This window comes from Mytilus trossulus, chromosome 13 (assembly GCF_036588685.1).
Source record: "Mytilus trossulus isolate FHL-02 chromosome 13, PNRI_Mtr1.1.1.hap1, whole genome shotgun sequence".
NCBI lineage: Eukaryota > Metazoa > Mollusca > Bivalvia > Mytilida > Mytilidae > Mytilus > Mytilus trossulus.
Window position 1 is genome coordinate 37,930,564 of NC_086385.1, and position 122,445 is coordinate 38,053,008.

Below are 122,445 nucleotides of genomic sequence, written 5' to 3' on the forward strand. Positions count from 1 at the left end.
AAAGATTACAAATTTGAGCTTTTTGAGCTTTTTGTTTAAAGTTGGCAGTATTGACTCTTCATTCTACAATTAAAATCATTATGAAAGCAAATGTTAACAATACCTGAATAATCGCAGGTTTTTCTCGGGTTTGTTAACTTTTTCTAAACTTAAAATATCATTCCCAGGTAATATTCGACATATCTGTTTCAGTCAACTTGAAATACAGATAACTGTGTGACCAATCTATCCTTACAATGTACACGAAACTAAAAATGCTCTGATCTTCTTGTTCTTAAAATGTAATTTTAAGATCTTCTAGCTTTGTAGAATCAGTACGTGCCTTTACATGTGCAACGTTTTGATGGTAAATTTTATTGGCTGATGTATAAATACCATAATAGAAAGTAAAACGAAGCGTTGTCAGATCCTTGTATGCAAAGCTTAGAAACATGATCTGAATTTGATCAGATTGAATTTCATTACAACCAACATTTGATTTAGAACATGAGGTACTTTGTTTAATATATTTGATATGATAACATTTGAATTACCGTTTATAGATTAAATATAAAAAAGAAGATATGGTATGATTGTCAATGAGATAACTAGCCACAAAAGACCAAAATGACACAGACATTAACAACAATAGGTCACCGTACGGCGATGTTTCCTGAAAATATGTGATTTTCCTAAAATTATTGTTTAAAGACAATTAGTGCAAAATATTTTTCCTTAAACTATTTGATTTTCTTAAAGCTACCATTTATAGATAATTAGTGCAAAAGATGTTTCCTTTAATTATATGATTTACTTAAAAATCGACATTTATAAGATAATTATTGCAAAAGCAGTTTTCTTGAAATATAAATTATGATTTTCCTAAAATTTCAGTTTACAGAAAATTAGTGCAAAGATATATGATTTCCTAAGAAATATAAATTTGATTATTAAAGTGTCCCATATTGATTGCCATAAAACATATAAAACAATTAAAATATTTACACATAAAACAATCAATATCCAGCCATAAATACTGACTTATGAGACAGTATTTAAAATACGTATTTAAGAAAATAGGTGCAAAAGATGACACTTAATGTATACGCTTTTCTTAAAGTAACCGTTTATAGATAATGAGTGCAAAAGAGGTTTCTTGGAAGAGGTCTTGATATCTTTTTAAAAAAAATTACTTCTAGCAATGCAACCTGGGACAAGGAAGTTTTCAAAGTCAATAAAATTCAATACCCAGACAATGCAGTTATCTATGAATTACTTCCGAAACTTTCGGCTTTAAGCTTTCAAAATGACACAGTCATTACAAATGTTCTTTTCCATGCAATAAATTAATAAGAAGTAAAAAAAACTGCATTTGCAACCGTCCAATCATCAACTGACGGCGGGAACTTTTCTGTCGTCATTCTAGCGTTATTTTCAACATTGCAATATAAGCAGGAGGTTTGGCTAGCCATAATATCAGGTTCAACCCGCCAGCTTCCCCTTGAAATGTCCTGTATTCGCAGTCAACAATATGGCAGTTGTTATCACATACTTCAATTCTATGTCCTTTGTTACTGTTGTTCTTTTTAAAGTTGTCGTGTTTCCCTAAGTTTTTGTTTGTTATCGGATTTGTTTCAGTTCAATTAGATTATGACTATTGAACAGCGGTATGCTACAATTGCTTTATTGAACTTGCGTTATGTGATTCATTTTAAGTAAAGCAAACAAAAATACCAATCAATTAGGAAATTTTTAAAACGGAGAGTGCCTTTTCAGTTGGTAAACTCATATTCAGTAGGGCGGAAACACGAAATGTACCTATCCGACCACCATAGCAATCTACCCCTGACCTAAGTGATTTTTTTTTCGTTAGTCTTTAAGTCCAAAACTGGATAAGCCAGCATAGTATTAAATTTTGTTTTTGTTTTACTTTGTGTAAATGATTATTGGATATCGAGAATCTTGAAATATACCGATTTGCTTTCGGATTTTTTACTCTGTTTTATGATTATATACTAGTATATCGTGGGGTTGGGTCCATGGATGGGTGGCGCTGGTTTGCTTTTTAGGAATGAGATGGAGAGGGATATTATTGATAAAAAAATGTCATTGCATGCATATTGGTGAACATTATCCATCGTGGAATAAATATTGCAATCGCAAGCTCGTGTAATATAAATCTAAACAATAAAATATTACTTCAACAATATGTATTACTGAACATTATAACAATGATCCCCAATATTCATGTAATAACCCTATAATCCTATGGTTTTCACTTATAAGACTTCTGGCTAAATCGCAATGTTTAAAATGTGAAATGTCAGATCAAAGGGAAAGATGAATTTTAAATGTCAGAAGGCAATTACATTCTATTCGTTTTTCTTTGATTAAGAGAGAAGCCTAGTTTGCCCTACATACTTATATGACTTAAGATATTATAAAAGAGGTATATTTCGTTGTAAAATTAAAGATGCTTAATTTTATTTACTTTATAACTTTGTAACTTAAAATGTAACTTTACATTAAACTTTAATGTATTTAAAGCCGACTACATTGCTTTTGTATTCTCTAAAGTATAGATATGAAGACATGCAATAAATTTATTTTCTTTGCATGATTAAGACATTTAAAGCATGATTACACGTATTTATATACTAAGCAAAAAGAGTAAGTCTCTAAATATAATCATAAAAAGTCAATTACGTTTGGTAATATGAATAGAGTTGAACGCTATTGTGGTGTCCGCAGCACTTATCTAATATTTTGCGTCGCTTTTCCTATTGGCCTTCGATGTCAGTGATTTTGATATTTTCCGTTATCACGTCATCTTCTACGAGAATGTATTTGATCAACAGTATCTGCTGACAGATAGTGATAATGTCAATTTGCTGTTAGATAGTCCATGCACTAGCACATAACAGTGCAAGTGGAAGTTATCCTGCGTCGTCAACTGAGAGAGGGTTGGATTATTTGACATTCATCTATAATATCATTGAATATGGCCCTAATGATTGTTTTTCTTTCATTGTGTGTTGTGTATGTATTTTTCTTTTTTTTATTTCTTTTATTTAGGGGGAAAAGGGGGTAGGGGCTGGTGAGCATTCGAGATTTTCGATTTTTGTTTTAATAAGGATACGGTATGGACAACTGTAAAACATATTAGTATTTTCAGCAGCTTTTATAGTTATTTCACCCCCCCCCCCCCCACACACACACACTCCCACCCCCTATCCCCTGAACCCCTTTTCCCATAAAAAAAGAAAAGAAAAATACACACACAACACAAAAGGAAAGGAAAATACACACACAACACAAAAGGAAAAAAAAACAATCATAAGGGTCAATATGTGGACTCATATTTTTTATAACATTGTTTTTGTTTTTGTTCTCTTTTTTTTATTATCATTACTCCCATTAATATCTTTATTCTATCACATAAGAATTTTTTTTTTGGTCCATTATTTTCTATTCTGATTTATTTTTATGACCATTATTCTCTGATCTGTAAACTTAAGATTTTTCTGAAATAGCAATGCGATATTTTGTCAAATTACGTGGTTTTTAGTTGGTTTCTGTCAAGCACTAACATTTTAATGGATAGTCAATTATAAGCATCTTATAAGAAATGTGTAAAATATGGAGATTTTCGTTATCTAGGTGTGATATAACGCTTCGTGTCATCTTCAATTATATGATTAATCATAGCTTCTATTTTCTATGTTGCTTGATTGGAATAATTTACGACAGATTCCACGTACAGAAATATATTTTAGCCGTTCGTCTAAAAGTCAGTTAGACGTTTAACAATGAAAAACCCGCACCTAAATTTAACTAAATAAACGATCCTTTGCGCTGGTTTTGTTTAATGTTGTCATAGATTGTGTCCAATCCCTTTTGTTACTTTTGCAAAATAAATTGCTCTTCTTAAAACAAGAGAGACGATAAAATATTTATTAGTTACTTCTATGTAAATGAAATGTAATCGTTTCTATTAGACGGACGCCCCTTAGGTTTGAAAAGCTTACATCTAGTACATACAAGTATTGTCGGTTATCACCAAAATGTTTGAGTTTTGGCAAATAAACCAGAAAAAGACAAGATAGATTAAACAACGATTTATATTCCCAAATCAAAAGCAGTCACAAGGTATAGGTATTGATGGCTGTAAATTGGATGCTACGTAGATTTCATTTTATTTACAGAAATAAATTTTTAGCCGTTCATCTCAAAGTCAGTTAAAAAAAATTAAAATTGCAGAAAAAAAACAGCACCTCAATGTCAGTTTAAAAAAAATAAAATTGCAGAAAAAAAACAGCACCTCAATGTCAGTTTAGCGATCCTTTGCGCCGGTTCGGGTTTATTGTTGTAATAGCCTGACGTTTTAAATCCGTTTTGCTACTTTTGCAAATAAATATATTAAACTAAATTAAACATAACGGGTTTCAGTGTGCATACAATATTTGCTGCTGAAAATTCTAAGAGTCAATTAAAGTTAACTTAAAGCTTTGTTATATCTTTAGTTCGTGATGCATCGTGTTTAATAAAGAGGATGTCACAGGATTATAGCATTAAACCTTCATTTGAGTAAATTTTCAATTAGGCTAACTGATAATGCTTAGTTGAATTACTTTGAAAATAATTTAACTGCAGATAAGGCAGTAATTTAGAATATTTTTTTTTAATCTTTTTATACATTATTTAAATGAACAAGAGCTGCAGTGATTACATTTAACATGTAAAAGATAAACCATAAGGACTTATCAAAGTTATATCCAATGTACAATACCAGAGTCTCATAATTTTTATACATTTTCCCTCGTCTGTATAGTAGGACCGGTTGACCAATGTCCTGACAGTATCATTTTTCATCAGCATGTGGATCATTTTTGGACGGTACCATTGGTTGAATGTGTTCAACTGGTTACCTGTAAGAATCTATACATTTCCCGACAATAATAGAGAGGCTAGAAGGTTCGTTCTTACTTTCTTCATCCTTTTGTTTTGCATAGAAAGTTTCTCTACTTCTTATTTATTTGTCTACTATTTTCTATTCTTATTTGTTGACCTTTCTGTATTATTATTTCCTTTTCTTCTGCATTATTTGTCATTTGTTTTCTCCTTATATCAATAAAATTCTTCAATCCCTCATATTAGTACGTGAAAAGAACATACAAGCAATTCATAAATTAATGGAAAACTTGTTACTTTAGGGGTCATCACTAAAATCTAATTAAGTCTATGACAAGACGGGATCCTGACAATGCTTTCAGAGAACAATTACGAGTAAATTGTAACTGGAACTATATGGTTTCCTCTATAAAATTGATGTTTCCCCTTACCTTATGATAAATTAATGGATAATTTATGTCATAGTTCGGTTTGTGTGGTTAATGATAACAATTGAATATGATTAGAAACCGGCTTTACTAACTGCTTGCACACAAAAAAGCAAAACGTTCAAGTTTGAGCAAATAAACCAGAAAAAAACCAAGATAGTACAGTTATTCACATTGCCATAAAAGCAGAGCCAAGGTATCAATTTAACGACAGAAAAATAGACGCAATTAAGACTTCATTTCAAATCCATAAATGTAAAACATATTCTGAAAGTGTCACTGCATCTTGAAAATTTGGAGATAATGACACTTTCCGCCTTTTATTAAGTACAAGTAATTGCTTTTCTTCGAACAAGAGAAAAAAGATCGACTACTCATTTATTACTTCTATGTACATCATCATCAAATTAAAAATATGTTAGATGCTTGATTTAGATGCTTACATCGAAATAATAGAAAGGTAATCCTATATCAGCAAAATGTTCGAGTTTTTGGCAAATAATTCCAAAAAAGACCAGGCCTTGATATCATAAAACTTTGCTCAGTGCTCGGAGCACATAAATTATGCTCGAAACATGAAATCCAGAACTTTGATTGGTTAATTCTTGAGTCTGAGTACAAAAATCATGCTCGAAAGATTAATGACCGCCAGGCAAGATCGATTTAAAGGCGATTCATATTACCATACCAAAAGCAGTCATAAGGTATTAATATTTGATGACAGAAAAAATAGACGCATTAAAGTTCTCATTTTAAATCCGTTACTATAAAACATCTTTCGAAAGAGATGCATCTAACGCTCGCATACATGGAAAGATACTTTAACGACAAACCTTTGGGGGTCCTGATTCAAATGATTCATTGTAAGCATCTTCTGTCTAGGAAGATCTTCAGGGATTAGAATAAATTTAACATGTAAATGATAAAACATTAGGACGTATCAAAACTATATTCTATTTACAACACCAGAGTCATAAAATTGTGGTACATGTTCCCTCATCACTATTTATATATAAGACAAACTGACCCATGTTCGGATAGTATAATTTTTTATCCAAGAGCTTGCAGTTAAACTAGCATGCGGATCACTTGGACGGTACCATTGGTTGAATGTTTTCATCTGGTTTTCTATTAGAATCTATACATTTGGTCTATACAATGATAGAAATGCTGGATGGGGCGTCCTTACTTTCTTCGTCCTTTCGTTTCGTATAAAACTTTCAATCATTTCTTATTTATTTGTCTACTATTTTCTATTTATTTGTTGTCCTTTCTTTATGATTTTTGCCTTTTCTTCTGCAATATTTGCCCACTGTTTTCTCCTGATGTCAGTACACCGATTCAAGCCCTCATAATAGTGAAGTACGTGAAGAGAAAAGTAAAATCATAAAAAAAATGAACTCAGAGGAAAATTCAATCGGAAAGTCCCTTATCAAATGACAATATCAAATGACAAAACACATCAAACGAATGGACAACAACTGTCATATTCCTGACTTGGTACAGGCATGTTCAAATGTAGAAAATGGTAGATTAAACCTGATTTTATAGCGCTCAACCTCTTACTTGTATGACAGTCGCATCAAATTCCGTTATATTTAGAACGATGCGTGAACAAAATAGACACAATAAATAAAATAGTCAAATATGGGTACATCAGTCATCACTGTGTTACTATCTCAAAACAAACAATCATTTACAAAAAAACTCACAAAAGCATCTCTCAAATTAAAAAAACACATTAATTGCTTCGCATGTCTGACCTCACACAAGTACTTCATAAATATGACCGGACTATTTGGACTGTGCAGTGAGAATATAGTTTAACATTTTAGTGATTCAATGGTGGATTATATGTCATATTTTAGCTTCTATGGTAAATGTTAACAATTCAGCAAGTTTAAAAACCTACTTTACTAAATGTTGACTAAATGTATTTTGAGAGTTATCATTTACCAATAAAAACTTAAAGTTTTGGCATTTAACCAAAAAGATACAAGGTAGTATAGCATCATGTTGCTATATAAAAGCAGTGGATAATTTCAATTTAATGACAGAAAAATAATAAGAAGACACATTTAAGATTTATTTCAAATCCATTGAAAACATTTCCTGAAAGAGTTACTGCAGCTGTATCTTGATTTAATGACACTATTGGCGTTTTATTAACTGATTGCTCTTTTTCGAACAGGAGAAAAAATAAAATATTTATTTATTACCTTAAAAGTTTATGCAAATCATTATCCGATTGTATCGTTTCATACCGGGCTGACTAAGATTTGAGAAGCTTACATCTAATATGTAGAAGTGTTATCATTAATCAGCAAAACGTTCGATTTCGACACAAAAAAGATCAGATAGATTCAACAGCAATTCATATTGCCATACCGAAAGCAGTCATAATTTATTAATATTTGATGACAGAGAAATGGATGCGGTGAAGATCTTATTTTAAATAATTAGTATAGAGAGCATAATATTGAACGCTCGGTAGTCTTTACTGTGAATGTATGTATTGTCTTCGATGGTAAAGAGTTGTCTCATTGGCATTCATACCACATCTACTTTTTCATAACTATTGCAATAGAGAACACCACGTACTACATATTAATGTAAAATTAATGCAAGATCACTCAGGACAAAGAAAAACATTTAAATAGAATATAATAGTTCATTTCGTCATGTTAACCACAGAATAACAATGAATACAATTGAGAATGAAAATGGGGAATGTGTCAAAGAGTTAACATCTTGACCAAACACTGAAGAATCTGCTCTTTGGTCGGGTTGTTGTCTCTTTGACGCATGCCTTATTTCCATTCTCAATTTTATTCATTGTTATTATGTGGTTAGCATGTCGAAATAAACTATTATACTATCTATTTACGTTTTTCTTTGTCCTGAGTGATCTTGCATTTATTTGTCATGTAATTTTGTCATTTGAGCGGTATATGCAACATTGTCAAAAAGCATAAGGTTGGGCTAGCCACAAAACCAGGTTCAAAACACAATGTTTTTTTCTTTTCTTAAAATGTCCTTAACAAGTCAGGAATATGGCAGTTGCTATCTAATAACTATTTTTCTATTATGTTGCATTGTCGTTTGTTAATGTTTCACTTCAGTGTTTCTGTTCTTTCGTTGTTTCCTCTTATAGTTGATGTGTTTATCTCACCGGATTTATTTTCTCTCAACCAATTTTTCGACTTTTGAACAGCGGTATATTACCGTTGCCTTTATTTATTTCCAATGCGTGTCTAACCTGTGGCTACTCATATTGTCGTGTTATTTTTATACAATTGAAAAACATTTTTCGTGCCTTTTTTGTACTCACTATACAAAGTAGCGTGATCATTTTGGATAGTGACGGGAGGGTAAAAAAAACTGCATCCATCATGGTGGTACCATATCAAAGAGTACTTACATTTAATGAAGATGATCAGCTGAAAGACCTAGTCAATAATGGCTCATCTTAATTTAAAAATATAAATTGAATTAAAAAAGAAAACTTTCTTTTTTTCCAATATGCCGATCTAGACAATTATAGATGCCTTTCATATATAAGAAACTATAGTTTTACTTAAGTTAAAAACAAAGTGTATAACATAATAATAAATAATGGTGTGAAGTACAGTGTCGCTTTGTATGTCAAAGCTTGCCCACAAATGGAAGGGCATAACTCCTCGGTTCAATTTTCTGTATATTCCGCTGTCCTTACTGTCCGACCTGCCCTTTTTGTTTGCCTACTCTTTCAAAAGAATAGACACTTTTCAACTTCCGGAAAACATTTATACTATAAATCCAGCAAAAAAAAAAATATTTTTTTATTTTCTTATCTTTAAACACTATCAAGTTCTCCTTTTAAAAACAAAAAACAGCACTGAGGTGCCATTCATCTATACAAATGTGACCCTTTTTACCTAAACCCCAAAACAAGAATACTGCATTTTAATCATATAGACCCCCCCTTTTCTATGTCTATATTACGAATATCAATTTGTCTAATTACAGCAGATATAGCTTAATCAATTATCGATGTAAATAATAATAGTCTTACCTGAAGGAAAGCAGTTCTTCAAACGACATGTTAGGGACTAATTATTCTCTTTTATCACGTTTTATCATCTTGTACGTATAATCATTACCTTAAAAGTGCCAACATTCTGATTTGATTGGTTACCAAGGCAACAGAATACTTTAGAAAATCAACCTATTCATTTTCTTGTGGTTATTGAATACAGCAGACTACTGTTGTTTACTTAATTCGAATGTGATTTAGAAAATGTTTTAAAAGAAAAATTGGTTCTCATAATCGTAATTGCTTCCGTATATGATTTTTGAGATCAAGCATCTTAAAAGAAATTTTGAAAATTTTCAATTTCTAATTTAAATTATAAGAATTAAGACAGTTTATCAAATTTGCATCACAAATTGAATTATAGTTTGTTTTATTTTTAAATCACGTTTGGGTCATTATGAATTCAATTTTGAAGTCTACAAAAATTAATTGAATATTTGGAAATCAAAAATGAGCGTGACGCACCAATTCGAAACCTTAAATGTTGTCTTCTATTTCCAAACGCGTATGACATGTATGGCGTATCGAAACCTTGAATGTTGTCATCTATTCTAAAATGAGTTTGACGTATCAAAACCTTCAATGTTGTCATCTATTCTAAAACGAGTTTGACGTATCGAGATCTTCAATGTTGTCATCTATTCTAAAATGAGTTTGACGGATCAAAACCTTCAATGTTGTCATCAATTCTAAAATGAGTTTGACGTATCAAAACCTTCAATGTTGTCATCTATTCTAAAATTAGTTTGACGTATCAAAACCTTCAATGTTGTCATCAATTCTAAAATGAGTTTGACGTATCAAAACCTTCAATGTTGTCATCAATTCTAAAATGAGTTTGACGTATCAAAACCTTCAATGTTGTCATCTATTCTAAAATGAGTTTGACGTATCAAAAACTTGAATGTTGTCATCTATTCTAAAATGAGTCTGACGTATTGAAACCTTGAATGTTATCAAACATTTTAAATGGGTCTGACGTATTGAAACCTTGAATGTTAACATACATTTTGAAATGAGTGACATATTGAAACCTTGAATGTTATCATAAATAACGTGATAAAACCTTTAACAAAGTTTTGGCTTCGTGAAATCCTTGTTTGATTTTGCCAAAAGATAATTAACTTCTTGCTTTTCATCACTTTCATCACTCGGTAGTTGCCATGGAATTTCCAGCGCCTTTTGTGTGATTTTTTTTATAACTTCACCTCAACATATAAGATTATCTGATTACCACAAGTATTTGTGATATTTAATTAATAGAAAAAACGTCAAGTTTGGTACTTAAATATCAATGTTACTCATTTTATCGATAATATATGTATGCATTTATGTTATAAAACTTTTTGGTATTTCACAGTTCAAGAATGAAACAGGTAAAACCTTTAAAATTAGTATATCTACATCCGGTGTCCATTTATCTGTCCCAGTCAAGTGCCGCCATGCTACTAGTTTCACAAGTCGTCTAAGTAGCAGGAAGGTTATTTTCTGACAAAATGGTCATTTCCACGTTTTGGGAGACACGTATATTTTTGTTGCGTGGCCATTTTTACAGTCGCAAATACTACCGCTACGCCGTGCACAAAATTTGTGACTGTCAATCCGTAAATTAATGGCGGGTACAGCAGTGTTATTTCTGAATCATTGTTTCTTGTAACTTTAAAGACCATTTTTAAAATTATTTGTCGGTTGAAAACGAATATATAGTAACATCATTTTTTACCAATTCATAGCAACTAAATCGTCTAATTAAAAAAAATAAGAGAGATCATTTACTGTCATGATAACACTCGTCTGACGTAACAAATCATGGCAAGCTTAGTATCTTTTATGAAATACAACAAAAATTGTACAATTAAGATACTCATTTTTCATTTTTAAATATGACTCGAAACAAGATTTTAAATTCATAAAATTTGTTTAAAGACAATAATTCTAATTCGATAGGGTCTCAGAAACGTATAATTGATGTCTTGTTGGTGACCTTGCAGATGCAACTTAAAAGACAGTTGAAATTTTATGATGATTAATAGATCGGATGATGTAGTTCGTGTCTCCGTTACATATTTTTTTTCGTAATTTATAAGGATTTAGCACAAACAAAATGTTTCACTGTAATAATGAATCATATTTGTTTATTGTTTCACACATCTTGCATATCTATAAAACCACAGAAAAAAATCGTCATCCTGCGATTATAATGCTGTTGCATATCATATAAATGCGTATCGAATCATGCAGACATATAAACCGTTAACCAACTATAAAAGTATATGAAACATGGATACTTGTCGTGTAAAACAATCACAACATCCAACACGAAATAGAATATACATATAAAAATAATATAAAAACTGGAAATAATTAATTGGAAAAGAATAAAAGATGGATGTTCACGTGTTAGCCATATAATAAAAATCTTGGGTAAGCGAATTCATTTCAATTCTACAGCATCTAGTATATAATTTTATCACTTGTTCTGTGCAATGCGTTCAGATTTCGTTCAAGCTGCGCATGTACGTGATTTCGAGAGAAGAAGAACAGTTAAAATATGCATGTGTGTCCCGAATCCTTCAATAAAACGCTTGCACCCAAACACCAGCAGACAAATGAATTAGTACTTCGTTTTTTTAACTTGCGTGCTGCAAATTTTATGTTTCCTATCAAACTTACGCTAATTTTCCAGTTGCATTGCCGAATTTCGGGCTTTCATTCAGATCGATCAACTATCTCTGAAAAAAAAATCTTTTTTAATTTTTCGTCCTGACTTTAAGTAATATTTTCCACTGGACGATCAGCAAACACCAATAGACCGGCCATTCTAAATGGTTTAAAAATCTATCCACTGAATTGCACTATGATATACTAGTCTATGATTAAAACCAACGAGCGACCCAAATTAGATTAAACATTGAAGAAGAGCATAACATATAGATTTTGATAGAAAGGAGCTGCGTAAATTAATGTCGTTTTTGCTTGTTACAAAATAACAACTCAATATAATTGATACATGAATAAATTTTGGAAAAAGAAACGAATGTTTTCCCACTAAAACAGACATCAAACATGCATATCACCACACAATAAAAGAAGCCATTCAGAGGTCAACTCATATATATTCAGACCTTGAAAGATAGACAATTGTGTATACCATATATATATGTAAAGCAATGTATCTTTCCGCGGACATTTCATTTGAATTTCACGGGAGAGAAAGTAAGGTGATTATGGTATTGAATTTAAAACCGCAATCGTTGAAAAAAATGCAAGCCAGAGAAAACTTTTCAAAGAAAGTGTTTCGACAGTAATAAAAGAAAGTGTAGGATATGAATGTATACATGGGGGCATTCAAACTGTGTCCGCTATGCAGCGCTAGTAAAATATGTGACTATCAAATCTGCAATTAACGGCGGGAACGTAGTTTTATTTGTATGACCCACCTACGATAGTAGAGGGGCATTATCTTGTCTGGTCTATACGTCCGTCCGTTCGATTGTTCGTCCGTCCGTCGTCCGTCTGTCCCGTTTCAGGTTAAAGTGTTTGGTCAAGGTATTTTTTATGAAGTTGAAGTCCAATCAACTTGAAACTTAGTACATATGTTTCCTATGAAATGATACTTTTGCTTTTAATACCAGATTAGAGTTTTGATCCAAATATTATGATGGTCCACTGAACATAGAAAGTGATAGTGCGATTGATACATCCGTGTACTATGGACAGATTCTTCCCTGTTTTAGTTTTCTTAAATAGATAAATATACAAGTTGAACAATACTTGTGTTAACCATCCGATAGTTTGATTGAAAAAATACCCGTTTTACTGTCTCTGCTACGCAGCACCGGTAACATTTGAGTGCCAAAATCGCAAATAAACGGCGCCTTTATTCCCATAGGTTCTTGTGACGTTGTATATCGTTTTCCGTTTGTCGGTTACAAATGCATAGCAACATAATTTTTCTGAGCAATTCAAAGCAAGTTAACTTGTCATATTATTTGCAAAATCCAAGTAAACTATAAAATTGGAATTAATTGTAAATAGCAAATTTTATGCAAATTATGTGTAGTATAATTATGTTCATATACTACAGAAAAAAGCAAAAATAATTGAAATTAATACGATTTTTTTTCAACATAAAGGGGATGAGTAACAAAACTGTCATGTCCCCAAATACCAGTATTCTGACGTAAAACAAGTTTTCAAATGTGCAAGTTCAATTAAGACAATGCTGAATACACAATCGATATGGTATCTTGGAAAAGCGTTTTATTTCAATTCTACAGCATGTATATAATTTTATCACTTGTTCTTTGCAATGCGTTCAGATTTCGTTCAAGCTGCGCATGTACGTGGTAGCAAGAAACGAACAGTAAAATATATATATGTGTTCCTCCCTCAAATAAAACGCTTGCACCCAAACACAAGCAGAAAAATGAACTAGTACTTCGTTTTTTAACTAGTGTGCTGCAAATTTCATGTTCCTATCAAACTTACGCTATTTTTCCATTTGTTTTGTCGAATTTTTGGCTTTCATTCAGATCGATCAACTATCTTTGAAAAAAAACTTTTTCGTTTGTTCTTCCTTTTTTCCGTCCTGACTTAAAGTAATATTTTCCACTGAAGGGTCACTGCACGATCAATAGACCGGCCATTCTAAACGGTTCAAGAATCTATCCACTGAATTGCAGACTGATATACTATGATATAAATAAAACCAACGGGCGACCCAAATTAGATTAAACATTGAAGAAGAACATAACATATAGTTTCATAGAAAGGAGCTGCGTAAATTATTGCCGTGTTTGCTTGTTACAAAATAACAACACGATGTTGTTGATATATGAATAAATTTTGGAAAAGGAAATGAATGTTTTTCCACTGAAACAGAAATCAAACAGTATAACACTATAAAAAGAAGCTAGTCAGACGTCAACCCATATATGTAAAGAAACCGTAGCCTCGATTGATATACAATTACATGTATGTATACCATATATATGTAAAGCAATGTTTATATTATCTGTCCGCAGACATTTCTATTTGAATTTCACAGGAGGGAAAGTAATGTTATTAAGGTATTGATTCTAAAATCATAATACAAACAAAGAATTCTAGCCAGGAGTTATGTCTGAACGAAAATGTATCTACAGACTTGGAACAAAGTCTTGGACATGAATGCACATGATTGGTGGCATTCAAAACGGTCCGTGTTGAAAGCAGTACGTTAACCTATAACGGATTACTTTTACAAATTGTGACTTAGATGGAGAGATATCTCATTGGTGCTCAAACCCATCTTCTTACCTCTATTAGACATGTAAATGTAACAGAGTAAAACATGATTATAATCCAATAGCGATCGATTGCATAATCAGATCTCATACGAAAAATTTAAATTTAAAAAGTAATTTATAATACTTAAAAAAAATAGACTGATACAAATTTAAAGAAAAATGAAAAATATTTTAATGTTATGTCCAGTGGCAAATATTAATGCATAATTAGGATGAGAAAAAAAATGAGATATGCAGGTTCTTGTTAATTACATCAATTGAATATGCATTTGACTCGGACATTTGTTTCTTCGGAGACAATAACTCGAAAAAGAGTCTCTTAATTATTTGATTGAAAATAATAATTAAGAAATAATTCCTTCATGTCATGCTCTATGCTCATTTTAACATGGGTAGGCATTATATTTGTCAATATTTTACACTGAGCGTTAGCGAGGTGTAAAATGTGGTCAAATATAATGCCTACCCATGTTAAAATGAGCATAGAGCATGACATGAAGGAATTATTTCGATTCTAATAGGACAAATATAGTATTTTTATAGGTCGAAGCGTACGAAATTATCGTAAAAATGTTTGGCTGTTCCCGTTTCCTCCTCGAGGAATTTGTGCATTGCATTTCATATTTGACAAGTTTAAAAACTACTAGCAGGATAAATATAATGTTGTTTCATAAAAAAATATAATAAAAGTTTATGTTAGCTGCCTAAATGTATATATTTTAAAGGATAACGATGGAAATAACGTTACTATAAGCATTAAGTCCTTGCGCATGTGTCAAGCATATTTTTTGTGCTCATTAGAACACGGCTTTGTTAACAAAGCGTAATAAGGACGTCATATTAGAATAACAATTTGGTACGTCTGTAGTGCTTTTTCTGTATTTACCTCATTAGAACAGTGCAATCAAAATTTGAAAACCAAGGATCGATGTGTTAGTACCCGAATACGTGCGGGGCAATTTGACCAAAGGGATCTTAAACAAGAGCCAAATTATTCAAAGGTCAACGTAACCAAGTCAAGAGCCTGTAATGGAGAGTTGTCTCATTAGCAATCATACCACATCTTATTTTATACGTGTTGTAAAAACAATATCTGTACGAAGTTTAAAGACAGAACGAAGAGTTAGGCTTGCGTGTATTGTTTGTTTTGTTTTAGTTTAAGCTAACCGCGTTATTAAAGTCAAATTAGAATTTCCAACTGTCTATTTTTTTAGCGTTGTTTGTATGGCATTAATAACACACGGAAAAAACCCAAACTGTTCTGCGAAGGTAGTTACCAGTTGTTCAAAATAGAAGCAGGATCAATGGAGACTTCAACAAAGCAAAAATTTATTTGTAAACTAATTTTATCTTGGAACTTTTGGTAAAAATTTCCCGTGCATACCTCATATCTTCGTATGTTTCTCAGAAAGCCCTCACGTTTTTCAATTGATTGCAAAGTCTGAGGTACGGACTTCCATATATCATGGTCAGTTGGTAGAGGTCTATTGTGTACATGGACAATGGGTATAAAGTCGTCTTGTAGTTTGATTGACAATTTAACTGATGTGAATTCTTCATCTATACAACTCAAATAAGGTTATTGCATGTTTTGAATCGTTAACTTCGAAAGGGCCCAAGTCCAAGTCTTTAACGTTCTTTTTCAATTGTTGAAATGGCGTTGACACGTCATCGACATGTTGAGTCTCAAAAGCCTCAATTTTCCGAGACATGTTTTCGTTTTGAATATCGTTTGACAAGTAGTAGTTCTGCATAAGTTCTCTTTCATATTCGACTTCAGGTACTTGTACTTTATAAAACCCGTTGTCTTGACTAATGGGTAAAGAACGAATTTCGTACGACAATTTGGTGTTCTGCAATTGGTCATTGTCCCTATTGTATGTTGTTTCAACTACTTGTACGTTCATAGAATAACAGTTGTCTTGAATAATGGGTAAAGAATGACTTTCGTTTGACAAGTCAGTGGTTTGCATGTGGTCTCCATCATGTTCTGCTTCAGGTTTTGGTATGTGCATGGAATAAGTATGGTCGTGGGAAATACGGTTGTCTAGTTGTAATAGCTTAGTTTTTGTCTTGTGCTTCCTATAATGATATTTCCTGTTGGTTGACAACGAGATTTTTTTCTTCTTTGGCATTTTTCTGTTACTAAAAAACAAAACAAGTGATAACATAAAAATTAATAAAAAGGTGAAACATTGACCCTTGATTGTGTAATACAACACAACACCAAACTACTCCGTAAAGCAGACAAACAAACACGTAAAAATCTTTGAATATTGTTTTTATTGGTATTGATATTGATTTTGTTATCTGTAAATTTAAAGCAAACTAAACATAATGTTAAATAGATACCTGTATATTTGACTTGCACAATGTCATGTTTTTCTCTGACTGTTTATGATGTCTTTACACTAACTACATTGGATATTGGAAGTGTGTTGATTAATAATTTAGTTTTAGACTCCTGATTTTTTTGTAAGTTGTTACTGGCTTTGAACTAGCTGCCAGTTACTGCAAGTACTCTTAGATATGTACTTAGTGTCTGTTTGTTGTTGGTATGTACAAGTATCAGTCTACCTCCGGGTGCGGGAATTTCTCGCTTCATTGAAGACCTGTTGGTGACCTTCTGTTGTTGTGTTTTTTTCTTTGGTCGGGTTGTTGTCTCTTTGACACATTCCCCATTTCCATTCTCTATTTTACGTCTAATCTGTGTTTTTGTTCAATGTATCTATATTTGTATTCATCTGATGAGTTAAACCTTTTCAATTGACAGTCTGTTTTAATTTGCGTAGTGTAATATGAAATGCTCATCAAATGTTAATTGCGTTGTCTTTGTAAGATAACTTTGGAACAGGTATTTTGTTGTTGACAAATTGTACTACAATTTTACAAATGTATTTTAAAAGTATATAGAAAAAGGTTAAAATACGTGATCAAGTTGCTTGTAGGGGAAAGGAAGATTTAATTTGAACTATCTTCATATATATAGCGATTACAGTCCACAATAATTCCAAAATGGGATACAAGGACGCTGGGCATGTTTTCAAAAATGTTATTTTCGTTGTGTTTCATCTTGATATTTCATGAATGTATTCAAAGATGAAATGAAATCAGACATTATTATAGTTTATTAATTATATTATATTATATAATTCTAGATAAGAGACTGCCTTCGATTACATGTGTTACAATAAACACCGGTAGGGGTCAATCCAATTTGCAGGTACATGTATAATCTAACATTAATACGCTTATGCTAATTTCGTTTTTTTTTTAATAATTAAAAAACGTGCACATCTGTCAACGCCTTAATTTTTTTATTGGTGCAATAAATATTTCACTAGAAATAGTTTAAAATTAATAGCACAAATATTTACTTGATATATGATATTATTATAAGCACCAACGCATGATTATAACGAAACTGGGATAAAAATGATTTTGAATTTCAAAAATTCGTGTTTAAAAATAAAAAAAAACATAACAAAAATGAAATCGTATTTAAGATAACAGCATCAATCTCAATATAGATATGTAAATCCAGTCAAAGTCGTTAAACACATCCACCATCATCAATACGGAAATTATTACATTCTTCATTTCCTCGAACAAGGACAAAAGTCATTACTGTTACACCATTGTCCCAGGTTAGGAGAGGGTTGGGATTCCGCTAACTTGTTTAACCCCGCCAAATTCTGTATGTATGTGCCTGTCCCAAGTCAGGAGCCTGTAATTCAGTGGTTGTCGTTTGTTTATGTGTAACATATTTGTTTTTCGTTCAGTTTTTGTACATAAATTAGTCAGTAGTTTTGTCGTTTGAAATGTTTAACATTGTCATTTCGGGGCCTTTTATAGCTGACTATGCGTATTGGGCTTTGCCCGTACGATGACCTATATTTTTTTCATTTCTGTGTCATTTTGGTCTCTTATAGAGAGTTCTCCATTAACGTTATTGAAGTTCCAAATAAATTTTGATTTTTTTTTTAAAAAGAAAGCAGATGTGGTATGATTTTCAATTAGACAACTATTCATCAAAGTTCAGATGAAGTGGATATAAGAAATTAAAAATGACCGTATAGCATTCAACGATGAGAACCTCCATACTATTTTGTCAGCAGCTGCACAAGAAAATTAAAATGTATGTCCCCTTTTTTTCCGGTACAAGCAACGCCATGCATCATTAGAGCAATAATTACACTGCAAAACGTGTTTTTATCGATTCAGCGAGGTTAAGTAGGTTTTAGTCTTTAAAATAATTCACAGCATAGTAGGGTATACCTATATATATTTATGCTCCACTAAAAATGTTCAGCATATAAATTGGGTAATTTACAATAAGTATACCAAAATTTGCATTCATTATTTAGACGTAACCGTAGTAAAATATTCTCCTTAAAAGTTATTTCTTTTCTAAAATTTTGTTCTTTGCATTTTCAAATTCGTAGTACATTGTCAGGCGAGAGATGAGAGATGATGAAATTTCAAAATGAATTTTGCAAAGTTATAGAAAACCCATTTTCTTTTTTCAGAAGCATTCAACAGAGTTCATGATTTGTATAGATTGTTTCAGCATCATGCAAATATCAAATAATTTTGTCTGCCTTAATTGGTTGTCAAGCTTTCTGAAAATTACAAAGCAGAATTTTTGTTTTTGTTTAAAATTTAACCGGTGGATAGAAACTCGTGCACGTGTGATCTATTTTTAAAGACTGAGGTCTATTTAAATAAATTGTTACCAAAAATTTATTTTAACTGAAACTTATTTTACACAGAAGTCTCAGATTTCAGACATATATCGAAACTACACTAAATTTGAATCTATAAGGTTTACCTTCTCTAATAATAGTAGTTTATACTTGTCTTGTCTTTTATCCTTCTTTCTGTCTCTTCAAAATGCAACATAGATATTCGCTAAGCGATACCAAAGACATGACAGGAAATGGACCTCCGTGATGCCCTTGTCTTTATATTGTTTATTGTAACACCGACCCGAGGCGGACCTGGATTATCGCTCAGTGGGGAGTCCCGTAAGATCTCGAGTCGAGTTTTATCCCTCATAGGTATTCTATATTGTGTACAGAAAAACTACGCCAAAACCAAAAAGCTATTAAATGATTTTTTTCTTTTCTTTTCCTTTTACAAGGGTTTTGATACAGCCCGTAACAGAGAAGTGATCGAATTGATGTTTCTTTAGTTTCTTTACCGTCAAAATTAGTTACGTTATCGACAAACTTAATTGAGTAGTGACCGAACTATAGTAGAGTCTGGTATATAATGTTGAGTCTATAAATGTTTCACTTACAACGGGGACTATTAAGAGTTAGTATAAAAGTCCAAGCTTAGAATAAGTTGACACTTACATGTAGCTTTTGAAAATAAAAAATACTACAAGACTAACAAAGGCCAGAAGCTCCTGACTTGGGACAGGGCGGCGTAAAAATGAAGCGGGGGAATGTTTTGAGATCTCAATCCTCCACCTATACATCTGATCACTGTAGAAAAACAAATGCAAAACACTACGCATAGTAAAACTCAGTTTAATAGAAGTCCGAGTCCGATGTAAGAATAGGTAACAAAAGAAAAAAATAAACAAAACGACAATAATACATAATAATAAAAGACTACTATATAGCAGTAACTGGCATGTCAGCTGCAGACCTCAATTTAACTGATTGAAAGATTATGTCGTCATCATATGAATATCAAGCACAATCCCTCCCGTTAGAGGTTTAGTATTATATACTATCATAAAATATACGAGAAGAACATTTATAACCTTTGTCATGCCAACAACAGGTTTTAGAACAAATGTGTTTAATTCCGATGCAAAGACCCTTTAAGTGAATCAATATTGAAGCCAGAATATGCAACCTTTAATGACCTGTCAACAGTATCGTAACTGTATCCCTTCTTTATAAGTATGTTTAAAGGTTTAGTTAGCAAGAGCTGATATAATATCAAAGCATGTCCAATTCACAAAGTACTTTTGTTTGTTGCTACTAAAAAATGACCTAAAAGAGTTTGAACTTATGTATTTGCATTTTGACTTATTTAATGCCTATTCAAAAAGGTGCATGATTTTTTTCTTAATAAGAATGAGGCAACGTTGTATATAGGGTAGACAAATCAAAACTTTCAAAATCATCAATACATGCATGCAATTTATCAAGTAAAATGTACTTCCAACGAGTTTTTGACACCCCAAAAGTAATTAATTCCAATATTTTCAAAGGCCTTATTTGAACAATTTATTATCAGTTTTTTTATTTTATCAAGTGCAGTAGTAGATAGAATAGACAATTTAGTAGTGGAACAATGACTTGAAGACGAAATAAGATGAAATCAATCTGTATTTGTGAGGTGTTTTGTGTAGCTTCGGAAGCCAGTACACAGTTGGGACTTGCTTTTTATTTGGTTCTGCTTGTAAAGAAGTAGCTAAAAGTTTATATTTTGTGTGACAACTAATGCTATTGTATTGGTACCCTTCCCCTTTTTTATATGACTTGAATATATTGCAACCCCCTTTAAGAAATGGCTAGATCTCTGTAAGTGAGCATTGTGTTGCTAAATCTGTTTTGTGTGTAATGTTTTGTAAATGATCTTCTTTTTGTAAATATCCTCCATCTGATGAGTTAAGCCTTTTTCAACTGATTTTCATAGTTTGTTCTTCTGTTGTACTGTTACAACACTGTTCAAGGTTAACAGAGGATGGGGATCAATCTATCATGGTTACCCCACCCCCTCCCCCATTCTGTAAGTATGAGCCTGTTCCATATCATGAGCCTGTAAAATTAGGCCGTTCGTTTTCTCGTATTTTGTCATTTCATGGCCTTTAATAGCTGACTATGCAGGCTTTGCTCATTGTTTTTGGAACTTAAACATTAAAAACAGCTTGAACAAGATTAATTTCTTCATATATATAACAGTTTATTCTTAACAAATCTCAAGTGAAAACAAACAACAAATCTAATAATGATATAAAATACATCTACATAATATGTGTTATACAGTACAGACAAGGTGATTTTTTTAAGGTGGTACCCAACACTTTCACTAAAATTAATTTGGCTAGATAAATTTTCATAAAATTTTGTCAAAGTATTTACTTTGACACTTTAACAAAAATATAAGAATTTAAAACTAATTGAATTAACCATTTTTTCAAAAAAAATACACTGGTTATATAGCAATTTGACAAACACCAATTTTGATCATTGAGAAGCTTAATAATATTCCTTTTACAACACAACGTAATTAAAACATTTAGCTGACTTTACAGAGTTATCTCCCTGCAGTGTTAGGTACCACCTTAATAAACTGTGGACACAGAGATATGTCTTGACTTGAGTGTTATTTTAATAGTAAAATGCAAATGTTAGAATTAAAATGGCAATTCATGCACTTCAAAATGTAACATACTCAAAAAATTTACAAAATGATGTAGGGTCACAATATCTCCTTGGAAATTATATATGCCAATGCTAATACTGCATAATAATTCATTTTTTTTTATTATAATAAAGTGGTTTCACTTACAGTGACATTATCACAAACTCTGACATGTAAATTTTTCAAAAGTTAATTACAAAAGTAATAATTAGTAAATGAACCATGACAAAGGGACAGGACCATATATTATAATTTCCCTAGAAATGCTGTAGGCTATTGCTAATACAAATGCATACATGTGACCAAATTTCATTCAATTACCATAAGTGGTTCTAATTCTCAGATGCAGATGTAGAAATTTTCATAATAGGAGGGGCACTGACTGCTTAAGAAGGGGTCTACTCCTCTCATGCTTCAGTGATTCCCAATATAAGCAACCAAATTTTTCCAACATAAATACGGGGCACTGGACACCTGCCCCCCTCTGCTAACTAACATAATCCCCAAATCACAAACTTGAAACATTAAAACTATTCAAAATTTTTAAAGTCAACAAATAGACCATGATTGAGGTGGAAAGGTCTAATGATCTTCATGAATATAAGATGTGTAAATGCTGATACAACTTCATACTAATGTAACTGACTTACCATTATATGTACATGTATAGTGCTTCCACTTAAACTACAACCTATAATCACAAACTTTAACATCTAATCTAAGTACAGTATCAAAGTCAATAGCCAAAATTGAAGGGACAGGACCAAATGATATTTATACATGATATATGTACATGGAAATAACATGTACTAAACTAATATGCATGCACATCAATTATCATTGACGAAGTTATTACATGTAAGTGAATCCCGTTAAACTGAGGTAATAATTTATAAACTTAATAAATTGGTGATATGCCACATCCACTGCCAGGAAACAGCATGCTTAAATCTTGCTTCCACTAAACTATATAGAGGGCAGACATAAATAAACTCATCATAGATACCAGGACTACATTTTGTATATATGCCAGATGCACGTTTCGTCTACAAAAGACTCATCGGTGACGCTTGAATCCAAAACACTCTTGCTCAGGCATGGATCCAGGGGGAGGGGGATGTTCCTGTGGTTGGAACCCCCCCCTTTTTTTGGATGATCATTAAAATGCATTTGAACATGTTGAATGGGGACATGTACATTAGTTGGAATCCCCCTTTTTAAAATGGCTGGATCTGCCCCTGCTTGCTAGTGTTCTGTGAACTGAACTTCTGTGAAATAGGGTGATTTTGTGAATGCATTTTTCCTGTTGTTAAGTTTGTTAGATAATCACTGACATGAGTGAAACGCATACCATCTATGACAATTTATGTGACTTTTTTGGTTAAAAAAAACCCATCCCAACCATTTTTTTTTACCCAGTTTGATACAAAGAATAGGTTAAAATGTGGATGTGATCAAGTACAACTTTTTTGACTTGACTCATTTGTTCCTAATCATGCTAATTATATATAATGGTATAATAAAGGGCATCTTTGATGATAAAAGATAATTACCATTTGTAAATACTTTCAAATATTACCTATTGAAATACACAGCCCTGATATTAAAGAGTGAACTAGCCCTTTTCAGCAGTATATACATGTATATATCATGAAAGATTACCAATAAGAAGAATTTTCTAGACTTCATGTGGATTCATTTTTATTTTTGTGAGAAACCAATTTTTGTTAAATGTTTTGGTACAGATGAACTGTAAATTTCTTTGAAAAATTTGATAAAGTTTATATTTTCTATGCCTATGGGCTTGTGACTACAAATTTTATCAAAACAATAAAATTGATTATTAATGAAAATACATGTACAAGTGTTTCTTAGTTCACAAAATTGGTACCTACGAAATAAATGAATCCATACAATGTAGTACATGTTACTAGTGTGTACTGTTCCATAATGCAAATATATATATACTATTTAAAATTCATTTTTTTAACAAGACTAACTCTTGAATAGATCTAGGAAGAGGTAACTTTGGTACAACGTTTGGCAAGTATCTTTGGCCTAAAAATTTCCTAATAGTAAAACGACATAGATTTTCCAATGGTCGAACATTCTGTGAGAGTGGTAACAGTGTTTCGCATAACTTATTGTCTCTAGCTAAATCAGCCGGAAGTTCTGAATTCTCATTTCGAAAGTCAAACTGACCAACAGCTCTCAGCAATAACTCCATGCAGTCACTGTCCGCATCTGTGTTGAGTCCACTAGCTAATACTGATGCTATCCTATGTAATGCTGTAAGTCCACGAAGATTTTTACAATTGACACAAGCATTGTAATCTAAAAGGAGTTTTATTATAGATACACTGCCTTTTCTAGCTGCCCAACTGAGAGGTGTGTCATCATTGAAATCATGGGCGTCAACATTGGCCCCATTCTTTAATAACAATATAACACATGGTTCGTTGCTCTTAAATGCTGCCCAATGTAAAGCAGTGTTTGAATTAGCATCTCCTGCATTTACGTTGGCTCCATGTTCTATCAACATTTCTGTACAAACGGAATCTCGCTCAGCAGCATAGTGTAAAGCTGTTCTCCCATAACCGTCAGCATCATTTACCTGTAAAAAAGACTGGCCATATAAATAATGCAGCATAACAATTGTAAGAAGCTTTTGTATAATTGCCAATGAGACAACTCTCTACCAGAGACAAAAAGAGGTACAAGTTTAATTTTAACATAAATATTTTATAATGTACATATTTATTTGTAAAATTTGTTGAGTGTTTAAGTCAAATGGATAATTTTATGTCATGAATGTTGGATTTCCCCTTTTTTTGCAGTCTCAAGCTTTTGATAAAAAGATACAAAATTCTAGTTTTAACAATTTTAATCAGTACAAGTGACCTGTTTTTATTATTTTTGGTGAAGATAAAGGGAGATAATTCAAATCTGAAAATTAAATAATACAAATTTACTTCTACAAGTAAATATTACTTAAATCTTCAACATCTTTAAGCAAATGAACATGAATTGTATAAGTTTTACCCCTTAATGCTAATCTTAAATCTTCAATCATATTTCATACATGTATGTTGTTGTATTTTGGCAAAAGGATCTAAAAAAATAACAACCAATACCACTGAATAATTATCAAATCTTTTTCATTTATCATTGTTTATTGAGTTAAAAAGTAGCTGTCTCATCTTCATACACTCATTACTAGATTTTGAGTCATTATTATCTTTTTCCAGACAGTAAATATTAAAATTTGTTGAAAATGAGTGTTGATACATGTAAATCTGTCTTTTTACATGTTTGAGGGTTTTGATGGGGATATTTATATGTATGTAGTACTGTATATGTATGTAGCTGGCCTCAATTTATATACTGAGAGCTTGGCAACAATAAGGACTATATATATAGTGACCTGTAGACATCTAAATGTATTTCTAAAAATAAATTGTTCTTTTTGATTGCTGTATGTATTATTGATGATCATGCTACTTCTTTTTTTCCTTGGCATATTTAAAATATACTAACCCTAGCACCTTTGTCCAACAATAACTTGAGAGTTTCATTGTCGCTGACCATACAGGCACAATGGAGGGGTAACAAAGTACCATGCAGTCTGTTAACATCTGCCCCTGCATCAATAAGATCTTCTATGTCGTCTACAGAGGGAACACATAAATGCCAATTACTGATTGCTCGAATCAGACGCTCTGATAAAGCATACATATTCTGTTCATTCTCCATAGCATACCACATTGGTAAAGCAGCTAAAAAATAAGTGAAAAACTCATATAATTTCTTAAATATAAACTACTGAGTGATTGAAAAAGCATAAACATTTTTTTGATTCCACCAGGGTGAACTTATCCTAATAGGTTTCTTGTTTTTCATGTTGAAAAAGCAAAGAATTTTCTTTTGAGTGCACAGTCATTGACAGTAAACTACACTTGACATAAACATTTAAGTGTACAAAATTTATCTCACAATAAGTACATGTATATAGTACTATATACATTGTACATCATTGTACATGCATGCATGACATAAATGTCCATAACAAGGTGAAGTTATATATTATGCAACAATGCAAAAGAGATTTTCATATTTAACATTAATACTTCAAAAGAGGGGCCAAAAATACCAGAGGGACATTCAAAGTAATAGATCAAAAATAAAACTGACAAAGCCATGGTTAAAAAGAAAAACAATAGTACATGTACACAAGACACAAACTAAAGACTTTGCAACATGAACCCCCAAAAAAACTAGATCTCAGGTGCTTCAGAAGGGTAAGCAGATCCTGCTCCACATTATGACCACATGTGGCACCAGGACACATTCGTCGAAAGGGCAATGGATTAATTGTATATTGTACATTTTGTAAGTATGACATTAAAAACAAAACATGTATATTTATATTCTGTGAAACAGATATTCTGCAACAGTCAACTAACTCATGGAAACATCTGTAAAGGAGTAGGTCCAGTAAGATCCCTTTTTGGCCCCAAAATATAGCAGTTTTACAAAATTGTTAAAATGTAAACTTGTGGTTATTTATTGGATAGTAGAATGGTTCTGCTACATAAATATGGGCTGTTTTTGACAATACAATGCACATATATTGGGTACTAGCACCAATAAGTCATGCTAAATTACTGAAATCTTAACAATTCCAGCATTTTACTTAAATTTTAGACAGTTTCCGTGTAAAACGAAAGTGGACGCATTCGTGTTCATCCAAAATATTGAAATGGAAGTTGTATTTGATGATAATACATAACATATATAAAGATTGAGGATGAACACGGATGTGGCCACTTTCGTTTTTCACCGAAACCATCTGAAAAGTGACATTTTTTCGCATATTTGGTAGATTTTCATATTTGAGCTTAAATCGGATCGATTTTTATGACTAAATAAGTTAAAATCTTTCACATAAATTAATTGAATCATATGAAATAGACACTTAAGTGTTTAGAAAGTGGTCTAAATCTTTCGTCAGATGAAACTGAAATTTGAGGCCAAAATCGGTCCTTACCGGACCTACTCCTTTACAAAGGAATGATTTCAACTTCACAGTTATCACAAAATCATGGGGGAAGATTTGCATGTTCCAATAAAGAGACAATTAATGCCATAGAGATTTATTTTAAGGGAATTATTATTTTACATTTTGGCAACATTGGAATTTGATATAACTGGGTTTTTTTTTTTGCAGTAAAATAGCCAAAATGGTTTTATTTAACATTTGTATATGTTGGCACATGAATATACATGTATATGATATGGCCTAGGGAAAAATAAAACTACATGTCAGCATTTTGTTTAAATGCATTCCAAATTTTTAATGCAAAGTATTTGTTGTGCTATTTTTCTATGAGTTTACGATCTAATTAAAATATACCATTAGCATGTACTACTTAAACGTGTTGTCACTGTCCAGAAAGCCTTTTTCTTCAAATTAACAGCTGTCAACTATCTGTCAAAGTTTGTTGACATTTTTTTGTAAGGTAAAGTTACTATGTACAGAATATAAAGACAACTTAATGTTAAGGTCATCCAACAGACACTTGCTAAATATAAAATAGTAAATAACCAACGAGTGTAAACATAATCAAAGACGTTTAATGCATTTTATGTATCTGACTCAACTTATTTTTCTAGTATTGAATCAATGTTTATATTAAATATTTGATTGAAGATATAACATTGGAATATTCACTTTACCGTATAAATAAGATATATGCAGAAAATGGAAAATAATGTATGTTACAATTATCTTCAAGGACATATTTTGACAATATGCTTGTAATTTTAGTTTAAAATTGATATATTCAACATTATTTTACTGTCATGTTTTTTTTAAATAGGTTAAATTTTGTTTATATAAATTATTCTCTTCTGAATGTCAACATGGATGCGCCCATTGAAATTTGACCGACCTGACTTATAATTTTTCAACATCTACACTTCGAGCTGATCAGTTGATTATTTTGATACAACATGCATAGGATAATCAAACCAGGAAAATTTTCTAGGATTTTTGCGAAAAGGTATGTGACTGTTTTATGAGGCTCACTTTTTCAAGTCTTGCATCAGAATTTTTTTTAATTTAAGTTCTCATTAGTCATTAACCTCTCTTTACCTTAAAGGGAAAATTCACGATTTTTTACTTATGGTTTAAATATGTTCATTATGACATAATATATATATTCACAAAGTTTTATCGCTATATGTGCAGTAATAAAGGAGAAATTCAATATTAAATGAAAAAATATTAACTACTTCCTGTAGGTCGTGACGTTTTCTCCTGGTTTTTGCATGCCGGGTTTTAAAATACAATCATTAAAAGTCTTGGTTTTTAATCATATTTTAACGTAATCGTAAGCGCGCCGATGACTTATGCTTTATCTAAATAACCATCCGATAATAAGAAGATAAAACGCACAGGCGTTCAATTGTTCATATTCATGAGATAAATTTTCTATGTTAAACGTATATATTCGAATTATTTTTGTAGACAACACAAAAAGTTATAAATTTATTTTTTAATTAATATATTTTCGGACTGATAAGGTGAACAAAGTAAAGTACAATAATCTGTAAAGACAATATGTTGGTGTACTAGTACTCTTATTGACCTTTTACTATCTCTGCTATGACTTGGTTGATACGATGTGTGTATTCACGGTTCTGTGGCAATACTCGTAGATTGGTTGTTGAAATTGTTATTTGCACTTCGGTATTTAACCACGCCTCTCGGGCACACCTTGCCAGGTGTGACTGTCTATTCGGATCAGTGAATTATAAGACAAGAGAGCATTCAATACACATATTTAAAATATATATTCAAGTTGGTGACAAATAAAAATTGATCACCGTGGAATTATTTAATTATGTTTGGTGCTATTATTTATTTGAATTCAAATAAGTTAATTTACTAAGAAAGACACAATTTTCGGTTAAAGACGGGAAACTTAAATCATATGTCCGATTAAAATGATTTACACCTTTTACCTTGATTGATGTCTAATAAAAAGGAGAACTTAGAAATTATAAATAGCTTTACCAAAGTATTTTCATTTGTCTTTATTAGGCAAATAAATGAATGAGAACACTTAGATTTAGACTTTTTAAAAGCCACGTATAAATTAATAACTGGAACTCACTGAAGATAACTGTACCGAAGCGGAATATAATATGAACGAATAAAGAAAAAATATTTTTCTACTTGAGAAGTTTTAAAAAATTGACAGCAAATTTAAGGTCTTCTTGGAATGGAATCGAAAAATTACGAATAGATATTCTTTATCAAGTGTGAAAAACTTCAACCAAATTTAATCATAATCGGGGACGTCCTTATTAAATATAGTCTTCGTCTCACAACGTAAAATACTTAATAACTATTTGACCAAAGATGTTTAAAAACAAAAGACAACGAATTTAATGTCATCTTTCCCTATTTTTGAATGTAACTATAAGTCTGTTCAACTGGCAAGAATACCCCTAAAGCGGACAAATATCTGACAAGCAGTTTATTCTTTAAATTTGCTGTCACTGAATATCAAGAAAGAAAAAATCCCGAAAATGATTTGAAACTTTAATACTCAATAGCTTTTCTATAAAATATTCACATCCATCGGGGATTATTAGTGTACGTCCAGTTGCATATGTCGGAACAATTGTGGTGATGACGAATTTCTTTCTTTATTCGAGAACAATCTAATTGATATATAAATCTGTGATTTTACTATGTTCATAACTTCGATGAACCAAAGCAAGTTATAGATAGACCTGTATTTCAATCAAATTGGTCCTCTTCTTCTTCTTCTTTTGGTATACAATAGTCTATCGAATTGGATGATTACATACTGTTGGTATACATGGACTAGTCTACTTACAAAACTTTTACCCCAATTTGCACAAAATGTATGTTTCCTTCTTATGTTCAATGTATACATGTATATATTTTAAATTGCGCTGTAGTTCCGTAACTTTCTATCCGGGCGTATAAACGAATCGTCGACAAGTGCGCACATTTTTTTAATCAACATTTCTGGAATGATCCAACTATGTCCTTTACTATTGACAACGAGTAAATATTACATTTTCCCAGAGACATATAATACAATTATATGTCTCTGATTTTCCCAAATTAACCCTTGGAAAAAATACGTATATTTGTATATCTTCAATTTTTTTTGTTTTTGTTTCATTTTTTTTTTTATATAAATAATATTCTTTACATCAGAAATTTTATTTATAAACAAGTGTATGAGTTAAGTAATGACTAGTATATAATATCACTTTCGGACACGCAAGACAGAGATGTATATTATACATGCACCTGATAGTTCAAAATGGAAAGTTATAAGTTATTAAGTTATCGGCCGTGTACACTGATCAATACCTACAGAAGTGAAACGATGCATGAACTTGCAAGCCCGACAGGAAATCGCTTAAATACCTGGACGTGTCACCTTACACCCCTCACAATACCTTTGGGAGTAATACCTTAAGCCATGCGGGTGATCAGTGGAGCGAAGATCCTAATTTATTTGAATAAAGTATATTACGTTAAAGAATTATGAACGAATTAGATTTTCGAAAACAATTTTCACGGAACACTTATTTATGATTTGAACTTTGACTTTTTAACTAATTCCAATATTAACAGTTTAAAAATAACAGACTATATGGTTATTAAAAAAATAAGAACATTTTCCGTATCAAGTTAGTTAGTCAGATAAAACAACCGTACGATTGACAAGATATCGACACGTAATTAAGACTACATCGGTTACTGTAGTTTTGTTTCTTTGTGGTTTATAGACATATCGTGATTTTTATTTGGACATTTTAACAAAATGGCGGAAGGCAGAGAACTGATACTCAAAATTTAAAATCGATGGTGATCTCTTATCTAGCGGAATAAAACTTTAATATTTATAAATTTGAGCATTTTTATACAGAATGTACATAATATCAATTTTTGATTTTTTTGCGAAGTTTCCCTTTAAATCCTTTAATCATGGAATTTAAGGGGGTTCGGGGGTCTAAATCATTTATATAGGATTTCTCTATATTTTTCTGATATGAGGCAGGCACTACCTGTAGATGGGGATGAAGTCTGTTTGAATTATTTTTTTGTAACTTAAATATTTGTTATAAAAAAGAAACGGAAATACCGTAACGTTACCGATTTTGGTTCTGTTGTAAGGAATTTTAGTTGTGACGTTATTTAAGTTATGACGTCATATGCAATGTAAACAAAGAATGTTTTTTCATATCAAGGAATTATTAAAAATGAAATTGGTATTGCGTTCCTTCCTATTTATACTAGACTGATACATATATATTTTACTCAAAGATTCATACAAACAAAACCGGAAAAAGGAAGTACATAGTAGATTTCTGCGCAGGTCCGGGATTTCAAAACGGCAACAAAAAAAAATTGAACGAATTTGAGTTCATTAGTACAATGAAAAATTCGGGAAATTTTCCCGATTTTTTTTTTTTTTATTGAATTTTCTACTGTTATTGGGGACTTCGTCCCCATATAAACAAACTTTATCTTATAGTTATTAGAAAAATAAAATAAAAAAGTCATTCAAAACAATCAATTCGTGTTGGCCCCAGATGACTTTTAAAATGTATACATCATTGAAAAAGTTCCAAATTATCTCCCTTTGGTGGAAAAATGTCATTTTTTTGCTTTAAAATTGAAATATCTTTTTCAACTCATCGGTGACCTATATTTTTTAATATGATTTCCATAATATGAGGCAGGCATAACCTGTGAATGGGGACGAAGTCTGTATGTATTATTTTCTTAATTCAATCATGTTGATAAAAGAAACCGAAATACCGTACGTAACGTTCCCGATTTTGGTTCTGTTGTTAGGGAATTAGCTGTGACGTTCTTTAAGTTATGACGTCATATTCGATGTAAACAAAAGAAACGCTTTCATCAGGTAACGTAACGTTTTTTTTCATATCAAACAATTATTAAAAATTGAATTTGTATTGAGATCCAATCTTATGTTTTACTAGACTGATAAATATAAAAAAAATTAAAGTCTCATGCAAACAAGACAGATTTCTGCGCAAATGCGGGAAAACCGGAACAGGAACTAGATCTGAAAAAAAAAGTTAACGATTTTGAGTTCATTAGTACAATGAAAAATTCGGGAAATTTTCCCAGATTTTTTTTTTTTTTTTTTTCATTGATTTTTCTACCGTAATTGGGGACTTCGTCCCCATATAAGCTGTACTTAAACTAAATTATTGTAAAATGTGAGCGATTTCTGTAATAAATTTCTTTTTTTTATTTCGATATTAACTTTATTTCTCCTATTACATGTACTTCAACAGAAAAACACCACTTTTACAAAAATGTATGCTTCTTTCGAAGGCAGATTGTGAGCGCAAATGAACGGTGACCCCACTTTTTTATTTTATTTTTCTATTAACTATAAGATAAAGTTTGTTTATAGAAAAATATAGAGAAATCCTATATAAATGATTTAGACCTGCCGCCGCGAACCCCCTTAAGCATATTTAATTGCAATTGTCAGTTGAAAAAAGTGGTCTCTGACATTTATTAGTTACTTTAGAGCTAAAATTTTTTCATTGAAGACTGAACAGCTAAAATGAAGGGGAAAAAGGGGGGTATTATTTAGGGGTGCAGGATTTTCCACAGGAACTTGTTTTTATGTTTTTCATGTTTCCTGTCTATTTGTATTACATAACTGACGTTTTTAATGTTGGCATTAATATTTGTATTACATTATTGACGTTTTTAATGTTGGCATCAATATTTCTTTGTTTTCTAGCAATGTGCATGCAGTTTATTATCCATATCTGTATACCGGAAATTCTTATATTTACTAAATTAAAGTATACAGATATGGGTATAAACTGCACACTGCTAGAAAATGCAGTAGGGGGATAGGGTGTTATTAAGCTTTGGATTTATCAAGGAATTCTTTTTTTCAAGATGTCAGGTCAGGATTTTAATTTATTTCAATTGAACCTCTGGATATCATGTTTTTAAGCCTGGAATTTCAGGATCAGAACCTCTCTGACCCCCCTCTCTATACTGCGCATTGCAAGAAAACAAAGAAATCTTTAATGCAAACATTAAAAACGTTAACAATGTACATGTAATGCATTTAGACAGGAAATATGAAAAAAAAATGTTTGCTAACCGAGTCCCTGTGGGATTTTTTTGCTGTGTTGAACACCCATTGGTGGCCTTCGACTGGTATCTGCTCTTTGTTCATGACAGTTATTGTCTATTTCACATATTCCCCATTTCCATTCTCAATTTTATTGGGACACAGTACATATTAATAGATAACCAAATTTAAAACTAACTGTTCAAAGAAAATACAAATTCATTTTCAGCCAAAGAATTCACCACTGCCGTCTATGTTCCTCGGTACAAAATGCTGTGAAGAAATACAAAGATGGAGATAAAGTGCATGGTTATACAGTTAGAAAGGTAAGCTGAGGTGATATGACATGTATGATTGTCAGAGTTATTGGTAGCAAAGTTTAAAAGAAGGTGTAATTAAATGTATGGACATAGTTAAATGGTGAAAAGGTGACCATGATACATAATATAAAAAATACATGTACATTATCTTTTATTCTCTTTGATGTTGATTTAGAAATTACAGTGTGCATTTATATTTTTGCATTTATTTGACAATAACAATTGACACAAATGATACAACTAATGCTATCAATATTTAGAGTGCAAGATTATATTTTTTGACACTTAATTATCTCTGTATCGTGTTTATTTGATTACACAATAATTTTTTTTCAACTTTTACAATATACAGAGATTCATGTCGTCAAATGTCAAAGAAGGAGGAACCTATAGTTTTCAATCAAAAGGGTGAGATTCAACCAGCTATGTCTTTATAAAAATGCTTTCCAAATTTGAAAAAAAAATCCTGAGAACTGACAACTCTAAGAACAGAAATGTCAGTACAGTGTATACATGGTATAGTTCATTTTCATGAAGAAGAAAAAATGTTTACTAGAATGTTGTTCTGTGGCCTTGAGGTTTTCACTGGGAACTCTTGCCTCTCAACCAGAAAAAAACTTAAATTGGCTGTTATGATGCAGCCAAGAGTGCTGAAAGTAGCACTTAACATCTGGATCATTGAACAATCAATTAATCATAAAACTTATGCATATCTTTGTAGGTTGTTGAGGTACCCGAGTTGATGCTGACCAGTGTTGTACTCCACCATGACAAAACAGGAGCAGAACATTTACATGTGGCCAGGGATGATAGTAATAATGCTTTCAGGTATGTTAAGAAAATATGTCATAACTAGACTAGAAAGTGTATACCATGTTTCAAGAAGAAGTGAGGGGAAAACACTTGACCATTCATATATACATATATTTTTACGCTAGAAACTGGATTAACCTTTAGTTAGTAGATCTATATGTTTATGTTTCACATTGTTTTTTTAATTACATTATATATAAATACAACATTTGATATAGTGAAAAACAAAATTGAAATACATGAAATTATCACTGCAAACATATCTGCCAGCTGTCACTATTTGTAGTTGATTTCCACCACAAAAGTTCAAAACTGGAAATTTTGAAAGATTAATTTTGTCCACAATTCAAAACAAAACAAAACAATTTAATTATTACATGGCTATAGATTTGTACAAGTATGAAGAGGCAAAAATAAACAACATCAAGATAAAATTGAAGGCCCTGTTTATACATGTAGGTTTTATTGGATGAGAGCCATCTTGCACATATAAACCCATGGGCATTTTGAAATGTTGGCATATGAAAAAAAATATCAAATAAATTCATATGCTGTAAACCAATAAGTTTTCCCCAGCATTTATTTTTACAAGTGGAAAAATAACTTGAATATATTTGAACTGTTAACTAAACTACATTTGTAACAGGTCAAGTAAATTTTGAAAATTGCAGCATTAGCTAGAAAAGGCTAGATAAAATCATATATTATCTCATATATTTTATAATTTCAGTGTTATGTTCAGAACCACACCTATGGATAGTACAGGTGTGCCACACATACTTGAACACACCACACTGTGTGGATCAAGGAGGTTTCCTGTCAGAGATCCATTCTTTAAAATGCTGAATAGATCATTATCTACGTTCATGAATGCTATGACTGGTATGTTACAGTTTAAGTTTTGCTTATTATTGAAGGTTGTATGATGTCCTTTCATTACTTGTATCCACATTATTTAAGGTTGTACCTAACACTACAGGGAGATAACTCTGTAAAATCATCAGAACGTTTTAATGACACAGTGTTCATAAGGGAATATTAAGCTTCTGAATGATCAAAATTGGTGTTTGCCAAACTGCTATATAGCCAGTGTAATTTTTCTGATAAAAACAATTGGTTCAAATTTTTTGAAATTTTTATATTTTTGTCAAAGGGTCAAAGTAAATACTTTGTCAAAATTTTAAGAAAATTAAACGAGCCAAATTAATTTTAGTTAAATTGTTAGGTACCACCTTAAACACTGTTGGATAGTTGTCTCTGAATATATATGGACCACAATTTGGTATTCAGCCTTTGGTTTCTTTTTGTATCCTTTTTTATAAGTTCTAAAATTTTAACTTTTATTTTGTGGGTTGTGTTGGTGTTAGAATAGTATGAATGGAACAATTGAGTTTTTCGAGAAAAAATTTATACATTTTGATTCACCGTTTACGTGACATGAAACCAAACAGGAAACCAATCTTTATTTTCTTTATTTTGCACAATATAATTCAAAAGGCATAAATAAACACCATTACTAGTGTTACTTGCTTCATGTTAATATTTAAAATCTATTTTCAATGTCATATTAAAGTTTTTTTTAAACCTGACAGGAAACCATAAGAAACCGAAAGCATTTTTTTAGTTTTATTTTATTGCAAAATCTGCTTAAAATAATCTGAACAGTATACTTTTTCTTAAAATCCATCTTATATGTAACAGTATTATAACACTCCTAAATATGTGCTTGTTTTGAAAACAATTAGTACAATTTATTCAGAATTTTCCTTATTTTCTTCATTGATACAGGATACCATAATCGTTGTATCTTGATGTTTAAGCCAAAAAAATGTATTCATATTTGGTTTTGATATTCCAATTATATACAATTTATTCTAAATCATTGGCAATGTAACATTCTTTAAATCCAGTAAAGAATAAAACTTTTAACTTGGAATTAAAATCTTTAAAATAGGCACAATGTGATACTTGTGACCTGTACACCATCTTCATGGTTTCCACATTTAAACCTACTTTAGTGGGCTAAAATCAATAAAGTACTTCCTTTCAAGTCATGCATGGTAAAAGTTTACTTCTCCTTTGACAAGTTTATTGCGTTTCTGATAAGTGTTTGCAGAACATGAATAAAAAAATATTAATTAAAAACTGTGACAAAGATGTCAACTTTGTACATTCCAAGTGTAACGGTATATTAACATGTATTTTTTATTAAATTATATTTATTCACCTAAAATATCCAGTAATATTTACTGCTGAAGTTAAATCAATCCAACGAGCATTGGTACAATGATAAGAGAAGTAATTTCGATTGATTTTTCCAAGGACTCTTCACATCATTATCGGGAAACGAAGTGTGTTCTAACGTCTGTCAAATATGAAATCGATTTTGCCAAGTCATTGGGCATTTATTTTCACACAGGATCGTATGTAACATTATGCACATAAGAAAAATAACAGACCCCCGGCGCAATCTCTTTGACAATTGTATTTTCCTCTTTTAAACAAGACGAAACAAGTCTACAGATTATGTTTGCTAACATCCCTTTGGAAACAAAAACAATGTTTAGACCTAGTATTTCGTACATCCGGCCGTAATGGCGTTATCACATGTTAGTCACATGTTTCACATATGACCAGAAATGATAAGAACATGAAGAACTTAAGGACAAAAACAATTTTTATAAATAACTGGACTTCTGTTTCGTGTGAAATGTAATGCATAACGACAACGTCATTTTCTTACTTAATTATTACGAAGATCAAAACAAGAATGTAAATCATCTCGGATTTACCTGTTTGAACATCTCGCGAGAGTTCATATTTGCATATTGTTTTTAAGAATTCTATTACAACAAAGCAGATTACATCATCTAAAAATTGCGTTACGAAATCGGACACAAAAATCACGCCACTGTCATTACTGTTATTACATCTGCTACATAAATACTTATAGTTCTCGGCATTTTCTTCTCACTATTCTTATTGGTCTATGTTCTTTTTTATTTGAAAGCAAAAGTTACGAATTTGCCGGTGACGATTATCTATAAATCAGTCAGCGTTATGCTCTTCGGAAGCAAAAAGTAACGCGAGAAACGACACAAAAATACGGTTGTAGAATCTTTGAAATTCGTATATTTCAATTTTTTTTCTAGGGAAGAGTAGCATACACTTGTATGTTGATAAAAATAATGGCATCTTTAGATGTAGTTACAACTTTTCTTACAGTAATTCACATTTTATCACTTTTCTATAGTTATAGGAAACAGAGCCCAATAGCAAATTATGGTCCATATGCTGTACATGTTATTGCACAGAAGTGTACTGTATAGGATATTTTTTAGTTTTGTTTTCACTTTTTGTGCCTTTTCAACTTACTATTAAATCATGCATACAGTTAAAAAAAAGTGTATACATATGTTGAAAACCTTTTTGAACACATGTATTGTTATTTAGCATGTTTAGAATCAATTCTTTCATTCATGCTTATAAGAAAATTTTAAAGAAGATGTGGTATATCTGCTATTAAGACAACACCTCATCAGAAAACAAATGATGTGAAAGTTAGTAACTTAAGGTCACCATACAGCATTGAACCTTTAAGAAGGACCAAAACCCAAACCAAACTATAAAACTCAATAAAATGAAAAATTTAAAAAAATCAAAATGAGAAAACTGAAGGCATGATTTATAAACAAGATAATGAATGAAAAATAAATATGATAAACAGCAACACACAGCCACTTGTTATAAAATAGAGAATGGAAATGGGGAATGTATCAAAGAGACAACAACCCGACCATATAAAAAACAAAAGCAGAAGGTCACCAACAGGTCTTCAATGTAAAGAGAAATTCCCACACCCGGCGGTGTCCTTCAGCTGGACCCTTAACAATGATTTGTTAAAATTCAATTTATGCATATTATTACTTTTATATCTTTTCCTCATAATTTATGTCTACAGCCAGTGATTGGACAATGTACCCATTCTCCTCACAGAACCAAAAAGATTTTGAGAATCTATTGTCAGTTTATTTGGATGCAGTGTTCTTTCCACAACTAAGAGAGCTTGATTTCAGGTTTGTAAATCTTGTTTTTCTTTTCATGTGTCTGGTGGCAGAGGGGTATAAGAAGTTAATCTTGATCTACTTTACAGTGTCAGATTGCTATAACTTATCACCATTATCAAAAAAATCAATGTGATTGTAAAAAAGGATGGTTGCTTTTAAGAATTTCAATGATTTGTTAATATTTTGTTTTTCTATAGAGTCATTGTGTATACAAAGTGTGTCAAGCAATCTCTTGTATTTAAACAAAGATAGAAAGACTTACCAAAGATAGTTCATTTGCTAACAGCTTTACCAAATCTATCCCAGATTAAAATTAAAGAGTTTAATACTCTCTTTTATAACTTTATTTGGAATGGGAAATTAGAACGTATAAAACGCAATACACTAATTGGGGATTTTATGCAGGGAGGTTTGAACATGGTGCATTTGTCATCTTTTAGTACATATCTAAAAATAAGCTGGGTTAGAAGACTTCTTTTGAATTTAGAGGGGTCATGGCAGACTTTATTATTGTCTGAATTAACCAAATTTGGTGGTGACAGAGTCTTTTCTTTACAAAAAGAAAAACTACTAGAAGTTCATGGCTATGTTAAGAATCCTTTTTGGAAAGATGTTTTATTTTGCTTACATACTGCAAAGCCTGATACTAAGGCTTGTACAAATGATATATTATCGCTAGATATTTTAAATTTTGTGCCACTTTCAGATTACACTATTTATATGCAATGGAAGGACTTTGGTGTACAGTATATAAAAGACCTTGTAAATTGTCAAAACAAAGAATTCTTTACATTTGAAAAGATTAGACATAAGATTCTTACAAATAATTTTCTGAAATATTACAGTCTAATCTCCAATATTCCAAAATTTATTAAAGATCACATAAAAGAATATTGTGGTTCTCAACAGATTGAAAATGTCAAAATCTCTGATGCTTTTTGTACTCAGATTATTAATAATAAGAAACCAAAATTTGTGTATAAGAGTCTTATCGATCATATATTTCAACCTCCCCTTGAAAAATTTCAGAAATGGGAGCAGTTGTTAGACTCAGAAATTGAAAATTGGCAAACATACTTTATGCTACTAGGGAAGTCTTGCAAAGATACCTACTTAAAAAGCTTCCAATACAAAATACTGCACCAAATAATTCCTACAAACTCTTTTTTGTACAAGATAAAGAAGAAAGATTCTAGTTCATGTACTTTTTGTAAACTTGATGACGAAACTATTGTACATTTTTTCTATGATTGTCCAATAACATATCAATTTTGGTCATCATTATTACAGCAAATAAGATTGTATAGCAGGGATTTTGCCATCAGTAAAAAGCAGATATTCCTTGGTTTCTATTCAGAAAGCTTATTCATGAATCTTTTATTTATAGTAGCAAAAAATTATATTTATAAATGTAAGTTTAAGGAACTTACTCCTAATATTTTTGGTTTTAAAAATAGAATAAAACAGTATCAGTCATATGAATATTATATTGCAAAAAAATATAATAATGTTGATGTATATGAAAAATTTTGGACCCCATTACAATATATATTTCCACCATAGAGTATGATATTAATCTGTGAGCAAATTTTTTGATTAGATTTTGGTTATTCTTTGATGTAATTGTGAACAATAATTATGTACATAATTAAGTAATGTATGTGTGTATGTAAGTAAGAATTGTATGTGTGTATGAGAGACTGAGAGAAAGTGAAAGTGAATGCAAGTGGTTCTCATTTCTTTTTAGCTCACCTGGCCCGAAGGGCCAAGTGAGCTTTTCCCATCACTTTGCGTCCGGCGTCCGGCGTCGTCCGTCGTCCGGCGTCCGTCGTCGTTGTTAACTTTTACAAAAATCTTCTCCTCTGAAACTACTGGGCCAAATCAAACCAAACTTGGCCACAATCATCATTGGGGTATCTAGTTTAAAAAATGTGTGGCGTGACCCGGTCAACCAACCAAGATGGCCGCCACGGCTAAAAATAGAACATAGGGGTAAAATGCAGTTTTTGGCTTATAACTCAAAAACCAAAGCATTTAGAGCAAATCTGACATGGGGTAAAAATGTTTATCAGGTCAAGATCTATCTGCCCTGAAATTTTCAGATGAATCAGTCAATCGGTTGTTGGGTTGCTGCCCCTGAATTGGTAATTTTGAAGAAATTTTGCAGTTTTTGGTTATTATCTTGAATATTATTATAGTTAGAGATAAACTGTAAACAGCAATAGTGTTCAGCAAAGTAAGATCTACAAATAAGTCAACATGACCAAAATGGTCAGTTGACCCGTTTAGGAGTTATTGCCCTTTATAGTCAATTTTTAACCATTTTTCGTTAATTAAAGTAATCTTTTACAAAAATCTTCTCCTCTGAAACTACTTGGCCAAATTAATCCAAACTTGGCCACAATCATCTTTGGGGTATCTAGTTTAAAAAATGTGTGGCGTGACCTGGTCAACGAACCAAGATGGCCGCCACAGCTAAAAATAGAACAAAGGGGTAAAATGCAGTTTTTGGCTTATAACTCAAAAACCAAAGCATTTTGAGGAAATCTGACATGGGATAAAAATGTTAATCAGGTCAAGATCTATCTGCCCTGAAATTTTCAGATGAATCGGTCAATTGGTTGTTGGGTTGCTGCCCCTGAATTGGTAATTTTGAGGAAATTTTGCTGTTTTTGGTTATTATCTTGAATATTATTATAGATAGAGATAAACTGTAAACAGCAATAATGTTCAGCAAAGTAAGATCTACAAATAAGTCAACATGACCAAAATGGTCAGTTGACCCGTTTAGGAGTTATTGCCCTTTATAGTCAATTTTTAACCATTTTTCGTAAATTAAAGTAATCTTTTACAAAAATCTTCTCCTCTGAAACGACCGGGCCAAATTAATCCAAACTTGGCCACAATCATCTTTGGGGTATCTAGTTTAAAAAATGTGTGGCGTGACCTGGTCAACCAACATAGATGGCCGCCACCGCTAAAAATAGAACATAGGGGTAAAATGCAGTTTTTGGCTTATAACTCAAAAACCAAAGCATTTTGAGGAAATCTGACATGGGATAAGTAATCTTTTACAAAATCTCCACTGAAACTACTAGGCCACAATCATCTTTGGGGTATCTAGTTTGAAAAAATGTGTCCGATGACCTGGCCATGCAACCAAGATGGCGGCCACGGCTAAAAATAGAACATAGGGGTAAAATGCAGTTTTTTGCTATGAAACCAAAGCATCTAGAGCAAATCTGACAAGAAGTTAAATTGTTAATCAAGTCAATATCTATCTGCCCTGAATTTTTCAGATGAATTGGACAACTGGTTGTTGGGTTGCTGCCCTCCATTTGGTAATTTTTAAAGAAATTTTGCCGTTTTTGGTTATCTTGAATACTATTATAGATAGCGATAAACTGTAAACAGCAATAATGTTCAGCAAAGTAAGATCTACAAATAAGTCAACATGACCTAAATGGTCAATTGACCCCTTAAGGAGTTATTGCCCTTTATAGTCAATTTTTAACAATTTTCATTAATTTGGTAAATTTATGTAAATTTTTACCAAATATAGTTCTCTGTTACTAATGGGCAAAGTTCATGATAGATATAATTGTAAGAAGCAAAATCGTTCAGTAAAGTAAGAACTTCAAACACATCACCATCACCAAAATACAATTTTGTCATGAATCCATTTGTGTCCTTTGTTTAATATGCACATAGACCAAGGTGAGCGACACAGGCTCTTTAGAGCCTCTAGTTTCTATTGACCTCTTTACATTGTTATTTCCTGATATTTATTTATATATTCATAAAGGACTAGGGGCTATAAGGGCCATTTTCGTTTTTTTTTGTGTTTTTTTTTTTGCTTTTCTTTTTCTGAATTACTTTCAGTGTGTTTTAAAGCCTATCTTAGCTATTTTTTTTTATTATTTTTTTCTTGAGAGTTAAAATTTAATAAAATCATTTAAACATTTATTGCTTTTGAAAAGGGAGGGAAGAGAGGAGAAAGAGAAAAAAGAAATGAAACTACTATGGATTTAAAATCTTTGTTTGATTCCTTAAAATCTAAAACTAAATAATATGTCATTTATGAAGAACTGTTTATTTTTTGTTTGTTTTATAAGACATTTATATTGAACCATCTTTATATTTGTTAGCATCTAACTTACACTAACTCCTTTATATATAAATATCATTACTAATGTTAACGAGGCCGGGATAAGGTACCGGTAATCGATGTTTTAAACTAACAAATGTAAAGATTTCAATAAAATATATATACCTTCAAAAAAAAAAAAAAAAAAGAAAGACTTCAAAGCACTTCTGGTAAACAGTCAGGGGCATTACTTAAACAAGTAACAATTAAAATTACCTGTACAAGTAATGTTGAAAACGGGGCTAATTTAAATATAACTTATATAAGTTATTTTTCTGAATATTATTTTTATAGGTGTCCAAGAATACAGATTTTACTAGCTTTAAATATTTTTCACAGTTATCTGGTTATTTTTCCCTTGATATATAACAACTAATTCTTCAGAAACACTAATTAACTTTCCGACGCACTTATCTTTCATACCGACGCTTCTGGGTCAAAGATTGGTCTCTTGGGACTATCAAATTATCATTTTCCTTTAAAATCTTGAAGGTAGACTGATATAAATAGATAGATACTTGTGAATTAATTAAGACCTGAAGTAATTTATATTTTGTAGCCTAAATCAATTACATATGTGCCTTAGATAAGTGTAATTGCTATTTTTTTCAAAAATGTTAAAAATAACTTATTCAAGTAATATTTTGTCATTATTTTCAAAGTGACCCCTCATCTCTATACTCCTCTCAAATCTGATAAATTCTTTATTTTATGATATAAAATGTTGTTAAAAATCATGAAAACTACATTTAATCTATGTTTCTATTGAAAATTAAAAAAACTCTATTTAGTAATTTTATTATCTTTAAAATAAAAAAATACTTATATAAGTAATTAAAAAAAATAACTTGTTTAAGTAACGCCCCTGACTGGTAAAAGAAAAGTATTCTTCATTCAAATGTATTTTTTTTTACAGTTTAAATTACCATTTACTTCAAATTTTTCAATTTGTTTTTGAAAAAAACCCACCATTTAACGGTTAATTTTCACATCAGAAGGTATCTCTAGATTAAGGGGAAATAACTCTCAAAATTCAATGACAAGTGTGTCAACCATTTTCAGAAATATCTTAAAAGCTTCTCAAAATAATGCCTCAAAAACATTAATAAAATTGCCTTTGAAAAATTCTTTACTGTTAAAAAAGATTTTTCTCCCTTTCCTTATGTAAAGTCTTGTATCTTCAAACCTGACATAATACACTAAGATTAACTTCTTTAAAGAAGTGTGCATGACTCTTTTACTGCATTCCACTATATACAGGATATCATTACGCTTTGTTTGTTGCTTTCAAATCCCAGTTAACTGCAAATTAGATAACTCATGCAAAAAAAATATTCAAGTGAGTCAACTAGGATGGTGGTAAGGAAATGAAGACTGCCAGTGGGAAAAAAGTATGTCAGAAAGGGACAGAAAATATATTTATGGTTTCAATATTTTTTTTTGCAGCCAAGAAGGTTGGAGATTAGAAAATGAGAACCCTGAAGACAAGTCTTCACCACTGATGTTTAAAGGGGTTGTATATAATGAAATGAAAGGGGTATTTGTAAGTACTCTGTTATAGTAATATGAGTTGGATAAAACAAAGGAATACACTTATTTCCATCCTTTCTATCTGAAAGACTTTAAAAATGACACACAAGTATACTGGATGAGAAATTTGGATGTTTACAAATTAAAAAGAATATATCTGAGCTGGGGTAAAATTAAAGGTACTTTCCTATCGACCACCATTCAATACAGGAATGCTGCTTCAGTTTATCAATTCGAATTTTGGGGTATGTATTGCTTATCACATGCTGATTGAAAATAAGTGAAAAAAAGGAGTTCCAAGCTTTAAGGTATTCATAAATGAATATCTGTTTGCACCAGTATATAACTTTTTTGTGGAAAAAAATCTTTGGCTGAACAATTGGCAAATGGATATTATATCAGTGTGCATCCCCTCCCTCAAAAGTCATACACACAAAATACAGAAACACAATAATAAAACTTGACATTAGGAGTTTCCTGCATTTCAATAAGCCACAAAGATTAATGATTTTTTTGTTGTTAAAAATACATAAAATTGAATCCTAAAAACATTTCTTTAGTTAATATCTACAATTCTTTTATTTTGTTATAGTCAAATAAAGATAACATTTATTGCCAAGCAGTAGAGAATGAACTGTTACCAAGTCATACCTATGGAGTGGTCTCTGGTGGTGAACCTTCAAAAATAACAGATCTTACATGGGAACATTTAAAGAACTTTCATGCTTCACATTATCATCCTTCAAATTCAAGGTATGTATATCCAGAATTACCGATCTCATTAAGGAACGGGTAAAAAAACTCCTTGTGTTACTTTAAGACTTCTTATATAGATTCAATAGACAACCAACCAACTAGAGATCTTACATTGGAATAGCTCAAATACGGTAAACAAACTGGGGCCAGCTGCAGGACGCCTCCGGGTGCGGGAATTTTTCGTTACATTGAAGACCTGTTGGTGACCTTCTGCAGTTGTTTTTCTATGGTCGGATTGTTGTCTCTTTGAGACATTCCCCATTTCCATTCTCAATTTTATGAATTATCATGACTTTTGCAAGTAGAAAATAATGCCAATTTAAATTTTTGCGCAGTTTAATTAGAAAATCGCAAAATTCAATAGTCACATAGTGGACTAGAAAAGGTAAAACAAGAAATATAATATCCTCGAAAATAAGTTGGTTTACAGGATCAATTATTATTTTTGTAGGTTTTATACATATGGTAATTTTCCCTTAGAAAGACATCTAGAGTACATTAATAGTAACTATCTACAGAAATTTAGTAAGATTGATATTGATACTAAAGTGCCGAATGAACCAAGATGGACAGAAATGGTAAGTTCAGACAATTCAAGTTGTTGGTTTGCTGTCTCATAGACGTATTTCATAAATCTCCTTTCATTCGCATATATATTTGTGTGTGTCTAAGGCCACAATATGTTTCAGATTTAGATCTTTTAAATGTAGGCCAATAATTAATCAAATCTGTATAGAAATTGATAATGGTACAAAAATAGGTCCTAAGATTCTTCTTTATCAAAAAAAATCATCTGCTGTAAAAGTTTTTTATATTTATTTTATTTTTTGTAGTCTTCATTACACAGGGCCATTCCAGTAAATATCTGCTAAAGAGGGATGGATGGTCCTTTCTAAGGGGTGTAAAATTTATACATCTTATGGATGACAATTTGGGTTTTTTCATCTGACATGTTATACGCAAAAAACTTCTAATGGTCTTGCAGCATAAAATAATTAAAAATTATTACTTCTTAGGGGTTACAAAATGCCTATGCCAGATCTTAGGGTTGCTTTGGAATGTAGACAGTTTCGTAATGTGCATTATATAGTATTGTATTTAAAATTCTAATGGGTACAATCCTTGCAGTAAAAAATATCTACATCTGATAGGTCTTAAACTTTAGATCTGATAGGTAGTTTTTCATGATTTTTTTTTCTGATACGTATAAAAAAAAATTCCCTATCCATCCCCACCTGTCAGAAATTAACTGGAATGGCCCACATTTACACAGATAGTAGAAATCACAGACACAATGTTCTACTGGACCCTTTATACAAGATTATTTTACTGAGCTTAAAAATTACAAATAAATAATACATATTCAAATTGTATATTGTAAATCTCTATATTTAAAGTGATAATTGTTTATACATTCAGAATGAAGTTGATACAATTTCTAATGATAAAAAGCATTTTTTCCCATTAAATTCATCACTTGTCTATTTGTTTGAATTATTAATTGGTATATTGATTGAATGATGTATTGAATGTAAAAAAAAGCCAGTAATGAGATATTTGAAGTTCCTTTATTCTTATACATCATTTTATATTTTTATCAGAGAAGAAAACATATAACCTGCCAGCCTGACCCAATGGCACCTGACCCAGAAAAACAAACAACAGTGTCAGTCAGTTACCTTTTAACAGAGTAAGTTTTGTAACTCATGTTTTCATGTCCAGGTTTTTTATAGCTGACCATAAAGTATTGGTTTTCTCATTGTTGAAGGCTGTACAGTTGCCTATAATTGCTTACATCCACTCCATTTGGACTTTTGTGGATAGTTGTCGCATTGGCAATCATACCAAGTCTTCTTATTTTTAGCTGCGAAATGAATTTTTTAGTCAATTGTCTCGCTAGTAATTTAGCTATCAATGAATTAAATATATCTCTGCAGTTGGTCTTCTTCAATTCTTGTCCTGTATGTGTATTATAAAGAGCATTTGTACATATTTGTTTTCTTTGACGACCTGATGAAAATGACTATTTTAGCTCATAGACCATATCAGGAAAGAGAGCATTTTGTTGATATTTTTGAAAGTATGCACCAAAAGTAAAATCTCTGTGAATATAATTATTTTAAAACAAATCAATTTTTGAATATTTGTGTAATTGCTGAATTCTATAAACAGGGGTTTATTAATTAAAATGAATAACAAGACTTCTGCAATTAGTAATACATGATTTTAATTATCATCAACATGCACATATATCTTTCACAAAATACATGTGATAATATAGGTTGTAATTTCATTTTGATTGGTTTTGAATTATATTTCAGTATCTCTGAAACATTTGAATCTTTTACATTGAGTATAATTGGAGCTTTACTGATGGATGGAGAAACTTCACCATTTTATCAGTCTTTACTGGTACCTAACATTGGTTCTGATTTTGCACCTATGACAGGGTAAGTAACTGTATGCCTGTTTCAACTGTCCAACGATGGAAAGGGAAGTAGCTGAAAAATATTATACAATCATCTTTTTAAAGTTTATATTGTAATATTTAAAACAATTTATGTAGATATGAATATTACAATGTTTGAACATAAATATAAAAGTAACGATGCTATCTGTATGAATTAAAAAATATGTAAACAAATGGTTCTTAGGGTGTGTGTCTTATTATGATAAGTCATTATTAACTTTAAATGAATAGAATCGCCATATTTGGATGATATTGTTCAAAGATGTCATGTGTCGTTTTACAATGTAGGAAATTATACTGAAATATTCCAAACAACCAACAAACTATTATATTTGTCTCATTTTTCATCTTTTATGTTTTCAGTTACCATAGTGATACCAAAGATTCAGGATTCTCTGTTGGTCTTCAAGGAATCAGCTCTAATGATGTGGAAAAAGTCACACAGATCATTTCTGATACATTTGATCAAGTTGTAAGGTACTGAACTACGAATATAGATGGTAATCAACAATTTGGATAATAATTTTCCTAATTTTCAGTTGTAAAAGACATTTAGCCACTCATCTAGAACTAGAATAATTTGCTACTGGATGTTAAGCAACCAACAAACAAGCAATTAACTAGAAATAATCTAACAATTAACATTTGGCCTCTAGATTTCACAAACAACTCTTTGTTTTCCTAATCGTATCACTTTTAGGTTTTACTTGAGTTTGATCTACCAAATAAATTGATTACAAGTTAATTTCCTATTAAATTTGCTCATATTTTTTTTTTAATTTGTTGTTTGAATTATCTAACATTAAAAAAGAATAGGCGTTAAAAAACTATGAAATGCAAATGTTGCAGTCATAGACCATGACATGGATTGTCAAAGTAGATTGTAAATGCCAAGGATTGGCATAAGGATGCACATGGTTTCAAAAAAATAGTATTTTTACTACCAATCTTATTGAAGTGACTTGACAATATCAATAATTGTGTTTGTCTTTTCCATTTCCTGCTACACTTTATAACAACAACTTATTCAAAGCCAGAGACAATTTGACTGTGACTTTCACTTAATTTGAAGTTTCTAATGAGATATACCTGTAGCATTTTGGATTTGATTTTTGTACCAAAATATTTTTTTTTTATCTTTGCCAAACATTTACCTTTACAAACGGGGACAAGGGTTATGAATTTGTTAGCTCTGCTCTTAGTATTTATGTTTAATTTAATATTTATTTTTTTATTTTTAGTGAAGGATTTGAACAGAAAAGAATTGATGCCTTGTTGCATCAAATAGAACTCGGACAGAAACATCAAAGCAGTAACTTTGGTATAAAATTAACTTTGGTAAGTTTACAACAGTATAATTGGAGATTTAACATGTTTAAAGGTAGTGAAGTTATGTTAAATATGGTGTCTTAAGTCAGGAATCTGATGTACAGTAGTTGTCGTTTGTTTATGTAATATATAAGTGTTTCTTGTTTCTCGTTTTGTTTATATAGATTAGACCATTGGTTTTCCCGTTTGAATAGTTTTACACTAGTAATTTTGGGGCCCTTTATAGCTTGTTGTTCGGTGTGAGCCAAGGCTCCGTGTTGAAGGCCATACTTAAACCTATAATGGTTTACTTTTTTAATTGTTACTTGGATGGGAAGTTGTCTCATTGGAACTCACACCACATATCTATCTGTTAAGAAATGATTTGCTCAAATTAAGCAATTTGGGTTTTTAATTACTGTCAATTCAGAAATTATTGCGTGCATGTATTATTGCGATTTTGTCATTTTAGACTTAAATGTGATTTAATTTTTACAATTATGGGGAAAATCCTGCTTAATTCATATAAATTATTTTAAAATCCAAGTTTAAATTATTGCGTTTACCATTCTGTTGCAATTTTTCGCAATAATAAAAACCTCGCAATAATTTCTGAATTTACAGTAGTCTGTTACTCAGTACAATTTTGGGGAGAAGAATTCAATTGGTTTTTGTGCACACATGTAGGATGTCTGTGTTATCAGCATAAAAAAGAGTCATATTTATTACAAGCAAAAAAGGATTATTTTTATAAATGTTCACATCTTGAAAATCATTAGTTCACATAGACCAATCAGAATGCTGGTGTTAAAAAAAACATTTATAAGATTGTCCACAACTGCAGTTATTTAAGATAGAAGGCATACACATACATTTCACTTACTTTAGCTTGAGATTAAAACATGATAAAATATACTCATGACCAGAAAGAACATTAGAAAAAGAAATATTTCTTGATGTCTCAAGCCAGCACTGCAATACACACTACCTTACATACATGCTATCCTGTATCTTTTTGTAACATATATGTGTATAAAAAATTGGAAAATCTTGTATGATTGCCAACAAGACTATTATACTTAAAAAAAATTACAAAACAACAACCTGTTATCTAAAAGCCTTTAAAATGAGCAAAAACTGTAAAATTAAGTGAGCCATAAAGTTAGCTTGGAAAAAAATTATTCAATTAAAGATAGAAATCTTATTGATTTGAGGAATACAAAATAGAAAAGAAAAAGAAACAAAAACAAGGCAGACAGCAATCGACTGTCTTATTAAATATTGCTTTGTATTTTAGGGGATAAGTCATAGTTGGAACCATGACACAGATCCTGTAGAAAGTTTACAAATAAATAAATATGTCGCACAGTTCAGACAGAAATTACAAGAGGATCCACAGTTCCTACAGAATAAAGTTAAACAGTATTTTAAGGTAAGATAGTATGTGAAATTGATTGTTTATTTGTATGTCAATCAAGCTAGTATGTAATTGTTATGGCCTGCCTACAATAGTAGTTATGGGAGGGATTATGTATTGAATATGTGCATTTGTCTGTCTATCCATCCTATAAAAGGTTAAAGGATTTTGGTAATTTTCCTTTCCAAATGGCTTGTCAATAGAAAAGAAAGACAATTGTTGCCCATCCATGACACATAATCTGTATATGCACAGCAAAAAACACAAAAAGAAAAGTGCTTTTATTGCTGTTCTTCATCTCAAAATCACAATGCAGCCTTTAATGGGAGGCAAAACAAACTCTCACCTCACAGCAAGTTGAAGACTGCCTCAAGAGCTAATTTGAGCAAAATTTTGCAGACATTGTTCATTTTTGTAGAGACTGAAATTTGTATTAAACCTATTTGCTTTTATCAAATATAATGTGTGATTTATTTTGACAGAATAATAAGCATTGTTTGGTGTCAACCATGAGCCCTGATGAAAAGTTTGAAGAGAAAAGGAAAGAAGAAGAAACAACACGATTACAAAAAATGGTAGAAAAATTAACTGATGAAGATAAAGAACAAATTTACAAAAAAGGTTGGTCAACATTACTTCTGTTTACAATTAGAAGACCATTAAAATATATGGTAAACAAGGTTGAAGCAATGAAATTAAATAGGTTATATCACTGTATCAATAGAAAACATTTCTTCAACCTAAAAACTAAAAATTTTAAACTGAAGGTATAAGTTGCAGTGATAGAATATGTTTCTCTTATTTCTTAGGAGAGCTTGTAATGCTTAACTACATCAACAGAATATGTTACATGGATTTGAAACATTTACAGAATACTCGTTTTGACAGAGATTTTTTTTCACTCAAAGAAATATTTACATAACTGGAAAAGTGTAAGCAGGGAATTATTTCCTTATATTCTTGTTTTTCCTTTATACTTCAGGTCAAACACTGCTACAACAACAGATGGAGAAAGAGGATCTGAGTTGTCTTCCAACACTACACATCAATGAGATAGACAAAAAAATTATACCAGAAAAAACAGCTACAGTCACATCGGGTAAGGAAACAATTAAAAACCACATTGAACAAGGTAAAATGCTGGAGAATAAATATTAAAGCAATTCTCAAATATAAGTATGCTTTAATAGGAGAGGCAAAAGTTCAAACTCATATAAGTCGAAATAAACTGGCAGCGCCATGACTGAAAAAGGAAAAGACAAACAGACAGAACACAATACACAAATTTGAGTAATACAAACCCCACAAAAACTGGTAAAAATCTTGGGTGCCTCAGAGGTGAAAGCAGATCCTGCTCCACATGTGGGACCCATCATGTTGCTCATCCTAGTACAAACCTCGTAATAAGTCCATAATTGGTAGGTTTCATTCAAGGAAAATGGGACAGGATTGCAGTTGTGACATACATTATAACAAAGGAGTGTTCCAGTAAGAAATTTAGAAAAAAAGCTCTGACAGAATACAAGGGCATATGAATAAAAAAACTCAATTCATAGCGACCTTGTCTTTTTTTTACTCTGAATGATTACAACACATGAAATGATAAAGTGTCCACTCTACCTCATAATATTCAAACTTTTATGGAATGATCTAAATAGAATATCAGTGACTTGAGGGGAAATTTAAAGAATTTAAACCTGTTTTTAAGGAAAAAATGGACCATACTTTTCAAAGTTTATTACACTCTTATCAAGTTGCTATAGAAGTAGACATTTGGAACAGTGTCTACAAGAACTACTTAAGATTAAAGTTTAATAAGAGTTTACCAATGAAATTTGAGATTTTCAAAAAAAATCCTTTTTTTGGCTGAATTTATATTTCTAGATGGCTGTCTTTTAATGATTTTACCAAAATACCCTGATTTCATAATTTGTAATCATATATTTTTGTAGGGAAGGTACCAGTACAGTTATGTGTCCAACCTACTAATGGAATCACTTATTTAAATATGATGTCAAATATGAGTGATGTACCAGCAGATCTTAAGCCATATGTACCCTTGTTCTGTGATGTCATCACAAAGTGAGTACCTTTGTTGCAGAGACTGGATGTGTGTTCACCAATTTTCTTGAAAGTGGTAGTTTATCAAAAAAATTAAAGCATTTTTTAAGGGGTTGGGAAGAGACCTATATAATCACAATTGAAACAGGAAAATTAAGATATTCTAAAGTTTTTGCTAATTGATTTGTGTTTAAACTTATAACAATTAATAAAAAAAAAATTATTGATTAGTAGATAATTTTAATGTTTAAGGGTATTTGAAATCACCAATATAATCTTTGCTTTTATATTTATTCATTTAAAATATTTGTCTACCATTGTCTACTGTAGGATTTATTGCATATTTTTTTAGATGAAAAAAATATCTAGTCTAGATTAAATTGGTAAGTAATTATTTCATCAGTGATAATTTGGCATTTATAATTTTCTCTGGATTATTTTATCTTTTTTACCAGAATGGGAGCTGGCTCTATGGATTACAAAGAGTTATCTCAGCAGATAGAGCTAACCACAAGTGGTCTGGGAGCTGGTACCCATGTTAATCAACATCATAGTGATAATTACAGTTATGAACAGGTAAGTGTGTCCCTTAAAATGAGGAGATAACTCTTAAATGAAAGAAATATAATAAAGATAGCTTTTTAAAAGGGAGACAACTGTCTCAAAGTGAGGTAAGTCAGCCTATAGTTAAAAGATGGAACTAAACAGGGAAATTACTGCTTTTAAATATGTATTGGTTAGAGTTTTAAATGGAAGGAAATCATCTAGAACCAAAAAAATATAATTTAAGAAATTATCCAAATAAAAATTGCAATCTTTTCACCCCAACAAGTTAATTTTCAGTGTATTTCAGCCTCCACAAATATTTTTTTCTAAGAATAACCTTTACCATAATAATTTTTCCCCTTAATTGTTTCCAACATGTGTGTTCAGATGTATTGCAATGGAAATATAGATTCCACAACTGCAACAACTGTATTACAATATTTCTCCACTTTAGACAGATAAATTTTAATATTTAAAGCGCAAGGCTTGCCGAGCTTTTTATATAATTAAAATTTAACTGTTGAGAGTGGAGAAGTATCATAATACACGAGTAATAGTGGTGGAATCTGTTTCTCTTATGATTTTTATCCTTTCTTTTCAAAGATTTGAGGAAAGTTGTGTACATTTGATGCGATGTCATCAGGTATGTTTGCCTTTTTTCATGACGTCACAATAAGAAAATTCAGAAGAAAACAAGAAAATTTAACGTCGCAATTAAATTTCAACCAATCATTTGCCAAGAACAGATTTTTCACTAGTTCGGAGAAATATTTTTTTCACACCGGTGTCATATGATATTTTGAACCCCATGGCAAATTGCCCCCGTGGTCAAAATACTGCTATGATAAAATGACCCCTCCCCCTCCCTGGTAAATTGACCCCCCCCTGTATGAAAAATTGACCCCCCCTTTTTTTCATACTTGATGATTATAAGAACATTATACATTATTCTAAAGCTTATATATTCATACAAGAAGGGGATGTACCTTTTTAATGATTGATTAAAAGAAATATCTTTGCTTGCATTGGTATAAGTGCTCTGACGTCTTTACCAACAAAATGTCATTCAAATGTGAAAATAGCACACAAATTAGAAAAATTACATTCATACTATATATTTCATGCTACATTTGTATAACATATTTATGATTATCTTGATGAACAGCTGGAAATAATGTGCTGTGAGTTTATGAGAATTTTGTACATGTTTGATATCTAAATTGTGCCTCCGTGGAAATAATGGAAACTTATGTTTTCTGTATTTCTTTTTCAGGGTGTAGAATTTTCATCTTACTGTTTGGACAGAAATGTTGATAAAATGTTAGATCTATGGACCAATATATTTTGCAGGTAATGTTTTCCTTAGTATGTAAGAATTGGTATCAACAAAAATAAATGAATACATCATATTCATAAAATTCGATCAGCGATTAAAAATATACTGATTTAAATCATGAATGCCAAAGTTTTTTGTTTAAATAGTTTTATTTTAGATTGATAGATGATCTTGAGTTTGTTAGTATTTTAATCAAAATTTGTTTTAAAATCTCAAAAAAATATTTGTATCATACTATAACCATTTTCATGATATTTTCAATATTGCACACCAATATGTTTTTGGTCTTATGGTAAATTTCATGATTCTTATTGTTAATTGTATATAATAATTTTGTGATGTCCAAATGAAATTAGTTTGTTAAAGTATATTATGTATTATTAAAAACGATACTTAAAAAGGTATAACAATCAGATTTTCAATTTTTGATGGCATACAAATGTTCATAAATTCTTCTTTGCCTCTAAAATTTAATATTTGTAATTATTAAGAGTAAACATTAACCTTGAATATTGATTTTCTGTTTTTTTTCCAAATTTAGTCCTAATTTGAAAGATGAAGGTCGTTTAATGACTTTAGTAATGATGGAAGCAGCTAACCTTTCCTCCTCAATATCAGGTCAAGGTCATTCCTATGCTATGACACACTGCAGTTCCCGTATGAATGCTGCTGCCCAGCTAAAGGAAGTACTAGGAGGAATGGCTCAGGTATGTTTGGATCAACATATTTAAATATATAAATATACTATTGATTTAGTTTGATTCATTGGTGTTTAAAGCCACTTTCAACACTATTGTGTTATTTTGTGGTAGTTATTTTTTTATTGGTGGAGGACGCCAGAGTGCATGGAGATAAACTCTGACCTTTGGTAGGAAAACTGACAATCTCTATCAATTACATGTGGGATTTGAACTCAACAAACTCAGTGTTTTGACAGGCAATGGATTCAGCAGTTCAACTACATAGACCACTCAGCCACCAATCCCCCTTAAGGGCATACGATACAGTTTTGATCCCGTATTTACAGTATGATGAAAATTTCCATATAGGCTATTTTTTGCCTGATTAAATCAAATATGTAATTAAAAATATACCTTCATAGGCTACTTTTTGAGTTAAATGAGGTCGAAGTTTTGTATATTTGCTAAAAAATCGGATTTGTGGCCGTATTTTCCATTTCGAAAGATAGCCATAACTCTTTTGTTTTAAAAGAAAGACAAAAATTGTTTTTTGTTAAATAATTTGTAATTTCTGTATTTAATAAGTATCAAAAAAATTTATGCATTTTTTATTAAAAAATAACTCATATAAAATTTGGTGCACATAATCTTCCTGCAAAATGAAACACAATGTTGTTTTATAAAATAAGAGTCCATGCCTTTATTTTCAAATTAAATCAGTTTGAATGATAAAAATCAGTCAAAAAGTGCATCTTTTCAGATGTCACAGTTTGACGTCGCGAAAAAAACATTTAGCAACGCCACTACCTCCCCTGTAACTGTATCGTATGCACTTAAAAATGTAGTATGATTGCTATAGAGTCAATTATCCTCAAGAGAACAAATGACAAAAGACATAAGTAACTATAGGTTACTCTCAAACCTTCAACAATGAGCAAAACTATTTATCACATACAATATAGTCCAATATGAAATGAACAGACATGACAAAATATGAAACAATTCAAAAGAGTAAACCAATGGACTACTGTAATATTATGTACTGTAAATTCAGAAATAATTGCAAGGTTTTTATTATTGGGAAAAATGCAACTATGTGCATATTGCAATAATAAAAACTTGCTTTCTGATATCTGAAGCAAATATCTGTATGCATTTTTTCAAGAAATCAAACTCAAATTTTTGTCCATTCTTCAAAAATGGCAATAATAAATGCACGCAATAATTTATGAATTTACAGTATTTGAAATAGAAGTTATAAACAAAGCATTTCTGAAATAGTAATGAAACATGACAATAAGAAGATATGGTACGAATGCCAGCGAGACAACCTTAACTCTCCACAAGAGACCAAAAGACACAAAAATTAGCAAGGATAGCTAGGTCACTGTACAGCCTTTGATTTATTTATTTATGTTTTATATTCAATGTAGGTTTCCACTATGAAGACCTTAGCTGAAACGGATGAAAGTGCTGTTGTTACAATTGTAGAAAAACTTCAGAAAATTGGTCAATTTCTACTGAATAAAAATAATATCAGGTATTTACTTATATTATATATCAATAAAATTGAGAATGGAAATGGGGAATGTGCCAAAAAGACAACAACCCGACCATAGAGCAGACAACAGCAGAAGGTCACCAACAGGTCTTAAATACAACAAGAAATTCCCGCACCCATATACTATAAAACAACTTGTATGGTCTTTTAGTTTAAAATTTAATGGTTACTGTAAATTAAGATATGTGTGTGTGCATTTATTATTAGAAATTTTAAACAACATACAAAATGGCATTGCTGATAGGAAATATTACATACAAATAAGAAATGTGAATTTTAGTTTTTTTGCAAAACGTATCCTCTCACAAATTTTGCAAAAAGAAAAACTGAAAAAAAATCTCAATCTATAGAAAACATTTTCAGCCGAGGAAAGTTTTTTTGTCATTTTTTTTATTTCTTTTTTTTTTTTAATTTAAACATTTTATTAATAATCACCTGGTACATCAACCCATAGGGAATCAATTAAGGGGGCCCGATTTTTACAGCCTCATTTGTGGGGGGAGAGCAAATGAGGAAAAAGAATCCCATTATAAATTATTAGCATCTATCTCAACTACCTTGATATAACAATATTAAACAGAACAATACATTTAAATAATCAAATAGTGCCAAAGTCGTAACTCCACAACTAACTGTGTATTGAAATAAGCCCCGTCTCCTCACTAACCTAATATGGAATATACACAGTCTCAACACGGACACTTTTAACCAATTATGTTCCTAGAAATGTATAGGAGGTAAGATAATGTAGGATACTTAATGTTACAGCTGAACAATATATATACATGTAACTATATAGATTTTACCCTAACCCCATGTTGTTAATTATAAATTGATACATGTCTTGTTCATATCTGTCCTGTAAATTCCTAAACTTGTTTGTCTACCAAAAGACATTATACATTGATATATTGTCCTATTTCTATTATAGGTTTGCAATCAACAGTACATCAGAACAAATGTCTTCAAATCAGAGTAAAGTGGAAAAATTCATTGAAGGAATACCCGGAGATTTAAAATCTACAGAAAAATATACACAAGTAATTACCAGGAAATTTGAAATAGAAAAATATATACAAATCCTTCAAATAAACTTAATTTGCATGCATATGGTTATCAATTTGATAATATTACAATAGTAGGAACTTTGAAAACAAAAGAACAAAATATATAAAAAAGTCATGTATTTAAACTTTTTGAAAACAGAATTTTAATGTGTAAATTAAATAAAAAACAAAAAACAAAATTCAGAATTTTTTTGCATACATTCATTATAAACTAGCTATGGAGACAAACATGCTAGAATTATTTTTGCAATTTCAGTATTTAATGCATACAAAGATTGCAATTAAAATTAGATTGTAAACAGATGTAGGAAGATGTGGTATGAGTGCCAATGAGACAACTCTCCATCCAAGTCACAATTTTATAAAACTCAACAATAATAAGTGAAGGTACGGTCTTCAACACAGAGCCTTTACTCACACCGAACAACAAGCTATAGAGGGCCCCAAAAAATTACTAGTGTAAAACTATGCAAACTAGAAAACTGTCTAATCTATTTAAAAAGTGAGAAACGAGAAACACTTATGAACTAAACCAACAAAGACAACTACTGAACATCAGATTCCTGACTTAGGAACCAGGTCTATTCTGTAGCAATTTTTGCAATCATGAATACATGAAACTATACTACCTTGAAGATTTGATCATAATGTTTTTTTTTCCTTCAGCATGGTTATTTTGAACCAGAATTAGTCAAGACACAGTTTGAACTTCCATTCTCTGTAAATTACATGAGTAAGGCAGTAGAAACAGTTCCCTACACACATGAAGATTTCCCAAAGTAAGTTTTTATAAACAATTTGAAAAAGACTTGAACATGGATTTAAATATATTACATGTCAGTTTAAAAAAAAATGAATCTTAAAGTTTTCAAATTTCTCTTATGACCTTTTATGTACATAATATCATATAATGATGTGTTTACATTTTTCAGTTATTAATTCTCAAAGTATATATAAGTATGAACTAATCACTATTTTAAGTTTTCAACAATACAAAAGTTTTCCATGGGTATTGTGTGCATAATTCACCAATATCACAGATTGAGATATCCACAAATATACATTTTTCCAATTCAGAAAAAAATAAGTGCAGACATTGTTTTTATATCTGTCTGTTAATCTGTCTGTCCGAGATTTCAGATTTAAACTTCAAAAAGTTTGTTCCTCAGTCCTCTTATAGAGTTTCGGTTTATTGTTGTTTGTGGTTGCATCACCTTGTTGTTCCATATTAAAGGGGCACTAGCTACGAGATATGAAAAAAATAGAATTTGATTTTGTTTTGTTTAATAGTTATTATAAGTGAAATGATGAAATAGTAGTTGTTTTAGCAACCAATTTGTTTCAACTTTGTCAAATTAAGCAAAAAACATTGCTGATGTATTATTCACTTGAAAGTGATTGCTTGGACCCCATTGAATCTGTATCCATGTAACCCAATAGCTAAATATTGGTGACTCATGTATAAATCATGGACAGCCATTCAAAGGAACAGAATGTCAAAATTGAAAGTGAAACAACGGTGAACTATTTTATTGACAGATTTGATCCACCAAAAAAATCATTTTCATACAGGTTAAAACTAAAACGGCAACTAACTTTTGATTTAACATGAATTTTAACTGACCTAGAAAATTCAAATTACATGAGGTCAATATTTATATATATCTATGTTCATGTTTTTATCGGGTTATATGGCAATCGGCAGTCTCCGGTGGTCACTTTGAAAGATAATTAGATTGCATCTAGACTCAAAAACACAGGCAATTCTAATATATATATATAATGGAGTACATGCAGTGAATACTGTTTATTTCAGACTTATTGTAAATTGAATATACAATTTATTATGTTATAAATCGAATATTAGAATTTGAGTCAAGTCAGTGAATATGAATTTGACAGCTAGTACCACTTTGATTTAAATTTTGACCAATATTGTATTGTTCGCTGATCATGGAAAGGTAACAGTGCATGGTTTGATTCAGAACTGCATTTTGCAGATTTATATTCTATATATATTTATTGTTTGTCATTTTAGATTGAGAGTTTTGTCAAGAATGATGTCAGCTAAATATTTACACAGAGAAATCAGGTAAAAATTAAGGTTGTATATAAGCTTTGAATGGCGTTATTAGAAAGAATAGAAAATAATCGTATGAAAAGTACAGTATAGTAGGAACAAAAATAATAGATAAAACTTGACTTCATTCATATTAAGTGTTAAGGTGGTATGGGAGTATAAATTCAAAATCTTAGAACTTGTACATACTTTGCCAAAATGTAGTATACATTGAGAAATGTTCAAATATATAATAAAATATTTAAATGACAGGTCACCGAGAATTTTCTCAAGCTACAGGTTGTCACAAAATGACACATTTTGTATGGATTATACAGGAGAAAACACCATAATGTGATAAGAAGCTTAACACATTGATAGAATCATGAAATTAAATACTAGAAGATAGCTTCTAGAAAATGCGTTGAGAATATTGATTGAAAAGATAGGGTCATTGTATTTTTTTTCCAGAAAAAATATAAAATTGTAAAATGTTATGTACATTTCTTCAAAAAATGCACTATTTCAGAGTTACCTCCCTTTATATGCAATGTAAAAACAATAAGAAGCAAGCAAAAATAATATATGTTTGTAAAAATATTAATATTTATGAGTTAAAATGTTATAAATTTATTCTTTTTAATGAAAAATCATAATTGTAATTAGTTATCTACATTCCTAATCAAATTTTGCTAGTTAGATTGAAATTCTGGACCTTACACTACAAACTGCTCAGAGTCTCAAAGAACCATATTTTATATACAAAGAAGCACTGGTCTGAATTTACTTGATAAGACTCAACGTTATTTTGGCAGTACATAACTGTACTAAACTGTACTTAATTTTGGCTAGACTTTACTTTATATATAACCAGATGCTCCGCAGGGCGTAGCTTTATACGACCGCAGAGGTTGAACCCTAAACGGTTGGGGCAAGTATGGACACAACATTCAAGCTGGATTCCGCTCTAAATTTGGATTGTGATTAAATAGTTGACACAGCATAGGTTTCTGACACAGAATGAATGTATTCAAATGAACTTAAAATTTTTGTTTTCTCTTAGAGCAATTCACTATGCTGTTGAATATTAATCCTCTCAAAAAAATGTTTGAAGAAATTTTCTTTCTATTTATGAAATTTCAAATGAGAAAAATTGAACCCAATTTTTTATTCACATCCCCCTTTCCCTTATTCCAAAACTAATTTCAATTAAAATATTCTAATGGAGTTTGCAACAATTACTACTCATTTAAATACATCATAAAATATTAAGATGTAAAAAAACTGCTTGTTATCACTGAATGGTAAAGATTATTTAAATTTATCAGTTGGTAGTAAAAAAGTGAATATACATTGTATATTGTATATAACAAAGATTTAAGTTGATTCTGGACAAAGAAAGATAACTCCAATTAAAAAAAAATTCTTGCAGATATTTCTTGCTTACTATACTGGACAAAGAAAGATAACTCTTAATTAAAAAAAAATTTGCTATTTCACAATATTGTGAAATTAGATATTTCTTGCCATTACACAATACTGTGCAATTGAAAAGACTTGCTATTGCACAATACTTAATATAATAATTTTAGATCCTGATTTGGACCAACTTGAAAACTGGGCCCATAATAAAAAATCTAAGTACATGTTTAGATTCAGCATATCAAAGAGGCCCAAGAATTTAATTTTTGTTAAAATCAAACTTAGTTTAATTTTGGACCCTTTGCACTTTAATTTAGACCAATTTTAAAACTGGACCAAAAATTAAGAATCTACATACACAGTTAGATTTGGCATATCAAAGAACCCCAATTATTCAATTTTTGATGAAATCAAACAATGTTTAATTTTGGACCTCGATTTGGGCCAACTTGAAAACTGGGCCAATAATCAAAAATCTAAGTACATTTTTAGATTCAGCATATCAAAGAACCCCAAGGTTTCAATTTTTGTTAAAATCAAACTAAGTTTAATTTTGGACCCTTTGGACCTTAATGTAGACCAATTTGAAAACTAGACCAAAAATTAAGAATCTACATACAGAGTTAGATTCGGCATATTAAAGAACCCCAATTATTCAATTTTGATGAAATCAAACAAAGTTTTATTTTGGACCCTTTGGGCCCCTTTTCCCTTAACTGTTGGGACCAAAACTCCCAAAATCAATACCAACCTTCCTTTTATAGTCATAAACCTTGTGTTTAAATTTCATAGATTTCTATTCACTTATACTAACGCTAAGGTGCGAAAACCAAGAAAAATGCTTATTTGGGTCCCTTTTTGGCCCCTAATTCCTAAACTGTTTGGACCGAAACTCCCAAAATCAATACCAACCTTCCTTTTGTGGTCATAAACATTGTGTTTAAATTTCATTGATTTCTATTTACTTTAACTAAAGTTATTGTGCGAAAACCAAGAATAATGCTTATTTGGTCCCTTTTTTGGCCCCTAATTCCTAAACTGTTGAAACCAAAACTCCCAAAATCAATCCCAACCTTTCTTTTGTGGTCATAAGCCTTGTGTCAAAATTTCATAGATTTCTATTGACTTAAACTAAAGTTATAGTGCGAAAACCAAGAAAATGCTTATTTGGGCCCTTTTTGGCCCCTAATTCCTAAAATGTTGGGACCAAAACTCCCAAAATCAATACCAGCCTTCCTTTTATGGTCATAAACCTGGTGTTAAAATTTCATAGATTTCTATTCACTTTTACTAAAGTTAGAGTGCGAAAACTAAAAGTATTCGGACGACGACGACGACGACGCCAACGTGATAGCAATATACGACGAAAATTTTTTCAAAATTTGCGGTCGTATAAAAACTAAAGATGACTGAATTTAGTCTGAACTTAAAATTTTAGCTTTTTTTGTTAAATAGTGAATAAAAGATTAAATTTGACAGCAATGAATCAAACTATCAAATAACCTTGAATTTTTATAAATATATAATTGAGTTAGATGGACTGATTCAGACCAGTATAGACTGAATTTATAGGTCAAGACAGGTTGAGACTGTTGGAGACTTAGTCAAGACTAAGTCTTGACCAGTCCAATTGTAGTGTTATTTCAAAAGATATGACTGCTTGACCTTATTGTGGTAAAAAAATGATTTGTGGAAATAGTATCTTCCTTTTAAATTTCAGTTAAGAGTCAGCTTTTAAATTATACAGCAAAGCAAAGGCATTTTATCCTCATATTATCTTAAATTTTTTCAATAATACTGTGTATGATTCATTTATTTTCTTGGGTATCAATTTTCATGAATTGCTTAAAACTTGCATTTTCATGGATATTTGATTTTGGGGTTTCTTCAATCTTTATATACAAAGCCCATTGAAAATATGTTATTTGTTGAACATTTGAATACATGTTCAACTCTACCCACGAAACCCACGAAAATTGGTATCTTGTTCAGTGTGAGCCAAGGTTCCATTGTTGAAGGCTGTTCATTGATCTATAATGGTTTACTTTTTATACGACCGCAAATTTTGAAAAAATTTTCGTCGTATATTGCTATCACGTTGGCGTCGTCGTCGTCGTCGTCGTCGTCGTCGTCGTCGTCGTCGTCCGAATACTTTTAGTTTTCGCACTCTAACTTTAGTAAAAGTGAATAGAAATCTATGAAATTTTAACACAAGGTTTATGACCATAAAAGGAAGGCTGGTATTGATTTTGGGAGTTTTGGTCCCAACATTTTAGGAATTGGGGGCCAAAAAGGGCCCAAATAAGCATTTTCTTGGTTTTCGCACTATAACTTTAGTTTAAGTTAATAGAAATCTATGAAATTTTGACACAAGGTTTATGACCACAAAAGAAAGGTTGGGATTAATTTTGGGAGTTTTGGTTTCAACAGTTTAGGAATTAAGGGCCAAGAAAGGGCCCAAATAAGCGTTATTCTTGGTTTTCGCACAATAACTTTAGTTAAAGTAAATAGAAATCAATGAAATTTAAACCTAATGTTTATGACCACAAAAGGAAGGTTGGTATTGATTTTGGGAGTTTCAGTCCCAACAGTTTAGGAATTAGGGGCCAAAAAGGGACCCAAATAAGCATTTTTCTTGGTTTTCGCACCATAACGTTAGTATAAGTAAATAGAAATCTATGAAATTTAAACACAAGGTTTATGACTATAAAAGGAAGGTTCATATTGATTTTGGGAGTTTTGGTCCCAACAGTTAAGGAAAAAGGGGCCCAAAGGGTCCAAAATTAAACTTTGTTTGATTTCATCAAAATTGAATAATTGGGGTTCTTTAATATGCCGAATCTAACTGTGTATGTAGATTCTTAATTTTTGGTCCCGTTTTCAAATTGGTCTACATTAAGGTCCAAAGGGTCCAAAATTAAACTTAGTTTGTTTTTAACAAAAATTGAAACCTTGGGGTTCTTTGATATGCTGAATCTAAAAATGTACTTAGATTTTTGATTATTGGCCCAGTTTTCAAGTTGGCCCAAATGGAGGTCCAAAATTAAACATTGTTTGATTTCATCAAAAATTGAATAATTGGGGTTCTTTGATATGCCAAATCTAACTGTGTATGTAGATTCTTAATTTTGGTCCAGTTTTAAAATTGGTCTAAATTAAATTGCAAAGGGTCCAAAATTAAACTAAGTTTGATTTTAACAAAAATTAAATTCTTGGGCCTCTTTGATATGCTGAATCTAAACATGTACTTAGATTTTTGATTATGGGCCCAGTTTTCAAGTTGGTCTAAATCAGGATCTAAAATTATTATATTAAGTATTGTGCAATAGCAAGTTTTTTTCAATTGCACAGTATTGTGCAATGGCAAGAGATATCTAATTTCACAATATTGTGAAATAGCAAATTTTTTTTTAATTAAGAGTTATCTTTCTTTGTCCAGTATAGTAAGCAAGAAATATCTGCAAGAATTTTTTTTAATTGGAGTTATCTTTCTTTGTCCAGAATCAACTTAAATCTTTGTTATATACAATATACAATGTATATTCACTTTTTACTACCAACTGATAAATTTAAATAATCTTTACCATTCAGTGAAAACAAGCAGTTTTTTTACATCTTAATATTTTACGATGTATTTAAATGAGTAGTAATTGTTGCAAACTCCATTAGAATATTTTAATTGAAATTAGTTTTGGAATAAGGGAAAGGGGGATGTGATTAAAAAATTGGGTTCAATTTTTCTCATTTGAAATTTCATAAATAAAAAGAAAATTTCTTCAAACATTTTTTTGAGAGGATTAATATTCAACAGCATAGTGAATTGCTCTAAGAGAAAACAAAAATTTTAAGTTCATTTGAATACATTCATTCTGTGTCAAAAACCTATGCTGTGTCAACTATTTAATCACAATCCAAATTTAGAGCGGAATCCAGCTTGAATGTTGTGTCCATACTTGCCCCAACCGTTCAGGGTTCAACCTCTGCGGTCGTATAAAGCTACGCCCTGCGGAGCATCTGGTTTAAAATTGTTATCTGGATGGAGAGTTGTCTTATTGGCACTCACACCACATCTTCCTATATCTATCTAACGAATAAGTATCGATATTTGTCTGCCATTACTGGACAAATTTTGACATCATAAAACAAAATATCTGATGACGCAATGTAAGTCGAATATTTAATTTTATAATAGATTGTTCTATAAAAATATCTGCTTTATCTTTTTGCAAGACAAATGAAGATGATATTCCCCTTAAAGATTAAATATTTAAAAAAATTAAAAACTTTATATTCTTTGACTAAATTTTCTTTCAAGTCACATAAAAGTCCTTTGTTCTTTAACCATCACCAGAATTAGGCCAAAATATGTAGTATCTAAGCTTTGTGCCATGTGCTTATATTATTTTTTTGTAGAAAGCATTATACTTCTATGCTTCCTCCAAACAAAATTTCTCTGAAAATTATTGAATTTTCCACAGTGAAGATTTGAAACTTGTCAGAATGATAGAGGTTAATTACAATTAAGAAATTTTCAGTTCAGTGTTAACTAAAACAGCTGCTTAAGTTCAAAGTCTGTTTAACATAAATCTAAATGCTGCAAATATAAGTTAACAGTGCTTTCAAAAATCATATTTTTAAAGCTTACTGTAAATTTGTGATGTTTATTATTACAAAAATTGTGACATGATAGGTTTGGATAAAAAAACACATAAACTTGCATTTTAAATATTTGAGAGCATAATTGGTTTATTTAAATTCCTGAAATCCCAATACTGTTATCAATCTTGCATTTGTGTAGGTTGTTCAACAATCACTTTAAAAGATTCATTTAAAAATTACTGAAATTACAACACACATTACTGTTTTTAACTGTATTTAAAAATATTTGTTTTCCAGAGAGAAAGGTGGAGCATATGGCAGTGGTGCTGTTTGTGGTTCAGGAGTGTTTAGTTTCTACTCATACAGGTAAGGAATATATATTTAGGGTTACCAAAAATTGTCTGTGTGTGTTTAACTTTCACATTATGATGCATTGTTTTATCATGACAAGTTACAAATCCTGTTTGAATTTTGTTCCAGTCTGACAATTACATGGTCATGGTCTTTAAATTCAGTTTCCACACTTTTTTGTCTTGCTTGATATATATAGTTTTATCATGACAAGTGACAGATCAAGTTCAAATGTTGTTACGTTTCAACAATTTTGTGCAGTCTTTGGACTCATATTCACTCAAATAATTCATTTTGCAACCTTTTTTTTTTTGTCATGCATGAAAATATATTGACTTGATATTTGTTATAAAGTTTACACCATGGCAGGTTATAGATCAAGTTAGTATTTTTTTCCAGTAAAATGAACTTTTTACCAATAGGGAACTACCAGTATGTATTGCCAGGCAATTCTCATAAAAAGCTTGTTATACTCCCGCTTTAAAAAAAGGGGGGGGGTATACTGTTTTACCTCTGTCTGTCCTTCCGTCAGTCCGTCAGTCAGTCTGTCCGTCCCATGAATATTTTTCTCAGGAAGTACAATACAAGGATTTCTGAAATTTGGTTTCAGGGTTTATCTAAGTCAGCTATACCGTGTGATGCGTTTTCAGATTGATCACTTGACAACTTCCTGTTTACTGAACACTTGTATGATTTTACACATGATAGCCAAGTTGAAAATTTTCGTCACATTTTTCTCAGGAACTACAATACAAGGATTTCTGAAATTTGGTTTCAGGATATATATAAGTCAGCTATACCCTGTGATGCATTTTCAGATTCATCACTCGACAACTTCCTGTTTACCGAACACTTGCATATTTTTACACTATTAATATTATCCACTTGCGGCAGGGGTATCATCAGTGAGCAGTAGCTCGCAGTTTCACTTGTTTCCTTTAGTTTCAAAGGCCAAAAAGGGTTTGTTCATCAAAACATTTTATAGACACAAAAAGATTGTACAAAAAAAATAGTGGCAGTAGCAAATTAATATAAATATTGTGGACATCTCACAGCTTATTATATATTTTATAGAGATCCCAACTCCAGTAAAACATTACAAGTGTTTGACGAGGCAGTAAAGTGGGTCGTGGATGATAAGTTTGTACCAGAGGATGTTGATGAAGCAAAATTATCAGTTTTCCAACAGGTATCTATATACATTCTCTCAGTTTTAATTTCCTTCTTCTATGCCCAATTTATTGGCATTATTTTTTCTGGTCTTTGTGTCCGTTAGTCCATCTGTTCGTTTGTCCATTCATCTGTAATCTGTCTGTGCTGCTTCATGTTAAAGTTTTTGGTCAAGTTAATTTTTGATGAAGTTGAAGTCCAATCAACTTGAAACTTATTACATGTATTCCATATGATATGATCTTTCTCATTTGAATGGTCCACTAAACATAGAAAATGATAGTGTGGATGGGGCATCCGTGTACTAGAAACACATTCTTGTTTTAAAATAAAATAAACATAAGAATATAAAACAATAAATAAGTTTTTCATTAAACCATTCATTGCTGTAAGATTCTTTATGGACTTTTAGGTCCAATATTCAGTATTTTGTTCTTATTGACTGGTGTACAAAAGCGTGGTGACAAGGCACATGAAATGTTAGAAATAGACTTGCCCTGAATCTTTCCTTTTAGAGATCATTGCTGTTGGTCTCATTTTAAGAACTTTAGGTATGCATGCATTGTGTTAATCTTTTATTTGATAGCACATTGACAGAAGGTTATAGCTCTACAGGTCTAACCTCCCAATTTCTTATAAAAGTTGGTCATGTTTGTATACTTGTTTTCTTAGTATGAAAGTGAAGCTTTGGTCAATTTTTACAAAGATTTAAGTATTCAAGGTAGTTATAAAAAGGGCAAAAGTTTTTATACATTTAAGATTAATATTTCTCCAATGTCAAATAAAACTAGATTTGCTAGCAATAACTGATGGTACCCTCTTACCCCAATTGCCAGAGGAAAAGCAGCCATTTTGAAAATCCCAAAGTCAAATAGGGCATCTACAAATACCAATTAACATTTTTGTAAAGTGTCATGAAGATTGGAGCATTTTGAATATTTTGACATGTTAGCTGTTTCCATTGTTGGGGTGGCCATTTTGAAAATTCCAAACTCTTTGATAGCTCTAAGAAGTATTCAAATAAAATGTGTAAATTAAACCATTTTTTTTTATTGCAGACAGACAAGCCTATTACTCCAGGGTCAGCTGGTATGACATTATTTTTGTCAGGAATTACTGATGAGATGAGACAGACCATGCGAGACAGATTATTCCAAGTATCAAAACAGGATATTATAAATGTAACAAATAAGTAAGTAATGATGTGAATGAAAAGAGCAAATTTAAAAAATATTTATTTTCATTGGTTATATTTCACTGATAAATGGACTTATTTTTTATGACCGCATATTGGTATCACATTGTTGTCGTTGTTGTCCGCATCCTCCATTTGGTTTCTGGACAATAAATTTGGTATGAGAAAATAAAAATCTGTGATATTTAAATACAAGGTCTATCACCATAAAAGGCAGGTTGGAATTGATTTTGGGGGTTATGGTCCCAACATTTTATGAATTAGGTGCTAAAAAGGGACCCAAATAATAATTTTTCTAGTTTCTAGACAATATCTTGTGGAGTGTATGGATCTCTCTGAATTTATACCACAAGTTTCCATACCACAAAGGGATGTTAAGACTTGGCTTTGGGGAGGGCGGGGGTTATGGCTTATACTGTTTCAGAATAAAGGGCTAAAAAGGGAGGAAACAAGGGTGTCAAGACTCCTGGTTAAGTGACAATCATTTAAGTACAACACACAATATATAAGCAGTGTAAGGGAGGTAATTTAAACACAACATTGACAAGTTACCTCTCTTACACTGCTTTTAAATTATGAATTTTATTACCTGTCAATTTATTTTTAAAAGTTACTATTTTATAAATGCTGATAAAGGTAATTTAGTTTTAGCCATGATTATTGATGCTCTTTTCTATTTTAAGACTTTTACGATGTATTTAAATGGGTTATTATGGTTGAAACTCTAGTTGAAATTTGAAATGACTTTAAATATGACCATATCTTGAGCTTAAGATGTTTTTTGGGGGAAAAAAAGAGGGGGGTGGCAAATAAATATTTCTTAGTGGGGAGATGAGTGAGTTTGTATTATGATAGTGTTAAGCACAAAAGCAAACAAATGAATATAAATTCAAATTACATGACCAATTCAAGTTCCTTTACCTTAGTTATTCTGTGTCAAAAACCTATTATGGGTCAAATATTTAAATACAAATCAATTTAAGACCTGTATCAAGGGCAAATATTGTGTCCATTTTTGCCCCAACTGTTCAGGTTTGAACCTCTGCTGTCATAGCCAGCTGCATTTGGCAAAGCAATTTATTTTATCTTTACTTTATTAAACTTTTTTTTTACATGATAATATGGTAAACCACCATGGATTGTTATAAAACTTGGACAGATGCTAAACTTCAAAACCATGAGGTAGCATCTAAATAGAGCGTTTTGATTTTTTCATAGCATTTTGTATTTACTGACCAATGGGTTAAATTTTTTTAGGTCAACAGTACATTTTTACACTGAAAGCCAATGCAGGCTAAACACAGGGTTTCATAGAACCCCTTAAAAATTCTCATTTTTACTTTCTATATATGCTTCTAAATCAGAAGTAATCTTGACACTTTTTACGACAAGAAGCCAGTTGTTCATCGCGGTTTTTTAACAATAGGATTTAGAATATGGAAAATAAGTTGTGCTGCTTTTTTGAAAATTTTAACCCTTGGTTAAATATTTAACCCAACCCCTAAAGGTGGGTTAAATATATCTGCTTTAACCAAGGATTTAACAGAGGGTTAAATTTAACCACAGGATGAACAACAGAAAATAACCAAGGGTTAAAATTTAACCAAAGGTTATGATATTTAACCCTTGGTTAAAATTTAACCGAAAGATGAACAATTTTTACGACCAGATATTTTTTTCTTACTCTATGATTAAACATTTGTAGGTACCTGACAGGAGACAGACCAGCCGCTGTGTCATTTATAGGACCTGAAAACTCAACAGTAAAGACAGACGATACCTGGAAAGTAATCAAAGGATGATTTTAGTGTCAAATCAACATTCATAGACATGAAATTCATATAGACCTTGAGCTTACAAGACAGTGTATGGATATGCATTTAAAAGCAATGCAGCAAGGCTAAAATGAAAAAATCTAGTTTAATGCAGTACAGACAATGACAATGAAAAAGATATTTATGGAGATTTATATGCAGATACTATTTGTGATTGTCAAAGTGCTATTTTAATCTGTAATAAATATTGAATCAATGCATATTTCATCTTCCCTATTTTTATGCCCCATATATGGGTATGCCCAACCTAGGGGCATAATGTTTTTCAGTCTATGAGTTTGTTTGTCCGTTTGTAGGTGTGTCAGGCTTCATGTTAAAAGTTTTGGTCAAGGTAGTTTTTGATATAGTTTTAGACCAATCAAACTGAAACTTAGCTCACATGTTCTCTATGATATGATCTTTCAAATGTAAATGCCAAATTTGAGTTTTGAATTAAATTCGAGGTCCAGTGAATATAGAAAATGATACTGTCCAGTGTCCAGCTTCAAGTTAACGTTTTTGGTCAAGGTTAGTTTTTGATGATGTTAAAGTTCAATCAAATTGAAATTTAGTTCACATATTCTTTATGATATGATCTTTCTTAATTTAATCCCAAGTTAGATTTTTGACTACAATTTCCAGTTCCACTGAACATAGAAAATTATTCTGTCCCCTTCAGGTAAAAGGTTTTTGTCAAGGTAGTTTTTGATGAAATGGAAGTCTGATCAATTTGATAATTAGTACACATGTTTGCTTGATGCGTTCTTTCTAATTTTTAATGCCAAATTAGAGTTTTTATCCCGATTTCATGATCCACTGAACATAGAAAATGATAGTGCTAGTAGGACATCCGTGTACTATGGACATATTCTTGTTTCTATTGATACTTTTCCATAGTCTGAAAGAAATCTTTCTTAAGCAAACAAACTCCCTCTGTGGTTTCTTGATTGCATTCTGATCTCAAGTTTGAACCACTCCCTGCTAAGCACATTAACATTAAGAAGAACAAAGTCAGACATGTTGGCCAGAAGTGTTTGAGTAAAAAAAAATCTACAGTTTATACTAATGTCATATAAGCATCTGCATTTGCCTGAGTTGGAGACCACAGCAAGGAAAGAAAACCTCTGGATCCACCAGCTGCATACTTAAAAACTAAAGTAAGAAGTTTAGTCTCACATTTTAGCCTTGGTGAATGTTTTAGATATGAAAGTTTTTGTACAACATGTGGGTTTATTTGAACATCAATATTGTTTTTACCATGTTTTATGGGCTATTTTTTCTGTTTGACAGTCTGTATTTTCACATCCAGAATTTATTGCATTGGTATTTTTTCAACAAAGATTTATTTTTTTTGGACCTCTTGATAGATCTCTATGGATTTCAGGAAAGTTATCCCTATTTGAGTGAAATTCTCTTCTGGACCAAATTTTATTGATTTTTGTGACATTTTTTGCAATATTTAAATCAAATAAATGCAGATTGTTGACATAGTTACACCAAAATATTATTTATCACCATTATAACTTGAAATAAAATTTATGTAAAGATGCTCTTTTCATGCGGGAATTTCTCGCTACATTTTTTCTATGGTCGGGTTGTTGTCTCTTTGAAACATTCCATATTTCCATTGTCAATTTTATCTTTCCATAAATATACACATGTATAACACAAATATAAAGCTATTATTTATCAGAAAGGAAGATTATATAAAGAGGGTGGTTAAAAATTATGATTGTCAATTCATGACAAATGTGACATTCCAAAAAATCCGACTTCCAAGGGAAACCTATCAATTATTTTTAAAAAACATATTATTTCTCCCCTTTAATGTGACCACAATTTTTGCAGTCATAAAATGTAGTGACTTTGTCACTATTGTTATGGTCGTCTAAAAACATTTGGTTTCCTGACAAAACTTGAGTATCAGTTAATTTATCTATATGAAGTTGTACCACAAGGTACCATAAAAAAGGAAGGTTCGGATTGATCATTGGGGGTGGTATACCAATCGGTTTAGGAATTAGGGGCTAACATGGGCCGAAAATAAGGATATTCTGGTTCCCTGAATTTTAAGTTAAGAAAAAAAATATGGATTTCTGTAAAATTGTACCACAATATTTATCCCTGTATGAAATTTTTTGATTTTGTGGCCTGTTTTCAAATTGGTTCACATATAGGTCAAATGGTTCCATATATTATATTGATTTAAATTTTAGAATTTGGGTGTTGTTTTCTGGGTAATTTGCTGAATAATCATGTTACATGAGTGCAGATGTACTATTGTTACAACACCTGTTTGTTGTACTGGTGAAGTGAAGGGGTAGGGGTATTTTTTATTTGAAGAATGTTACCAACTGAGTGTCTCCGTCAATATTCATATATTTATGGCACTGACTACGGTTACATGGAAATGTACCAATAATAAAATCAATATTTTTACGTTGGATACTTATTGTCGGGATGTATGGTTGGGTAAATAACTGATTAAATACGAAATAGCAGAACGTAACAATAATATTCGTGTCTGTGATAACATTGCGTTATTGCATTCATGCACTGAAATGTACGATGGGAATAGCAATACGTATTTAAATAAAACTTGAAAACTTTTATTTGATACTTGCATTCATTTGTTAAATTTTGTAATTTGTTTTTGAAGCATGTTTTAGTCTAAAAAGAAATTGGCGAAACCATTCAAGCAGCCATCACAAACCAGTGATGCATTGTGCATGTCTGTATTGCACACTGTTCCCTTACATTCTGCACTATCCCTTTCTGAAGCTAAAAATTAAGAAACACCATTATGGCCTCCCTGGAAACATGTATCAGTCAGTAATTCACAGTATCAATTTTAGTTCACTGTTATCAAGTCGTTTGCCTTTGACGTATCTTTGCATATGACACCATAGTTTATCCGACCATTGCACCAGACGGTCCAAGGACACATTTGTCTTCCTCTACGAATATAGTCCTTAGTGTGAACAAATTATGACTTGGAATTTTAATTTCATGCACTTTCCTAATTTATTTCTTGATATTTAATGCATCAAATATTAAGTAGGGGGATGACATTACATGTTAAACAAATGTGGTTGCTGAATCTTAATGGTAAGTTGTGATTTGGTCCAGTTAAAAACGTTTATTATTATCTCGTACATGTCAAAGAAATAAGCAACAGAAATATAGAAGGTTTAAATCTAGCTTATATCGCAGTCTTCAATGTAACAATAACGCAATGTAACCGTAAACACACCAATTTTTGTTCCAATCGTATTTAATCGGTTCCTTACCCAACATTGCATTCTTACAATAAGTCATCAATGTAACATTTTTTATTTATTATTCATTTGTTACTTTTCCATGTAACCGTAGCCAGTACCTCTCTTTATTAAGGGCGCACTCCGTCCCCTGCTCTGCTCTGTTTGACGTGACTGATATACTGTGAATGTGTTAAATATATTTGAGACATTATTTCGAATTTACCACCCTTAATAGTTTTATCTGGGTTAAAATCATTCAATACATATATTGTTTCAATCTATTGACCTGTACTGAACCGTAATCAAATTAAAATCATTATCCACAGACAAGACGACACAAGTCAATAACATTGTGTTAAATATTTTCACAGGTAGTCAATTTTTAATAATTGCAATAATAATACGTTTGATGTTTGTCGAGATCTATGCTTAGTTTATAATGGAATATTAAAATATGTAGAAGACAAAGGTAAATATATTTATAGTTGAAACATAATCAATATTACTACTCCACACAAACTGCATGCGTATATTTATTATTATTTCGATCTAGACAATTATAACACATTGTACAAGATTGCACTTCACTGTTTTCCAACTTTCAACCTAATTAAATAATTGTTAAACAACATTCATACTTGATTAATATACTGAAAAAGTGACACAACATATATATCAATCATTTGTTGAAAGTCCATGAACGGTTTTATCCAGGATATGTTACAGTTAAAAATATTTAAGTAACTGTATTTATCTGTCAGCCGCGGGGTCTATATAAAATGTTGGCACCCCTTCCACTTGCATTACCACTCGTACAAACAACATAATGACACCATTAAGATATAGTTTTATAAATATTACCCCACCCAGTCCAGTCGCTAACTTATGCAATCATTACAGCAAAGTACAAAATGACACACAAATGTATAAGGCATACATTATTTAAGTTTGTATGGGGGATGCGTGGTTGAACCTTATTTTTTGACAAACATTCTTTTTACAGATGCGTGTGTGATAATTAGTTAAACATTTGAACAATTATTTTGTTCTTGATTGAGCAGGAAAATAAAAAAAAACTGAAAAAAAACATGGTCCCACACAATCACGAATAAACAATGTCTTATGTGAGTCTGACTAGCGACACATGTAGATAACTTGTGAGTTAAAAAGTCCAAGTAATTATAAATAAAACAATCAACAAAATTTCCTTTGACTCCCTTTTGTTGTAATTTTTTTCTTACATAAAAACTGCCTTATTCAAACTACAATTTCTATTTTGTATGTTTGCTCATACCATTTGAATATTTTAGTTAATTAAATCCTTAATTGCAACCGATCTTAACGAGGTCGCTGCTATGCTATAACAGAAACAACGGCCATTTTTTCACCGCTTCAAAAGACATTGTTGTTAATCAGATTTAAAAACCGTTCTTAGTTCGTTGATCTGAAACATTAAGATGGATAATAATTTACTGTTCAAAATCATTTAAGCTTAAAAATCGTTCTGACTAGGAATTAAAGTGTTTGAAATGTACTTGTGCAGTACTCTGAGACTTGTTTTATTAGCATGACAAGATTCACTAATGGCATGCTGTCCGTCGAATAAATGTTTTCTTTTTATGTTCAATCGATTTGAATACTTCTTTTTATGAATGCTATATGAAAATAGAGACATTTTAAAACGTGTATTTTTTTGTTTCTAGATACAACATAAACAAACGATCTTTATAAGTTTGTTGATTTATACTATGAAGTTTCCAAAAATGTATGTTTTAAAAACTATGAGGTACGAGAAACATAAAGTTTTGAATGTTTAAAAATACCAAGCACGTTTTATCATTGATATCTTCGTGCGTTTTTTGATGTTTGTATAAAAAAAATGTCACATTTTTGAAAAACCTTTTAGTAACTCATGAGTATTATGGCAAAGAATATATTGGTGCAAAATATACGAAGAATAGATATTGGATTGTCTTTAAAAGTATGAATTCCTTACTGTCTGAACTCAGTGCTATACGGTGTGCTCGACTCGAACGCGTCAACGTCCGGTTTCATCTGTATCGGGGTTATACAGGGTGATACTAGTATTTAAATGAACCGTCAGTGCCGATTTTATCCTTTTTACGTACACAATGTGCACTACAATAGGTATCATATAGGGATTTAATCGTTCAGTGTTTTGATAATAATATTTTACAGGCACGCTAGGTTATTTAACTGGGGTGCACCTGTTTCTGGGTCAACAAAAGTTATAGATATGGCTTAATTATTCTCAACACCGATTCTTAAAAAAAAACATGCAATAGGCTCATAATGTAACTATATTCTTATTTTTATTTAGTGTGTCTGTTTTGTTCACGCATCGTTGTAACGGAATTTGATGAAACTGTCATAGAAGTGAGAGGTTTAGCGCTATAAACCAGGTTCAATCCACCATTGTCTACGTTTGAAATACCAAGTTAGGAAAATGACAGTTGTTGGCCATTAGTTTGATGTGTTTTGTCATTTGATTTTGCCATTTGATTATGGACTTTACGATTGAATTTTCCTCGGAGTTCAGTATTTTTTGTGATTTATCTTTTTTTTTTAGAGGGTTTCTATTTTTCTCCTTACCAGCATGGTTAAGTAGCCTTGTGAAGATTTTGTCAATTTTTGTAGATATCCTTTACTAATACAGCATCTTCTGTTATCATGTTATTATATTTCATTGGCTTTCACAGTTTTTTTAATTGAAGGATTTCTACTTATTTTCATTTCATATTAGTTTTGAACATTGCAGACTGATGAAGCATGACAATTCTAGAAATTCATAAGAACAAAAAACAAAGTTTTAAATGGATGATCATTTATATATCTGAATTTGGAAACAACGAGTATACAAATAAATTGTCAACGTGATTGACCAGGATGTTGAGGGTTTCTGCTAACAAGAAAGCTTTTGATCTTAATGATGTTAATGATGAAATAAAAATACATGCTGGATTTTCATCCTTTTCAATATATTAATCGATGATTACATATTTGAATTACCATATATAAAATATATAAGTGTTTTCACACTGTGTCATTCATATTTTTCAATCATCAACCTGCTCTTTGAACGCTAGTAACAATTACTGTTTGTTTAGAAACCCAAGAAGAAAAATCAACTTAGCTATGGGCTGTCACTCGAAGTTTGCAAGATGCAGTACAGTCGTTGTGGACATATTCTCCAAAATACTGCAAGAGTTACTAGCAAAATCAGGAATTCCATCTCCTGTCGTACACAAAATGATATTGAAGGACAAAATGTTTCAAAAAAAGTTAAGCACAACTGATAAAATATCAATACAAACATTATTAACTGATGGCTTCACAAAACTAGACGTCACACTTATCTACAAAATCGTCAAGTACTTTAAATTCATCCCACCACCATCTCGAAATTGGGGTTCAAAACCGATGGTTCATGAGAAGGAAATCGGTGACGATGTCGAGCGGATAAGGCTAACAAGAAATAATTTAGTACACATAATTGACTGCAATGTGACGGATATAGAATTTAACGAATGTTTTGATGAGTTTATTGAACTTGGAAGGAGAATAGATGTCTATCAGGGCAATGAAGGCTTTGAAAAAGACATTATGCATTTCTAAACATGCCAAATGGATGAGTATCTACAATGGAAGTACATACGGGCCACAGAGGAAATAGCATGTCTTAAAGGTAACATCATGTCTTATATCTCTTATATAATTTTCCATTGTTAAACATGTTAAAGTAAGTCTAGATTTATACTATAAATTAAGAAAAACTAACTTGTAATATGAAAATTAACATAACAGACTTACATTAAGATAAAAATGAAAGATGTAGTTTATCACCAAGGTTTTGGAATGCAATAAAGATATTATAAGCGTTTAACTAAAATGTTTTGTATTGATGATCAGACATTTTGTCTGACACACAATGCATACATATTTGACATTTTAGAGAAAGCTTAATGAAAGATGAAAACTGGAATACACTTTAAACTCAAGCAAGCGTCAATTTTTTTTTAATTTTTTTTTAGAGAAAGCCAGATTGTATATCAATAAAATAGTGTTTCGTGTTTATTACGGAACAGCAATAGAGGATCTCATAAGAGATATTAAAGATGAAACAGGTAAGCTTAAAAGAATAGAAAATATTTATAAGATTGCAAAATACGTTACAGAATACCCGTAGATACGACAGGCTTAACTACACATTTGTAATAATAGTATAAAAATAGTATAGTACACGCATATATTGACAATTATAACTTTGAATGATACATAAATTGACGTCGTATAAAGAATAAGAAGATTCTATCACACTGTAAAATCGGAGATTGATCGCTGAAAATTGTAGTTGCTTTGTTCACAGTTTTCATGCTGTCAGAATTTTGAAAAAAATATTTTAGTTATTTGTTAGTTGAAATAATTATTCGACGTTCCAAAAAGTATAAGGTGTATAACTTATGTCTATCATTCCATCCTTTCTTCCGTTTTAACGTCCTTATTTCCGTTTATGTTCTAACATAGTCATATTGTTATCGTGCGAACTGAACTTTGTATGATACATCTAGATTTGTGAAATTTTATTTTTGTATAAATCGTACGTTTCCTTTTATTTTTTCTCGTCATTTTGCCTTTAGATTCAACAACCACACCAGTCACAATAATTGTTAAAGGGATTAACGATGGTGGAAAAAAAGCTGCTTTACTTAATTCTCTTACTGATCAGATAAACAACGGATCTGTCAGCATCCATTTCAAACATGTACGAGAAGGAAGTCTAATTTTGCACGTGACTATTTTAAACAGAGTTTTACAACACCATAGTACACTGATGAATGATCTAACAAATTTTATAGAGCGGGTTTTCAAAATTGGAAATATACTAGAGATCGATTCTATAGCAGACATGAATATAATTCTGACAGCTGATGAAGGTAAACAGTCATTTTGCAACTCCAACGTGATATGGGTTATTCAGATCAGAAACAAAATGTCCTGTTTTGGGAGTTGCAGGTTTTTTTTTATTAATTGGAGACTTTGTTCGAAGATTCAATATTTTTTTCATTTTTAGCCATGGCGTTGTCAGTTTGTTTAAGATTTACGAGTTTGACTGTCCCTTTGGTGTCTTTCGTCCCTCTTTTCAAATGGTCATCAACTGACTCGTTATATACTACACTTCTAGAGAGATTGAAAAAAATATGTTTCTGTTCTGTTCGTCAGGAAGGCGCGCATTTTGCCTATCATTTGTATCGAATGTTTTTTCCTATCATTAAAATGTTACGAGATAGGTGTTGCCTTTTCCCCGTCAATCCAAAAAATATTTCAAACGCAGAATTCAGCTCTGAGTTAACTCTGCTGTGCAGATGGTTGTCTTAAATACATTATATATATTTCAAAAAATTAAGATAATGTAAAAAAAAAAAGAAAGAATTTAAACAAAAGTTCATAGGAAAAGCATATGCATCATAATCGTTGTCACACAAAGTAAGATAAGAGTAATAATTTTTCAAAACTCTTTTTTTTCATTGTTTATATTATTTATATACTCTTGGTATTTACTAAAGTTCAACTTTGTTTGACATTTTCTTTATTTTAATATTTCATTACTATTACCAATTCGTAATTTGGAATTGTAAATATATTTAAATCTACTATGTGTGCTTATGATTATTTGTAACATGAATAATTACTTCCTTAGTAAATATTTCCTATCCTTCCAGATGGCTTTGAGTGTAACGATTTCGAGATAACAGAAGAAATATATTCTAGTCCAGATGGAAAACATTCTCTTCTAATAGATTTAGAGGTCAGCAATGATGTATTACGAACTGATGACATCTTTCAAGAGAGTATTGGTGGATTTATGGAGAACATCATAACAAAGACAAACGGAAAACAGCTATTCCCAGAAAAGGAAGTTAAAGCAATAGTATTGCCAGGAGATAGCAATCAATGTATGTAATAACTATGAATATTAGACATACCATTTCATGATTTTATTTATTGGTTATAGTTATTTCAACGATTTGACATTTAATCCATAAAAAATGAAAAACAGCATGTTTTAAATTGCATGCATACTGGGTGCATTTCTATATTTACCTTCATCAAGAACGCCATAAGCCGAACATTTGAAAGCCCTGGCCTGGATGTGTAAAGAAGGAAAGAACATGAAAAGACTAGTATGGTAGTCGAAAGTTGCGATTACTACTAAAACAACTGAGAGCCTGTTGGGGAGATTTATATACATTGCCACACATATGGGTATATAACTCTCAATATCGTTGTTGACTATGATCAATGTAAATACAATACTTACACGCTAGCCCATCGATCGGGTCTTGTTGTTCTTGATTTGTTAAGTTTTTTTTTATTAATATTAATAGGGCAACTGTATTTGGTAAGCGAAATCAGCGAAGTAAGATTACATTCAACTGTAATCGCTCGAATTTATTTGTATGGTGTTTCGGTATGAATCAGTTTCTTTTACATGCTTAATATTTGAGAGAAAAGTGAGAGGACATTTTTGTTTTGTGTCAACCATAATTCGTTTGTGTATAAGTTTTTGACCATCACACTTTTTAGCTCCCCTCACCTAAAAGGTCAAACAACTTGACGAATTTAATCAAACTTGTCAAAAATCCTCATTGAGGTATCACGGTTAAAAAAAAGAACATTCGGGGTAAATACAGTTTTTGGCTTGTATCTCTTAAGCTAAAGCATTTAGAGTAAATTTGACACGAGAGTTAAATTATTATCAGGTTTGGATCTATCTGCCCTAAAATTTTCAGACAAATCAGGCAATACATTGTTGGGTTGCTGCCCCTGAATTATTAATTTTAAGGAAATGTAACAGTTTTGTGTTTTATGTTCTAGATAAGATAAAATGTAACATGTGTAAGCAGCAAGAATGTTTAACAAAGTTAGATCTACAAATAAGTCAAACTGACAAAAATTGTCAATTGCCCCATCAAGAGTAATTGCCCTTGAAAGACAACTGTTCACATTTCTCTTCTCTTAAAGTACTGAACCAAATTAAACCAAACTTGGTCTAACTCATCCGTACGGTATCTTGTTTGACAACATGTATCCAACGGCCCGGCTATTAACCATGGTGATCTCCTTGGCTAAAAATAGAGCATAGCGGTGAACTGCTTAACGTAATTTTTTATTAAGTTAGATCTATCTGTCTTGTAATTTTCAGTCACATCAAACATCGCCTTGTTGCAGTTTTTTGTTATTATCTTGAATATTGAAAAACATAGTGATATACTGTAAAGAGCAGAATTTATCAGCAAAGTGAGGTCTACAAATAGATCAATTGATCAAAATTGACAATTGACCCCATCCAGAGTAATTGCTATTGAAAGTAAATTTTTCACAATTTTTCCGTAGTTTTTATAAAAGAAAACAAAGACTTTCCTCTGAAACTTAGATCGGCCAAGTTCTTTATTACAAATTGAGAAAATTGTAAACAGCAAGAATCTTCAGTAAAGTAAAATCTACATCATCAAAAAAGAAAATCGTCATAATTATATTCTTGTCTTTGATGTGTGTCCTTTTTTTAATATACATCAAGACCAAGTTGAGCGACACAAGCTCTTTAGAGCCGCTGGTATAAGGAAGTTTCTGTTTTGAATTTACCTCTGAGTTCAGTATTTTTTGTTATTGTACTTTTTAGTAGGTAAAAAAAAATAAAAAAAATTGTATCTTCCAATAATCTAATAAATATCAAATTTACATTTGTACTTTTAGCATACAAACAGGTCAATAGCTTATATTGTGCTATGAACCTTAGGTTTATAGTCGTTATACACCTCAAATTGTACAGTTAGATATAGAGCTCGTTTTTATTAGTTTTATAACATTAGATTTAGTGTAAGGCTGCATCAAGGTATTGGTCGAATGGCAATAAGAAAAGTAACAAACATCTCCAAATCTCTTAAATACTCGAGCTCTTCTGAAATTACCAAAACAAAGGAAAATATATATACAAATGATTTACAATATGTTTTGACTGTTATTACATTAATTTACTGACGAATCGTACATGTCGTATATGTATCAAACAATCCTTTTCAGACAATATTGTTTTATCGATACTTAATGTAGGCACTTAACTTTGTTTTGTTTCGCACCCATTTGTCTATTGTTCTTTTTCAGCGAAAAGGGCACAATGCCGAATAAAGAGCTCGGAAGTTAGCAGTGAAGTCAGTGCTTCATTTCAAAAAATGTACTTAGACCAACAATTGGGAAATGACAAAACATGTAAATCTGAAACTGAGCTTTTGAGTGAGTTAGGATTAGAAATGTATTACCCTGATAAGATAGCTTTATTTGATATTGTAAAGATCCAACCAAGTAATTCTAACATTAAGCTTAGTAATATACCATGGGTATTTTTAGAGAATATAATTTCTTTAAACTATAATGCTCGCGATAAAATTTTAGAAGAACAGTTAGAACATTCAAAATGTGTACCTGATGAATTTGATATTTTAGATAATTTACTTGGAAGTGATGCACTACTAACTAGAGTGAATCCAATTGATTTGACCGTTGCTATATTCAATTGTTGTTCTCCAGTAGTCAAACAGATTGTTGCCTCAAAAATGTTTATGTGCCGCCTTGCCATTCCATTTGTCTTTCCGCAATGCAGAAACGAAGCCATGGTAGTATCTATTTGGCCTATTCGACAAATTGTAATAGAGAGAGAACTATCTCATATTGGTGCTGTTGATTGCCCTTGTAATGTTGTGTCATTTGTTCGAATTGGGTATACGTCAGTTTCGAAGTCTAAAATGATTAATGAGATAATTTCAGACCAGTATCATTGTACATTCTTCAACAAAGACAGCCCTCTTGGTTCAACTACAAGATGGATAAGCAATGGATTGGTTGAAATGGCCTGGTATATACCATCAAAGAACAGTAGACTTCTTTCTAATGAAACTGCATGTCTAAATCTAAGAGGTGATTGTGACGTACATAGACAACAGTTCCATTTTTTGTCACATTTCTCAGATGCTATTGTCATTATGGTGGATATTGATGAAATGAGGAATGAACGGTTTATGCAGCTAACTACAGAAGTTTACAAGACGAACGTGATGGTAATTATTTCTATAGATGCAAAGCGATGTAGTAAAGGGGTGTTGAGAAATGAATTAAACACTTTCTTAGATAGAACAACCACGTACAAGGACCGAACTAGAATACATATCATGGCTGTGGAGGGACATATAAGAAGTTGTTCTGTCTTAAAAAAAGAAATGAGAAATAACATTTCTGAATTGGTATCAAAGCGTTCATTGATGTCTCTCTGGCAGAGGGTGCAAGCAGATGTGTGTGAAGAGATGAATTTAGACGAAAACAAGATTGTATACAGTGCCATGAAAGAAGCGGCTGACCAAATAACAAGCTTTATTCCAAACATGTCCTCGAGCATTAAAGCACAGCTCTTACCACTCCAGGGTGAGCCGTTGAAAGAATGGAGCCAGAATTTAAAAACGGTCAACAAATCGTCCAAGTACAAAACTATTCAAGAAAATGGTCTTATCAGAAATAAAATGATCGAAGCCAGACAAACGCAGTTTCATATTTGTGAAAATCTCGGTCCTTTCATGAGCATGTTTATTGATAAAATACTACAGATTTTACCATACGAAAAAGAAACTAAAGTGTTTGTTGTTTGGTTGAAGATGTTTTTTGATGAACGGTCGCAGCATATTATTCCAGAATATCTCGAAAGATACAAGTCAAAATGGCAGGAATTGAAATATGTTCAAGACCAAAAAGACTCTAAAGCAACAGTTGATAGATTGCAACATCAGCTCAGTAAACGTGAATATGAATTAGCGGAAGCTTCTTTTGGACTTGAACATTTATGCCGCGAAATGGGCCAAATGTACGAAGCTATGATGGAGAGTAACCTACCGACACCTGTAAAATATCAAACAATTAAATCTTCATTACCGCATATTAGCGCAAAACTTCTATTGATGGGACATCCTTTTGAAGTAATGGACGGGGATACAGCAATTGTACCACTTCTTTGGGTTAAAGCAGTTTTGAAAACGTTAAGGGAAAGCATAGGAGACAAAAAGCTACTGGCATTGTCCGTTTTAGGGATACAGAGTTCTGGAAAGTCTACTTTACTGAACGCAATGTTTGGTTTGCAGTTTGCTGTAGGGACAGGACGATGCACACGAGGTGTGTTTATGCAACTTGTACCAGTTGCAGACAACACAAAAGCTTATGATTATGTGCTTGTGATAGATACCGAAGGTCTTCGAGCTCCAGAACTAGCACATGCCAAGCGCAGTCATGACAACGAGCTTGCCACATTTGTGGTTGGATTAGGTGATGTTACGATAGTTAATGTGAAGGGAGATAATACAGCAGAAGTAGAAGATGTTTTACAGATTGTTGTTCATGCCTTTCTCAGACTAAAACTTGCAAATGACAGACTGAACCTGAAACAAAAATGTGTGTTTGTTCACCAAAATGTCTCAGCTCCAAATGCCAATGATAAGTTGACACAACAAAGAACATGTTTTGTAAGACATTTGGATGAAATGACACAAGCGGCAGCGACGGTCTTAAATATTGCAGACATCAATTCTTTCAGACAAGTTATCGATTTTGATAGCGAGAAAAATGTTTGGTATTTTTCCGATCTTTGGTATGGTGATCCGCCAATGGCCCCGGTAAATCCCGGTTACAGTTCATGTGTTAATAGGGTTAAAGACGCATTGTTATTTGGTTCATCTTTGACGCAGAGAGAAACATATTTTACAATTACTGATACCATTTCACGAATTGAAGATTTATGGAACGGTATTTTAAAAGATGACTTCGTTTTCAGCTTTAGAAACAGCTTAGAAGTAAAAGCGTACAACAGTATGGAACGACAATACCAGAGTCTTACATGGGCATTAGAAAAGTACGTTCTAGAGTTTGTCAGGTCTGAGGCAAAAAGCTTGCTTGTAAACTGCTTAAATGATCATGAATTAGAAAAAGCTTTTCTAAAGATAGTTACTCAGGTTGCCAGTGAAATAGAAAAACAAGTGAAAATTTCGTGCAACGAACTAGATTCGTTTGTTGAACGAAGTACATTGAAAGATGTCATGATGCAGTGGACCGAGAGTAAGAAAAATAGTTTGATACTTTTAATAAAAAAGTTTGTCCTCAAAGCAAAATCAGATATCAGCAATATTAAGGAAGAAATTAAAATCCAGAGATTGAAATCAATGGAGAAGACGAATCACGAAATGAAAATAAACGAACTTGCAAGAAATCTAGCAGTCAAAATGCAGGGAACAATTCCAGAAAGAGAAAAACTAGAAGAAACATTTAATCATTTCTGGAGTTCTTGGATAAATCAGTTGGGTATAAAAGATGACATTGAGTTTGTGTCTATTGCCGATCAGATTGAACATCTGTTATTTGACAAATTCCCATCTGATGCAGCATTCCTTATGCAAGAGAGGTCCAAGGCAGACCTATCACATGACCATTTAACAAAACTTGTAGGAAGTATAAGCCTGCATCAAATAAAAACGGATCATTTCAGTCGACTTGCTACTTTTTGGGAATTCGGAAAAGAAAATTCCGACAAGTGCAGGAATCAAATTGTGGATATAGTTAATCAAACCTTCCGAAAAATCGATTCAATGTTATTGGAACTCGATTCACAAGATATTAGCTTCGACATTTCATATGTCACAGAAATAATGAATATAATCGTGAATGACATCGATGATCATAATGATCACACAAGGAATAGCTACAGATTTAATTTCCTTCCACCGTTTAGGGCTATGATTGTGAATCACGTTGCTGTGTATGTTTCATTTTTGTTTACGAAATTAAATGAAAGGTACAATAAAAAACACAGCCCTAAAGGCCAGATGGAAAGTTACAAAGGAACTGCATTCGCTTTGTTTATAAACTTAGTAGAACAAAAGACTGAAGACGTAATAGCTGCTGGATTCTTTAAAGAAGCAATGATAAAAGCTGTGGTTGAACATGTCACCGAACTGTTGCCAATAGATGTCCAAGAAAATATTTTGGTCTTGTTCGGCAATGCAAAATTTAGTTTAATGAAGGATATTATGGTATACTTGGCAAATGCCGAAAAATACGAAGAGTATGTAGACTACATTCACGATCCAACCACTTTCGCAAAATCATGGATAACAAAGCTTACCAATGACGTAATGTTCGAACGTAAGGGAAATGTCGAGACAAAATATGCGTATTTGGCAAAAAGTAGAGTACATAAGATATTTTCTCACTTGTTGGAAAGTATACAAGAAGCCAATGAAAACTGCTTTCAACTAGGACAGTCTAATGTTAAACACTGGATCGCAAACTTTATGAATCATGTTGGGGAATCTAATTACTTACCATTGTCAAATGACATTCTAATACATGTTCAAAGTAGAAAAGTTTCAGATATAAACAATTTCACGGAAATGGTACTCGATGCATTGAAAGATACAGAAAGTATAGTCTTAAAGAATTTCCAAACAACGATTGCAAGTACCGTGCAGTGGAATGAAAATCCTATACCCCAAATTATGAACCGTTTGTGGGGATGTGAGGCAAAATGTATGTTCTGCTACGAACCATGTAAAAATACTGACAGCGATCATATCAGACTTGGGTTTCCACACCAGTGTATTCAACACCGACCTATGGGAATCCGGGGATTCGCCTGGGCTGGGACAGACAAATTTATAGTCGATTTTTGCAATTACAGCATAACAACAGAAAAAACATACAAATGGCATGAAAATGATAAAAAGGAGGAATGGAAATACTACAAAGATTACAAGGAATCTCATAAAGACTGGGATATTTTACCATCGTCTGATGTTTCAAAATACTGGATGTGGGTTGTTTGTAAATATCAGCAAGAATTTGCAGAAATGTATGGCTTCAAACTCCCAGATATACCAGCACATTGGTGGAGCATTACCAAAGAAACAGCAATAGAGAGTATATCAAGCACCTCTTAAACTGGATACAGTTTTGAATGATATGACTTCTCATGAAATTAGCGTCAAGGAAGTAACCAAAACATTGGATGCAATAGATTTGGCTCGTTTAATTGTCATCAAAGTTGGACAAAGTATTTACTTTGACCAGTTGACAAACATATAAATATTATAAGAGATGAGAAACTATGCAATTTACAGGAATAACTTCATTACATATACAGCAGTTTTATAAACAATTATTTTTATCATCAAGAAGATTGTTTCCTCTTCACTTATACATGTAATAATAGGTGAAAGCAGATTTATTAAGATGTAACCCATTTAAGTGTTCTAAAACCCCTAATTCAAATATTATTTAAAAAAAATTGAAGTGTCCAACGAACACTTAGATAGTTGAAGATATAAAATCGATTCAAGTTTCTTCCAAAATGTATATATACACATGGAAATAAGTATTGCAACACCAAATTGAAATTCTAATTAAAAAACAAAACACTCTTTATTTTTTTGTGATATAATTTGTTGGAATAGAACTAGTTAAACATTATTTAAATATCAACTGAGTTTAATGAATAAATATCGACTCGATTAGTTCTTATCTGCACATGCAGCTACAGTACTCGTAAACAATAAAGCATATGTTTTATCCTCATTGTTTTCAACACTTTAAATAACCAAGTTTATAAAGTTATGTGATTGACACCTTGTAACTGGTGATCCACAACTCATAACTGCAGCAAGATGGCAGATAATCAGCATGAAAGAAGCAAGTATGTCGCTGTGACAAATGCACGTATTGTTGGTCATCACCATTCTACTATAAGTTGTTTCGAGAATAAAAATCAGGCAAAAAACGATGTTAAAGACCTTCCGAGATCAAGAAGACTCCTATAACATCTGCTAGGGAAAATCATAAAAAAAGCATGATGAAGGTTGGTGAGAAGGAAACCCATTGCAAACAATACAATCCTAAACAGAGAGTGTATGACCATACAGGAGCCTTTTAACAAGAGCTGTTCGGTATCTACTCATCGCTACTGGTTATCGTGCGATAAGACTATTTCGGGGACCTTTTGTCAAGAACAGACACACAGTTTCCCGTATCCAATATAGTGCAGAGCTCGCCAAAGTTGGAAATTAGCATCGTGGAGTTCCAATGGAATTCGGTTTATCTTCCTTGGCCCGATTGTAGCTTAAATTTGAACTATATCGAGGATATATGGGACACTGTTGGAAGTAAAGTGCACGAAAGGACACCCCAGTCCAAACACGTCATGAAATAAACAATACCTTTCGTCAGGAATGGTTGCTGCTACCTTAGCAACAAATTAGTCAACTTAAGGCAGAAATCAGAAGACGTTAAGATGCGGTTATCCGTTTAAATGAAGGCTGCGCATAAAGTACTAATTTCTGGCGTATAACGATCAACCATGATGTGAATAATCATCTAAAGATAAATTTTGAAATGTCTTGACATTGTAAAGTGCAACTAAAAAAACCCTTCATTAGATAAAACATTTTTTTCATACATTTTTTTCTCCCGTTTTAATGCGAATGATATCATTAACTACGTTTCAATATTATTTTACAAATATTTTATCAAATTCCATCCAAACCAAGAGGCTGATTTTTTTAAAAATCAAGGTGTTTTTTTCCATGTGTAAATATATATTTTTTTTATAACACAATTGAATAATCTTTATTGCACTATATGCTTTAATAATTTACCTACCTTTGATCGTAAGACTAAGTTTTCTTGTGTACAAATAAGTTCGTATCCAAAGAGAATATATAATATTATATATATATATTAATTTTATGCCAAAAACCTTGTATTGTACAAGACTATAAAACATCGGTGTTGAAGTGAATATTGACATCACGAGTCATTAAATATATCTTTTCGATTATAAAAAAAAACTCGAAAAGCATGTAATAAATTTTGTCTACAAGACATATTTATTCCTGTGAATTGTGAGTTTATTTCGATGGTTTAATGGAAGACGAAATGAATGCTTGTTAATGATGCTCTTACACTCATAAACCCAATATATTTGATAGACTATTGTGGTGTACTTAAATTTGTTTTACTAGTGAAATACTATTAGTTTATCATTATAAGTAGATACTATAATTGCCGTCACGTAAAATTGGTACCATGTTTTCGGTTGAAATATTTTTCAACAACCGCATTCATTCGAGATGATGTAAATATCATTCCAAAAAATCAACTACTGTCATACTTTTTTTTATTGTGTTTGTACTGTAAAATCCTGACCTTCTCATTATCCAAGATTCTTTTCATTGTATAACCGCAATCTTGGTTTCTATGATGATCCCTTATTTACATTACATTCGTTACTCTCCGGTAATATCCTTGCCATTGATGTGATACAATTTCCCGCGTTTTCTAAATTTAAAGAACGATGATGAAAAGCTCCGTGAGACCTGAGAAAATAGACAGCACATGGAACTCCACGACAACATTTCCGATAATAACAATGTCGAATTCCACCATACAAAATAATCCTGGATTATGTAAAGGTCATGGTTATACAGTGCAAACACTATAAAAGGCAGGACAGTAGTTGATTTTTGGAATGGTATTTGATTCCGCTAAATGAACAACTTCATCTCGAATGAATGCGGTTGTAATAAAAAAAAACATGGTACCAATTTTACGTGACGGCGAGTATAATTGTAGAAGATATTTTAAATATAAGTGAATTTTTGTGCTAACTTGAATATATCAATTGATTAAACCACAAAATGAAGCATCCATTTCAATGCAATTTTTCATTAATCAACAAAATGTCAAGGAATAATCTAAACAAAGTTATCGGTAGCGTTTAGGTTCTGCTTTTTTGTACTTGCATAGATACATTTAAAATCGATGTAGGTGTATTTATCTGTATTCAATGTTAAAAGTGATTCAGCCAATCTTTGTTTAAACTCCCCGAACTAGACTCAACTAGTATGACTAATTATTTTCATTTAATAATTCGGTTAACTTGCTGGACTTTTTGTTGTTGTGTGTTTTGTTTTAGGAATTTTGAAATTTATCAATTGAAATATTTTTTTAAATAATCGAAAGAGTCCAACGATAATTCAAATTTGCTTTGAATAATATTCATTTTATATATGACAACACTAGAATAAATGAAATAAAGCCCTGTTTTCATTTAAGTTATTTTTCTCTATCTTATAACAGAGTCAAATGATTTAGACTTAGTCTATTGGTTTAAGGAAATTTCTCACGTGTTGTGCACTTACACAAATTATTGCAGAATTATTTTCCCAAAATGTTACTGGATTATTGTAAATAATATAAGAGAGTTTACATTTGTTTGCCAAATTTGTTGTTTTTAAAATAAAACGGTTCTGTCCAGCTTCTTATACCACCCCTTTTGTTTGGTGTGGCGCATTTTGCTCAGAATGTTATTTTATTTTATGTACTGTTATTTGTGTTTTTGACTTTTTCTTATCTTGCACTGCCTTGTAAGATTGTATTCGAATTATGATGTTTGTTTTTTGTTATAAAAATTCAAAGTTTTTTTAAAGAATGAGTTTATATTAATGACTATATCAATGGTAATTCATATCAACATAGAAATGCTGATTACCTAACTGTTGATAATTTGTGGGTAATGTTTATATTTAGTAATTTAGTATCGAGTGTATTCACTGTTAACTATATGTCAGTCTTGATCTTAACAAAGGACATCAGTTGATATTCATTTTATATAAAAGATACAAAAATATATAGTATAGTTCAAATAAATTTGTAAATAAATCTCTATCTGAACCTATATATATATATATATATATATATACAACTCGTCTAAACATCAACCCAACAATGTTAGATCTGTAAATTTGCTTTCGCAAATTTTTGGTTCTTCCCTCGCCGGGATTCGAACCCATGCTACTGTGATATCGTGACACCAAATCGCCTGCACTGCAGCCGTCCCGCTAGACCACACGACCACCTGGGCTCTCAAAAAAAGAGCTTTCGGTGGCCATATGTTACCTTTCCACGTCAGTTTTAATCTAGCGGCGTACTACAGTACATGATATATAAGGCATGAAGATGTTATTGTTACAGATCAGCTAAATTATCTATAGTAAAGGATCCTACAAATTAATGTAAGATACAGTCACAGAAAATAATTATATTCATAAGTACGTCTGAGTCAGTGACAACCCTACAACAGATGTATCCATTGGATCGCCATCCATGATGGCGATACATGGCTGTGTACATAATGTATATACAACTCGTCTAAACATCAACCCAACAATGTTAGATCTGTAAATTTGCTTTCGCAAATTTACAGATCTAACATTGTTGGGTTGATGTTTAGACGAGTTGTATATACATTATGTACACAGCCATGTATCGCCATCATGGATGGCGATCCAATGGATACATCTGTTGTAGGGTTGTCACTGACTCAGACGTACTTATATATATATATATATATATATGTACTGTAGTACGCCGCTAGATTAAAACTGACGTGGAAAGGTAACATATGGCCACCGAAAGCTCTTTTTTTGAGAGCCCAGGTGGTCGTGTGGTCTAGCGGGACGGCTGCAGTGCAGGCGATTTGGTGCCACGATATCACAGTAGCATGGGTTCGAATCCCGGCGAGGGAAGAACCAAAAATTTGCGAAAGCAAATTTACAGATCTAACATTGTTGGGTTGATGTTTAGACGAGTTGTATATACATTATGTACACAGCCATGTATCACCATCATTGATGGCGATCCGATGGATACATCTGTTGTAGGGTTGTCACTGACTCAGACGTACTTATGAATATAATTATTTTCTGTGACTGTATCTTACATTAATTTGTAGGATCCTTTACTATAGATAATTTAGCTGATCTGTAACAATAACATCTTCATGCCTTATATATCATGTACTGTAGTACGCCGCTAGATTAAAACTGACGTGGAAAGGTAACATATGGCCACCGAAAGCTCTTTTTTTGAGAGCCCAGGTGGTCGTGTGGTCTAGCGGGACGGCTGCAGTGCAGGCGATTTGGTGCCACGATATCACAGTAGCATGGGTTCGAATCCCGGCGAGGGAAGAACCAAAAATTTGCGAAAGCAAATTTACAGATCTAACATTGTTGGGTTGATGTTTAGACGAGTTGTATATACATTATGTACACAGCCATGTATCACCATCATTGATGGCGATCCGATGGATACATCTGTTGTAGGGTTGTCACTGACTCAGACGTACTTATGAATATAATTATTTTCTGTGACTGTATCTTACATTAATTTGTAGGATCCTTTACTATAGATAATTTAGCTGATCTGTACAATAACATCTTCATGCCTTATATATCATGTACTGTAGTACGCCGCTAGATTAAAACTGACGTGGAAAGGTAACATATGGCCACCGAAAGCTCTTTTTTTGAGAGCCCAGGTGGTCGTGTGGTCTAGCGGGACGGCTGCAGTGCAGGCGATTTGGTGCCACGATATCACAGTAGCATGGGTTCGAACCCCGGCGAGGGAAGAACCAAAAATTTGCGAAAGCAAATTTACAGATCTAACATTGTTGGGTTGATGTTTAGACGAGTTGTATATATATATATATATATATATATATATAGTCCGATACAATTTGTAATATTTAGGCACGTACAATAAAATTCCGAAAAGTATTTCATGAGACGGATGGAATTTTTCAAGTAATAATTTTATCATAGGGTATTAAAAGGTGCTCAATTTATCAAAAGTCTAGTAGCAATATGTACTTTACTGGACTTTTAAAATATATATAAAATCTCAAATTATCTTCTTAATATCGAGCCTTGTTAAATGGCTTTTTATTTTTTCAAGTGAAGATTTATCAGTATCTCATAATGTACATGCATTTAAACTGGTGTTTTGTGTCACTTAACCTGTCAATCTTAGCATTTTTTTTCTTTACTACATGTATGTATGAGGGGTGGGGGGGAGGGGATTGGGTCTGATAATACTTTTGCTTATTTCGACTGCAATAAATGGGCTTCAATGTTATTACTTTGTTTGATCATATATATCAACAAGCACTGTATTGCATAGATAGTTCATATTTAATACAATGGTTTTGTATTTTCCGAACTTTATAGTATTTAGCAATTATGTAAAGTTACTGTATGCATTATATAAACAGGCAAATTTGAACTATCATTGCATATTTTACACAATGGTGTTTCTAAATTAAATATTACTGACTATCTTATTTATATGGACTGTGCTTGTTTATAGAGATATGTATATATAAACATTATTTGTTTTAAAGCATTTGATGTATATATAATTCGTGATCTAATGTATAAATATAAAACTTTTTCTTAATTAAAGAAAAAATATATATATTTTGTGTATTATTTCATTTAATCTCATTAATGGAGGTAATTCTGTACATTTTAAGTATTTTGACATTATCTATATCATTTGAATGTCTAACACATGCATCATTCATACCTCAATTTTGACATAAACTTATATATGAGAGAAAAAAATGATATAATCAAAGAAAAAAAAATCACTTTAAAACATAAAACAATTTTTTTACACCTTATTCGACTATCTAGTTGTCCCCATGTATCTGTTTTAAGTTGTGGGTATCACGATATCAATACAGTTGATTTGATATCGACTCCTTATTGACATTTAAAACATTTCAAAGTACATATCTGAAATAGTTCGAAATTTATAGAAACATTTGATCAATTATAAAACTCTTACATTACGTTTCGAAATATTAGATATTATAATTTTTTTTTTGTTCTTGTCATAGTGTTGTCGTCAGTTTTGCATTGACTCACTAGTTTGTGTGATTCTTTGACATCTTCTTTATCGTTTTTAAAAATTCTACCGTTTAAGGAATTTAATTTATATCCCTCATTCATATTGAATTGACGTTTGCCTATTTCGATAAAAGAGGGGCAGAAGATACCAGAGGGACATTCAAATTCATAAATAGAAAATAAACTGACAACGCCATGGCTAAAAAGATAAAAGACAAACAGACAAACACAACATTGAAATATAAAGCATAAGCAACATGAACCCCATCGAAAATCTGGGTGTATTTCAAGGGTAAGCAGATCCCGCTCCATATGTGGCACCCTTCATGTTGCTCATGTCAGAACAAACCCGATAACAAGTGTAATTCGGTAGGTCATATTCGGGAACAGGGAACGGGGTTGTAGATAATAAGGACATAAGGAACATATCCTCTATCCCAATAAACGTTCTTCAACTTTTTTTTTATCATGTTTTGGTTATCAAATATATTGATTTCGATAATATGCAAATCTGATGCAGTAAAATTGGCAACACACAACAAATCATGCACATACACAAACAAAATGAATATTTTCAACAGTATGCACTGTACCAATGAAAAGTAGCATTGAACATATACATATGTCTTAAACTGGACAGATCCGAGATGTAGTAAGCAAAACCTTGTTGGCAATTATGCTCATGAAACAAAAGTATTTTTTTTTCTTTCAAACAGCTTAGAATTATGAATATTTGATAAATGTACATGTAATACATACTTATACTATGGTATATTACATTTGTACATTTAATATTACCACAACTTGGTCAATACCTCTGTTGGCCAAGTTTAGTCCATATTGGTATCAATAGATCAGTAGATAATACTTCGAATTTGGGATAAAAAAAAATAGAGATATACGAAGGCCTCGTGCAACACTGAAGAGACGCATCTTGTGGTATAAATTTGTATTGTAAATATAATTGCACCATTGTATGTACCGTGATATATATATCATAAGATAATTTATCCACATCTCTACATTTCGCCCTGAGGCTTCTACCACAAATGCAACCACAGTTAATAGGTATGCATATATGTATAGGGCTTAAAAAGACCTTTATATTTTGGAGCCAAACATAAATTGAAAAAAGGCATTGAAATTTAGGTAACATGCTAAATGAAATGGAAAATATGTTTTGCTTCTCATTTCAAGAACAAGTAAAATAAAGTGAAACAAAACATTCAGAAACGTTCATTGCGATATACATATCACATTTTCACAGCACCTCTAATGCCTCATTTTGATAGCTGCTAAAGCAGTTGGAAATAATTAGGAATAGGTACTGCAAAATATTTGGCAGAACGAGCAATATTTCGTGTGAATTTAGATATTTAGGAGAACGTGCCATTAAAAAAAACACTTGAAACGGAACATAAAACAGACACTCATTTTTTTGTCTTTTGAAAATGATTTGTGAGTTAAAAGCAAACTTGTGATGAAGCACGGGTCGATCAGTACTCAGTGTATTTCGTAATGTTGTGTGTGTTTTGATAGTTTTTCGTTCTTTAACACGGCATTGTCTGTGTTTGTGTTGCGTGAGAGTTTGAATATCTCTTTGGTATCTTTGGCATCCCTTTTTGGAGTAAACAATCCATTCATTAATGATTGATGAATGAGTTACTAGTAGTACAAAGTGATTTACAAACAAAGCCATCACAGTTTCGAACTTTGTTTGCGGGATCAACAACGAATTTGACATGAAATTTTGATCTGAGCTGATCCACATTTGGATCAACAAGTGTTCGTAAGACATGAGATGTGGTATGATTGCCATTGAGACATACGTAAATAGTCCTAATTACATATTTGCAGTTAGGAACTATAGCGTTAATCATATTCATACACAAACTTTAATTAAGAGCTGTACAGCAATAATCAGTTATAAAGAGTATCTCAGTTTTAGTAAGTCCGTTTTATCCATTGCCAGACATAATCTTTTCCGAATACCTTGTATTCTAAATTTGTTAATAATATATTCGAAATGAATTTTTGTTAACTATGTTAAGGTCAATAGATATACCGTTACCATTCGAATTGTGTATAAGTTAGACTAAATTTTTAACAAAATCTAGAAACCCACGACACATATTAGTAGATTTAAAATAAAACACGTTACTTATAGGGATTAAGCTGATTTGAAAACATTGATCTCCTCACATGTTATTTAGTGGGGTGTATTTTAGAGCTAACAACATAAATAATGACCGATGTAGGATGTAAAAACCAAAACAAAAGAAAAAGTAACGAATAAACAACACGAACTTCTACTGGTAAAAAAAGAAAACAACATGTTTTATAAATTTCATACATCTGATGCTCTTTTCTATATTAACCTTCATTAAGAACTACTTTTTAAGGGTGCGTCATGATTTTACTTGTTTACGGAAACCGGAATTGACGTTTGACGGTTAACGCAAAACATGGATAAGTCGGCACTTTTAAAATTACTGGAATAAGCCACCGTACTAACATATAAATGCATGGTGGACAAGAGTAAATCCGTATGCATCTTTTACGTTGATAATCATTGAATACGTTCAGCGAAAGCTGTATACCTTTAAAAAGCAAATAAGTACCAACGAGAATAAATGATCCCACAGTAACAGTGAAAACATGGACATGGTATGTAAACTCCCCTATACATGCGATCAAAATAATATAATGAGACTCATTGACATTAGATGGAAAGAACGTTTTAATATAGAAATTAGTGAAAAAAGTGGAACAATATGTATTCACTAGCTTTTAAATGTATTATAGAAGGCAAACTACAAGCTTTCCAATACAAAGTGTTACACAGAATAGTCTCACATAATTATAAACTTTCGTTAACTAATGAATGTGGAAGTTTTAAAGAAATAGAAACTATAGAGCATACATTTTTTGAATGAACAGAAATAAAACAATTCTGGAGAGAACTTTCTAATTGGTGGTATTAAGTTTTTGGAGTAAAAAAAAATTTGAATAAAGACAGCGTAATTTTTGGTATATAGAATTCTGATAACTTAGATTTAAATTATTGTATTCTACAGGCAAAGTATTACATTCATTATGTAAAGAACACACAGTTTGACAAACTGTTAATATCAAAAAGATCAATAATAAAAAAAGACATGATCATGATAGTAAACCCTCATCAGATATCACTACTGTACAATTAGTTACATCATCGAAATAATTTAAAGAATAACACATCTTTTGTAGTCTTTTGTAGACGAAACGCGCGTCTGGCGTAAATAGAAAACTTTAATCCTGATATCTATGATAAGTTTATTTAAAAACATATGAAAATCTTGCACAAAATAAAAACATGAAATATTCGACTGATCATTTCCCCAATTTATGCATTGTATATACGAAACATTTACATGCGCATAATAGTCCTGCAACAAAAAGTGAATTTTATGAGAAAAATAATATAATTAAATTCAATAAACGCACACTGACATCCTGAACTAATATAACATATGTGTTAGATAACCCATTCATGTATATACACATTATTCAAAACTATACTTTTTGTTCCTGTTGCTAATAAATTGGTACCGTTACTGATCCTTTAAACAGATAGATATTTTTTAGATGACTATGCGGTATAGGCTTCGCTCGTTGTTGAAGGCCGTATGGTGAACTATAGTTTTTTCAATTCTTTGCATTTTGGTCACCTGTGAAGAGCTGTCTCATTGGTAATCATACAAATGTACTATATTCTTCTTTTATATATATATATAAACCAGATTTAGATGTCGCTTTTATTTATTATCTGATTTAATAAAACTTAATCGGGTAACTTAATTTAATAGATGAACCTTGGTAGATCAAAATTAATGATAAATACGAAAAAAATGTTCTTTTACGTTTTTCCACTAATTCAATATAATGCATAAAGGTTTAAGATTTATGAAAAAAGGATACGATCTTTATGGCAATGACATATTTATAAAGGACAATTATAACCACAAGACATTCGAAGGTCCATATTCAGTCCTCGATACTAATCAACACAATGTCACAATATTCAAATTATATGAGAATAAGTAAAGGACCACCAAGACAGTTGTATTTTCAGTCGTCCTTTTTTAAATTTAATGTGTCTAAGTTTTATGCAAAATTTTACGAAAAAGATTTGTTATCAAATATGTTTTATTTTGAACACTAAACGGTAAATTCATCATTTTTGAATATTTCAAAGTATAAAGTGACTACTGCAACATCATGTTAATGTTCTGGCACTGAGTGCGCATTTGATTTGCAGATTGATGTTAAATAGCCATCCATCACCATCCTTTCATTTACCATGGATACCGATATTCTATGATTGACGAGTAGGTTCACAATCTCAACTAAAATAGTTATCAAACGTACCAGGATTATAATTTAATACGCCAGACGCGTGTTTAGTCTACGTAAGGCTCATCAGTGACGCTCATATCAAAATAGTTGTAAAGCCAAACAAGTACAAAGTTAAAGAGAATTAAGTATCCAAATTATCAAAAAAAAAGAGCTAAATACGGCTAAGATAATCTATTCCTCTAAGTTTGAGATATTCTATAAACATTCGTCTTTTCTGGAAGATAATATGTTGACCATTACGTGGCTTTTGTCGTTTTGGTGTTTGTGTTCAAACACTCTTTAAGTTATCAGGATATTGAGATGATAAAATGGCAGAGAGGGAAAAAATGCATTTACTTGTCTATCTTTAAATATTTTGTAAGTTTTGTTGGTATATAAATAACTTGAGTAAACGAATACCTGATGTTTCCAGTCCTTCCATTTGAATTCATAACAGTTCTTGAAAGTTTTGAATAAAAATTGAACACTAGGAAAGCTTAACACGTATTTTTTTTCTTTATACCGCCATCCCATTGTAATATGAAATTTACGATATGAATTTATAGCATTCACTATCTAGTGTTCAATAGAAAAGATTAGCTGATCATAGTCAATAAAACTGCTTAGTTGTGACAAGTAAAACACTAACAAAAGTAAAGAAAAGTTTAAAAAAGGAGAATAAAACCCACGTGGATTTATTCGTTAGAAACTATAAGGAAGGAACGAAGGAGGCCGGAAATCTTTTAACATCATTAAAATGAAGCAATAATTGTGCACATTAGAGTGCTTGAACAAAAACATAAGGTATTACAATTTACCAGCTTACAATAAAAATATACATACTGTGGATTCATTTTTATTCGTGGTATACCAATTTTTGTGGATTACGTGGGAACAGCGAACCACGAATTTAAGAAGTCAACGAAGAATAATCACGAGAAATGTGTATTGAGTCGGATGTTTATTTCCGGTTATGTTATGCAGTTCAAGTATAGTGTTGACTAGCGATAAACATTGTAACATAACACGTGTTTTTTTTTATTGAAAGAAGATACAAGTATTTTAATTAAATCTATAATAAATATATCTAATATCAGTGATAATTTACTTTTTAAAATTGATTAAAACTGTTCATGGAAAATAACTGCAAGTTGTTAATTACCGTGTCATAGTTTGGTTTACCAGTGATTAAACATCAATAGGATTAAGTACGGGGATATTGCCCGTAGGTAATATTGATTATGACAGGAACATTTATTTTCACACCTTATACTTATATCACTGTTCATTATATCGTGATTAGGGAAATAAGCTTTCAATCATAACGTTTTGAATGCCTTATAGAATTCAGACAAGAATTTATAAATTGTAAAACAAACAAATAATTAGTTGTCTCAATGTCCATTATTGTAATCGAAGTTATCAATGAACACTTTAGCCTAGAATGACCAAGCGAGCTTTTTCAATGAATTCCTTCTTTTTTGTTTTGTTTTATTATTGATCAAACCAAGGAGGTTAAATGATCTCCTAAATCAAAAAGAAATCCACGAATTACGTATCTATTTTTTGTTGTTGTAATCAGCGATCCACGAATTTACGTATACCACGAAACGTCTTTTTTTTTTCTCTATCCACGAAAATTGATACCCACGAAAATAAATGAATCCACAGTATATATGTTTCCAATTCTGCTGTCAATATTAATCATAAATATAAAACTGCAAGAGCAGATGGAAACAAAATAAAAACTAGACAAAGTGATTCCCCCGTTCTCCACTCTGAAGAAATAGTACTATTACAGTCAACAAAGACTTTCTTTATGATAATATTTTGTCTGGGAGACACAAATGTTGCCCTAACAGACGTTAAGTGTTATTTGAAAATAAAAAATAAAAATTCAGCATGGAAGCATATATGTCTATTGTTCACTGTAGGAGGAGATATCCAGAAACGTTTTTCACCTCTTATGCAATTATATACGCCAAACATGACAAAATTCAACTTTTGACAAAAATCAAAACCCCTGACCTCATGTTCACCTTCAATATATGTTCAAACTGCTAGCAAAGTGAAAACTTCATAGCATTTAAACTGTACAAAAAGGTATCTTAAACAACTGTATACACATACTGGGCGGAAAGACGGACAGACGAATTGGCGGACAGAAAGGAAATAAAGTGCTCAACTTTCAGCTGGGGGAGCATTTAAACACAAACGAGCACAAACAAACAAGGAAGGTGAAGAAACGCTTTAATTTGATAACAGACAACTTTTACACACATTGTTATAAACACCTCCTGCTACGTCTCTATATCGAGAAAGTGAGTTCTTATTCCAATAAACCGCAACCAGTTCTCCCACCATAGTCGGACACGATCTTCAAATGTGTGTCCAAATTCAATTGTAACAATTCATTTGTGAGCAATTTGAGAATGTTTAATTGTTATTGTCTCTTTCTTTTTTAGCCATAGCGTTGTCAGTTTATTTTCGATGTTTGACTGTCGCTCTGGTATCTTTCGACCCTCTCTTTAACATGTTCATGTGCCTGTTTAAAGTCAGGAGTATAGACTAGACTGTAGCTTCAGTTGTAGAAATTTCTTTCTTTGAAATGCATTCTCCTGCAAAGAAAAAAATGCAAAGTTTCAAATGAATTTTGTTTTATTCAAATTTGTTGTTACAAAATGTTGCAATGATTTCTAATTGCGCAAAGTATCTCCCTAAGCCATAGTTCTGATTCTTTGTCCATGTGTCGATTTACCTTTTGTTCTTTTATGTTTAATCAGCTCTTTAACTTTTAAACCAGTGTTTAGACTTACAAACATTTGGGCTTCGAGCATCACTGAAGAGACATTAATTGTACAAGTGGGCCTCTGGTGCAGTAAAATTGATACCAATAATAATATGTTTATTATGAATAATGTACAATGAAAGTTCGGAAATTCTGATAAAGAAATATCGAAATGTTAAAAGGAATAACTATAAACAAAATTCCAGCCGTATTTGTTAAAAATATATAGTTTTAAAGTTTTGGACAAAGCATCATTAAATGTCACCAGCTTCGGTTGACACTCATCATCAATCTAATATATCCGAAAGATGACGATCCTCTGATTTGCAAGTTAATCTTTTCAAAACAGAATGCCCATATTGGTATCGAACTTATTTATGTATTTCTCTGTCCTTAGTGTCCTTACATTCATTTGTACTGCATTCCTGCCACGTTAGGTTTTATTTTAGCAGTATTTGTTTAATTGGCATATATGCAAGAGGTAAAGCTATCTATAAAACCAGGTTCAACCCATCATTTTTCTTAAAATGTGTTATACAAAATAAGGAATATGGCAGTTATATCAAATAGTTCGTTTCTATGTATGTTGGCGTTTGCTTTTTGTAACAGTTCAGTGATTCTGATGTTTACTTTTTTACTCTCTTATTGCTAATAATTATCAAAGGTAACAGGATTATAATTTAGTACACCAGACGCGCGTTTCGTCTACATAAGACGCATCAGTGACGTTCAAATCAAAATATTTATAAAGCCAAACAAGTACAAAGTTGAAGAGCATAGCTAAGTGTTTCTTAACGTCACGTAGTTGTATTCATCAATACCCAAGTCTTTAACAAAATATAGGTTGAACCAACGCCGTACGAAATGTCAGAGCAGTGAATTATATGTAATAGTTTTAAAAAGAAGAGTAATGATTTGTTTTTAATTGCTTACCTTGAGACGATGGAAAAAGATTTTCACGTTCCACCTTGTTTATGTCATGTATGTTGTTCTTGTCCTTTGTTTCTGAAATATAAAAAAAATCTTTTACTAAGGGTCCAGAGAAATTTCGGGTTGAAGCCACCCATAGTTTATTTTAATTTGTTTAAGTCAAATTAAAATCGTCAAAAATTAGATCGACCTTATTGACGGTGGATATTCCACTACGACCTTACTGGATCTGCACGCGAAGTTTATAACACAGTTAACAATACATACTTCAAATATCCAGAATGCCCGTCAAATCTTAAGTTGGATGTACATAGAATTTTAGGAATAATATTTCGTACAATCGCCCAATAGTTTTTTCTGTATGTTTTTAGAAAAAAAGCAACTTGATATCGACAAATCGAGGCAAAAATACCAGTGGGATATATAGAAAAGATAAGAATAATTTATGTTCATTTTTAATTCAAATTCAATGTTTGTTTTTTTATTTTTTTGTAATTTTATTTACATGACTTTCGACTGTATCTGGTAAAAGAATATGTTTGCAGATGATGCAATAGATATCTTATTGTTGGTATACTCAAAAGGGATTGACGAGCTTTTAATCTTGTTTAAATGACTTTCGAACAGAGGACTACTGTTGCCTTTATTTACCAAACATATCACTGTCTGAAAACAAGATTACATTTGGTACATACTAGCACAACAAAAACTATTTATTGAGGCTATGGTTTATTTACCTTTTCCTGTGTGTTTTCGTTTGACAATAAATCTTACAAAAACTGCTATCAAAACACATGTCGCTATTGGAATCAGCGTAGCCAACAAGATTAATCTTAGGTTTTCTGAAAAGATGGACATAAATACATGTATAGTATAATGAAATTGTAAAGAGGACTGCTATCATACGTTTATTGATCAGTATTTAGATAAACAGCATTTGTAGAGATTTTGATGCTACAACTTCTTTTGAACTAAGTTTTACTTAGCATATTGATGTGTGCTTGTTTATTCTACACAAATTGCCTAGAGGCATACGGAAAGTGTTGAGATCTCACAAAACACGTTTATCCCCCGCCGCATTTTTGCCCCTGTCCGAAGTCAGAAAACTCTGAATTTTTTAAGTCTTGTATGATTTTTAATTCTAGTTCATTTATATGTGTTGGAGTTTAATATGAAGTCCGTTTTCATTTATTCAGACCACACTTTGTTTAGCGACCAGATAAAGCACACCCGTGGATACGGAATTTTCTCGCTATGTTGAAGACCCACTGGTGGACCTCGGCTGTTTTCTACCATATTCGGGTTGTTGTCGCTTTAACAAATTCCCCATTTCCATTCTCAATTTCATATTACATAAATGTTTGCAATCCTGTGGAAACTACAACTATAACGATTATAAACATTTCACAGGTATAAAATATTAACTAGCATTGAAACCAAAAAAAATTCCTCAGACTATGTAATTTATTATTCACATTTTGTATTCATATGAAATGAGGTGAACGATATCAACCCGACAACGCCATGGCTGAGAAAGAATTAAAAAAAAAATAGACAAACAACAGTACACAAAACACAACGTAAAAACAAAGACTGTGCAGTTTGCAACACGAACCCCAACAAATACTGGGAGTGGTCGCAGGTGCCTGGAATGCAAGAAAGGTCTTGGTTTATATGTGGTATTCGTTGTGTAACTCATGTATGTTCAAACCAGGTGATTAGTCTAAATAAATTAGTCATATTCTGGTGAAAAATATGTGTAAAAGCTTTTGATTTTGCCATTTGATAAGGGTTTTTCTTATTTTATAGTCCTTGGATGTCGATATATTTGATGTATTACTTTTTTTCTATTAGTACACTGATGACCTGGAAATGTTTTTGCTTATTCGATGTATGACTATTGGACAAAGGTATACCACTGTTGCCTTTATTAAGTCTTTTTCCTAGTTGATTTAGGTGTTTGAGCCGACGTGGTCAGTCAAGCCCTTTCAAAATATTTTACAGCCTTGTTTTATGATGTGTCGTACACAATGTCTCTCTTAAGGGGGAAAGGTTTAGAAGACACAACCAGGTTTACATTTTTGCACCTTTATTAATATCAGTCAATGAGTTAACAGTCACGATCATATCATTATAACGTGGTAGTTTTTGGCTGCTGTCTAAAATATTGTTTTTTGCTTATTGTTTTTTTCTATAAATCAGGCATTTGTTTTTTTTCGAATTGTTTAACATGTTATCTTGCTTGGACAATTCATAGTTTACTATACTGTTCTGCGGATTGTCGACTGCCGAAAATATACTTATAGTTGCTTACAACCACGTTTTAGGATCTTACATATAAATTGCGTAAACATAGTCAATAAAAATCACTAATAATTGACGCTTATTAGACCTCCAAATAAATTTAAGGTCTTCTATTTGTTAAAACACCCAAAATTGACATATTTTTTAATATTATGCTTAGGCTTAGGTATAATCTTAGGATAGACTGTTGATATAGTGTGCACAACGATTAAGTTTGTATTTGTTTGTTTGTGGTTTAAACATTGGTATTAGATATTGATTCATTAATGTCCATCAGAAATATTAAACAGAAAAATGTATTAGGACGTTTTAAAAGGATTTTTCTACAAACAGAAAACAAACAGACCTTTTTTGATAGAATTGTTATTTGATAAGTCATCCTTCCAATCAATTTAATCCATTCTTTGCTCGTAAAACATATGTTTGCTTAAATTCGTGTTCATGATTGTGACAATTGATAAAACGAATTGACAATTTGAAACACTAAACTTCGATACATCAATTTAATAAGGGCTAGACAATTATATACAGTTGTTAAAAACTAAAATATTAAAAACGGCCTATTTGGTCTCTACTAGACATATGCACCGTAAGCCGATACCGAAACCGAAACCGAAACCGAAACCGATACCGAAACCGAAAATAGCAGTGAATGATAAATGTTTACAATGTTAATAGGTCCTTTATACTGATTGAAATTTGATTTTAAAAGACAGAGTATTTCTTCAATTCATCAATCCACACGAATCTATCAAACAGCAAAGTTAAATTCAACCATTATTTAATTACCCCAATGGAAGTAATACCAATTTTAGATATCGATACAATTTATTTATGATGTACATTAAGCATGTTTCGTCGTAGGGAAATAGCTGCACATAGTTCTACAACATGTGCAATAACGGTCCGGCTATGTAAAGAGAACTTGCTATTTAATAAGTATGTATTCGTCTTATGAAATGTTTTACTCAAACTTTTCTGCACGAATCTTTTTATCGACAAATTTTCGTTCATCCTCTGCCAATTCTTTGCCAATCAACCTTCATAGATTCCCATGTGTCAGCTGACGGATATGCCATCACTGCTCTGAAAACTTGATGAAAAATTGGCCAAAATAAGATGGATAGCTTTATTAAATTTTCAAGTTTTGCTAACACCAAGAAGAAATAATAAGCAATATTTTGAAAAATATAAAAGGCTACTGGTCGCTACTATAAATAGTATGCCCATCACAAATGTGTTAAAGTCAGTTTTTATTTTCATAATAACAATTTAAGCTATGAAATAATTTGCCTAAAAGTTGAGGGTTAATATTGAAGAACCTAGCTCATCAAGAGGGGAAATCAAATGTGTTCCAAAGAAAGAAATGTAAAGCAAATGAAGAGAGAAAACATAATTAGTTTTCTCGTTGAATTGTTTTACATTGTCTTATCGGGGCCTTTTATAGCTGACTATGCGGTATGGGCTTTGCTCATTGTTGAAGGCCGTACGCTGACCTATATTTGTTTAATGTCTGTGTCATTTTGGTCTTTTGTGGACAGTTGGTTATCAAGAGACAACACTCCACAAGTTACCAAAATGACACAGAAATTAACAAAATATAGGACACCATACGGCCGTCAACAATGAACAAAGCCCATACCGCATAATCAGCTATTAAAGGCCCACAAATGACAATGTAAAACAATTCAAACGAAAAAAAAAACTAACGGCCTTATTTATATTACAAAAATGAACGAAAACAAATATGTAACACACACACAAACGACAACACACCTGAAGTACAGGCTTTGGACTTGGGACAGGCACATACATTCATAATGTGGTGGGGTTAAACATGTTAGCGGGATCCCAACCAAATTCGATTTTATGTACAGTTATTTCCCTTAGACGAAACATGATTCATGATTAATATACATCTTCAGAAAGAAATCTATATCCAAATCTTAATTGTAGATTACTTACTTTAGTGTATTTATTACTCGTTGAACTAAACTATGGCTTTTTGATAGATTCATGTAAAATGTGAAATTGAATTATTACTCCATCTAGTGATTTAAATTTTAAACAATAAAAAGAGTTTAGTTAGTCAAACATTATTAACATTCACCCTTTACCTTACTACTATTTTTGGTTTCAGTCTCGGTATCGGTTTCGGTTTCGGTATCGGCTGATTGTGAACATGCCTAATAAAATGACAACGTCCTTAAGATATTGTGTAAGTGCAATCAACGTTGTTCAGCTTTATCATTCCCTATTTTATCTATTGCCTTAAAATTATAATTCTTGTCTTTAAAAAATACCGTTATCAGGTTGACAAAAAATGTTGTTTGGTCATTATATTTTGTAATATACACAAACAAAAACTTACGACCATACAATTGAATCATTATCTGTCAAAAGGTAGTTTATATATACATCCATGATATAGTTAGAAATGTATTCATTATGATCGGTAGCTTACCTTTATCATTAACATGATTAACTTCTTTTTGATCTGCTATACTATGAGATGATAAATTGAATGAATGATAACTTTTGACACTTTTCTGTAGACTTACACTCTCGTTTATGTTGATAAAGTATGTTGCTGTATCGAAACCATATCGACATCGGTAAGTTATATTAATATCTTTCTCTGTTATATTGAATACTTTAAGACTGAACTCATTTCCGGGAAGAAATGTTTCTTCATACTTTCTACGATTATTAATTCGGCCGTTGTAGCTTAATAGTTGGTCATCATTTCCCATTGACCATTGTCTTGTTACGTCTCTATCAACTGTGCTTATCCCATTTACCATGCATGTCAGTATGATATCTCCACCGAATATAATGAAATCGGCTACCAATCTCAATGACACTGAAAAAAGCAGGAAAATAACTATTCTTTTTACAAGAAGGTAACACCTCCCGAAACGAAAGCTTTTCTTTATAAGCTAGAGTTAGAGGAGGGGATAAGGTCTCTGCGCAATGCTAGGCGGTGTTGTCGTAGAAGTTAGAAATAAAAAGTACAGGTTCCAGCCCCGGCGCCGGGGTGGACGTTGTGAACCAAATCTACTCTAACATCGTTAGGTTTATTTTCTAGACACTTTATATACTACGTTATAGATAATGCATATTTTAAGGTTGTTCTTGTCGTAGATTTCTTTGAGCAATCCTGACACCACGAGATGTATTCTACGACAAGAAAAACCTTGAAATATGCATTATCTGACTTATATACCGTAAAAAAAAAAAGATTTGCAAACTTTAGTATCATATTTTACCGACAACACTAAAGTGGTATATTCCTTTCTAATGCGTTCATGTTTTAATACGCCCTACGGCTCGGCTCATTTAGAATGTGAAATAAAACTCACAAATGAATCTAGATATAAACCTTTTAAAAAATGTTATCCATACACAATACAAATATTACTGTAACTGCATGAAGTAAGACACAAATGTATTGTTACCATCCGATAACGGTGTATGACAAATACAAGACACATTGTAAGTAATTTTTTGTACCACTTAGTTTATGGAAAAGGGGTAGGGGTATGTTTTTTTTCTATTTGTAATGTCATTAATATTTCTATCGCGGAAAAGTGGAAATTTTTTTTAAACAATTTTAATTGAATCGAATGAAAAATTCAGAAAGATTGTCTTTTGAAAAGCAATACATTTTATTAACAGATAATCAGGATATAATTATATAATTATATACCCTCCGCAGCCGACCCTTTTCTCGAGTTACTTTAATATTATTCAATAGAATCTAGAATTATCTTATTAGTTGATCATTTGATAGAGTAAAAGGTATACATAAATTTAAAAAAGTTAAGAACTGACACGAAGACGAATATAAATAGGTCACAGTATGATTTCCTATTCAGCTTTTATCGTCCTGAACATGCATGAAATATTTGCCAGTGGACGTTAAGCAAGCAAGCAAAAATCAATCAACCTATTCAGTGTGACTTATTAAGATTTTCAAAATCTAACACACGAATAGGTTAAATCTGGCTTTTTATTTATGAAAGTCTATATTAATATGCATCTCACATATATGATAATGTTTCTTTATTGTAGCGACAAGTTAACAAAACTTCACGTTATTTGTTTCTAAAATTAGAATGCGGGCAATGAAGGTTTCTTTAACATCTATCATCGATTGAACTTTAAAAAATAAATTTCCAAATCGGCAACAAAAAACTATCAGACGAATAAAATTTTGAAGTAAATTATAGATTGCACTTTTATCAAGGAAAATAGTGACCTCACACATGTCATTATTTTATGCCTTTGAGCATATTTCATTGAAACATGGTATCGTCCGGGTTGATTCTGAAAAAGAATGACCTGTCGTTCTGAAAGAAAAAACTCCATATAGGTATATAATTGTATCGTATACATCTACAGTAGAGATCATTGAATAATTTGGCTAATTTTAACCCATTGCTCAAAAGTCATCTCAATTTGTTAGTTTTTTTCTTCCAGAAAGTAAACTTATGATATAAGCCTGTACATGCTATACCTAACATTGGAGAAAAGTTTGCGCAATTGTAGTTTACCGACGTTCAAATTTCATTAATCGGTTAACAAAAAAAAAACTATTCAGGTTAACAAATACAAATTGAGAAATTCGTACGGACTTTAAAAGAAACAAAGTCGGGTTTAACATCATTTTAAGTATTTTCTTCTATGCCCGAATCTTTTAATATGTTACAATCTGTATAATCCCAGTTCAGACAATAAGTCTATTATCTAAATCAAGAATAATTGTATTGTTCAAAACATTCTAAATTTTCATGATTTGTTCTCCAATTCTAATTTGTTTTGCACTTTAACTACTCTTAAATTATATCACCTAAAAAAACATGATGAACTTTATTTTGTCCATCATATCTAATCACGCCTTTACATTTTCCTTACTTAATATATATAAGACACTATACTTACAAAACAATTTGGGTTTATCTGCTTCAATCAATTTACTTGCTGCATCAAATCCATAGCGACATTGATAAACTACGTTGAGATCTGATTTCGTTATATTGAATACTGTAAGACTAAACTCATTTCCTGGAAGTACCTTTTCTTTATACTTCCTGAGATTATTTATTCGACCATTGTAGCATAACAGTTTGTCATCATCCCCCATGGACCACTGTCTCGTTGTTGTGTTGTTGATTGTTTGTATTCCATGGACTGTGCAGGTCAAAACGATATAATCACCAAACGAAATTGTTTCTATATCCATTTTTAATGAAACTGAAAAGGACCAATTTAATTAATAATGATGATAGTGAGATGACCATTTCATAATATGAACATATCCCTATTAAATTTGATTATATATAAATTGCATTGATATACTAGCCCTTGTTCGTTTAATGTCCACATAACTTTATTTTCACAGTATTATCAATGTAGAAATCATTGAAATCGAATAGAAAATTAGCATCAAAGTTTAGAATGCAGGTATTTTAGCATTTAAAAAGGGGCGAAAAATATCAGAGGGAGAGTCAAACTCATAGATAGGAAATAAACTGACTACGCCACGGCTAAAACAAAAACACACAGACAATTAATAGTACATAAGACACAACATAGAAAACTATAAACTAAAGACTAAGCAACACGAACCCAACCAAAAACTTGGGGTGATCTCAGGTGCTCCGGAAGGGTAAGCAGATCCTGCTCCACATGTTGCACCCTTCGTGTTACTTATGATATTACAAATCCGGTAAATAGTCTGAATCAGTCTATACTAGCTTTCAAATACCTGTGATATGTATACATGTATGATAAATATTGCCTCCGTTCAATTGAATTTCATTCATATCATGGTTAAACAGAAAATTTATTTGTCTCTTATTTTTTCTGAAATTTATAAATATATTTGAAAGCAAATTAATGTGTGTGTTCTTTTTAAAAATAGTAACATAACGGTTTTAAATATGTTTGAATGATTTAAAAGATCAAATATTTTATGTCCTTATCACAAGTTTGCTATATTTTTTATAAATAAAATGATTAAATCAGTTGATAATTTTGGATTTTCGTTGATCATCTCAACGAGATTGATTTTCTCGCGTGTGCCGGTACGGCGAAAGCGAGAAAAGCAATCGCGTTGAGATGACCAATGATAATCTGTTTATCGCTATTTTAACCTATGACGACGTTGTCAATTTCATGTCGATTTCATTAGCAACGCCAGATGTCTCCTTTGTTTCTAGCGATACTTTTCCATCTCAAGCGAGAAGCATGATATGAAAATTTATCACAAAAAAAAAAAAGATCAAAGGAAAATGAACAACATAGAGATAAAAGATTTTATAGGTAAATATATATAAGTGCATATTAGATATCCGGCATCCGTGATCAATCTAGCGGAGGATCCGGAAGAGGAAGAAACAATCGGGAATAATGGTATATTTAAGAAAATAATAACATACTTTTCATGTTTATTACTAAGATTTTACATCGTTAAGTTATCGTAACGGTAACCTTTAATCTATCATATTGTTAGATTCCTGTATAATTGACGTTTACTCTGAATATAGAATTTTAATTTATCTTACTTTAATTATTACTCTTTGTTAAAAATTAGAAACACTAATAAATTGATTCTTTTATTTTCCACAAAGAATCTTGATTAAGAAAATACCATCGTTTTTGTGTTATTTAATTTTATATATTACCATCTTGATGACACATTCATTTTAAAAGCAAATATCAAATATTTCACTACAATAAGAAATTGTCGTTTTTGCATTATTTTGATCACGATTACCACACAAGGACACACTATCCAATATTTCATTTTTTTTTTATCTTAATCATAGTACCTTTAGATATTTTCTTTATAAACAATGGGTTGACCAAATAATCACGATCCTGTTCCGGTTGCTTTAAATACTTTCTTTTATTAAATAATTATACGCTTTATCTATCTATCAGCTAATAGAGATTGTGTCAAGTAAAATAATGTCGAATATATGTGATATGAAGTCATCGAGATATAACCGAATATCTTCAAAAGTCGATTTTACACTAGAAAATCAGAAGGGCAGTATTCCGTCTTTAATGATTATGCTAATGAGTTGTCTAAACCATGTTCCACAAAATTTCTATTGATGTAAAATATAACACGTGAAAATTCTTCAGGTAAATCTCAATTTAACAAAAAAATATTCCGTGATTTTTTTTTATCTCCTTATCAAGCATGTGTGATCCCTAATATCGAAACTCTAAATGAGAAAATAGGAACAACTCCACATATATAGATCTAGTTTACTCACCTAGGGCATTGATTTTAATTAAAAATAGAAAACAGCTGATGTGAGGCAGAAAAGGCATTCTTGATGTTCTTGAAAACTGCAATTAACAACAAATAAAATTGAGAATGGAAATGGGGAATGTGTCAAAGAGACAACAACCCGACCATAGAGCAGACAAAGTCTATAATCAGTTTCAGCATATTAGAATCTCTAGTTGCATTACAAAGGCTTAATGTCTCGGACAATATTTAAAGACATATACACGTGTTTGTATAATTTGTACTCCGATAACGAAAAGCGCGTCTTGCGCAAATATAAAATTGTAATCCTAATATTAATGATGAGTTCATTTACAACCACTGGGTCGAAGTCACTGTTGGTGGAATTTGAATTCCCCGAGGCTATCACCAGTCCAGTGATCAGCATTTCTATGTTGTCATGAATTATCATTGATATGGTCAGAATTATAGATAACCTAAGCTGTATTTGGAAAATATTTGAGGAATTTTTTGGTCCTCAATGCTCTTCAACTTCGTACTTTAAATGACCTTTTTAACTTTTTTTTATTCGAGCGTCACTGATGAGTCATTTGTATACAAAACGCGCGTCTGGAGCAAATAACAAATTTCATGTCCGGTATTTATAATGAGTTAATCCACATGAGATAAAAACAGATTGTCTAAATGATCGCATTTTCTGAAAACTGAATATTGTGTTTAAACTGTAAAGCGGTATCAATGCAATCAATTTGAGAAAAATTTTATAATTATTTATTCCTTTCTATTTGCAACTAGAATCAAGTATCATTGATATTGTCATATATGCTAATGAACAGAATGCAAAACTTTAAATAATTCGATAATCTGAGGATTTTCAACCTCAAAATAATTCTTGCATTTGATTCGCAATGCACTTCAACTGCTTACTTATTCTAATAACAACTTGTCACGAATGAGTCTTTTGTCAACGAAACGCGCGTCTACAAAATTATAAACCTGGTATCTTTGAATTTTTTGAATTTTTATGCTATATTCCTCAAAAGTTTTTGAAAATTGTTTAAATATGCAGGTATATTCTCAATCAAAATTATCAGCTTAAGAAGCGTAGTTGACTTTAAGGCAATTTCACATAGAAATCAATAAACGAATAAAAAAATAATAGGTCCGAGAAAAATTGATAGTCTTTCCTCATCAATATCCGAAATTATGGATGAGAAGCTACTTCCAGTTAACTCAAAGTTACCATTGGCGTCCAAGCATAGGGTTCTTTATACTAATTCAATTAATAATTTTTTCTATATATATTTTGTGCCTTTAATAAAGGGATTATTGTCAACTTCCGGTTTAATTATGTCACTTCCGTTGTCACATGATAGATTTATTTACACTGATAAAACACAATATATGGTTTCAATATTCTTTTACCTGTAATAAGGGAGATATGAAGTTGGGGAAAACAAATATATTGTGAACAAAACCAATAGGTTTTTCTACACCTAATGGAAATAATTGTATTAGAAATATCGTACCCATAACATATCACTTTAAGCAGATACAAATCTTAATCATGTTAATAGTGATGTGAAATAATAATTTTGTTTTAGCGAATCTTATCAATAAGTAAACTCTATTTGGGGTATACAGTGATTGTTAGTGATGACTTTCCGTCTGGAAATGTTTATTTGACCGCCATTTTGTTTTCATTAATAACTGATTATGGTTAGCTTTTGAAATATTTGGTGACAGCCTTACATGTATTATTAAGAAAAGCCACATAAAGCCCGTCTTCGGGAATGAATAAGATGAAAATATAATCGAATTTAATCAAGCAATTTTGCAATATTGAGGATATAGTATTCATAGTGGGTGTTTGTTTGTCATCTGTTTCCAATGAGAACATTGGTGTATGGCTTTATAACTCTTTTGATCTGAGCATCACTGATTAGTTTATGAAGACGAAACGCGCTTCTTGCGTACTGAATTATAATCCGTGAACTTTTAATAACTTTGTGATGTTAGGCTTTTAAATACAATAGAACAGCTTGGGATCTAGCTTTTCAATAATGCAATGATAACAAATATAGTACGTTATTTGAAGGTATCAAGTCTCAGGTTTGCAGGTCATATTATGCATATTGGACAGTCGATTATTATGTTAGTGTATGCTCTTTGATCCATAACCTGCTTCTAAGCTACTAACACGATTTCAATGATAAATTGTGATGCAAAACGTTCAAGACTTTCGCCTCTGTTCTATAGATAAATGGTAACATTTTACAAATCTTAATTGTTTCACTGATAGACAATGTGAAAAGTCAATCAACATATCTTCTCCAAAATAGATTTTCAACAGAGAAATTCATGAACATGACCAAACCAAACGTCTGACAATATTTCTACACGAAACGAATGACACACAGCTATCATATTATTGACTTGGTACACACATCTTATGAGAAAAAAACAATTGTGGTTTATACTGCTGTTACAGCTACAAGAATGAACTGACTCCCAGCTTGTATTATAAGGTCCCATTTTATTGACAAAATTGGTCAAACAGTCCAAAACAGATAAAGATAGTTAAATTGATAATAATTTATATATAACAGCCAAATCTTTGTCAACTTATTCCACATATTTCAACAATACTGACTTAAAATTTTTAACAAACAGACAAATACATCTAACGAAGACGCCAACAATAACGCGGGTTACTGATAATGAAAAAGACTAAAAAAATAGAAAAAAAAGGTTTTGATAGTTAATAGTACATACAGTATATTAAATCATAATACCGCTATACTAGTTTCCATCATCGTGATTAGATACAAACTATGTTACATCTAAATACAAGAGTAAACAAACTGAAAACAACACTGTAAACACTTATTGCGTTCAATTCGCATCTCTAGGCCCACTCACATCACGAGGGACAAATCCGGAAATCTAACGGTTGGATGCACAATAAACGAATCATACACTACCTCAGAACCTATAGTTTATATTTAAGACCATGTTGTATTATTCATATGACAATTGTTTTCCTTTTGTAAGAGGTGTTTAAGGTTTTAATTTTTCAATTTTATACAGATCTTTTCGTTTTGAAATTTCTTTGCAGTTCATATATTTTTGTAACTATACTTTTTGTATTGGAAACTAAATATGATGTATTTATAAGTGCTTGGAACATTCTTATGAATAGACCTGCGCATGAAGGTTTCTGAACTAGCCTTTCTGAAAAGGTACAATTGAATAGTTGAAAAAAGTATAAATGAACATACATGATAATGTTAAGAGGGTTTTATCAATCTTTACATTATTTAAAAAAAAAAAAAATGACAGATAGTAGAATAGAAAAAATTATGATGTTTAATGTGTATATTGAGCACAATCTATAAATCTACAAGGAGCGCCAAACAAATGGTATTCGACGATAAATCTTTGTGAAATTAATTATAAACAATAGAAACGCCCATTAATAGCATTTTCTCTATATCTTTTTTTTATAGATATAATATTATTAAATCATAAAAAAAAACTTACCTGATTTTAAAATAACATTGTTGAAACTATATATCAGTAAATCTAAAGTATCAATCTAAAACTGGAATTTTCAATATTTTATTCGCATTCCTTTGTTCCGTTATGTATTGTTATGAATCACGTCTTTATAGAAAGTGGTACATACGCCTTGAAAGATAAGTTTGTCAAGATAACACATGACTGTGTCATTTATTTAAACACATTTTCCCCTTTAGGTATTTGAATAAACCGTTGGAATTTTAATTTCTTTTTTAAAAGCATGTCAATCTTTAAACCTTGTAAGTAAAGGGAAACTGAACAAAGGTAGTGTCTATAGGATAAATTTCATTGTTATAATTTTTGTGTTACCTATTTGTAACATTACGAGGACTATTATATATATACTGTAAAGTTCCTTTGCCGTTTTAATCGACCAAAAAAATAGAAGAAAAAAAAAGAAAATTAAAAACCAATTGTTCAGAGAACAATTGAAAGTCTTCCCACATCAAAGAAACTTTGATAAGATAGTTTCTTCATACTGATGCGATAAATAATGGTTTAATTATATTAATGAGTGATATAAGGGAGATAATATGCTACTTCCGGTGAAATGAATGTCACTTCTTTCACACTGATTCCAAAAATATATAGTTTCTATATACGTTTGTATGTAGAATGGGAGATAATTGGCCACTTCCGGTTTGTTGGAAGTCATTTTGAGTCTTCAGTTATCAGTTTATGTATCTATATGACAAAATATATGGATTCTGAGAATTTTTCTATGAAAAAATTGCAAAAAAGGCTACTTCCGGTTTTCTCAAGGTCACTTCCGGTAGTAATTTTCCAAGGTCATATGTCACCTAACCTTTTGTACAAGGTCAAATGCCTTTATGATGAACTTAGTTAAAGTTATAATCAGATAACCTAATATTATGACATTTCAGGGCCACTAACTCCTATAAGATGCCATTAAATTGTATAAGACTAAACGTAGCATATCTTTATTACATTAAAGCAGACGTTTTGCACTTGTTTTTTTTATATGTATCTTTCAAAGTGTCGGAGAAAATGCAAAAACAATCAAAAGTCACAATTGAGAACTTGACCTCGACCCTTTGACCTCATTTTCTAAGTTAGGACCTAGGGGACTCAAATAAAAACATTCCAGGGTTATATGGTTAACTGTTTATGAGTTAAAAAAACATACCGACACATTTATTTTGAAAAGGTAGATAACTCCTATAAATTTCATCCATTCGCTTCGATCCTAATGAACCAAAAATTACTGAGGATATAACAAACAATTTGTAAAAAGAATTTTGTCGATATCTTTTTTTTTGTTACGAAGGAGATGCACACAGATGATAAACAGTGAATAGGGAGATAACTCTTACAAAGAAAATGATTCGACTTAGCAGGGTGAAATTTAAAAGCGTATAAACTATACGATACAATATCAGAAATATCTAAGCGACATATTGCAAAACAAACATTTATCGCAAGAACAAAATTTGAGGGAAAAAAAAATAATAATTAAAAACCAATTGTTTAGAGAACAATTGCAGGTCTTTCCACCAAAAACAATGTATTTTAATATGAAATTTGTAAAATTAAGGATCATGTGTCATTTCAATCGTCAAATGATGGCTTATTGTACGCTGATTCCAAAAATATATGGTTTCTATAGATAATGTGTTACTTCCGGTTGGAAAATGTTACTTTCGATAATATTTGAATATTTAATTGACACTGATTCCAAAAATATCTGGTTCTATATACTTTTATATTAATAAAGTACAAAAAATAGCTACTTCCGGTTTACACAAGGTCACTTCCGGTTGTTTTTTTCAAGGTGAAATGGTTTGATACCTTTTGCAAAAAGTCTCATGGCTTTATCATGTATACATATGAGGTAAAAGCAAAGGTCAAAATCTAGAACGTCAAATTAAGCTATGACCTTGAAATAAATTTCAAGGTCATACACCAAGGACCTCAAATCAAAAGACCATAGGTCTTAACTATATTTGGTTAATGAGTTATATAAGTATACATGTATTTTTAAATAAAAAAAATAATCAGAAGGAAAACAATAGGTCTTTCCACAGAAAAGTGGAAAGACCTAATAATAATAATAATAATAATCAGAACAAAAACAATAAGTCTTTCCACAGAAAAGTGGAAAGACTTAATAAGTCTTTCCACAAAAAAGTGGAAAGACTTAATAATTGAAACAAAATGTGTTAAAGAAGGGAAAAAAACATATGGATAACAATAGCGTTAAGAGGATGTGGTAGTTGAGCAATATGTCAATATTTTCACGTTACCGCAAACTAGAGTATCCCATTCACAACACCACTATGGGGGTGGCACTTTGTAAATAAAGCTGATTTACAAACCATGACTCTTATAGGGAGAATCAACTATGAAATTGTTTGTTTGTCATCTGTGTTAAGGAAAAATGCAAACATTGGTATATGCGATGTTTGGCTTTAAATGAGATGTATAACAAATTGAATTCGACTTTTTGTTGTTCAGTCATATATCGAAGGGAAACAATGAAAGGATAATTCGCTTTTAACAGCCAGTTCAATTAAATTTTGTTAGAATATTAAAAGTGAAACAAGGGTTAACCATTACGGTGACCGATTTTATTCACACAAACACATTACAGTACAGGTAAACAATGATTAAAATTTATATTTAACCATTATTTGAAATCAAACAACCATATAAACCAATTGCACGTGTAAGTTACTTATTTATTGATATATAATTAATATGTTGAAAGGTTTGTTTATATTGGTTTCTTTATTAGATGGAACTTAAACAAAAATTCACATGGAATGATGTTAAATATTATAGATAACATTCATCATAAGTTATATATTTCGATGAACATTTTAGTATGTTATATGTCAAAATATGAGAATTTTAGCCAAATCGGCGAAAATGTATTTGACAGCTTATGGCCCAATTAAATTACCATTGAACAACTGAATAACTTGCTGTAAAATAATTCAATGTTAAAGACATTTCCTAGTATGCTACTTGAATTTGTGCGTGCATCATAAAAATTGGACAGCTTGTCAATAATGTAGTTGTTATCGAATAGTAGACATCAACCTCAATAGTGAAATCGATATCATTCAAATGGTTAATTACATGCAAAATATTCAACACTATGTAATTATACTTAAGTTAAGTTAACTTAAGATACTAAAGTAAAATATACTGTAGAATACAGGTTAAGTCTAGAAAGGATCAGCTGCTAAATATTTACCTATTTATCAATTATATTTAAGTTGTTGTTTTTCTTTTGCTGTAGCAACATTTATAATGAAATGATTCAGACAAAACCATAACGTCTTGTTGTGTTGTATTACATTAAATTCATCAGTTAAGAATTTTGAATACTTTTATTTGGAAATATGGTTTCAGATAAAACGTACAACGTTTCTTTGTCATTTGTCTTACAGGACCAAAAGGTATTTACAAAAACACTAAAAAAAGTTATTAAAAAAAGAGGAAGTCTATACAAATCTGACAAAATCAACGTCTGAAAAACAACTGCCACATTCCTTTAAATAGTCCATTTTATTGACATAATTTGATGAACAAACTAAAAACAGACATACTTGGTTAACTTGAAAATAATTCAAATCAAGCAGCCAAAACTGTGTAAATACACACCACATACATACAAAACTACTGACTAATAAACATACCAATAAATCTTTCAAAGACGCTCACACAAACTTTGTGCAGCTGATAATACATATTACGAAGACACCAATAATATGTTCTATATAGTTGATAGTACATAGAGTTTATTAATACATACTGCTTATTGCCGTATTACTATACACTTTCCCGATAAAGTACGAAATAAGTTAAAATTTAAATATCAGGGTTACAAAATACAAAATGTAAATAACATTGTAAATGCACCTTTTGCACAAGAATCGCACCTGTAGACCAATCTACACCAGGAACCCTCAAAATAGAATGGTACACAGCATTTTGAACAAATAACGAACCATTTCGAGTATGATACGATCCACAACATTCAAATCTATAATCAATATTCAAAACTATCTAACATAATTAGTTATCAAAGGTACCAGGATTGTAATTTAGTACACCAAACGCGCGTTTCGTCTACATATAAATTATGAAGTAGACACTAAATATTATATATCTACTAGGTCTACGAATTTTATCTGGAATTATTCTCCACGTAAAGAGTTCTCTTCTAGAATTAAGTACTAGGAATTCTATTTAACCGTTTAAAATATCAAAATGAACAAATATTATAATATAAGCGAACAAGGTTCGATCAATTTTTACAAACAAAACAGTTATAAAAATGACAGATAGCAGAACAGAAAAAATATGGTATTAATGGCGTATAGTGTACACAATTTTTAGAGGTAAAAGCTACGTCAACAAAACTGTGATACGATGATCAGTCTTTGTAAAATGAACCGTACACAAAAGAAAGTCACTAATATTAAATTCGTTTTCATCTTTCTTATCTCAATATAAAATAAATTAGAATATAAGAAATTCGTACCTGATTTAAAATAACATAGTTGAATCTATGTATTAGAAAATCTAAGGTATCAATCTGAAACCTGAATTTTATATTTTTTATTTTTAGTCCTAAATTTGTTCCAACAAAACATTCTAATGATTGACATATTTTTAGACAGTTTCATATATGGCTTTGTCACGATTACACAAAAGTCATATGTATTATTCATTGATTTGTATTTATCTATAGAAATTTGTGGTATAGGAATGTAAAGGTAAAGAAATATAAACAACCCACTAAATTCACCTTCATTATTACTCAGACAAAAGTCATACACCAACAATTTTTTTGATAATACTTCTTTAGAAATAAAAAATAAATGTCATAGTCACTCATCTGAAAAAGGGTGTGAAACCATGTTAAATCATATCTCTTGTAGTGCAGTTGATTTGTATGGGAAAGATTCGTTCAACATAAGGCAAAACGTATATACATTAATGTTCTAGTTTTTTACCTCTTTTAACACAGAATATTAGCACTCATAAAATTCATTTAAATATTAACATTTTTATATCTTTAAAGAGCAAATATGATCACATACAATTAACACTTTTGATATGTAAGTAATGTTATCGTTATTCTGCTAAAGTAGATTTGGTTATATTCATTAATATACTCTTCGAATTCTCTAAGATTTATTTTTGATTTTATTATTTCGTAGAGAGGAATATCGGACAATGATGCATGTTTAAATATTCTGTCGTCATTAACTTCATTAGATTCTCCGGATGCAATAAAGATATGTTTATTAATTATCTATATCATTAAGATTAAAAACTTAAATGACACGATTAAAAATTGAACGATTTTAGATTAAAATCACATATCACGTTATTTATAGGTTTCATAACGAGTGAGAATTAGATATCGATTGATATCAACTCGAGTTATTTAATTTCAATAATAATAAACGAGCCTATGGCGAGTTTATTATTATTGAAATTAAATAACGAGAGTTGATATCAAGCGATATCTAATTATCACAAGTTGTTAAACCTATTTCTCTTATGGCAAAAAGTTGTATGTGCGTGGCCTATTTGTTGCGAGTTGTGTTGCTACGGCCGTTTTTCTTTGCAACGCGTACTGATCTGTATACTTTTTGAACTAATGTGGTTTTATTTTATTCGCTCAAGGCTGATTCTATATATTTAAAAATAAGATGACTCAGTTTAATTCGATATTGAATTATCACAAGCTATAAAACGTATGGTAAAAAACAAATGTTTTTATGATTATTTTCGTGGCGAGAGTTGTTGCTACGGGCGTCATCTGTGCAAAACCGGAAGTAAACAATCAGTTGTCAAGAAAAAAAGTAGTCCCGGCATGACCTTTTCCAGTGAATAATGACCTGATCAACGGCCAATGAAAATATTGGAAATACTTTTTCATATCACACTCCGTACAGTGTGATACGAAAAGTATCTATTCACGTGGGAGTTAGATAACAGGCCCCAACCATAAGAGAATATCTAATTCTAATTGTAAAAGAGAGGCGAAATATATCTTAGGGGCCTCCAAACTCCTAAGTCGAAAAGAAACCGACAACGCCATGGATAAAACAAATGCAAACAGACAAACAGACAATCAGTTATACACAAAACATACACATAGATAGACTAAAAAGTAAGCAACACGAACAATATTAAAAACTGCGGACGATCTAAGGTGCTGCGGAATGGGAAGCAGACCCTGTTCTACATGTGTCACGTCGTGTTGATCATTTGTGTACAAATCCGGTTTAAAGTCTTGTTTGGTAGTTGAAAGTATGGATATACACCAAGAGAACATCATCTATTTCGCGAGAAGAAAAGATACTCCCAACTTCTTGTCCTTCTTCCTAAGCAATTCTTGTACCAAGCCTCATATGACAAAACAAAAGGCGACAAGATGATGGCCACATATTTTGCCAATGGGAATGCCGATTGATTATTCCAAAACACGTCTCTCTAACGTAACTAATAAGTTAGCAATCAAGAAATCAAGTATCTTGATCATGTCAGTGAAAATCAGACTTAAGGATGAACACTTCTGAGGAGCCAAGTTTTTCCTCTGTTAAACTTTTTAAATGGACATTATAATTTGGAAGATAAGTGTTTTCTGAAGTGAATTAATTAAAAAAAAACATAGGCTTGTGCGCTTTTAAAGAAACTATGGCCATCTGAAAAAGGACAATTTACAGAGTAAGAGAAAAATGCTAATTTCTAACAAAAAAAGCAATATATGGAATTTTTCAAAATCTATCTAATAAAAACTCATTTTGGAAGATTCATCTTTTTAATACCTTGTATCATAAACAAGAAATAATCATAAAACACATAATATAAAAGCATACAATTTGTTTTTATTATAACCTTTTTTACCCCTTAAAATCTGAGATTTTCCACCAAAACAGACATAAATTCAAACATTTACACAAAAAATGGCACACTTCCTCTGATAAACATTTGTCACAGTTAATTTGCAGTTAAGCATATATAAACTAAACAGTTTAAGCCCAGAAACATTAGGGGCTAGCGTGCATTAAAAAAATATTTTATGTCTTATTTTGTTTTGTTATAATAAAACACCCATGCAACCACGCATCCCATATTGCATGATAGGACCCGACAAAAATAATTTCGTGTTTCGGCAGTTAAGCTTGGGTTGGTCATTGTAAGATGCATTATTTGAATATAATCAAATATGAAAATTATTCATGTTTATATTTATACATTTATATTTTAATTCTTCTTCAATAGATCTAGTTATTATGACAGATCTGCCATCATCAGGGGTCCAACTGTCAATTTTATGTTATAGTCTTTAACTTTGATCTACTAAGCATATCTCCAATACTTTTATGTTTGCTATACGCAACTATTGGTGCTGTATTGAATAGTTGTACACAGCCTTCGTCGAACTGTAATAAATGCCAGTGTTTCATTATACGTTTCTTTATTTTACGTATATAGGGATTATATTTAGTTATTTAAACTAACGGAATACTTTGCTTCTCTTGAGATTTGTTTTGTTGTAATAAATCAGTACGGTCAACGCATCAGTAATACTGTCATCTATTTTAACGTTATCATAACTACTATCTAATAATTTCACTTTGAAATTTATTAGATTGTTTATTAATTTGTTATGGTCACTTGTATTTCTAATTTGCCTTATAGCTTCACCTTTAATAAATCCTCTGAATACATGCTGTGAGTGACAGCTATTTCTGTGCAGAAACAGATAAGAATTTGTTGCTTTAAAATTTATTTCGAGATCAGGAATGCCATATGTTGTAAATCCGTGACCTTTAATTACATCAACATCCAAGAACGATATTTTATCGTTTTTGATTTCATAGGTGAACTTTAATAATCATTTGCTAAACGAAAAAAAAATCTATAATTACATCTGATGTGCCATCATATATTATGAATCCATCGTCTCTATATCTGCCATGTTGCGACAAGTAAAACACTAACAAAAGTAAAGTAAAGCTTAAAAAAGGAGAAAAAACCACGTGGATGTATTCGTTAGAAATTATAAGAAAGGAACGGAGGAGACCATCATTAAAATGAAGCAATAATTGTGCACATCAGAGTGCTTGAACAAAAACATAAGGA

The 122,445-nt window shown here is 31.3% G+C and overlaps 4 protein-coding genes across 4 annotated transcripts; 2 read left to right on the top strand and 2 right to left on the bottom strand.

Moving 5' to 3' along the window:
• Positions 1–23,532: 23,532 nt before the first annotated feature.
• LOC134694735 (ankyrin repeat and SOCS box protein 8-like) lies at positions 23,533–27,617 on the bottom strand. Its single transcript, XM_063555782.1, has 3 exons — positions 27,487–27,617; positions 25,611–25,849; positions 23,533–24,687 (listed from the first exon to the last, which is right to left on the bottom strand). The coding sequence occupies exons 2-3, from the start codon at positions 25,836–25,838 to the stop codon at positions 24,052–24,054; spliced, it is 864 nt and encodes a 287-aa protein (XP_063411852.1). The 5' UTR covers positions 25,839–25,849; positions 27,487–27,617; the 3' UTR covers positions 23,533–24,051.
• Positions 27,618–27,863: 246 nt separating this feature from the next.
• LOC134695531 (presequence protease, mitochondrial-like) lies at positions 27,864–70,156 on the top strand. Its single transcript, XM_063556820.1, has 27 exons — positions 27,864–28,135; positions 33,492–33,588; positions 34,304–34,410; positions 35,126–35,277; positions 38,357–38,471; positions 44,056–44,152; positions 44,732–44,892; positions 45,347–45,473; positions 46,497–46,585; positions 47,217–47,345; positions 47,729–47,842; positions 48,607–48,703; positions 49,971–50,105; positions 50,573–50,711; positions 51,073–51,189; positions 52,043–52,172; positions 52,607–52,727; positions 53,971–54,047; positions 54,575–54,740; positions 56,147–56,253; positions 57,206–57,314; positions 58,008–58,120; positions 59,380–59,433; positions 65,719–65,787; positions 66,847–66,961; positions 68,001–68,134; positions 69,843–70,156. The coding sequence occupies exons 1-27, from the start codon at positions 28,086–28,088 to the stop codon at positions 69,937–69,939; spliced, it is 3,018 nt and encodes a 1,005-aa protein (XP_063412890.1). The 5' UTR covers positions 27,864–28,085; the 3' UTR covers positions 69,940–70,156.
• A 6,700-nt stretch (positions 70,157–76,856) lies between these two features.
• LOC134694356 (interferon-induced very large GTPase 1-like) lies at positions 76,857–86,257 on the top strand. The gene is made up of 5 exons (XM_063555361.1): positions 76,857–76,917; positions 77,264–77,356; positions 78,089–78,166; positions 78,953–79,186; positions 81,396–86,257. The coding sequence occupies exons 1-5, from the start codon at positions 76,857–76,859 to the stop codon at positions 86,255–86,257; spliced, it is 5,328 nt and encodes a 1,775-aa protein (XP_063411431.1).
• A 13,430-nt stretch (positions 86,258–99,687) lies between these two features.
• LOC134695017 (uncharacterized) lies at positions 99,688–108,712 on the bottom strand. The gene is made up of 5 exons (XM_063556153.1): positions 108,405–108,712; positions 105,925–106,323; positions 101,894–101,998; positions 101,160–101,231; positions 99,688–100,056 (listed from the first exon to the last, which is right to left on the bottom strand). Exons 1-5 carry the CDS (start codon positions 108,703–108,705, stop codon positions 100,007–100,009), a joined length of 927 nt encoding a protein of 308 aa, XP_063412223.1. The 5' UTR covers positions 108,706–108,712; the 3' UTR covers positions 99,688–100,006.
• Positions 108,713–122,445: the final 13,733 nt, after the last annotated feature.

Excerpts from the sequence above, each read along its gene's own strand:
- LOC134694735 (XM_063555782.1), bottom strand. The coding sequence starts at position 25,838 with ATGTGGTATGCTATGGAGAATGAACAGAATATGTATGCTTTATCAGAG. Across the intron at positions 24,688-25,610 it reads TGTTGGACAAAGGTGCTAGG|GTAAATGATGCTGACGGTTA; the intron begins GTTAGTATATTT and ends TCTTTTTTACAG.
- LOC134695531 (XM_063556820.1), top strand. The coding sequence starts at position 28,086 with ATGCATAGGATAATCAAACCAGGAAAATTTTCTAGGATTTTTGCGAAA. Across the intron at positions 50,712-51,072 it reads AGAACAAATTTACAAAAAAG|GTCAAACACTGCTACAACAA; the intron begins GTTGGTCAACAT and ends TTTATACTTCAG. Across the intron at positions 57,315-58,007 it reads CTACAGAAAAATATACACAA|CATGGTTATTTTGAACCAGA; the intron begins GTAATTACCAGG and ends TTTTTCCTTCAG.
- LOC134694356 (XM_063555361.1), top strand. The coding sequence starts at position 76,857 with ATGGATGAGTATCTACAATGGAAGTACATACGGGCCACAGAGGAAATA. Across the intron at positions 78,167-78,952 it reads AATTCTGACAGCTGATGAAG|ATGGCTTTGAGTGTAACGAT; the intron begins GTAAACAGTCAT and ends CTATCCTTCCAG. Across the intron at positions 79,187-81,395 it reads GCCAGGAGATAGCAATCAAT|CGAAAAGGGCACAATGCCGA; the intron begins GTATGTAATAAC and ends GTTCTTTTTCAG.
- LOC134695017 (XM_063556153.1), bottom strand. The coding sequence starts at position 108,705 with ATGGATATAGAAACAATTTCGTTTGGTGATTATATCGTTTTGACCTGC. Across the intron at positions 106,324-108,404 it reads AGATAAACCCAAATTGTTTT|TGTCATTGAGATTGGTAGCC; the intron begins GTAAGTATAGTG and ends TGCTTTTTTCAG. Across the intron at positions 101,232-101,893 it reads ACGAAAACACACAGGAAAAG|AAACAAAGGACAAGAACAAC; the intron begins GTAAATAAACCA and ends TTTATATTTCAG.